Source organism: Colias croceus, chromosome 7 (genome assembly GCF_905220415.1).
Source record: "Colias croceus chromosome 7, ilColCroc2.1".
NCBI classification, from domain to species: domain Eukaryota; kingdom Metazoa; phylum Arthropoda; class Insecta; order Lepidoptera; family Pieridae; genus Colias; species Colias croceus.
In genome coordinates, this window is record NC_059543.1 from 5,297,586 (window position 1) to 5,402,454 (window position 104,869).

The window sequence follows — 104,869 nt, forward strand, 5'->3', positions numbered from 1 at the left end:
GCGAAACTAGACTTTAGTTGTTCGCTTTAGAGTTCAAATCAGAATACTAATAGATATTCCGTGTAAATTTGCAATAGGTGGAGATCGCTGAGCTGTGAGAATTCAGGCCAGTTTACTTTGATCTTCGAGGATTTGAAGAATTTTGTTTGTTATTTCTTAGATCTAGTGCAAGGCGGAGGGGTCATGTTAAAGTGGTATCGATTAAAACCGTGACCCATTGTCGTTTACTGGGCGCATCGCCTAATTGCTTGTTTCCAGGCTTTTATCCTATCTTGTTATCTCTGCTTTGTGTGGTATTAGGATTAAATGTTTGTGATTGTTTGAGTAGTAAATACCTACATATTACAAAGAATTCTAAGTATATAAAAATGAATATAAGTACCTAATTTTTAAATAGATAATGGTATCATAGATTACTTCAATGTATAATTCTTCATATTTTCACATTTATAGGTTATAAGGTTTGTTTTAAGAACGTAACATTCTTATTTATTAATTTTAGGGCTGATTTTTCAATCCTTTGTTAAAATTTATCCGTCCAATAACGTATTACACGAACATTTTAAAATGTCACCTGTAAACTGTCAAATACGGACAATAATTAGAATACATTTTTGAAATAGTAGTTTAATATATTATTCGATGAATAAGTTTTAACCAAGGATTGAAAAATCAGCCCTTAACAAACATCTATATATCTATCATAATTCACGGCTATGGTAAAGTTAAACCTTGATTCCTTCTGAAATCATAATCACTTTATAGCAACGTAATAAAATTGCGTGCAAGTTAAGTATAAAGCCATAGCAAGCAACAAACTATTAAGTAATAGCCATGCAAATATCAACTCTAATCCATTAAACATAAAGTTTACATTTCAGTGACAGCCTCCCTGCACTACTTAAGCGTTAATCCTTGCGTGATGATCCAATATCCTGATTCAGACGGAGACAGTCTTCCGACGAAATCAGGACATTGCCACTTTGTGGAATACCTACTGTTGATTACCTACTAACAGCAATATTACTAGAATTGTTGCATTTATATTTATAAAATTTACTAATACGGTTTATATTACTAAAAAAAATGTTCCCATGCTCCCCTATAATTTGTCCTATTTAAACTAATAGGAAAAGAAATGATTGTATTTTTTTTGAAACGAATTAAGCCCCAAAACTGCTGGATCGATTTCAAAAAGTATTATGAAACTTCACAGAGGTATATATATACATATATATACAGGCTTTTTATTCTTAGTTAAATGTACGTAGGTATGCGTAGCTGCAGTAGCTACGGGCTACAAGTAATAAAATCCTGAAGAAAACGCTTAAAATCGGATAAAAATACACTCCATAGAACAAAGTCTACATTCAACCAAACGTACTGCTCTAAAAATGCACAAAAGCGCTTTTTGTTAGCACGTAGATGTTGAATGTACGTCGTAGAGTCATTCTGTCCGTCAATAGTGTTCGAGTGGACTGCAAGTGGAGTCCAGCAAAATTGACTGCAAAATTACCTTTCTAAAAGGTCAGCAAAAAGCATTATTGGAGTTGTGTATACAAATATGTACATTGTAGATGTTTGCCATTTCTTTCTATTTTTCTGTGTACTGAAAGGTTTATTAAATTTCTTTTATCTCTATCGATTTTGAATAACTAAATTCCGTGGTTAGCGTATCATTAATACAAGTATCCATTTAGGGAAAGTAATTATTAAAACATTTATATTATTTATATTTTTGTAAGCAATGTCTGAATTTTGTTTTTTAATTACTACAATAAAGTCCTTAATCAATTCGGGCTGTATGCGCTATTATAATTTTTTTTTGTAAATACAAATCACATACAAAACACATACAATTTTATGTTTAATCAGACTCCAAATTATTCAAATGCGCAGTTTTATTTGACTATTCATTTATAATAGGAGCCATATTTACGAAAAAGGGATGGTAAATGAGCAGTCTTGTCACTTGACAGTGAATACGGGTTAGGTTACAGGCTTTTCAAAATTAGTTCTTTAGTAGGTACTCATCTGCTAAATAACGAAAAGGGATAAATATCTCCCCTTAGGTAAAGAAATAATGGGGTGATAAAGAGAGCAATAATAACTAAGCAACCTAACTATCCAACAACCATTTGAATTAAAGTAGCAAAATAATTTCTATTCATATACATACAAGCGGTCCGCCCCGGCTTCGCCCGTGGTACATTTTTACGTTTTCTCTCCATAAAAACCATCCTCGTACTTCAAGAAATGTAATAAAAAAAGAATTAACGAAATCGGTTCAGTTGTTCTCGAGTTATGCGCTTACCAACACATTTTGCGATTCATTTTTATATTATAGAAGATTATGACTTTTTTCTTAAATTCTGTTAATGGAGTGATCATGTTACTATATTTTAATTATTAATTTGTTTAAACGTTCTCCCAATATGACTGAACAAAAAAATCGTATACAAAAGGGACAACTGAATAGATTTCCATAGAAATAGAAAAGAAAAATCCATATTTCAAACGCAGGTGCGCTTCTTTATAATGAGACTGCTTTGACGCGACTGTGCCTATCCTTAGTATAATAAAACTTATTAGGATATAACATTATTAACTACATCAGCTTCTTCTCATCATCTCTAAGTATTGGCTTCGCTAGTTCATTTATTTTATAAAAACATTAAAATAATACAAATACTAGAAAAGAAGTAAACCATAATTTATCTCTAATCGTATAGTAAGCAAAATTGTTAAATATGTTAAAAACAATATTCACTAATAGTATTTTCTAGGGTTTGATTTTACGCGAGTATTATACATTTATATTTAGAAACGTCGGGAAAATAATATAATGATTAAATCGCGTTTAAAATCCGTTAAAAAGTCTTTAATTTCTAAATATTCACTAATGTTTAAGCAAAGAATAGTTTTCATCATAAATTTTAGCTACAGCTTCAACGTTTCCTTTGCGGTGCATTTACATCAAACGAGCACATGCTCATTCTAACCCCATTATGTCAAATTATTTTAGCGTAAACAGTGGTAGAGCATTATTTCGTTGTTCTTAGTGAGCTCGATAAAATAATATACAATGTTCTAATACTGAACAACACTGAATACGAGGTTTCATTTACACTACAATATCACGAAAGAATGCCTTAGCTCTAGCTCTAGCTCTATGTTCGTTTGATGTAAATGCACCGTATCAAGCTTATTAGTTTAATACCTATTTTAATTTCGCCCTCTATAAAATTGTTCCAATAATTTATAAGTACTTAATTTAAAAAAAAATCATAAAGATTATAATTAGAACCTTAGAAAAGTTACTTGTGTTATTCATACTCTTTCGGTAGTCGGGAAATGAAACGACAGCAATCCCATATTCTGTTTATACCAGGTCGCTAGACTAAACTTTTAAGCTCACACAGTAAAAGCGACTAGCGTTATTCTTTCTTCATTTGCAAAATGTGTGTGCGTGTGTGAAAATAATTTGTAAAAGTAACAATTACTAGTTTATAAACATTAATTAATTTAATTATTATTAATTATATAATAAATTAATTACAGAAAGAATATAATAATGTAAATGTGCCAGAATATTTATTCAGTAGACATTAATTTTACAACGCTACATCGATTTTTGTCGCCTCAAAGTTAAAATGCTAAAATTAATAACGAAAATTTAACGAATTTAAATTACTACCATTAAGCACTGTAAAAGAATTCCAATTATGCAAGCTCTTCGACACAATACTCTATAAAGATAAGAATTTAAAAGACGTTGGAGCTTATGCAAAACGTTCTAAGCTTTTAACGTGGTCCATATCAAAGATTTTGCTTGTCAGAATCCTGTCGCAAATCATGAATACCAAAAGACCTCTTTTCAGCGACCAGATGCGAAGAAAAGACTCGTTACTACGTCCTCAAAGGCAACTACTTCCAAATAGAGCTTTAGACGTTATACATATTTAAAAGTAATGCTGCGTTTGATTGAAAAACATCGTTAAAATTGTTACTATGGGAAGCGTGTAGAAAATTAAATCCTTAAGTTATTACCTTGGTATTCATTAATAGATACTGCGGTAACAAAGAAACACTGAATAAGTATACAAAATCTCTCAGAGGTCTTTTGACATATTTATTTGCAAATTCTCCCTACAAAAAGTGGTTAAACATGTACTACCTATATAAACTTATATCACCTTCTAAATAAAAATAGCTGGAGCCCGCGGCATCACTCACATGGTGCCAAGCTATTAAGTAGAATACGTTAATCCAGAAAATATTTATTTTCTTTAGCAAATTTCATGTCATTTAATTCTTAACACATTGTCCTTTAGAAGAAAATTTTAATATAGGTATTCAATGGACATATCTAAATATAGTTTGTTCAGGAGACGCGTAGCCGTGATGACTGACGAAATAATTTAACGGCCAAAGCACCGCAGGGGTCCTTTATAAAAACATGTAATTGAGGTGTTCTTCAGATGACGTTCATTGTAATATTGTACACGATTATTCTAAGATCAATAAAGACTCAAATTGAAGGGAACGTTGGCGGTATCTGTAATGATCAAAGTTAGATGACTGAACTCTTGGGTTGAGCTAAATTAAGCAAATTAATTATTGTCGTTAGACTTAATATACTTTTTGTTTAAGATACAGTCAAGTGCGTGTTAAATTAATACGAAAACTCTCTTTGTTCTTAATTTATATAAGGGTATTGTTGTTAAGGTGATCTTGTCTCATTAAAGTTCTTTGGGGATTGCCATGATGTTTTAAAGCAATATTATTTCCAGTGCGGGGAAGGGTTAGCTTTTGACGACCTCTATCACTTTTCCATTTTGGATTTAATACTTCTTTAAGACATCATGGTAACCGCCCAAGCCAAGACACGGGACAAACTTATAACAGGTTAGAACAGGTTCTATAAGTCCGTCCGGTCTATCTCAGTTAGTAATATGTTCATTGAATCACTGAACATATTATTTTAGTAAACTAGCAACAAGATATAAAATGTATTGGGAAATATTTAAGCCACAACCTATAATTCAAACAAAAGCTATAGCTATATTGTTCGCGCTAATAACTTACTTTCCCACCAATTTCTGAAGCCGTGACCTTACGCCTTACACCCTTGAAGGGCAAGACCTTTTTGATACATGCTCACGGTACATGATTCAAGAAAGGTCAATCCTGAATAGAACTGGATAATATCATGGATCTAAATCCATATTAATATTATAAATGTGAAAGTAACTCTGTCTGTCTGTCTGTTACTCAATCACGCCTTAACTACTGCATGAACTTACTTACTTACTTACTGCATGACTTAATTTGCATGTTTGGCATAAAGATATTTTGATACCCGAGAAAGGATATCCTATGGATAGGTTTTATCCCGGAAATCCCACGGGACCGGGAACTATGCGAGTTTTTCTTTGACTGCGCGGGCGATGCCGCGGGTGGAAAGCTAGTTGTTTATAAACATTTTAATTATTGATGATAATTACGAGAAAAAAATGTTGTACAGTTTAAACATGTATGTTATGATTTATTGCTATAATAATACAACTCGCTTATTTCATGTAACCAAGCACATTCTCAAAACATGAGATCATAAATTTTCACGTATTGTCTGAATTTATCTTCATAAGTGAAATGAGAAAAGTATTGTTCTATTTTTTTGCAAAGCATAAACTTAAAATTTATTTATTTTTGACTTGCAAATAACATCTATAGAATTAACTTAAAACACACAATTAATAAATAGTATATACTTATAAGTTAGAAATCAAAAGAAGGCCGATTTGAATTGGTTTGAGCTTTGAATGTAATAAGAATGTACCAACTGTGACTCTAACCGATTGTAAGCTATACACTAACAAAATAACTATTATAACATAGATCTATGCGCACTTACTACTAGAAATGAATCAGGAAACCTAGGTAAGGCTGATATAGGCATACCTATAGGCCACCTTGTCAGTATTCGTTCTGACCGACAATTTTGGCGTACCGGAAGCAAGTAAAAAGGCTATCAGTTATGAATTATTTATCGTTTACAGATTTAAAATGAATAAATCATTCATAGCAGGTGTAAATTTTATTTTAAGCAATGGAAGTAAAAGTGTAGAAGAAAATATTCCAAGAGTCATGTGCACTTTCGTTTTTGTTATGATTCCTTACTGAATAGTAATTTCATTTTATTGTGCAATTAAATTTAAGCACAGAAAGAGAAAAACATTTTATCACCGCTTGAAACTTTCTTTTAAGAACCAGATTTAATTTGAACCTCGCAACACCATGTCACTTTCCAGTAATCAGAACTTTTAGTAAAACATATTCCATTGACACTACAAAGAGCCTCTAGTATGGATAGAGCTGGACATTGTGCGGCTCTTTGAGCTCAAACAGCGTTGTAATTGGATATTCCTTCCTCTTAGTATCAGACTTGAAACCAGATAATTAACGCTTGAGGTCGCATTAGTATCTGCAATTACGCACAATTACATTCTTAAGAAGCTATCTTGACTAGGTAAGTCATACTAATATTATCCTACCAATATTATCCTGCTAATATTATAAATGCTTTGTAAGTTTGGGTGTACGTATTGAAAGAATAACAATGTTTTCACGAAAAAACTACTACACGGATTTTGATAAAACTTTACACAAATCTAGATCATCATAATAACAAGTGAGGTTTAGAAATACTTCATTTGTCTGTGGCTTGTCCACGGCTGAAACTGTATAACAGCTAGAAGATATTTTATAATGAAAGGAAACCCAAATTAGAAACTGCAAAACTACAAGTCAAACTATCAATTTATTTTAGTCAATAATTACTGCTTAGATTTTGAATTTACAAGAAGGCTAACAGCCAATTGTGGTTTTAAGCCAACTAACTACCTTCCTGGTCGTACGAAACACGATTACTTAGAGCAAAGCAACAACTTTAGCACCTCCTCTTTGATTGCTAACTTCTCCTGTTCTGAATCTATTAAATATTTGAACCTTGCATATTAAAGGAAGTTAACTATTGAGCATAGAATATAGAAATTAAACGCTATATCTCAAGAGATTTTAGATCCAACATCGATTAATTACGATCAGTCATCGTTATACCTAGAAGCAGAATCTTGCAAACAATAGTTTATTGCCTTGCAGCTCTGAGAAGTTTGCATTCAATATTTAAATAAACATATCTAGATATCCCTTAGGCATTGCTTGAGGAATCGCATCCCTCGATACCGCGACCAATATTGAATATTTACGATCCGACATTTCACTATAAAACGTTTTCGTCTTGTACCTACATACATATACATTATAAGTACAATGATTATATTATAGCAGTCGACGTATGAAACAGGCATTTCTAACGTTATAAAAAACGAAGACGGATTCCAAATTCATAGCGTATTTTTCCCCTCTGTTATTTCTGTTCGCTATGTGTCTTATATGTGATCATCAGTAACCTATAATAAAAGTGTAAAACAGCAGTGATAATAACAATAAGATAATTATTACCACATTAGTGTTGTTCGTGGGTTTTCATGCAAAAAAGCCAGATACATTCCTGAAATAATAGAGAATGTAACTATATCACTCTCCAAATACTATGTCATTTTTATTACATTTTCTAGATAAACTTGAGCATTAATATTGTACGCTCCTCCTATTTATAACAGCCTGGTACTTTGTTTTGAGTTACGGGTAGTTTTGTAAACAACGTGCGTGGACATCATAATAATATTATAATTCTATCTCATTCCCTCATACTGGTTTTTATCTAACTCTATTTAAATAACATCTGCTGCAATGAAATTGCCTAATTAACATAATTTAATTAAACACACATAATTGTTACCTACATTTACCAATACAATTAATAATGGACATAATTAAAAAGACACTGAAATTAAGAATAAAGCGATTTCCACGAAAGGCTTTAATGAATTCACTTTTATATCAATATTATTGTACATTTCGTGCGAAAGAAGAACACCGTCTAATTGTTTTTTGATTACCAGGTGATCAAAACGCAATTAGCGGAATGATGGACAATATAAGCCTACACATTAATAAAAAAAAGTTAATTATGATAATGATCCCACCTATATATTATCTCTAACTAGCAATAAAAATAAAATTGGAATCCTTTTTGTAGTATTGAGATATCAGCATAGGTTACCCTATTATTTATAGTACCTACTAAGAAGCATAGATATTAACTTTAAACTTTTGTTTATCTATAGGTACAGCTACGAAATACAAAAATTTTGTCGGAACTTTTACTAAGTTCAAAGTTCATCAATTAGTTTATGTTTCCGATTTAACCTATTTGAAAACTAATCTCTTATAACGATGTAGTAAAAGGAAGCGTAGATAGAGGAATAACATAGTTTTATTTAACAGTTACTTGTTTTTTACATATTTGTCGGTTCCATTAGAATTTTTTTAAATAAAAATGTAATATTAACGCAGCAATAAATGTTTATATATTTTCCGACACGTAATTATATGGGTAACTAATGTTTTGCGTAATAGTTGTTTTCTTATAAAGTTACAAAGTAACCGAAGCAAATTATTGTTCACCTTGTAACTCCAAATTACAGTTTGATTGTACGAATGAAAGCTGAGGTTAAGGTCGCTACCAAATACCGAACGACACGCAAATACTTCGCTTAGCCTGAAATACCTGTAGTTGGCTGAAATCTTTATTCAATAAAATATACCTAGCTATGTAATATTTCTTCTATTATGTTGTACAAAACTAATTCCTATAAACAAAAATACTCATTCAACTAATCAAGAACATCTTGACTTTGAATATAAGAAAATAATAAATTTAAATTCTATACATATAAACATGAAGCTCTTCAAACTGCATAGGCTTACTTACACGGTGAAGTTCACTTGGTGGTAATAATAAATGTTAAGTATTGCTCATACAAAAACATCTGCAGTGGCTGATGGAAGTCAAAATGAAAAACTATGGAATGGATAGTGCTACTAATGGATTAGTAGCTGGTGGACACAACCTGCCACTTGGTGTTGGTGCTGCCGAAAATGGATAGAAGCTGGTAAAATTCCACTAGAAAAAAAATTTTGTGCTATTTTTATTTATAACTAGCTGCCCCAGCAAACTTTTTGCCTTATATAAATCAAATAATCACAATATTGTTCTTCAAATATTCCATTCCATCATAAAATCAAGTAGGATCAGATTCCATTTGCTGTTCAGTTCTCACAAATACAATATCTTACCTTATTAGGTACTCATTGAACTAGGGATTTAGATCATACAAACTAATGTACTTTGAATTTATTTGGGGGAAAAAAGCATACCTAATTTATCAACCACCATTTTCTAAATTACCAAAAGCTGTCTATTGCATAACAGCGGTGATTTCATATGAAGTTTTAACAAACATCAAAAATTAGGTATAATAATAAATTTAGGTAATAGTTTCGCAAAATACAGATACAGTATAAAATATAGGTACTCAAAGAATAGACAAAATATTATGCCGTATTTCATCTTCATATTATCCTAACAGCAACATTCGCTCTTCTCATTCTTTCTCGATATAATTTTCTTTTAACTTCCGTATCAATGCACTTGCCTCCGTTCATTCGAATCAGACTTACAGGAAGAACATAACTATAATATTTTATTTTATTTTTTAATCATAATCATTTATTCACCATAAAATACAAAATTAAATACATAGTATCATTATCTTAATTAATTATTAAACATTCAAAATACAAGGACATAGATATGCATTGTACCAGATGATTAACAAAGATAATATGAACTGCAGGCCTACACTAAGGCAGCTTGTATTGTAGGCCTGCAACCCTTCCTAAATATTACAAAAGGTACTACTCATTATATAATTTTAAATTATTTATACATAACGGATTTTATTAAGATTAAATTTACAATATTTTATTTTTATTTATTAATTTATATACTAAATTAAATCTGCGCCTATATTAACGCCTTTATTTATAAGTGTGTAACTATGTGTGAATGTGTGTGTGTGTTCGCGTGTGTGTGTGTGCGAGTGTGTGTGTGTGCGTGTGATTTGTGGCAAGACTGAGAAAGTAAAATGGTTCAGACAATAACTTTAAGCATTTGCTCTATTGCTTCATAATCATGCCCTATCAACCAGTTTCGTATGGCACTGTTGGCATCTCTTATGGACATCGAAGGCAGAGCTCCAATATCTTTGGCCATTCTATTGTATATGAGAGGTCCAAGAAATGTTTGCTGGCGTTGAGCAAGTTTAGTGCTTGTTTTGGGCTGAGAGAATACTTTATCTTTCCTTCTAATCGGTGCTGATTAATGAGAATTTTTTGAATAAAGAGTTGATTACTAGCATTTCGCACACGTATTTGCCTGGATAGTAAGGATTATTCTAAAGAGATGTTTAACAACGGAAAAACTAGCCTATGTCACGCTCTAGTCTCTAAACTATCTCGTGAGACCAGACACAAAATTCATATCAAAATAAATAAATAAATAACATCGGTCCATTGCGACTTGAAAGAAAGACAAACGCCGTAACAAACACACTTTCAAATTTATAATTAGGTAAGGAAGAATAGTAGATAATTAGTATTGATAAAGTTAGCATAGAGAAAAATAACCAGCTCAAAGTGAGCGTGATTTTAACTCCCATTTCAGCCTGCACTCGTCAAACACACTTTGACATGCAAATTGCGTACCTGACCACTATGTGTGCACGGGACATGTGATTGCAGACTTCCTATTTTGTTTATTATTTACCACTAAGCTATTGGAAAGGTCATATAACATAGTACTAGCTGTAGAGAGCCCTTCCAATGTTATAAAATAGTAAAGTTGCCACCAAAGTACCTGGGATGGTTTAAAATTTCATCATGTCCGGAGTAACAAAACGTTTTGTACATATTAATGTTATCAATAAATTTCAAACGACAAAAAAAATTAATAAAGTGTCGTCTGATTGCTTTGGCAGAAACATTGAATGAGAACATTGACACATTCCAAGCTCGATAAAATTAGAGTCCGACAACATTAAATTTCTACAATAGGAACATAACAAGACGGATCAAGGATGTAAAACGAATTTGATTTGATATGTGAGTTCTCAAGAATTTACATACACATTGTTATTTTTACAACCCTTTAAATAATTCATTTGCCATGTTATTCCTGAAATGTATGTGAATAGGTATATGTACAGCCATAATATTAAATAATATCGTATATCACATACTAGCTTTCCACCCGCTTTGTCTATAACCTAATAAATTACTTAAGCTCCTCTTCTTCACTTATAAACAATGCTAATATTTTAAATTCATTTTTGTGATATTTCTGTTACGCAAAAAATACACCATTTATGCTTCGATACCAGGGGAATGATAAAATTCTGGCTGGACCATTAATCTACATCGGTAAGTCATCCATGTTCCAAATTGTTATTTCATTACCAGCAAGTCGATCAAGCTTGGGAAGAATTTTAATTAGATCTCGAGCTACTAAAATATTTGAATTAGGTACATAATACGACGAAAATACCATGTTCCATATATTATTATGAAATGAAAATGTACTCTTGAAATATTTTGCACCAATATTCTACAATTACCTTCGTATTATTATGAGAATAAATTAAAACGTGCCTTTATTTTGAATGGCACATTTGAAATAAATATGACCCCGACTCAAATATTAGTCTCGAATAAAATATTAAAATATACTTGACCCGTTAATACTTTAAAATGTTTTTGTTTTTCACATTTTTATATTACCTAGGTGTTTTTTATGCATCTAACTTGTTTCAGATAAGCTTGTTAGAAAATAAGTTTGAAGCCGTTAAAGCAGACTTTTAGACATTCTTACTCTTAGACTATAATTATTGTCAATCACTTTACAAAATTTCATACAGAACAAATCTTTGGCGAATGTATATTTTGTGACATAGGTACATTTATTTACCTGAAAGAGAAACCATCTATACATTCTTACTAACTGTCGTGTTTATAATAGTGCACAAAGGTACTTAAACTGTTGTATGTGTGTAAGTAAGTATTTGAGAAGTTAAACGTCTTGATTATTTACATTTATATCACAGTGTAAAGAAAGCAAAATGATATTAAAGTGAGATAGAGCTAAAATATTCACATTTTCTTTATAGGTATTTTTATTTCAGCTTCAGGAAATTTTGCCGAAGACTATTGTTATTCCAATTTGAAGAAAACACCGCAAGCCGAATTGCCGGGGCCAAGTGCTGATTGCTTCGATCCAGATAGATTTGTATCAGAAGATTTTTCTTTTATCCCGTTTAGTTTAGGCCAAGGAACAGCGCCTAAGAAAATAATATTTTTGTATTGAGTAGGTACTCAATAAACCATCTTTTTTATGATTTGTGAAAATAATTATTAAAAAATTCATACAGAAAAATTATATTTTCAGGGATGCTTTATTTTACAACTTTACATAAAGTTACCTTTAATTTAAGCTTCACAAGTGTCTAATAACAATAAGCATCTTATCGGTGTTTTGATAAACTGCATTTACACATAATATTCTTTTATAATGTGTATTGTTTTTACATAATTAAATTAGATATATTATTATGTCCGAAATAATTGCCATTATACTTTTTCAATTGCAATCATGAGTGTAAATTTGCAGACAACGTCTAAATATAAGAGGTGGCCTCTAAATATTTTCTACAAAAAGACATCATCAAATCAAACATCTAAAATATAATCAATTTTTTCCAGATCTATCAGCATATTCCTGATAAAAAGTGAAGTCCCATGTCCCCGTAGTGGGGTAAGGGGCAGATGCATTATGCATACATCTGTTTCACTGATCGATTTTTCTTTAGGGACAAGTAGGTGATCAGCCTTCTGTGTCCTACCAGACCGAGACATTTTTTTTTTCTTCGTCTCCACCGGGAATCGAACCCAGGACTCCTCGGTTCTATGCTCACGCGTCAACCACTGTCCAAGGAGGCGGTCACATTCGTGATAACACAGATAATAATAGAATACTATATGTGGTAGGTACTTGCTATGGGTTGTAATCTCAGGTTGTAATGCATTATTTAATAACAGGAACGCAATATAAGATATTATAATCTGAGTTATAATTTGAGCTTCAATGTTTTTGAATATACCAAGTGTTAAAGTAAGAAGAAAGAAGTGCAAAGAATTTTGTCTCGTTTGTCCTTTCTTCATAGCACTTCATAGTCTGAGAAAAACTGGTACACTTTTGTAACCTTCTGTTAGATGTGTTTGCAGTAACAACACTTGGCATAAAAACAACTGCCCAGAAGAACCCAAATATTCTATTTCACGAAGCTATGAACATAACATTATCATTTATGACGAAGAGAATATTCAAAATCTGGCTATTTTGAAACAGGTTAACTGCAATGTATAAAGAGTAGGAAAAGTAGTATAAATATATTATACTTACAGATACAATAGCCTTACATAATATAACAATAACATTAAATGTATTGTTTTACATAATATTTTACGTGATTTATAGATAATAATTAATTCTGAAATCGTTACTATATCGATCATATTTTTGTCTCTACCTATGAAAAAGAAATTCGTTAACACCACACACTTAAAAAGATTCTAATGATTTTGTTATGTTGTTCTATCCCCCACTTTAATTATATACAACAAAAAATTATTGATTAAAACATTTGATATTTCATGTTCTACAAGAGAGTTTGTATTGCCTAAATTCAAAGGAATGTGCTGTCACTGCCTCTACGGATATTGTAGTGACAGAATTGCTAAATTTTGGTATAAGTAACTAAGCAATATACCTACTTACAATAATAGATTTATGAGGTACATAACTGAGTACTATACGCTTAGAATCATTACCTAATTAATGTAAAAATATTATAATAATAAGTGATGATAATCATATTTTTGAATTATAAAAAATTTACGTTAAAATTACTTTATATTTTCAAAGTGCTTTTCAGATCTTCAGTAGGTATAGACACAAATTTAAATTACTCTTTGAAAGTTTTTTCTTAGATTATCAGAAAAAAAACTAATTTAAGAAGTTTGACTATCTCAAGGCTCAATCACGTAACAACGACTTTACAAATATCTGAAGATGAAAGTTATAGAGTTTCAAACATTATAAAGTAATATTATATCAAGAAATCTTGTCGTAAAACTGTTAGAAACTAATCAATTTCTAATTTACTTATCCATATTTTAAATATAACCCAATTTTATGGTTATACTAATATTATAAAGATTAAGAGTTCGGTGTTAGATAGCCCATTTGTCGAGGAAGGCTATATATCATCACGCTAAGACCAACAGGAGCGGAGCAACGCGGTCTTGAAACAGTATTAATTCCAGAGTGAAAAAACGACAAAGCGTAACGCCTAGCGCCAGTTTCCGATATTGGAATTAATACTGCTTTAAGACATCATTGTGACCCCCTTGTATACCTACGCTATCATTACGTCTATAAAATAGTTTCTGTTAACAGTAACCCTTTTCATCCCGGCCGAAGTAAACACGTCAAACTAGCTGAAATGCGTAAACTTATACAACTATAACACGTTAGCAAGAAATATTATTCCGATTTGAGATGTTACACCCGTCAGGCTCCCTGGGGACCCGTCGTCACGTTTCCAGTTCTAAGTTCAAATTATATTTTCAACTTGATGGAACTTTTCAATTATAGTGAGGAAATTTATGTCTCCTTTTTTTGCTGTTTTGACAGAGAGACTAGTTTTTTGCAGCAAAATATAATATATTATTTTCGACTCTCCGAATGAACCACTGTGATGCCCAGTTCATCAAAAAGATTAATAAATTAATTTATTTATTTATTTATTTATAAAATAATTGCGAAAAAATATTTAAGATTTTTTTCGCAATTATTTATTGAGGCGTTAGCCAATTTTCCCTTTTTGTTGTATCTTGATGTATAACATTATCAATTTGGAATTAATTAAACATGAAACAGATATAATAAAAATCGTAGAAGCAAAGGCGCGACGTGGTATAAATAAAATATTTGTTCGAAAGAAATTAAATTTTCGAGCAGCGGGAGTGCTTAAATTGGCTCAGGATCTCTCTAGTTGATTCTCTCTGTGATTCGTTGATTATCCTTTCGTTTAAAAAAAGTAAAGGAATTGCTTTCAAAGGCCATAAAAGTCAAATTGAATAATTATATTTATTATCAGGTACTTATTATTTTTGTATTCCTCAAGCATAGCTTCAAGTTAAATCTTATGAATATAGAGTTTGCAGTTTACGTGTACTTTTCAATTTCATCTATTTTACTTCAATGTAGACCAATCTAGAAATCACTTCAAACTTTAGATATACCACAGTCCTACCGAACCCTTTCTTCATATTCGACGTACTGACATATTTATACATCTTTATGATAGCGCAAATAATCTAGTCCAAATAAATATAAACGATGTTTAAATGCACTGCAATTCCATTTAACTCTACCACAAACGGCACAATGGATGTTGAAGCCGCGACAAAACATCCGTTTCTGAGAAACAGCTTTTATCCTCTCAGTCTCACTAGACAAAGAGCTTACAGATTGAAAACTAAAATCCAAAACGTATTACGGCACGATGCTCGTGATATTATTATATCTGTAGGTATAACTGTTTGTGTCGAACCGAGCTAGAAAAACCTCTTGGAGAATCGATTTTATGTTTCTACTAGCCGAGTCGTAGTTTCGCCCGTAACCACGTGCTAAAGCGATTATTTCTATAGCTATGTGTCGTTATAAGCCCGTTTGTTTCTGCTGTTGTGGGTTCTAACAAATACCAATTCCTCCATCCTCACAAACTTTCATATATATATTATAATATAGTGAATGAATATAATGAATCCTTACCAAACATGAAAAAGTATGAAATGTCAATTTAAATATTGTCTCTATAAACAATATATTATAATATCATTGTCTACAAACGTATAGTTTCACAAAAGCAAGTGAAGCTTAACATAAACTAACTACCTAAAATTAGTTTTTTTTCCTAAAAGATCCAAAAGCTTGAAATAATTAATATTTTACTTTTCTATAGCTTGTACCAATATTAAAAAATAATTATGAAATAAATAGACCCCACAGCACATTCATCATAAACTCAATAAAAAAACATAAAACGAAACGAACTCCGGAAATGGAGGTTCATTAGGTACATCTCCCGATAACATATTTGCATAAAAATCGCTCGTCCACTTGAAAATCCAATCACGATCCCTTTATTTTCCGTCTAAGCGTATCTCAAGATTGCATAGGCACGACCTGGCATGAGGCTTAATAGGTAGTTCTAAAATTAATTAAGGTATACGGACACAGAGTAAAAAATACAGTATCATAATATGTTTGAGAAAATGTGAGCTTGTGAGGATAATTAATTTGATACGAAAAGATTTGGGAAGAGCTATGAACTATCAATGAAATATGGTGTTTGTATATATTTTGTGGCGATATTGCCTCATAGCCTGTAGTTTGTGCAATAACAGTCACAGACTTGTATTCAAAGATTTACTTCATATACGTTAAAAGCTTGATTTGCTTTTTAATGGAAGCTGATTTGGAATAAAGCTGGATAGAAATTAATATACACAAAAAAAAGAACATATTTTGTTTACTGTATATTTTTCCTCTGTGGCTTGTGCGTATTAGTTGGTACATAACGCTGTTCACAAGCTTCCAATTAGGTGTTGATGACACGAACTTTCATGAGATAGATGTCAATCCATACTAATATTATAAATGCGAAAGTAACTCTATCTGTCTGTGTGTTACTCAATCACGGCTAAACTACTGAACCAATTTACATGAAATTTGGTATGGAGATATTTTGATACCCAAGAAAGGACATAGGCTACTTTTTATTGCGAAATATGTACCACGGGCGAAGCCGGGGCGGACCGCTAGTTTTAAATAAAAATGAGTAAGTACCAAGGTAGGTACCATTTTTTGAGATTTCTTGTAAGGAAACTATAAGTGGATAGTTCTAATAACTAGTTGTATACTGCGGTATCATGTGCGCTGTAACCGCGAAGCATGTATGCTAAATAAACTGCTAAATAATATGTATTTACTTTTGTATTATTTCTAATACAAACTATATCATAATATTATTATCTTTATTTTTTAATAAATTAGATTATTAGAGTATTAATGTTACAAACAAATACTACCTATAATATAATGTATTATGTAATCATGCCTGATATTTCCAAATTTTAAATTATGACGGTATTATTTCTATTCGTAGGAAGATACTGATCTGAGTGGCGCGTGGAATATTTAGCTACAACAACCATAGCCTGCAACTATTAAAATAAATCAAATCATACTCATTCCTCTAAAATAATAATATTATCCCCTTTCGAAACACATGATTGATGAAGCCTTCTGGGACTCTACGTCGTTAGTCACGTGACAAAAATGTACGCAGTTAAAGACACATGATTTTCCTATTTATTTCACATGTATAATTTATCAAAACATAATTGCTAATACACTTTACAACGTGCTTGCTAATTGAATGTAGTAGGCGCTTATTTTTACAAGCTCATTAATAATTACTTTACTTTAATTATTAATAAACACAATTTGATACATTATTTATTAAAAATACCACACAGTCATTAAGACAAATTCACATATTGAATTGAAATTTTTTTTATACCAAAAATATCGCGAATGAAAATCACATTTCAACAATAAATAGGTACCTTCAATAACACCATTCCTCATATAACTTAGATACTCCCGATTGAAGAAGGATTGTCTAGACATCTACCAACTTCCAAGCTTTGTCTAATGCACCACTACCCCAAATAAAATGTTATCAAAATAAATACATTTTAAACATACCTACCCAATAATCTAACAGATCCACATCTACAATAACTATAGTACTTATCAAGATGCGAAAAAACAAACCTGTTAATAAATCCGTTCAATTCGAAACCCTTCTCAAATAAATTCGATACAGAAAATGGTCAGTTATTCAGGGACAGCAATTAATATAAGGCTTTGTTTAATTACGATCCTGCCCATTGGATCTGATTAACCCAGCGAGTCCACACCTGCGTACCATTATAATATCATCAATATATACCAAGTCGATGTCTAAACAAATCAATGGTAATTGGAAACTATAATTAACGTTTTTATGACATCTAATCATCTGCCCATATTAGTTCCCACCGCTGGGACACAGGCTTCCTAATGCTTCATTTTAGGTTTCCACCTCGATGGCAGTACAAACTCTTGAGACTTTACAACTAGAAACAGTATTGTACTGTAATTTGAGGCTCTGAATGAAAATTCAATTAGATCGATAATTCCATTAATCTCTAACTAAACTGTCTATTTTAGTGAGTCAAATACCCTTTCAAAGCGACTGAAGCTGGATGAATGAGTTCGTCTATTATATCGTAATTACATATATATATTTTATATATATTATATATAGAAATTACAGTCGTATTCATTTATGAAACCCTTTTTTTTGTATATATAGCTTATAGCCTATATCCATACTAATATTATAAATGCGAAAGTAACTCTGTCTGTCTGTCTGTTACTCAATCACGTCTAAACTACTGAACCAATTTTCATGAAATTTGGTATGGAGATATTTTGATACCCGAGAAAGGACATAGGCTACTTTTTATCCTGGGAAAATGACGCAATCCCGGAAATCTCACGGGAACGGGAACTATGCGGGTTTTTCTTTGAATGCGCGGGCGAAGCCGCGGGTGGAAACCTAGTATTTCTATATTGAAAATATGGAAAAGTCTATTTAAATTTTAGGAAGGTAACATAATATTGAAAAATGAACAATTCACTAGTTTATTCACAAATTAATTCATGGTAGGTACTATTTCATCGTGTTCCGGTTTCTGGCAAATAAGTGCCCCGCATCTATTGGGGCAACATTTGAGGGTCCTGGGGCAGTCGGAGTCACCGGTGCACGTGTGACTGCACACCCAGGGTCCACGGGGGTACTCGGGGCAACGGCCTTTCTTCACTGAAAATTAAAAAGCTTTCATGTGGATGAAATAAATTTGGTAAACCACACAATTATTTATTGGCAATTCGTTATTAACTAATGAAATGGAATAACAACAACGGAAAGTAGGTAATTTACCAAAATATTATCATATTTAAATTTCAAGAGAAAAAGTACAGAACATTGAGATACTTAGAATGTTACAAAATACATGGACAAAAGAAAGTGCTTCTTTTAGTTCTTTAAATTCTTCGATTTACGTAACCAAGTATGCAATGATTATAATAGCAAAGATATGATAAAACTTTGATATTATATTACAAAGGTCAGGAAGTGCAGCATTTATGAATAAAAACTTCTTTTGCCGTTTGGTTCAACAATTATTTTCCACTAGACTGTTCTGGTGCACTTTGTGAAAAAGTTGCCTCAATGTATACGAAATGATGATCGCGTCAAGGAGTTTCGTTGTCCGTATTCTGTGCATTTATATCAAGTATTTTTACATAGCTTTGTGTAATGGATCACTTCATATATTTTGTAAACGCATTTTCAGTTCTACTTTCTTTTTGAATTATATCTAAACAGTGATTAGGTATGATTTATAGAAATAAATGAAGTAACTACAGTATCCTTTGGCGGGTGCGAGGATTGGCGATTACTTGCCTACTTGTGCCTGTTGTACAATAGAGGACAATCGAGGACCGAACTTTTTACTTCAGCCTTACCTAAATTAACAAAATGCCTCTGCGTCATAGCTTCTACACACATGGCGCCTCCACATGCTGTAGGGCAGCAGAGCTGAGTGCTGTTACAGGCCACAGAGGGCCCGCATAGCGCCTCACATATATCCACTGAGAGGGTCGGTGGACAGGACCCCGTTTGACATGATGAAAGTGTTATAGATCCCGCTGTTTAGAAAACAGTTAACAATAAATATATTATTATTTAGGGAGTTGTAAATGGCACTTAGCATAGCGTTACCACACTTAGCATTGAATGAGTACCACGCAAAGGTGTGAAAGGTGAGAATTTAGAAAGGTAGGCTTCATGGTTTAAATACCAACCTACATAATTTATCAAAAAATTATTTACAGGTCAATTCAATCAATGTATCTACTAAAATCTAGGATCATTACATATTTCACATATCACTATATAAATCCAACAAAATATTCACTATATTTGTATAAATAAATATAATACACAAACAATTCCATTTTATTTATTTTATTTATTTATTTATAATTCTTTATTGTGCAAAATATGGTCAAACAATAGTATACAAAAGGAAGTAGTAATACAAAAACATAAATTGCCCAAAAGGCGGCCTTATTGCTAAACAGCAATCTCTACCAGGCAACCTGGCGGGAGAGGAAATGCAAGAAGATTATACATAATAGATATAAGAATTCTGGAATAACCGATCACTGAAATACCTAAAACATCCGGGCCTTTAAGAACATCCAATAAAATATTATGTGGTTCACTCAGGCATATAGAAATTCTTTCTCTTGCATGGTTGGCAGATTGTTATATACTGCTATATTCTATATTGTTACATTGATCACTGGTTTTTCTTCACAAAAAGCACTAACAAATAATTAAAAAATTGCTCCAAGACAAAAAAAAATTGAATTGAATTTGTAAGAATTATTAAGTCTACCATTTTCACAAAATTAAACTATATCACAGCACTAACTCACCAATAATGATGAAAAATATAAATAACATTGTATCTCTGTATAAACACACGACTATAATAATATTATTCCTCTGTTTTGAAATTATGATGATATAAATTGCGCTACTCACGAGCAAGAAGATTAGCTAACAATATTACAAATTATTGGCAAATTTCATCTTTGTCGTGTTTAAGGTCTGAATATAGTTTCTATTATTTCATTATACCACTTCCAAAACTGCCTTATAAATTCTTCAATTCAATATACCTAAAATCTACAAGCAACAATTTTCTATGCCTATGTTTTATTTAGAATATTCTATAAAACTTCTGAATAAGTGGTAACGTTCATAATATTATTATCATCTAATAAAGCTGAATTTATGTCGAATTTGCAAAGATTTTGTTTGAAGTGTATGTTATGGACTTATGGAAGTCCAATTACATAGATTGATGTTATATTATTCAAATATAAATTAACAATGTTTCACTGGCTGAACATTTTATCAGTGTGTCCATAAGTCGACCGAGATAACTTTAACATGGCCGACTATCCTTAATATAAATGCATAAAAAATTAACAATTACTGAGAATATCCGTTTGGAAAAACCAACTATAATTATTATTATATACGTAATTTATAAATAGTAAAGTTTTTATAACATATTAGTACTTATGATTTTAAAATAGATATAAAATACTAGATACAAAGAATTTGCTGTTAAAATATGTTGAAGAAAATTTCTCATTTAAATTTCCAGATCAACGTTTGCTTTGCACTGAAATACAGTGATAATAGGTAGTAGCATTTTGTAGTTAAGACATGTTCTAAATGTAGAATAGTTATAAATTATTTTTTAAGTTAATAATAATCGTTTATTATGATTTACAAAATATCTAATATTAGATTATGCTAAAACTTTTATTATCTAGCATAATATTATAAGTAATATCTACACATACTGCACGACCATTATAAGTTGCAAACAGTTATCCTCATATTGAATTCTCGACTAAAACATAAGTACCAAAAACAATTTTGGTACTTACCTTATAAATCGACATGAAAACTCCTTTGAATACAAACTTGTTTTCTTTCAAACGCTGATTTTAAAGAGTGTTTATTCATCGTTAACGTAACCGAATCAATCGAAGGTCGAGAGTCGAGAGTCGCTTCGGGACGCCACTAAACAAAATTATCTGCCTTCGGCAAGAAGACCTCCAGCGATGAGCTTCCGCAATTGCAGTATTGGAAAAATGTTTACCGGAGTTTTATCGTGTTACTTCGTTTATCTGCTGCCATTTGTTACAAAATGGGCACGTTTAAAATATTGAAAGGTGCCGTTCTGAATAGAAATGAGGTGGATAACATATAAGGTGAGAATGTGGCTTTTTTGAAGCCTAGATTGAAGAGGTTATCAATATCGAGTGTTATAAATGACCTGCTTTTTTAACAAAGGTTTAGCTTTCTAGTTGAATCCAGTCTTTTATTCTAGCAGTCCTTTTCTTTGTTTTTATTAAATTGTGTTTAGTTATTTATCGAATTATTATATTGATTTAACAATTTTATTGCTACTATAGACCTACGTCAAAGGGTTATCGTTTAGCATTGATGATATCGTATCGGTTTTAAGAAACTGACATTACGAGTAGATAGGTCAATATTAAAGTTACTGCTGATAAAATTCCTTCGGACCTTCGATAGTCATCATAATACAATATGTATATTATGTGCACAGATAATCTAATGAGTATGTGAATGCAGTGTGAAATACATCTGCCCCCTAAAGAATGTGACCTATATCTCACAAGGGAAAACTTGTAGATACATAACATTGATAAAAGCGAGGTCCCTTCCTCTGTACCTGTTTAATACGAAAACTAAGAAATATTACCTTATTTCCATTATTAATTACTCGGAAGATTTCAATTTAATGCTGTAGCAGGTTCTAAACTTCTTAATTCGTTCAAAACGATTATTCTGCTCGAAGTACATCTCATACTAAAACTTTTACAGCATTACTTATTTTATTACCTTCCTTTAGTACCTACAGCTTTGTGACTTGCGCTCGGGTAATTTATTGTAGTACCTGAAAGTACGCTGTTTGCAAGCATTTTAGATTTTTCTTAGGTTACTCAAAATAACCGAGAATTTTAAATACTGGTATATGGAATTTAAAAAAATACTACTTACGATGAGCTATAAAATTATTTAAATATCATTCGTTCTTAATTTACCTACATAACTTTTAAAATATTGTGAGGTACCTACTATTTATAAAATACTTGTATAAGCATAATTAATATACACATGTACATTTATTTAGTATTTCAATAGCTAAAATAAGTCCTATTGTACTCGTATTTTTATTATTTTTCGAGTTCGTATTACGTAATTGGGCAGGTAAATCATTCAGGCATTCTGATAAGGTGTATTATATTAATATTCAATTAGTTTTTGTGTTATTTAATATAAATTGTTGCTATTTCGCTATTTCTACCTACTGTTATAAATTATTGAATACTAGCTTCCGCCCGCGACTCCGTCCGCGCGGATGTCGGTCCTCGCGTGAATGGTTTATTTCTCCATTTTGAGTAACTCTGACAATGACATCTTATAAATATCTATTGAAGAAGAAGAAGAAGAAAAGAGCTTATATATTGGACCCAATACGGCTAGGCCTATAAATCTATACATATAATAAATCTGTAGGAGGGTCAATTCTGTACATTGAAAATATTGAAAAAATAAATACCAGGTGATGTTACTGGATCGAAACCAAACCCAAATATGTGATTAAATAAATTTTTGTCTGTCTGTCTGTCTTTCTGTTTGTCTGTCTGTCTGTATGTGAAGGCATCACGTAAAAACTAACGGTCCGATTTCGATGAAACTTGGTATAATTATACCTTATTATCCTGGGCATAAAATAGGATACTTTTTATCCCGGAAAAATACGTAGAAAAAAAATCTTAATTTTTCTTAATTTTTCCGCGCGGACGGAGTCTCGGGTGGAAGCTAGTATATAATATAATACGCAACGTGTGTTCGCGGTTCTTCAGAACAACGTCTATGGATAAACTGAAAAATTAAGATTAATTTTTTTCTACGTATTTTTCCAGGAAAAAAAATATCCTATTTTACGCCAAGGATAATAAGGTATAATTATACCAAGTTTCATCGAAATCGAACCGTTAGTTTTCACGTGATGTCTTCACATACAGACAGACAGACAGACAGACAAAAATTTTTTTAATCACATATTTGGGTTTGGTATCGATCCAGTAACACCCCCTGCTATTTATTTTTTCAATATTTTCAATGTACAGAATTGACCCTTCTACAGACTTATTATATGTATAGAAGATTCATTTTTTATACTCCCCTACACCCTCATTTACAATAAAACACAATATCCTTAAAACATTTTATTAAAAACATAAAAGAACAAAATAAAATCACATTTCTATGTAATATACAAAAACAATAATTATTACACGTGGGCTAAAAATAAAGTGTATTTAAAAAGAGAGAAGTCCATCTAAAAACATAAGATGATAAAATTTACAAATAATTTAAAAATACTATTTTAAACAAATATACAAACCTATCATATAAAGAAAAGTAAACAGGTAAACCGGTAAACCATTCTTAAAACGAACCTTCGATATATTGATATAAAACCTAAATTAGCACATCAATTCTTAATAAACTGATCATCCTTAACATCCGTCATTTGTTTATAATTATCCAGCCACTGTTCTATAACGGGAATATTTTCTGAGGACCATTTGACTTCTTCTCGAATGTTCCTCATAGACTTCTCTATGATATGTTCTGCAGAACCGAATTCCCCTTGGTGAGCGACATATAACCTGGATACTAAGTCTAGACCAGCTTGAGTCGTGAATTCACCAGTAGCTGATGAAATTAGATTGTCCCATAAGTTTGTTTTTGAAGAGAACCTGTTAAATTGTTTTAATTATTATAACTAGTCGTCAAAAGTCGTGTATTACTCAGAATTGATAATAATTATATAACTACAATAAACCGTCTCTCGTCTCGTCTGTCGTCGTCTCTCCCTGTCAATTTATGTAGTTTAAATTCAAGTTTAAAATTGATTATAACTGGATAGCGTTTCACTAAATCATATAATTATTTGAAATTTTCGAAACCATATTTTCAGTTAACACTTCATATACCATAATCTGCGCTTTCCTAAATAGAACAATACGATAGTTTTTCAATATTCACGCATATTAAACTTAAACAACAGTTCTCTGAAGATGTTTAAGTATTTCTATGATAGAGGAGCGAATCATCTCCGTATTTCAAAAGGAAATTAACAGAAAGAAGCGAAGTAATAACAGCAATCAACTTTTGAGGAAATTAAATTTTGATGAAATGAAAAACTTACTTTTCCTTTAAGAGATCGAAGTTATTTTCTAAGAAATGGAATAGCGTCGTGTATCCTTCGGAGCCTCCAGTCAGCATACTAAATATCAGGAAAAGGTCTGTCTCGGTAAAGTTTCCATTTCCTTCTAGAATGGTGATATTCAAGAGTCTATTTATCTTGTACTCTTCTATAGGACACCCAGCGAGTGTCTTCAATAGATATGTTCGTTCACTTTGCTTTCTCGATGAAGGGAAGTTTATAACTCTCTGTAGACCAAATTCCCACTCCTTTTGTGAACCCCATTTGAAGACTGGACAGATGAATTGATTTGGAATTCTGTGAAAGAGCGATTGAAAGAAAATCTGAGAATAAATAAAAATGTACTTATGTAACTTACTATGTTCTTAAAAGATCATACGAGTATAGTTTGAAGGCTTTTTATATTTATAAAACTGCCAATAATACATTTGGTTTAAGGTATATAATAATTATAAAGTATGAAAAAGCAAAAATAAACAGTTTTATTTTGGTTACAAATAAAGTACAGACTTTATTAATCTTAATATATATATATATAAATCTCGTGTCACAATGTTTGTCCTCAATGGACTCCTAAACCACTTAACCGATTATAATAAAATTCGCACACCATGTGCAGTTCGATCCAACTTGAGAGATAGGATAGTTTAAACATGTAGGTACCACGGGCGAAGCCGGGGCGGACCACTAGTTGTTTATAAATAAACTTAAGAACAGGAAAAATTCCGAAAGTTACAACTATAAACCAATATCGAAATAACGTTGGACAATTAGTTTATTTAACGTTTAACCTGAAAATCTTATCGATATTTTCTATCCGATATTTTTCTGCTTTTACCTACTCAATATTCTTTTTCGAACACAGTAATTTAATTCTAAAGACGCGAATGTCATTCTTGAGTGCATTCATTGAGAATACGGTTTAAAAATTCTCTTTTATAGACATTTCTAAGAAATGAAACATCTCGCTAAATACAGAGTCGACCTAAATTCACTCAGCTATCACTTGTTTTACGCTACGGCAAAATAGTGACAATGGAAATTCATAGGGGAACGGATCTTGATTTAGACAGGGATATAATAAATGACGACTACTTACTGTGTTTTCCATTTTGTGTTAAAATATTATTTTGCTTTATATTTCATTATTCAGACAAAAGGTAATAAATAAAAAAATATGCCAGATCTCTAACATTTTTTTTTTTATAAAAAATATATTATTTCATATCATAGGTATAGGTATAGGCATTATGAAATACCTAGGTACCGTTACAGTTAGGTATTTCGTAATGCTTAGACAGGATATGTAAGTGCATAGCTTATAATATGTCCTATCTATTTGGTGAGATCAATAAATGAACTTTAAATAATGCGATATATTCTAACTACTTAATACATTGTTTGCTCAAATAAACCCTAGAAATAGACAGTTTAACGAGAAACAAAAACATGTTACATAACACGTTCAAAAGAGGTACTAAGAAGCACGTTAGCATTGGTCCGAATACATTTGATTTAGGACATTAATCGTGTCCCTTCAGACTTGTCAACATTCACTGAATTCTCAGAAAAATTCACATCTCAAGTGATCCTTTGTCGAGATAAACTTTTCTGATTTTTATTATTGGGAAAAGTGAAATACTATTAACATAATATTATGGTTTTATTATGTTTATTCGTCCTCTGTGTCTTGGTTTTATAGAAGAAAAAAAGATTCTGTAGAATATAAACGTATTCAGAACGTACCTATGGTGGAAGTAAATAAAAAGAAGTTGACTATATCTTCACTTTTAAATATAAAAAAAAAATCTGTGTACTCATAGTCGAAATAAGATTTTATTAATTGACAGAGTTAATTTAAATTATAATTCAGTTGCAAAATGAGAATAGGTACAAAAGCTCACAATTTTTGTACCGTTCGTATTATCTAAAGAAGAAGAAATAAGTCCGTAGTACTTTCTATGCATAATACAAATACAATCTCATTAAAATATAACTAACTTACGGGTTCCCATCATCAGGATTAGGTGCTTCCATCCATTTGTCATAAGCTTCCTGCGCTTCCTGAATACAGGGTTTGTATCCAGCTTTACAGAGGAATGATTTCGTTAAAGACCGTAAGTTCTTCCTCCCAGATTCTTCATTTTCTTTCTCAATCTTCAGCTCGTCATAAAGAGGACTGAGGAATGTTCGGACGTATGCCTGGATGGACGAAGTATAATTTAATGCTAAATATGCTTTATAAGAAGAAGATACAATATTTATGATAATTTACTTTCTAAAAAAATATTTAAACATTTAGAGACTCGAATCAATCGAACTTGAATAAAGAAATAGTCAATGATCTATCGATATATTGTGATAAATGCTCTTGGTAACTAGATATAACTATGTATTAGATGTTATGAAGCCACATTCCGGTTGCTAATTCAAAATTATTTCGCACAAAAACACTTCAAAGAAAAATGCACCTATGCTTTTTATTCACAATCCATCTATTCCTCTAGAATTGATGGAAATGTAAATAAATCACAGACACAGCAGCAACAAGTCAACATCGAAATCCACTTAGAATAAGCCGAGTTTTAGATTAACTTCGAAACCAGTTGATTGGCTATTAGGCCGCTTTCACAGCTACAGTGCGGTAAACCTAAGGGTGAACCTAAAGATAACTTTTTTAACGTAAATGTAATAAAGTATATTTTTTAAAATCAAACTTCTACTCCAAATTAAGGTTCCATATATTAAAATGTTAAATTTAGCACGTAGGTTAGAAAAAGCAAATCCTCCTAGATACCTCCTATTAATTATATTAATTATGTATATTTTCCATAAAGTATCTACATAAAATCTATAAGTAGGAGACACAATAATAAATACAAACAAAAGCACAATTTCAAATCTATCCATCACGAATCTAGACAGCCCAAGCAGAACAGCCGAATATAATATTCAAAGGGTTCATTCATCAAAACAGATATTATCTATAAATACTACTATCATGACTATTAACTTACCCTAAATTTGTCAGCTATACACGAGCAAATATGCCTTCCAATATGATCGATCATTGTAAACACAGGCTCCCAGACCATGTAATCTTTCTCATTTTTCAAAAATAATGTCATATTTAATGCGGTTACAAAGGAAAGTTCGCCGGCATATGCAAGGTTCCATGCATCGTGAAGGATTTTAGCACGGGTTAGTGGTGGTATGGTAACTCGCTTGTCACTTTGTAGGAACTGTAGGAGTATGTTCCAATTGTCCTTCTCGTAGTTGACAGGGAATGGAGCTGGAAAAAAAACCATTATTATAATTTAATGTTTATGAATACTGAGAAATCTATTTCAGAAAATTGCTTACAATATAATGAGAGATGTCTCACTCATATAATATTTATCGTTCATTACATTTATTACTGACTAGCAACTCAACCCGGCTTCACTCGGATTAAAAAGTAAGGTTAAGTAATACAATACATTAAACAAGTTTATGTATAACTGTTTATGGGCAATGATGAGAGCTATAAACATACACGGTACATTATTCTGTATCATAATTTTTGTCAGCCATATAAAATAATGAAATAACTAAAATATAGGCAAGTTTGCAACATCATAAAGTTTTAGTTTTCATGACGTACTTACTGTCTTTTAAATAATGTAGGTTAATAGATGAAATATATTATTTTTAATCCAGAAGCATTTTCATTTATAGTTAATTAATTAAAATAATTCTAATCATAACAATATCGATAACCACTAACGATTTTTAATAGTACCAATTTTCATCTGCAGTTAAATGCAAAGTAAGAAAAAAATAAGGCCACATTTCTAAATTACTACGAAGTATACAATGAAAATCAAATATTACAAGATATTCCAACAAATGCAATCAAATTTATTTAAATGTGGTAAATATTATAACAATTTTCGAATCATATCGTATCAAAATTGTACATTTAATAATATTTTAAGAAATAAATGTATCTTTCTACGAGAAAAGAAATCCATTTAGTCATAACTAATTCATAAAGGCTTAGAATATCGTTAATATATTTTCTGAACGAAATTTGCTAAAAGTAAGGAAATAAATTTGTTTATTTTGCCGCTTCTTGAAAACTGTATCTTATTGTGCAGTTAATAAACAAAACAGTATTAACTGCGACATTACGAAAGCAATTAGTCTCTATTCAAACGCTGGTTTTAACAATACTAACAATACATAATAAAATGATATGTAGGTACAATAATTTATCCTTATCCTGCAGAACATTTGATTTATATATCTGTGAGCTGAATGGTTTAAATGTAGACGTTCATGTTACTTGATATTCCGTCGGGATACTATGTAGTAAGATGTGAGTACGCGACTCGAAGGACCTTTATCAAATTTGGGCGTAACACGCTAGAATTGGATAAACATGCTGATGCTAACATTATTTTTGTTACAGAAGTGTGAAGAATAGTCAGAATTTGCGATTATATAATTGAACTCACTTATAGTCAACTAAGGAAATTCCATTGTGAATTTGAATAATTATGTATATGGCATTTTTTGCATAAATTAATTTTTGTTACCTAGTTTATTTTTAAGAAAGTTTCGGCCTTGCGGCAAACAAAGTACTATTGAATCCAAAAAAAAATTTCTTAGATGTACCCTCGAATATAGTTATTTTGTGGGTAGTTTTATATTAATCTAAAAGAACAGTCACATAATACTTATACAGGCTATTTACTGACTAACTATATTGACTGTATAGGTATTTTCAACACAATTTTTTTATTTTGTTCAATAATATAAATTAGCTTACCAATTTCTTCAGGATTCACGATGATAAACTGATCTTTTCCCGGCATGTTATCTAGCGTCATCTCTTTCCCCTGCATCCAGGCTACAGGAGCTGTGTTCGTGAAATCTAATTTATCTCCACGTATTAACACTAGAGGTAGTTGCCAGGTCATCTTGTCAGCATTGGGAACGTCATGTGGTCGCTCCCGTAAGTATACTTTCTAGAAAAATCGATTCATTATATTGTTATTGGGCAAAATTAGGGGAGCAGGGAGTTTAATGGGATTGTTGAATAGGATTACAGATCATATTGAGACCACAAAAACAATATTAAGGTCATTTATATTTACAGGGCGAATAGTAAGATTTTAGTGCAATTAAAGAAGTTATGACGTCATAAGGAAACTGGGTTTAATGCATATATTTTTAAACCTTTGTGCAATCAAAGTTTAGTACCCAATATTTTATAGACTACAATATTGGGTGCTCTCATAAAATTCCTTTAAAACCTTTTATGATAATTATACCTGTGAAATGTGAGCTGTATTCTTCTCATAATTCCTTGTAACTGTGATTAGAGGAAGTCGGTCTTTTTCAATCCAACTTGCGGCTATCATTTTAATGTCAACGTCTTTTGAAATTTTGCCGTCTTCCCGAGCAGCGTCGTTCAGAGCATTCCAAACATCATCACTGGTAAATGTTTTCATTCTCCTACAAAATAAAATTAGTAAATGGATATCGTGTAGAATGTTTATAGAGGTAAAATTCAAAGTTCGCGTTCAATTAATCGACCAATCAAATTAAAAAAAAAATGAATCCATCGCGGTGGCTGGATATTTTTTTTAATTTAAAATTTTTTATTTCAATAATTAAAAAAATTCAATTTCCTATCAAATTTTAAATCACGTCATTAGTCTCGATCTGTAGTCATGCAAATCTAAAGCTCTTTTTTATATTTATCTTATAAAAATATGGATTGATAATTTAATAATTTTTTTTATAGTTTAGGTAAATATTTTCCCTACGTTTAAAAAACAACATGCGTCCATTCATATACTAAAAACTCAACACTTACTTTTCCTTTATAAATTTCCGCAAACCCTTCCTAAAAGTATCAGCGCCGAGGGTATAATTAAAAAGTCTGAACAGCAGTTCTATCTTAGTGCAAGCTGTCTCTTGTTTCATGCCGGTAATCCGAGAGTGGGGATATCGCTTACTGAACTCATAATATATTGAATAAAGCACTGTTAGCGGCCATTGTCTCTCTATCTCCGTGTCGTTAAGCTGAAAGTGATTAAATAAGAAAAACGAGATTTGTTAATATAATCTAGGGATGTTTGTGTTTAAAATTGCTGGTTTAGAATTCGCTAGTTTGTTTAGATGTTAAAAATGTGGATCTTGATAATTTTTTTATCATTTCATGTTTGAATACCTACCGTACCGTAATACATACCGTATTAAAAACTAGGTTTCCGCCCGCGGCTTCGCCCGCGCAGTCAAAGAAAAACCCGCATAGTTCCCGTTCCCGTGGGATTTCCGGGATTGCGTCATTTTCCCGGGATAAAAAGTATGTCCTTTCTCGGGTATCAAAATATCTCCATACCAATTTTCATGAAAATTGGTTCAGTAGTTTAGGCGTGATTGAGTAATAGACAGACAGACTTACTTTCGCATTTATAATATTAAGTATGGATTTGAGATCAGTCTATAATACATTTTTTTTTTTTCAATTAATAAAAACTAATTCAAATTATAATAGAAGAAATGAAAGAACTAGAAACAACCTGTAAGATCTCACGGGATAAGTTCAGGACATAGAATTAATAGTCGCTACCAGGTTAAACTTCTTCTTTTTTCAAATAAAAGCGTGCAAAAAGCTTGCTTTCATTTTTTTTATGTTTTGATAACATTCGGACACTTTTTTATCTCAAACTGATAAACTTCTATTTCTACATCTAATTAGGACTTTAACAATAATTAATTATTTCCCACGATAACATTGCACCGATTAATAATATTCTGTGTTTTATTATGTTTATATTATACGAAGCGCAGCTAGTTTTAAGTAGTTAACTGCGCTTTGCGGTTTCACCCGCGTGGCACCGCTCCTGTTGGTCTAAGCGTAATGGTATATTACGCTTAGACCAACAGGAGGCCTTCCTCGATAAATGGGCTATCTAACACTGAAAGAGTTTTTCAAAACGGACCAGTAGTTCCTGATATAAGCGTGTTCAAACAAACAAACTCTTCAGCTTTATAATATTAGTGTCTAAGATTAATTACCTTCAAAGCAATTTCTGCAGCGATATACCCCACAAGTCCTTTATTGACATACGCGTCGCTCCACCACGCGGGAGTGGTGAGGGCTCCGAGCCAGTGGTATGTGATCTCTTGTTCTAATTGGAGGTATCTGCGGTTTGTTAGGTCACTCTCCCTAGGAAAAATAAATATTAAGGTTTCAGAAACACAATATAGCAATAAAATGCAAATAAATATGTAAATTGTAAATATTAAAGTATCAAAAAATGAGGTTTCAGAATCACGTTGTAGTAATACTGACTGATGTAATTGCTAGAGTTAGTTTGGGAGTTAGATGGATGATCAGGGACATAAATGTTTTATAAACTTTAATAGGGTAGAATTAAAACCTACATATCTACATTATTAAAACAAGAATGAAAGAAGAAGAGAAGGGCAGGATTTAGCTATCACATAATTATGAAGAAATTTCCACTTGTATCATACTTACTTAAAAACAATAAGTCCCCAGTTGTCCACGGGTTTGACGCCGAGATAATTTGGCAATGCCACAATATCCAACCGTCTTAGAGGCAATGGAACTTGCCAGAAGTTGGCAATTTCAGCGAACACACGGGGAACCTTCTCATGCACACCTTCAAGCGCTGGGAGAAACTCTGGTCTAGCCCAGACACGCAATTCTAAAAACATATTCTTAATAAATGATATTATAGGTAAAAAGGTGCAGTTAGATTATTATTAGCGCTCCAGGAGGGGAACGTCGAAATGTGGATAATAATTAGCCACATTTCACTTCACTTGTCTATTTTTCAATTACATTTGTTGAATCATGCCATCTTACTTGCATCGAATCGTGTGAGCGTACTGTGCAGTGTGCAGTTGCTTCCTGGTGAGCTTTTTAATCACATGCTAAGTGGGTGGTTTGATATTTTCTAAGGTAGTTAGAAAGTGACGTTATAATTCAACGGTAAAGGGCTCGATAACCGTAAATAAATAAACCAAAAACTACTTTATGTGACCGTGACAGATATTATTACAACATAAGTGCTTTCTTGTGAATAACACGAAAAAATATAAAAAAAATCCTAGAAGATTAAATTAAAACATTAGATAAACTCTAATATGCATAGTGCATACATTACTTATATGTATATCCGATCCAGAGGAGAGGCCTAATGAAGACATGAAATATTAGGGTATGTCCTAACTCCCAAGTATGTAGGACTATATTATCTAGTCGGTCTACGGATATTCATAATGTCTTAGCCGAATACCCTTATAAATAAATCTTACGAGATAAGATAGTATGGTCCCTGCATGTAAGGATTAAATTTACTTCAGTATTATCAGAGGAAGATGATGTAGTTTTGATAACTATTTGGTTACTGGATAAATAAAATTTATAGAGAGTCTGGATGGGATTTTATGATTTAATCATTAAACCAGTATCAAGTCTGATAACTTAGAAATGCTTCTTAGGCTAAATTAGCTCGTATCAGAATGGTTTGACATATTTGGTATATTTATGATATGGTGTTCTTGAAACATAATGGAATTGCCACGGAAAGCTTTGCTCAACTCATATCTATATCATACGTTCGTAATAATGTTTTAGATGAGACGCACAATGTCACAAATAAACTTTATATTGCACATTCAAAATAACAGGTAACGACTAATAAAACAAAAGATTAATCCCCGAACTTTTATGTGTCGCATCGCAATTTCATAACTACTTTCTTGAGCTCTCATAAAATAAATCTCATAACTTTTTGTTCACGACACATTTCGGTTACGAGTGTCGTTTAATAGCGAAATCGAATGGTTTTATTGAGTACCTTCGCATTTACGATCAGATTCCACAAACTTTGGAAATAAATCACAAAAAAAGATTTTCAATTTACATTTTTTACAAGGCGACCCGTCTCTTAATATAATATGCACTGAACTCTGAAAGTTCTAGAACAAATACATCGACAAAATAGGTTTCAAGAATAGTTTTTCTTACCGATATTATTTCCATTGTCATCTTTATATTGTGTGGAACCACCGAGTTGTTTTAAATGAGCTATTACGATTCCCAAAGTGAATGTGGACATCGGCGGAGTTCTTTCAAAATAATCTTTCACTGCGCCTGGTTCATCAGTTCTAAAAATCAAAGTTATGTATACAAACAAACGTCTAATAAACGACAAACAAGTGAATATTTCTTCCTTTCTTGCAAACAACAAATAATGAAGGAAATTATAGTTTCCATTAGTGTCAATAACTCAGAATAATTGAAAAAAATGGTATTTTGCCCAATACTTCTTTATTTATATTAATCTAAAGGAACCAGTTGATTTAGTTATAAACTTAATTATGAAGCCTAATATAAATTGGCAATCAGAATATCATTATTTCATGTTTACTTACATATTTTCAGTCTTAGCAACGGGTGTGTTGCTAAGAGCGATCATGTCCCGTGGTCTCACGACTGTTAATTCAAACGGAGTCTTGTAACCTGGTTCATCAAAACAAGGGAACATTCGCCTTGCGTTGTTCGGACGAAGCTGGGTGCCAGCAACGATGCTAAAAATGAATTAAATAATAATATCTGTACAAATTTATTCTAAAATATGCTCATGAACTTTCTACCCTTTTCCTTTAATATATGACACTTTCCGTAAATGGATCCCCTTATCAATCAGTTTTCTAAAGAGATGTTATAGCATGCAATGCCGAGACGAAAAATATAATATTTTTAGTGATAGTAGATAAGTAGAGGGAGAAATCTGAAGTATTTTATTCAATACGCTCTCGTACCGGATTTATGAATTTAACCTGTAGTAAAGGAAAATATTGGACGAAAAACTTGTAAAATTTAAAATATTTGTGGTATAATCCGTACGCATTTTCCCATAACTGTAAGAAAATGTATTGCTGAAATAAAATTGTCAACCCTTTAAGATTCGAATTCGCTTCCAGGGAAATACCCAAAGCGATTTAAGGAAGGTATGTGACTTATTCGTTCAAAGATTTTTGGGTTATGATATAATATGAATACTACTACTAAGTACTATAATATTTTGAAAGAATCACTTTATTCACTATAGAATCGATATTGCGAGGTTTTTTTTTCTATGTGATATCTAACGTTAACGATTTCATCGTAGTTATAATATTTGTGTCCCTTTTTTCACAGAATGCATTTTCCTTTTTTTTACGAATTCCAACCGAATTCCAGTTACAGTACGAAACCGACGTGAGCAAACTATATTGTGGTGGTATACCATACGTTATTCTTCTAAATAAGCAGTACTTTTTATTGAGTATCAATACGAATTAAATGTAAAATGTGTGTAAAATGTATGTAAAAATAAAATAAAAATTAAAAAATTAATTACAGGCTATATTTAAAATGAAACATATTTGTATAATCACTTATACACAATGTGCTCTCTTATAAAACTTCTGGACTAAAGATAAGCAGTTTTACAAACTTACCGCTCTTCATCGACCTCAGTTTTGTAAGTCGACGTGAAGAAACCATCAGTTGATGTGGTTTGCAAGTTCCCTTTGAAACTGAAGTCCAAGTAGCCTAAAGTGGACTTAGGAACTGTTCTGCCCAACCGCAACGTTAGAATCGGCTTCTTGGTATCCATCCTCATCTTTTTTATTGCCACCTTTTCCATTTTCCTATAGATATATTGGAAAAACTCAGTATGTATGGTGTAATCGTAAACTTTGGAAATGAACATAATATGTTATACATTGATAGATAAAAACTGTTTTACATAGCAATCGTTTGATTGCACTACCTTGCACTATTTCAAAATCAATATAAATTTGTGTGTCTTATTTTGATAATCTCTAAAGTATAAATACATTTGCTTTAAAGTCCTCTATACATATGACCACAATACCAGACTTACCCGGATTCTTCAATATACACTTCATAATTTGTCACTTCCAAGTCGTGAGCGCAGTGCACACTTATTTCGTCTGAATCTTGTAGCCACGTGACATTAATCTTCACATGACCTTTGAACAGTGCATCTTCCAAATACGGTTCGATATCTAGATGGTAGCCAGTGGGTTCGACAGTTTTTTCTAAACGAGCTTCAAGAGTTAGAGCATGGGCATTGTTTAAGTCTATACTTCGGGTTTTGATGATGTGAAGACCTTGTATGTTCTGACCCTGAATACGAGATTATTAAAAATTGGTTAATGATATAATTAAAAACTATTCTAATATGAAACGTTATAGGAGGTTTAAAATTTAACATATTGCATTATTCTAACAAAATTTAAGCATTCACTCCTTTGACATTCTTCTACCTGTTAAGAGTTTAAAGTAAAGACATAAAAAAGAGCGTTTGTTCCGAATACACGAGTCAGAAGTAAACTTCTTTAACAAGATTCAAAGATACCAAAAACGACGTGATGGTATTGCCAAGACGCGACCTTGAAATTTTACTCTCAACGCGCCTAAAGAAGTTTAACTTCGAAAACGCGATTCAATTTATCTGAATCACTGAAAAAATATAGAGAGAAAAAAAATTTAAAAAAAAATCTACGTAATATGAGGACCACCACCGTTTTCGGAGATAACAGTCCAAACTCTCACACTCTTGAAAGTCTTATCCTATTGCGATATAAGATTTCAATCTAAATAGAATGAGTTAACGTACCTTATCCGGTGGAAGTGAATTAGCGTAGCATAAGTATGCACAAGCGGCGATCAGACCACCAATGGACTTCATCTTACCTGTTGATAAATCAAAAATTTTAACGTATTTGCCTGGATCACGATTTGGACATTAAATAAATTAGAGTTCAACTCAGGATATTGCAAATATTAAAAAAGCCTACCTACTCATTGTACTTATTGCGAATGTAACTTTGTGTTAAAATATTTTTAAACAACAATTTCTTTTTATTCACAATTTTTTTTTCTTATTATACCTACGTATAAACTTATCATAGATACTCCGCGCTGTATACGCAGTATGTAATTCCAAAAATGTCTAAAATTTAAGGAACATTGACGACTAGATCAAGATCCAACCGATATTTTCGGCAGAATAGCACGAAAATAATTAAAACATTAAAAAGCATAACAGACAAAAATGATGAAGGTTACTCACAAAACGTTCCAGGGCGACGGACTTCAGCTATATGATCCTCTGTCCCTCCTCATTCGCTCAATTGGTAGCAGGATATCTCCGATTTGCGCTGACGACACTGTGATTGTCACTTATACTCGCTAATCTTATTAACTTGCTGATATTACACACTGAGATCGCGAGAAAATTATCTTGTATGTATCCCCAATCCCCATACAGGATTTTTTTGGGTGCTAATGTATTTCTGTATATGTTACAATCCTTTTGTAAAAATTGCGGACCCTTCATTACTTCCATTTTGCTCGATGATGGTCAAGTCCAGGGTATCGAGGAATTCCTCTTGCGTGATTTAAATTTGTCGTGGCTTTGCACGATAGGTATAAAAACTTTGGGTTTGATTTGCCCCACGTACCATCTCATTTTCATTTCACGTCCATGTCCATAATCCTGAAAAACTATAACTGAAAAAAGTAAGTAAGTGAGCACTAATAATTTCGGCTGACTGTTTAAGAATATAATGAAAATTTGAAATACATGCTCAATTAGTAATTTGCACATAATTGAAATAACGTGCCTATGAAGTCTCCTAATTAGGTATGTGATTTTTTTTTAAACTTCGTTAACTTTATAAGCCAGACAAAGTAATTTCATCTCGTATCAATATCAATTCCGTGACTCGTTAAGGTTGGAAATTGCGCGTCTGGCCTCGGAAACCGTTTGCTGATCAATAAATGTACCTTTCGACATAATTTGTTACGCTCTATTAGCATAATTTTATAAAATTTTTAACACGGGTTCATGAAGACGTGTTTTCTATTGCTGCAGATATCAAAAATATTGAGTTCTAATGGTTCTGGTGCGGTGTACCTATAATGTACAAAAATATACGAGAAATACATTAGTTTACCAAATATACATTTTGAGACGATTTTCAAAATGAAAATTCTCATTCGACACTTGGATAAAAGACCGTATGTGTTTCTCGGAAATGGAACTTGTGACTATTCTTTCCAATTGACTGAAAGATGTCTGGGTTTTATTTGTGGAGTAATATTCAGCTAATATTTTTGTATCTGGTTATATCCATCTGATTCTATCCATATCCATTCGCCGATGACATTGTACAGATTATATTTTATGCATAGGTACTGTTAAAATTAATGGTTTTAGCCTTTAGGTAATTACATGAAAGGTTGAAAATTTACCGTAACCGAACTAGCCACCTATTAAACTGTACAAACTAAAATTTCACATTATTTCAATACAGACATGTATATTTTGTGTTTTAGGTTTATATTCAATCCTGTTAATTAATGCAATAGGAAAACAGACCGGATGAATTGTCCATGTCTAGAAGAATGAATCAGGAAGGTGTACAAGTTTCCAATTTTGGATCTTGTGAGAAATATCACAGTTTAAACTAGATAGGGGAAGAACCTTGTCACCATCATCTTCTATATAATTAACAGTAAATAAAATAATAATGTCACGTAAAAGAGTCTAGTCGACGATCTGATATTAGTTCAGACTAATAAATACCCAATTAAAAAGTGTGCGTTCTCGAATTCAAATCGTTGCTGTTATGTCTGAATAGATGATTATTTGATTAATTTCAATCTTCATACAAATTCAGCCTGCTTGATCAAGTTCAACTAGTCTAAACTCTAAATAGAAGATGTTTTCGACGTGTTTTAGTTAATATTGCTATTTACGTTAAACATAGGAACAGATGGGTTTGGCAAATTATTATTTGTTATGAATGAATGATGGTAAGGTTGGTACGATTGCCACCTGTTCCTTTGATTGCTCTGGCTTAAACTTACACACTAGAATATTCATAACAAACGTCATACATATACACATATTACACACTGAGATCACTTGGAGTTAAGAGTATTTGTTTTTATTTCTGACACATTGCATAGACTTCGGCAGAAAAGGCACGCAAGTTTGTGTATGTAATATAATAATACAATAATATATTTACTATACACATACCAATTACCATATCACACCTATAAGATCATTCAACACCTAGATGCTACAAAACATCCTGTTTTCGTCACACAACAATATTATCAGTTGTGGATTCAACCTACGCACTGCGCCAAGTGACATAAGTAATTACTAATCCACGTTATTTAATTCTTATAATTATAATTTAAATCAGAATAGTTGTATATATTATTTACTTACAGTTATTTTCATATCACATAACATACGGAAAAATAATTTTCTATTGAAGGTGTGAACAATAATTTGAAGGACATATCACATAATGAAGATGACGTGAGAAGGACGTGAGAAAGCATTATGAAGACACAAGATGCACACATAATATAACCTAACAAGTAACATATTATTATCCTATGGCTATATTTCCTCTCATGAATTAAGAAGATTATGTCATCCGCTGTTATTACAATTCAAGATAACGTCAGGTTCACGTGACTATGCAATACTCATCTTCTAATATATAAAAATCAATGCCACTTTTCGTTGTAATTCCATAACTCGAGAACGGCTGAACCGATTTCGATAATTCTTTTTTTATTATATTCCTTGAAGTACGAGGATGGTTCTTATGTAGAGAAAACGTAAACATGTACCACGGGCGAAGCCGGGGCGGACCGCTAGTTTGTTATAAATAACTGTGCGTATAGTTTTGTGGAAATTTGGAATCAATACAGAATAATAAATAAATAAAAAAATGGATTTTTATTTTTTTTAATTACTTACGTAGGTACTGTCTGGTAGTTGTCACAATCCAAAGCCCTAAACTGACAGCGCCCAGCGGTAATGTTTATTTAAAAACTACGGTACTTAATTTCTTAAGTCGTGAAATATTTTTATGTTTTATTTGACAAATGAAATGGGATGGGCGTGTGAATATTTTATTAATTAACCATTAATTGGGTTTAATGAGGGTTGCAGGTACTAGGAAGTTTCAACCAAATTTTATTTATGTTTAAAACTGTTTGAATATTTCAGGTCAAAACACATACACTTCCTCCAACTCTTTCCTCCTACTGTAATTATTGTTCTTTACTTATCAGGCATGTTATTAGGTATATTATTCATTTATTAATCAATCTTAATTGTGTTAAATAAAGTGTCATATTTATGTTAATATTTTCTGTGGATATTGTTATTGTTTTATTTATTTTTTTTGCATTGATCATTCCGTTAGTACTTGTGAAAACAATTTGATTTGTTGCGTCATTCTGACTAGCGCAACGTACTGGTAATTAGCGGTTCCATAAATTTGATTAACAAAAATGATTCTTACAATTATGTATGAAACTTCTGTATGCAGGAAAAGAAGATGATCGTCATTGCCACCTGCATATTATAATTACTTAGCTAAAAGGTATTAAAATTAAGTAACGTTTCAGTTGCAAGTTACTTATTTTTTTCAGATCTAGGATCCCATATTATTCTTAAACATACTTCATTAGTCATTACCTACTGATTTTATTTGTTCTTCATCTTTTCGCTTCTTATGCTCTCATTTTTTTCCATGTTTTATTTTAAAGAATGAATTTGTAAATCTTGACTTCGTATACCTACGAAAGTAATAATTAATCATTGTTTTTAAAATGTCAATCCTAAAGAGAAATCAAAACACCACTAAAAGTTCTAACACTCAGAGGATATAATTATGTACGGTCTATGTTGTTTTTGATATGACCATGAAAATTTAAATTATGGTGTTATTTATTGGAGTATGGTTCCTTTATCTTAGAGTTGTCTTAGATAAAAATATATACTGATAAGTCATTAAATTAAAAACCTCTTATTATAAATAACTAGGTACATGTTCTTACTCATAAAAATATTTCTTGTTCTCATCGAATTTGTTCCAAACAATCTGGGTAAAGCTGAAAATTTCTGTAATTTTTACAGAAATGTTCGAGAGAAATTTTTAACTCGCTGCGAACTTTATAATAAGCGCTTAGTTAGCGGAAGGTAGGTACTTTCCTTATTAGAAAAACGCACAATATTGAACAAAAGTACTTATAAAACTGGTTTAATTGGAAACGATTTGATTCCAAGCGAATGAATTTTGAATTGAATAAATCCATAACTTGCATATCTATAGAAATATCTAGAGTTCAGTTAAAAATTAAATAAAATTGCTGATGACCGTGTCTAAATATCTTTGAATTATTTAATATTATTTCAGGGTTTAGATGTGAAAAACTAATTAACAATTCGCAAATCATGCAGGGTGAAAAATTACACTTAACACAACAGTTAACAATGTTAGATAATTATTAATTTGTGATTTTATTAGTGCAATCATCGTAAAAAATACAATTTAATTGAATTCGCCACACACGCATAAAACACAATCAACAAAGTCATGATAAATAAATACTAAAAGCATTTATGAAACGTAAAGCCCTCAGTTAAAACAACTTCACAAGTGTGGCAAAAGCACTGACAGTCTGAGCTTTACTTGTGGTTATCGGGAAGGGGAACCACTTCTAAAGTTTATAAATACTATACTTATAATATATTTCAAACAACCACTAGACGAGCGAATTAATATCGTATCAAAAAATTGTTCTAATAACATTTGCAAAAATTTACAATTTGAAATCCAATCCGTTTTCATGACAAGATCTAAAGATTTATTCGGTGCAATATTATTACTATTTATCTTAATAATATTTTAATAACGCGCATATTGTATACAATAATTATTTATTTATAAATCTACAATAGCAGCTGCATATTTATCATTTCTTGTGCAATGCGAACTTCCTAAAATAACACGACATTAAACACACTGGTCCTTCGAGGAAAGCAAAAAACGATGAGTAAGTATACATTTATAAAGTATCCTAGTGTTGGCCGAACTTGCTATGATGCTAGTCTTGCGCAGTAGACAGAATTTATATAGTAAATACATATATCCTACGAATTGGGCCAAGAATTATACAACAAGGACAAGGAAGTACCTACCTGCATAGTCTCCCTGCACCCAATTTCGGCTGCTTTAAATTCTACAAGTGTTGTCATTGCATTACAGTTTTGGCTGTGTATCGTGTGGCTAATTAATTCAGTTTGCGAATCTTATCACGTGCTATATTTTCAGTTTATATGATTAGTATTCTCTCTGAAAAACTTCATTGGTTTTATTATTTAAATTTAACGAACATAATATTTCGCATACATTTGACAAAAAGAACATTATAAAATTTTGTATTTAAATCTATGCATTTTTTTTATAAGTAAGTAGATACTATGTGATTTTTTTTTGTAATTACTATGTGAACCAGTTTAATTACCAGTTGCTATTCTTTCTTCGTTGTTGTTCGTTAGTCATGTTCAAGTTCGTCTCTCAAGTCATCAAGTGTCCTTTATTGTATTTATCTATATTATGGTGCCGCTAGTATTTGTAAACTAAGTAGTCACCGATTCTCATAGCAAATATTATTGTATTACGTATTCCTAAAAAACATAGCTTTTTTGAAACATATTCTTGGGATACATTATTATTGCTAATATAATTAATATTAGTTGTATTGCACTGCTCAATATTATTTAGTTACATGAAGTCTGTTTCTGTTAATTAATAGTTTTCAACACGGCCGCGGCCGTCGCGGTCGCTGTCGTTCTCGATAAGTTTGATTTCTGTCCCCCACATTCTATTTTTTATTGGAATTTGTGCTTATCTAGATAATATGCCATTTCAATTCCATGCAAGAAATTGTCAGTAGTTTGTTAATGGTTAAAAACAACATCAACTATAAATATTTTATAAATTATTATCAGATGTTTTCCTAACAACAGACACGGTATAAAATTGGTGCCATTTAAAATGTAGGTATGTGTTAAATTTACCTACCTGTAATCTATGACGTCATGTAATATGTAATTAAACTTTGTTGTTTTTAATATACCTAGTGCGCGTCTTCAAGGCAACATATTATGTGTAGGTAGGTATATGTATAATGTAACTAAACTTGTCTTCATGTTTACGGAACCTTCGTCATCTTTACATTGTTTGTTTTATTTTATCCACATCTAGGTACACCAGCAAAGCTTCATGAAAATTCTTTTAACTGCCTGAAAGAAAACACAAAAAGTTATGACTAACATACTAATTAAAAATTAATAAACGCAAGCTGCCGTTAAAATCAAATTAAACACGCGCTCGCAAACGTTACTTCATGAACAGTGTAAATTGAGCCGCTGTAAGGTAATTGAAAACTTTATACCCAGGTGCTTAGAGTTCGTATTACAAAAAACACGGGTCGCGGTTAATTGGCCAGTATCAGGTAAAGTACGTCTCCGAGAGCATGCATATCGCCATAGATCGGTATTGCGCGCGCAACTCTTGACACATTCGTACAATAATTTACTTTTTTTTTCTTTTTAATAATACAGTGAAGTGCTTACAGTGACAGTTTATCTTGTGCAATTAACATTGGTATTTGGATACTCGATTACGGTAATTATGTTATATAATAGCACACACCTTCCGCGTTTTGTGGGCGTATCATCATATTTTTCAAGGATATTTCAAAGTAACTCGCGGTGATATAATTGACTATTTGTCATGCCTGTTGAGTTGAAACAATAATTATTCTGAAATTACAAAACATTGTTTTCACGGATTAGCCACATCCATGCATCTAAGATTTATAAACATCAAAAATCATCGACTCGGATAACAATCCATTGAAATTCATAACAGTTTTCTTACTTAAGTCCAATATGCTTTTGCAACAATGAGGGTAGTTCGTACTTTTATATTATGGTATCTTAATATACCCAATTTATTCACTAACTTCATTTACAAGCGCTCAATCACAGACGTTATCTTAACCGGTATCTTGATTCTTCTACGATGTTTTGTTGCAAAAAACTTCCTTATTTCCTTTTAAATGCATTGTTTGTTTACATTATTTCGGAGACAAATTTCGGTATCTAACAATAACAAAACTGTTTACATTATGCAAACACCTCGGCTTCAATCGAGCCACCATTTTTTCGCTGCTCTCAAAAACCAAAAAAATCTGTTCCATTAGGTACCTATTCATATTCAAAAACATAAAAATCCTCTTCCGATTCTTCTAAACGCAGAGAACATCAACTATTAAAAAACAAAAGTTTATTTCATACTTCAACAGCCCAGGCAACACAAATGCGAATATCATATCCAGCCCTTTCACAAAACCCGCATCATTTGCAAAGAGCATTCTATTGTCGAAGATCCCACCAGCCGCGGGCAGAAGTAAAACAAGTGCATTTTTGTTTCCATCACAATATCATAAAGAATATAATATATTAGACTTTATTATCTGTGCCAGAGAGCCTGGATTCGATTCTAGTTAAAAAAATCTTAAATCGTATAGGTATAGGCACCAGCGATTTTATAGGTACATGCCTGTACTACAGATAGTATAGGTACCTTTGTATATAGGACAATACCATTTCAATATATGTATTTGACGTGTTATAATAAGAAATTAGGTAATTAGTAGGTACCTTAAATTAAACTGCAAGTGAGGTTCAGAAAACAATTCGAAGATTATAATATTAAGCCCAGTTAAACTGCAGAAGTCCTCCTGAAAACTATACCATAACGAAACATTAATATTCTATTCTTTTGAAACGATTGTTTGTTTATTGCTTAAACCTATTTACATTGTTCGCAACATCAACTAGGTACCAGTCAACACCCTACTGTACTAACAACCTTATCAGTAGCCTAATTATTCAGACTATCAACCACTTATCTCCAGTAAATTGTTCAAATACTTGGATTATTTCTTATATTCAAGTAACTAAGTTTACAACTTATTATCAATTAGTGCATTCGAAATAAAGCAATACATATTAAAATAAATATGGCATAGGTACTACGAACGCAACTAAAGTTTATCGCTAATCAACGGTAACACTAATTAAAAATGAATCATTTTAATCATCGTTTAAACATAAATTAACGGTATAGTTTATTATATTTGATAATGTTTTACATGACTATCTATGCTCCGTCATTATCTCTGAATTTCGCAGAATTTTTATCTAACTTATTGCGCACTAATTTAATTACTATATTAAAATAACTATTACAAAATATGTTTGCTAATTTATAATAATGACGTGACATCATGCCATAATTATTTCCAGTTTTTGTTTTACGGTTACACAATAGATAATACATCTTACATACATTTGTGTAGTACTAGGTATTTGATACTTTTGACGACAATATAAAATGTATTATCACATCGGCTTAGCTTTATTCTGCGGTTTCACCCGCGGACAGAAATTACATAACTACTGACTCAATATTTGAAACTTGTTTTAATATAAAAAGTAGCTCCTTTACAGACTCTTAAACTATTCTCATTTGAAATTTCATCTAAACTTGCAATGTGGCTTAGCCGTGAAAGCGCAACGGGCAAACGCACTTTTCGCATTTACATTAGGTACCTAGTATGGATAGCGTGCAACAGTCAATAACCTCAATGTGTTATCGTTATCAACAATATTAATACAAAAGTGCAAACAAAGCAAACTGTGATTTATTTTGATCACAAACAATAAAACTTAAAATTATCCCAACATGAGAAGACATTTTGTTACGGACATTAGGTACTTGTTCTTAGGCAAATAACGTTACCTTCAACATAACTAATTGTACGTTATAACTTTTATCGCAACCCACATAAGATTCGTCAAGGAGCGGATTGTAAATCGGACAAGCATATTTTTCTGATGTGTACATTGTACACGGTCTATTACACAAACGGCAGAGAATGGGCAGAGATTTGTTTTTTTTTTAGAAGTCTCAAAGGGGTGACAGACGTACGAGTAAGTACGCGAACTTGTGGCTCGACGACCTTTTTCGCTCGTGTGTCACCCCAAGTACGCGTACTTAAAAACCGTCGAGTAAGTTCGTTGACGATCCAACATGTTTGAAATTTTACTCGAAGCCCGCCTTGGCTCGCACGTCTGTCACCGCCGCGAGCCGAGTAAGTACGCGAACTTTAAAACCGCGACTTTAAAGTTCGTACGTCTATCAGCCCTTTTAGGTCTCGTACCATTAACACAAATACATAATATCATTTGACGTCAATTTTTTTTTAAAACCTATCTTCGCACATTTACCTATTTAAAAAAAAATTAAAAAAACGTTTTAATCAATCATCATAAAATATACTTTATAATTATTAATTAGAGTTCTTACAGACGAACGGCAAGTTGTGAGCGACAGAGGCTACTTCAGCGACAAGTGGTGACGACGGTTGCAGTTTGTGCTGACGGCAAACTGCAAGCGTTTGACGTTTGACGGCATCAGTTTTTGCCTGTCGACGGCAGCCGTCGACATATTAACTGCTGCCGCAGACGCGTCGACGACTGACGTCGACGTATTGTGGAGACGGCTGAAGTAGCCTCTGCCGTTCGCAACTTGCCGTTCGTCTGTTAAAACGCTTAAGTTTTGCATTATTTTAAATATATGGTGGACGTTCCATGTACCCGGACTAAGCGGTTCGATTCCACATTCTTTATCCGAACCGCAAGGGACTGGAACATGCTTCCTGAATCTGTGTTCCCCGACGAGTACAATATGGGGGTCTTCAAGCGTAGAGTGAACAGGTACCTTCTAGGGAAGCGCGTACCATCTTAGACCACATCTCAGCTTAACATCAGGCGAGATTGTGGTCAAGCTCTTCCCTATCGTCAATAAAAAAAAAAAAAAAAAAAAAAAAAAATATAATTTATTTCTGTTTCAGAATGATTTGATAACATGTCGTTATCCCACAGCCGCCAACAATTCCTGGCATACGAAACCCATGGTGATCCAAACATTCATTATGGTCGAAAAGGCGGCATATTTATTTCGACGTGCATATGCATTAGTTTTGTAATATGTGCAGTATTGGTAGCTGCACTTGTCGGAATTATAGTATACTACATCACTTATTTTAAGGTAAACAAAACTTGATAAAGAACTTAATTTTTACTTTTTAGCTGGTTGTTTCTTAAGAGTGCTAAATTTCTTATTTCTACGACATCTCAGCTGATAGTACAACTTATTTTAGTTATATATCCGTACCGGTTCTGGTATAGAATAAATGGTGCGAAGGCTCTAGGCATAAGATGCATCTCGCAATACTATAACAGTTTAGATTGTATCTCAATGATCATAATTGTAAATTGCAGAAAAGTAACTTTCATAGATAACTTTCATTTCGTGAAGTTGTATTCACTAATTACTAGAAGTAAAGGATTAAAATATGATAAATAATCTATATATATATAAAAATGAAACCCGTTTTCCTTGGTCATAGCACGTGAACGGATGGCCTGAATTCGATTATTTCTTTTTTAATAAATTCCTTGTAGCAGGTACGAGGATGGTTCTAAATAAATAATGAACGTTAATATGTCGGGCGAAGCCTGGGCGGACCGCTAGTATCTTATAAAAATGATAATATGGATTCCCTCTTCAAAGGGCGCCATTAGAACTTTCGACTCTACCCTCATTGTTAACTACCTACTGTCGGCATTGGGTATACCCTGGTATACCTATATAAAAAAAGCCTTAAGCTACTTGGGAAATATTTGAAATTGATAGACGTGTAGAATGTAGATTATTAATTATACCTCTTTCACAACCTCGAATTAACATTCTTAAATGTTTCATTTTGCCAAACAAATCCCATCTATAAATTTAATGCTCATGCTAAGCATTTAAACATTTACAATTTTCTACTGAATAGTAAACTTATCAATGAACTAAATTATAACATAGCTATTACGTATTTAGCAATACAAAATCACGTTAAAATGGCCTTTGACATGAAGATAAAAAGTTTGCTATGTCAAATTCACATATTTTTTAAAGTCATGTTTGATGTCTACCAATTATGGTACCAACTGTCAAGTGTCAAATTGTCATTCAAAAATCAAAATTCAGTATTGGATTTGTTGTCGTTTTGTCCTGTGGTTTTGTCAACAACGTCTCTTAAAATTAATAATAATACATTGAGATCAATGACCCAGTGAATTCAAAAGTTAATTTCTAAAAATTTATAGAATATTTTGATATATGTATATATATATGAATATGATCTACCGTATTAAGAGATAATGCTCCCATATTATATTTATTTTAATAAATAATTATTTTATTTATTTAATTTACATAACTGTGATACTGCCTTATGATATACATGATGTGGCCAAATATTGTATTTATTATAAGTTTAATTTTGGTGATGGGTTGTAATACTAAAACAGTGAGTATGTAATTTTAAAATTGCCAAACTTTTTAAATTAATTAATATGGTAGTTACTCCTTTCATTACATTACATTTATATGTAATACCTAACAATTACCTAATTAATTTAATTTTTAACAACAATAGGGAAAATAAATACAAATATTTAAATTCAGCTGTACCTAATAATTATTGCTTAATATCTCGTTTATTTGGGAAATTCCATTATTATTGCTTTAAATCTTTCTAATAAAATGGAAATCATTTCATATTCAGAAGACAACTTATACATAATCAAAACATAACATTGTAATATGTTTCAGCCTATCAGGGTAATTTATTTTCAAAATAATATTTTGAATTTCAGATTTCACAAAATTCAGGAGATTTCTGGGATGAAACAGAACCTTTCGGTCAAAGCAATGCCGTGGCAGCTGACTTGAGACTTCCAAAATCAGTACATCCCAGCTTTTATAGATTAAAGATAAAGGCTGATTTAGAAAAATCTAATTTCACTGGGGATGTCTACATAACAATAAAAGCCAATGAAAAAGTCAAAGAAATTATCTTGCACTCAAAGGGCCTTATAATTGACAAGAATGCAACATTGACTGAACAAATATATGAGAATGTACAAACAATACAGTCAAGTAAAGTGAAACGGGAAGTTAATGAAAGCACAACAGAATCTACACCACAAAATGTGACAAGTAATGATGTGACAGACTTTCCACTAAACAGCACTTTAGAACTAGAGCCTTCTACAATATCTCCTGTTAATACTCAAGTAATTCATAGCAACGTAAGAAATATACAAATAACATCAATAACTGAAAACTCAGGTGATAGGCTCATTTTGAAGTTAGCTTCCTCTCTTGTGCCGAACATAGACTACACCCTAAAGCTGTCATTTAAAGGAAATATAAGTGATTCATTAACTGGGTTTTACAAAAGCACCTATAAAGATTCCAATAATGAGATACGGTAAATTATTTTATTTTATAACTAGTGACATTTAATTGAAGATACAATATATTGTGAGTTAATTTAAACTTTTTTCTTACAGACAAATGGCTGTTACTCAATTTGAACCGACCTCCGCCAGAGCTGCATTCCCTTGCTTTGACGAACCTGCATTTAAAGCTAAATTTGAAATCAGTATTGCACATCCACAGAACATGTCTGTACTATCCAACATGAAAATATCTACGGAAGAACCAATGTGAGTAAATATTTCTTAGATAATATAGATATCTCCAGCTTGTTACCTCAAATCCTTGTGAGTTTGAACTAAAAATCAAGCCTAGCCAAAGCATCAAAACTAAAAAGTGACATGTTCATACTTTTAATGATCATACTCATAGGTATAAGATTACAATTTGAAATAAAAAAAAATTAAAATAAGTCTACAAAACTCGAATTCTTATTTTAATATTTTAATATCCGCAACTGATTGCTATGAACGTAAACACAGCGTGTGCCGCTTATCATGACGTATCGTGTTCGTTTATTTCCTTTGACTATAAATACTCCTTGATATTGTTAGCTTCGATAGTTGCAGATATGGGCATTGTTTTATAAATGAATTTTAATATAAGTACATACTGTACCTAATAAATTAACTATTACTGCCTACTGTGATTCTTTTACTGCAATACTAGGTTCGTAAAGATACTTCATAAAGGGATATGAATATGGTCAATGTATTCTCGGATAAAATTTAACTTTGACTATAATATCGCTTTATTTCAGACCAGATGAACCAAACTGGCAATGGACACATTTCGAAAGATCAGTCGACATGTCAACTTATTTAGTTGCGTACGTGATTTGCGACTTCAAATATCTGGAAACAAATTATACAGGAAAGGGTAATGTAACGAAAATCATTAAAATATGGACTCGACCAGCTTTTATATCGAAGGCTAAATATGCTTTGAGTATCACGCCTAAATTGCTGGCCTTTTATGAAGATGTTTTTGGAGTACCGTATGCACTGGATAAGATCGATTTGATCGCGATACCTGACTTTTCCAGTGGTGCAATGGAGAATTGGGGATTGGTTACATTCAGGTAAGTTTTTATTTGTTATTACTAGAAAACAATACTGCTTATGTGAAAACTTTAAATAATATTTGGTGTTCCTTAACATTTTATGTTTTCGTTGCGCTTACTACCTTGACGTTCTTATTTTATTCAACATCCATAAGATTTTACAGTTGATCAATATTTATTACCTTTTTTTTATTCAATTTTAACATTTTACAGAGAAACTACCCTCCTATTTGACGAAGTAGAGGGAGTGCCGGGTGAAAAGCGTGGTGTGGCTATCGATGTAGCGCACGAGTTGGCTCACCAGTGGTTTGGAAACCTCGTTACTATGCAGTGGTGGACCGATCTGTGGCTTAATGAGGGCTTTGCGACCTATGTGGAGTATATTGGAGTTAATCATGTAAGGAAAACTTACATTATTTTTAAATCTATACTAATTACTAATGTTATAAGCTGAAGAGTTGGTTTGGTCGGTTGAACGCCCGAATTAAATGCTTGTTCGATTTGAAATATATTTGTGTTGAATAGTCAATTTAATCAGAAATAACCACTGACGTACAATAAACAACTACTCACAATAACGCTCAAACATTGTCCGAAGCGAAACTCGGCCAACGCATCTATTGGGCAGAGTTTTCTTAGGAGCGTGTACAGCAAACTTTGGACATTGCTGCCGCAAATAGCACCTTGCTAATGTGAATGAATGATTTATACCACGCCGCTCGGACATTTTAAGCGATATTTCAACCGGCGTCAATGCAAATACGTGAATGTGAACTTATCTAGAGTATATTCGTATCTACTTATTTAGAATGAATTTGTATTTTAGATTGAACCAGAATGGAACATGTTTGTCACGTTAACTCGCGAAAAAATGTCACTATTACGTTCCGATGCTTTAAAAAACACCTCCCCAGTGTCGCGCAAAGTTATCGACGCATCGGAAATATCGCAGAAGTTCGACGAAATATCATACACAAAGGGAGCTAATCTTATAAGAATGCTTAATAATACTATTTCTGAAGAACTGTTTCTGAAGGGCTTGGCTATATATTTGGACACTTGGTAAGTAACATAACTGAAATGTTGAGGATTTTGAATGGGATGTCTTAAATTATTATAAATCAACAGGGTTATAACATCGTTATGACTGGTCTAATAAAGTATTTGAACGTATGCAATAGTTACCTTTTGGGGGTTAAATATTCGTACATCGTATTTAAAAAGTTCATTTTAAAATTTTATTGATTTACCAGTTACCACCCCATAATTTCTTGCCCACTCCCTTCCATATGTATCTTGCTATTTTCTTACGTAGAAATGTATGAAATTTACTTTTTAAAAGGAAATACCGTAACGCCGAAGAGAACGACCTGTGGAAGGCAATGTCTCAAGCGACTAGAAACACGGATTCTCTTAAGGATGTGTCCATAGTGTCCTTCATGAATTCCTGGACAAGACAGGCCGGCTACCCACTGGTAAATGTGAAACGGGATTATGCTACTGGAAACGTTGTTTTTGAACAGGTGTGTGATTTAATATTTATGGAATATAAAGATAACGTTGTAAAATGCTTATAAATATTTGAAAATAATTTAGTTATAATTATAAATATTTAAAAATGTTTACACGTAAGAAGTGAAACTTCTTTATGACTTTATTTTTCAAAAAATAATTTACTATTTGCATATATATGCAATTTTACAGAAATACGTCGAATCACGCGTGGTAGGGATAAGAAAAAGATGACGCGTAACGGAAAAATGTCACGCGTAACGAAAAAATGTTACACTAAATTTTTTTCCATCCCCGATAAAGAAGTTTCACTTCAATAATAAAATTCTAAATAATAGAAATAAATTCTTTCACGAGGCGGGATTCGAGAAAGAGATATAATAGAGGCGATCCAGAAGAATATTTGTATCCATTGAAACAAAATTAACTGTACTAATTAAGCAGAAATATTAAGTAATATGCCCTTTTTGCTGTCGCATACTTTATGTATTTGTTTTTATCTTTCAGAACTTTTACTATCGAGAAAATAATTCCAATTCTCTACCGTAAATTGTGTTTTACCTTACAGCAATACTTCTGTAGTAGCCCTACTCCATACAAAAACATGGAGAAACAAATATGGCAGATTCCCATAAGCTACACTACCACTGATATTCCAAATGAACAGTGGTCGTTAACACCTAAACTATGGTTGAAGGATCGAAGTGTCACTGAAAAACTTAATTTGAAAAGTGATCACGCTATTTACGTGAATGTGGGAGCGATTGGTATGTTTTTTTTTTTATATTTTATGAGGTGCCTGGCTAAACGATATTGTGCCTTATTACTAGGTTAATAAATATGAAAATATTTTGTTTATAATCCTGTTAATACTTTTGCGTCCTTCCTAGTGAAAACGAAGAAATATCATATTTTTGCTGTCCAAACTTTGATTTTATAAATTAACTAGCGGTCACATATATCGCAATAAAAAGTAGCCTATGTTCTTTCTCAGGGTCTAATGATTGTCTGTGCCAAATTTCATCAAAATTGGTCCAGTAGTTTATGAACCTATTCATTACAATCGAACAAAGTTTTCCTCTTTATAATATTATTAGTGTAGATACATATATAATAATGACGACCCCATGGCGCAGTCATTAGTAAACCCGATAATTATTGTGCCAGAGGGTCCATTTGCCTCACTACTAGAAATAATAATTTGTGACAAACAATATCTAGTAGATGGATGGATGATTTGGATGTTGATATGTACAATAAGACTGCTCCCTTCGCCACTAGGTGGTATTGCGAGTTATGTCCAGGAATATTTGATAATAAACTTTAACTTTAGTATTATTTTATCATCTTTAAGGCTATTACATGGTAAACTACGACCAAAAGAATTGGGAACTTCTCAGTCAGGCACTCAAAAGTGGTGCCATAGACGATCCTTTAACGAAAGCCCAGCTAATAGACGATTCGTTTAATTTGGCTAAAATAAACCGCCTGGACTATAGTTACGCACTCGGTTTAACCACCTGCGTAATAAATGGGGAGGATTCGAAAATAGTATGGGAAATGCTTATAGAAAATATGTCATTCTTGAAAAATACCCTTAAGTCCACTTCGGGGTATTTGTATTTCCAGGTGAGTATTTTTTTTTTTTTTTAATATCTAGTATTGTCCATTGAAAGCCTTTTCATGTATGTTTTAAGCTATAACCAAACTTCTAATTTTATGTCTTTAGATAAAACAACTTAACAGGCTGAATCCTATCCTAGCCTTCCTACTAATATTATAAATGCGAAAGTTGGGTGTGTGTGTGTTTGTTAATCTTTTACGCAAATACTACTGAATCGATTACAATGAAATTTAGCACACATATAGAGGGTAACTTGAATTAACATATAGGATAGGTTTTATCCCGGAAATCCCATGGGAACGGGAACTATGCGGATTTTTCTTTGAAAACGCGGACGAAGCCGCGGGCGGAGAGCTAGTAAACAATAATAAGGCAAACAATAAACTCTTTAAAGGTATTTAGTTGGTGGTCGGTTAGTTTTGGCTCTTTCTCATAGTACATTTTCTGTTCACTGCTAAATGTCACTGTCCGTTTTTATATATTTTTTTTATTTTTTAAGGACTACATGAAGCTCTTATTAGCGAAACAGTTGGAAAAACTGAATTACGGTCTAACCAAGCCTGCAGATGACAATGAAGCGCTTCTAATAGAGAACCTTGTAATGTGGGAATGTATGATGGAAGGTCCTAGATGTTTGCACTGGGCTAAAGCCGAGTTTCGTAAGTGGATGGCGCAAGAAGACGTTAATAATAATACGTAAGTACTTTCTAAAAGCTCCTTAAATGGAGTGAATGCTTTATTTTATGAAGGTATTGAATTAACAAAATACATAATAAAAAAAGACGTGTGGCACTCGGGACTGCCGCGGCAAAGCTATTGCATAGCATGCCTTCAAGCCACGCCTCCGAGCCCGTCGGAGTGGGAAGCGTGAGGTTTTTCGTTACGGAATTTCTCGATTCGGTCCCCGCGCTCAAGGCCCGCGACAGAAGCTTTGCAATAGCTTAAAAATCTTTTTTTTTTCTGTAAAAAAATCACTACTGCAGCTTGACCGCAGTGGCTGTAGGGTGGTGTAGGTATGTGTGGTGAGGTGGGGACCGGGTTAGAAAGAGCACGAGTTATAAGTTAGAAAGAAACGGAACGGTCGGTACTCTCCCCCTCGCCGCGCACATTCCTAAGGCGCGATACAGCGGTTTCGGTCAAGCTATAAACAGAAAATAAAATTAATAAGTTTGTATCCGTTGTTCTTATTATTGTATATCGTACTGTTCTTTGATTTTTTATATCAATTAAAAAAATGCAGTAAACTGAAAAAAATCACAGACTATTTGTGACTGGAGTCAATAAAATAGATTTTATCCAAGCCTGAAAGTCATTTTAGTCTTTAATTTTGCAATAGAATATTTTTTTTTATACCTACAGTGTTTAAATACATTATGTCACAATATTACTTCACTTCCAGAATACCTAGCTACCTCCGTTCACTAGTGTACAATATGGCCTTAAAATATGGTGGTCGAGAAGAGTTTGACTTCTTATGGAATATATTCCAAAATTCCACCGATCCTACCATTAAGACCCTTATCATGAGTAACCTGCCCAGTACGAGAGAAGCATCGCTTATCACCTTGTGAGTATAGTAATTTATTGTATACCTACTTTTTATTGAATTTCTGTTTTCCTTGATGGACAATGAAACTTAGTTTTCCATAAATAAATAATATAATCATTTTTCTGCACTGTAATATAATCTAATAAATATTTATATATAAATATCACAGAATAATTACACATTTTTACGAATACCTTAAAAAACTGGACAACCTTAACCGTAAATATTATGCCCTATAATCCAATATTTTGCCTAATTTCCCTCGTATTTAATTGTATCAAACGTTATCTTTACAGCTTACTAGAAAAGAGTTTAGCCGACATTCCCAAACAATACGCGCTCCTAGCATGGAATACTGACGCTCCAGAAAGTACCAGACTAGCCCAGAACTTCCTTATAGACAACTTCGATAGAGTCTACCAAGTTTTCAATGACATGGACTCGTTTACGTTCCCGAATATATTGAATTTGTCCTTTGGGTTTATAACGGATACAGATGAACTGGATAAGGTAAAATTTTAAAATTTTTGTAGCTGAAAGTTGGTTTTATAATTCGGGTGGCTTATCGAAAAATATTTTTTACCAATGAGTATTTCAAACTTTTATTTTCGTTTTGATTTTGATACTATAAATATTAGATATTCATCAATAAATCAAAAAAGAAGGAGCGAATGTTTCTGGCTCTCTCATAGTTTTACACCTTTTAATAACGTTTAAAAAATTTAAAGCTATCCGCTTTTGTTTTTCCACAATTATAAATGGACACTTCCTAATTATTTAGGCAATGTCTTTAGCCATAATATATTATAATTATCATATTGTTTGATTACGTTTAGTTGAAGAGATTCGCACTACAACACAAAGAGAAGCTATTGCCGATGTCGCAAACATTACAAAAGATAGTAGACACCGCAAATCTTAGAATTGATTGGATCAAAAAATATTCCCTGGGAATTAATGAATGGTTCAAGAATTATATGCAAGGTAAAAATAATTAATTTTAACAAAAATTTATGCAAGTTCAAATCGCACAAGAAAATATATAAAAACTCTTATTTGCAATTGGAAATATTTTTGTGCTAAAAAAACTTTTTCGAACTTTCCACAAATTTCGAAAAAGTTAAGTCACACTTGTCTCCATTTACAAAAATAAAAAATATCAAATATAATATTGTACAAAATATAGCTTCGGCTTTATTATATCGTCAATTATGTATAGGTATTTAATAAACAATTATTTATTTATAGAATACACACACCAAAATACAACAACGGTCGAACCAGAGTGGACACAGAATATAACGATCAGTATATCAGACAGCAACACTACTGCCTCCAGTCGATAGACAAACTTAGTCCATAGATAATATATGAATTTGTAATGTACTCCATAGATAATAAATCTGTGAAGACTATTGTCTATGTATTTAACATTTGTGATATTTTTTACTCTATGGATAATGTATGTAATGTAAATAAAAGATGAAATCTTATTTATAAATAAAGTTGTTTACGATTAAAAATTAATAACTACATTATCTGTGGAGTATGTCGTAAATGTATTTAATTTATATAGTCTGTAATATATTGATTGGCTCCCCACCCTTAATATTATAAGATGTATAATTTAAGTATAAAAGACAAAATCGCCTCTTCGCGATACCTACTTACCTAAATACATCTAAAATCTAATCATTCTCATGCTTTGAATCTCTACACTTTAAAATAGTTCAATATTAACTATGGATCATCATGTTATTAATCTTTTTCTTATTTTTCTACATATTTTTTCACATTCTCAGGTTAACTCTATGTTATATGAATGTGTAACATAACCTGATGAATAAATAGTGATATTATAGAATACAAATCAATAAAATTTATTTATAAACTTTTTTCAACCATACTCATGATAGATCTTATGTTTTTTGATCTGTTGTGTAGCTGTGGTAAAGGTATTTCTGAAAGTGTAATGTAAAGGCCTATTCAAACTACAGCGGTATCTGCTACCGCCGTGGGTAGCGGTATCCGGATGGGCATGCGATTAAATCTCTTACGTAGTATATTATAGGGACTCTTATCGCGTACCTATCCGAGTACGGTAGCGAACAGAGGGCGGTAGTGGATACCGCTGTAGTTTGAATAGGCCTTAAAATGAAGAACGCTAGTGTGCGGTCATGTGTATAAAGTATTATTCTTAATATTTATTATATGAGTTACCTAAAGATGATTCAATTATGCTTTGTTGCATTTAAACACAAATATGTTAGCCGTCCCATAAACCAAAGTAATGTTCAAAAACGTAGATTAAAAGAGTATTTAACATTTAAGTATATTATGTAGGATTAAATTGTATTAATTCATAATAAATGATTTTTATAAGTAATTCTTTTCTTGTTTTTGCATAGGTACATTTATTTTTGCAGTCCAATGGTTTAGGAACAAAACTAACTATTTATTCAAACAAATATTGTTCCGAATACTTTTTATGGATTGCGTTAAATTTTTCCTACAAAATGCTATTTATTATAAGAAGTACAACATTGGACTAAAGCACTAAAATCAATTGATTAATGAAAATATTTTTTTTTATGATTTTATATGATACCGAATGCCGATAATTCGATTACACGACTCGAATTTAGTCATAAATTCTATTCATGTATGATAATTATAATATCGCCTAAGTTGATAAATGTGTTCTAATAAAAAATGAAACTACAGTAAAATTGTTTTATTGATACAAAAATCGTTTTTATGAATTGTAAACTCCTCTGTACTTTATTATTGAATTTAATTCAAATTTAATTTGTTAAAACAACTATAATTTGAGCTCCTTTCACGCGTTATTTATCTATTTTGAGTACGAATATGACTGATGACCTTTATTCATTGCCCTGACACCCTTGACTCTAACTAACTAGTTACTACAAGGGCGGGTGCTAAGGCAAAAATTTTCACAAATGAAATTCCTTGCAATACGTACATTACTAATTTTTCTTATCCGTTAAAATTATATTTAAAATCAAAACATAAATATAAAAAAAGGATACAACCAATTTAAGTATAGGTTTAAGCAAATAATAATGAGTGAAGATGAAATACTTAATAATCGAAATCAACTTCATTCTTTTTATGAAAATTATGCATTTATTATTAATCGGTACGTTTTTAAACTTAGAACATTATAATTTTGAATAGACTAGTTTTTGTATCTATAGTACGGAACCATTAGCCACGTAATATCCATCATGGCGTGTCTATGGCAAGTCCCGCGAAAATCAATAATGCTTGTAAACAAGCCGATTACGATTCCGCTACGAACTGCGTATTTTACCACGTATGGTTCACGTTTTTGCTTTTTTCAGAGTTTTAATTATTTATTTCTGTTATAGTAAATTAAGTTAGGCTAAAATGGATTCCGCCAATGTAGGATATTCCTACCATTTGCCTAGCGGGGGTTGGAATTATAAAATTCGCAACACTCTATCACAATTTAGTGATTTATTTAGCGAATTTAATAAATATATTGCCCCTGCCTACCACCATGATCGCTGTGAGAGGTAAGTGGATTTATTTATTAGTTTAATTGTTTGTAAAAATAAGTTTTTTATTTTTATTTTTTTATTTAATATTGAACCTCAATATTATTATAATATTTACAGATCTGTTCAAATGCGGGTATATTCAATGCACAAAGGAGAATTTGTTATGGTTATTATTGCATTTTTTGCATGTTTTGGTCTTGGAGTATTCATAGGATTAGCGGGTGAGTTATAACTTTTATATCTTTTCAGTTTATAGTATCGCAAAAGTCGTTAGCACAGGCTTTATAAAATAAACTCGAAAGTATATCCATTCGATTCATAAAATAAAAATAAACTTCGATTAATAACAATAAAAAAAATATTACAAAGTACCTAACTAATTAGTTTCAAAATAAATATTTTTAACTAGGGGTTTGTTCATTAAGTTGTTCTTAAAATAACAAATGAGGTAAGTACAAATTTTAATTATATTCCTTTTAAAGTACTTACATAAAAATCTTTAAAAACAATGTCTCATACAGACAGACGACAGTGAGTGAAGAGAGCACGTGACGTAATATAAGGGTTTAGTTTTTATCGTGTGTTAAATGTAAAAATACTGTATCGTCTAATGTAACTTTTTTCTAATGCATTCTTTCAAGCGCTCTATTGATATACATATATTGAAATAGAATATAGTTTGTTTTTGTAAACTTTGTAGGTAAATCTCGTACTTACTAAGTTAGCTACTAGGTACTCATACGAATATTAGATCGTATTGTTATTAATTTATCTTTGTTCACTTTTGTCTTCCTACTGAGCTTTTTTAACTTATAAAATTTAAAAAAGTCCAAAAATAATTTGTACAATTGCAACAAACGCAGCATAAAGTATTTCCTTCAATATAAATCGCCATAACATTTTGATATAGACCGTAAACGATCGCCCTCTGTGCCGGTGTAGGTTAAGATATGTTTCTGATCTGTATACCTACTCTATAGCGTTATTAAAATTATTAATATAAAAAAATAAACCAGGTCCATCACCAACAATGACAACATCTATATCAGCTACCAGCGTGCTAAAGAACGCCAGCACAATATTCACTGGACCGTACCGCTTGCATAGTCCCGCGTTGGGTACTCGCGTCCAGCAGTTGTGGTTGCTTGCTGAAATCATTACTAACAATAATGATGGTATGTATGAACTTATATATAACTAGCTTACCGCCCGCGCCTCGCCCGCTTTCTCTAAAACGATTTGAGATTTAAACTATCCTATCTCTCAAGTTTATTATAATCGGTTAAGTGGTTTAGGAGTCCATTGAGGACAAACATTGTGACACGAGATTTATATACAGGGTGTCCCATAAGTCGACGTCAAGCCGAAATTTTCTGAAAGGTAATGCCACACCAGTTATCAGAAAAATTGAAAAAAAAATTAAGTCATGTATTTTTGAAGTTATGGATTTTTTAATTAATTCCAGAAAATGTACACCATGTGACAGTTTTTTCATTCCAGTTGTTACAAATATTTACTTTTTGCCAATTTTTTTTCTCTTACGTCATCCCGAATAGTGGTTTATGTACTCTGTCATCCTAAATTCTGTGCCGATCACTCAAACTTGTAGGAAAATGTTATTTTATACCGTACCAAGTTTTCAAAATTAATTTTTCGCACTACTTCAACTGATCGTCCTGAAAAAAAAATGTACTACTCCAGTTTGGCAAGTAGCTTTAAAAGTTAGCGCATTTAATAAGGATTCTAACGAGGTATAACACTTACTCCATTATATCTTAGATCGGCCATAAAAATTTTTTTGTTAAACAAAGTCTGTTTATAACAATTTCTTTGAAATTACAAAAAACGATTTTAATGTACCCAAAGCGTTCCTAATGACCACAGCGTGGTTTAAATAAGATGGAGAGAGAAATTCCATAAAGTGTGAGCGAGACAGATAATGACGCTTATGACATACTGACGCAAATAAGTGAACTAGAGTAAAATAAAGACAGTTTATTTTTTATGATTAAATTTATTACTTTTTTTTACAAAATATGTTCAAATTTACGTTCTTCAGCTGCAATACAAACTCGACATCTCGTATATATGTATATTATAAGAAGATAATGTTTTCTAGAGGATATTAGGTAAAAGTTGTCGAAACTCATTTCTGTTTTATTTCAAAAAGTTGAACATAAAGTAAGTACCTAATCGAACAAATTCGTTTCGATCTTTTACGGGCACTTTGAACCGTAACTATATTAATTACTGTATCCACGACCTATATATTAATAGCAATTATTTTAATAGTACCTAGGACCATCACTATAAAATCAAGTTAGAAACGAAATCGTTTTATCGATACAACCCCTTTAGTACTGTGTGTCACTGAGATATTTTGAATTGACCTAAATTTTTTTTTAATTATTGCAGAAGAAATATTTGATAAGAGCTTCCAAATAAGTATATCGATAGATGGCGTGCTGAGCGACCACTCAACTGTCAATTTAACGCCAGAATCAGATGCAACTAATAGGTAAGAAAATTACCTAATTCTTTACCCACAATTATCTTCGTAAAAGGTCATTAGTGTAAAGTCACCAACTTTACACTAATGACATTTTACGACCTACATAAAACATATTATGTACCTAGATAACAATACACGTATTTAATTTTATCCTTAGTGCTACGATAACTAGGTAACCGTTATTAGCTTCATTCATCAGTTATAGAATAATCATTTTAAAATTTCACCTAAAAATAAATTGATAATAACGCTTTTTTCCTTGAAATCGATCAATCGAAAATTTTAAACTTCGAATTATCAAAACTGTGATTAAACTAGATTAAATTTTTCCAGAACACTCCATCTAAAATGTCAGAAACAAGTGTGCGAAGAAGTGATGGTTTTACATCTGGGTTCCTTAGAATACACGCATTACGTACTCAACATACATTTCTATGGTCTACAAGAGTTCCATAAAAGATATTTTATACGCGAAGTAATGTTTTATGTAAGTTTCACATTCTTAGACACATCACCTACATTTTTAAGGGGCAGACTTTCACCTAGCTGTCTCTTTCTGTCGCTCATAATTTAATATATCATACAATAGAGCGAGAAGACTGCTTGCTAACTTGCTAATATTTACTGGCATTAATTTGAGTAAAGAAAATTCTTAGTATTTCAACTATTTCAAGAAATGAATCATAAATGTATTTTATACTTGATAAACAAGTAGGTTAAAAGGGTTTCTTAAAAGTCGGTTAAACGCCCGTTTTTATCTGATTTCTCTCCCTTATTTGGTTCAACATGCGGCAGATGCATTTCACATCTGTTCTAAGAATGATTTATTTAGCATCTGCACATGTGAGATATGATAAAATGTGTGTATATATCCTGCTACAATTTCTCTTCTCTCTCCCGGGTTTTTACCCAGATAAAAATACCAAAAATAGTTTAAGACATTGAGGAATATTCCAACTTTCTACCGTTAAAAGAATTCTTAAAATCAGCCCAGTAGTTTATCGTAAAATATACCAGAATTTTATTTATTACAGTTTAAAACCTACAATCCAGTATTCACACAAATGGAGACTTGGTTCAGATTCATTTTCCTACTAACTACGTTCTCTGTTGCTGTAAGTATCTAACTATAAACTATGACAATTATTTACATATTTCCTTTAACTTGTGATGTTATCGCCTGCATTTTCTCTTTAGTTTATAAAATCCTTGTCAAACATCTAACGTATTTTTCAATTGAACTCCGAGAAATAAAAAAAAGACGTGTGGCACTCGGGGACTGCCGCGGTAAAGCTATTGGATGCTATGCCTTCAAGCCACACCTCCGTGCCTGTCGGAGTGGGGAGCGTGAGGTTTTTCGTTACGCAATTTCTGGATTCGGTCCCCGCGCTCAAGGCCCGCGATAGAAGCTATGCAATAGCTTAATAATTTCCTGCGACGAATGTGAAGTAAAAAGGTGTAGGTAGCTAGTGTGAGCGCTCTGGGGTGACACGCCGAAATGTGGCTAATTAGCCACAATTTACTTCAATTGTCTGTTTTTCGTTCATAACGCTTATTTTGTCGTCTGTGTATGTGATTTTCATTAATTCAATAAAACATCGAGACAGTATCATGACTTAACGTACGTTCCAGCATTCATACGAAATAAAACATATTTGTAGCTTTTCTTTAGTTTATTAATAATAATTGCAGTGTTGGTTTGCGCATACGCTTCGGAAGTACTCTACGCAAGACTGGGCAATTGAACAGAAGTGGTTATCTATTTTACTACCATTGCTCTTGTTATATAATGGTAAGAACTATTTTATTAGAATTTTTTACTTGATGTTTAAGACACTAGGGTACCTACATAATATTTTAAATTAAAATTTCATACTAAGTACAGTTAGTAAGTGACTAATTACTTAAAATGTGAAAGAGATTTTAATTCATTTTATAGAGATAAACAGAGTCCTATTTCAAGACGTTTCATAAACAGATTTAAAGACGAATCGCAACCTCGCTCACTTTACGTGCGTGTCTAAAGTCACGTAGCAATAGTCTTCTTTTAATACAGATAGTTAAACGAACACACAACTACAACAAATTTATAACGATACTTAAACTTATTATATTGTAACCCTTTTGATTAAATTCCATTGAAATATCGTCTCAAACTAACATAATATATAGGTGAAATGTCATTTTGACAGCCCATCTAAACTAATAATATAAAGAGAAAATCTTTGTTTGTTTGATTGTACCTAATGAATAGGCTCATAAACTACAGGACCGATTTTAAAAATTCTTTCACCATTCGAAACAGCACCACCACCAGTAGCATCAGCTACGAGGGCAGTCCCAAAAGTAGCCGACCTAACCAAGAAAAAACAAAAAATATGGAATAAATTATATTTATTTCTCTACATAGCTTCCTTGTAGTCCTTTACACTTTTCCCAGCGGTGCTCTATATCTTCAATGCCGCGTCTGTAGTAGGAATCGTCGAGCTCTTCAAAATAGGCATTAACCGTAGACTCAACATCTTCATTGCTTGGAAATCTTTTCCCACCGAGCCATTTTTTTAAGTTTGGGGACATAAAATAATCAGATGGGGCCAAATCTAATGAATAAGGTGCATGAGGTAGCAATTCAAACTTTAATTCTTTGATTTTAGCCATCGCAATGCTGGAGGTGTGGACTGGCGCGTTGTCCCGATGAAACAAAACTTTTTTCTTTGATAGATGAGGCCGTTTTATCTTTATTTCTTCACTTAGACGCTGCAACAAGTTTGCGTAAAACTCGCTGTTGATGGTTTTTCTTCTTGGTAGATAATCTATGAAGATTATCCCACGAGCGTCCCAGAAAACCGATGCCATGACTCTTCCTGCCGATGGAACCGTTTTTGCCTTCTTTGGGGCCGATTCTCCCCTTGCAGTCCATTGCTTTGACTGTTCTTTCATCTCCGGTGTGAAATAATGAACCCACGTTTTATCCATGGTAATAAATCGACGCAAAAACTCTGCACTATTGCTTCGAAATTTTGCCAAACACTCGACTGAAACATCCTCACGACGCTGTTTTTGCTCTAGTGTGAGTAATCGCGGCACCCACCTTGCGCACAGCTTCCTCATGTCCAAGTTTTCAGTTAAGATACGATGTACTGCACTTTTTGAAATGCCTACCATATCTGCTAGCTCGCGCACTTTTAGTCGACGATCATCCAATACAATTTTGTGGATTTTTTTACTATTGCTGGCGAAGTCACCTCATTTGATCGCCCACTGCGAGGTTCATCTTGGCAGTTCGTTCGGCCACGTTTGAACTCGGCCACCCAATATTTTACCGTTGTAAACGAAGGAGAAGACTCCCCCAATGTAGAATCTAGCTCTTTTTTTATGATAGTTGGGCTGAGGCCTTTCAAATGAAAGTATTGAATGACGTATCGTAGACCAATTTTTTCCATATGGAAAATTCTCTGACAGCGTTCACTTTCAAGGACTACAAAACAAATAACAAATGACCTAGCGTGTTCGAATTCTAAATTTAAAATCTGCATTGATCAGCCTTTTTAAAAAGAGTATTTAATCGAATAAAACTGCCAGTACGTAAGTCAGGTCGGGTAATTTTGGGACCGCCTACGTACATTATCCACGAGTAATATAGGCTATATTATCACGCTAAGACCGCGGAGCGGAGCTACGCGGGTGAAACCGCGCGGCACAGCTAGTATAAAAATATAATTGTACAGTACCGTCATCAACATAATATTATCTCGAAAAATAAATAAAAAATGTATACTTAATAAATACTATTTATGTTTGTTTATAACCAGACCCAATATACCCCTTACGACTTGTATCGGGCGGGTGTTTTGCGCCGTTCGTCGACACGATGTTCCAGACGACGTTCCTAGCTTGCGTCATGCTCTCGTGGCTAGCCTTGTACCATGGACTGAGACAGGTGATATGAATTAATAATTTGCTTGTATATTAAAAAAAATAATAACTAAGTAAGTAACTACTTAGTTACCATGAAAAATATGAAAATAATAGAAAAAACCATGTTTAATATTTTTTAAGAAAAAAAAGAATATGGTCAGGCGGTATTTTAATTTGTATTACCGGGATAATTGAGAACAGTTACTAACAACGAACTAATTTTTTTATACTCTTTCGGTTAAATATTTATTTTTTGTCAATTAATGCCATCTAAATTGAAGGTATAGGTATTGATATCTCTCAAATATAGTGAGAATATATTATTTTGTCTATGATGATAAGAATAAGATAATAATTAAGGTTAATAACGATACCCTTTCATAATTACAATTTTATTAAAACCAATTTAAATACGTGTTAAAAACCTACTATTTCTCCTTCAAATGACCTTGGCCCGAAATGGCATCGACTGTGATTCCTCAACTGAATTCGAAATAAATAATTTTTAGAACCATAAATATTTTCAAAAACATTGCTCTATTTTCTTGTAAAGTTGTAATTATTTAGAAAATTAATTCACACTGTCTTTTTCAGAACGAAAGAAGTTTTGTGTCGTTTTATCTGTTAAAAGTTATAATCGTCGGCTTAGTATGGACACCGGCGATGATCGTAACAGTGTGGCAAAAGTACTATGGATACTACGATCCAACATTTAATTACCTAACGGATCCTAATTATCGAGTAAGTGCTTATATTTTTATTATTTATTATTTATTAACCTCTCATTGTAAGCAGGAAAAAGTCTTGTTTTAATTGTACAATATTAACAACTTAAATATTTTTGTTTGAAAAATAACTGGCAATACTTCACAGTAATATTTTTAAATGGCAATGAACGTGCTTCGCTTTCTCCATAGTATTCAAAATTCCTGATAATTCCAAAACTTGAAATTCAAATGTATTTTGCTTAAGAGGCACACAATTTACAAATTATATATAACTAGCGGTCCGCCCCGGCTTCGCCCGTGGTACATATTAACGTTTTCTCTACATAAGAACCATCCTCGTACTTCAAGGAATATAATAAAAAAAGAATTATCGAAATCGGTTCAGCCGTTCTCGAGTTATGGAATTACAACGAAAAGTGGCATTGATTTTTATATATTAGATATGAAGTTTCGATAAAGTGATTCCTCTTGCTGGCAACATTGACAATAGAGTATCTAATTTTAGCAAATGATGCACTAATAATTATAAACTATTTTTTTACAGATAATAAAATTAACCTTCTTCTGTGCTGTCGCGCTATACTTCTTGTACCTGCTTATACTTGTAGTCAAGGCATATAGTGATCTGAGAAATATGCCATTTTTTGGTAAGTTCATCGATCATAATAATTTATTATTCTGAATATAACTATAAGAGACATAGTACAAAATCTAATTTGTAAAGAAAATCTTGCTAAAAAAAATAACTACCTATTATAGTCATAAATATGATTTATCAGCATCATGATGTTGAGCTGCTACCATACCAATACATACTAACAAACAATCTTTCCTATAATTACTTAATATTTTTTTTAGATATAAGATTGCGCTGTTTATCGATAATAGTGGTGTCCGTGATATCGATAACCACAATCCTAGGGCTCCACTCTTGGGGCCCCGCGGCCCTACAGGACCATTGGGCCTCGCAACCGAAGGTCCATTTTGATACATCCGCACCATTCATGGCTATGTATGGTTTGTTTAACTTCATACTGTACATACTGGCGTATCTTTTCTCGCCTGGAACTGGATCTTTACATGGTAAGACTTGTCTTTATAAGCGGTAAGCGAAAAAATTCGCTTAGTAAACAATAATTATTTTTAACAGAAAATTAAATCGTCTTGAAATTGACTGAATAAAAATGAATAAAAATCGGTTTACCTGTGCAGTCAGAAAGCCAAAGCAGTCGATTTGAGAACCTCCTTTTTTGAAGTCTGTTGATTAATACCATAAAGTGAAGTTAAACACAATTATTATTTATTACTGTGTGAGTAGGTACAGATTGTTGTGATACTCGTGTAGTAATGAGATTTGTTTCGCCAATCAAATGTTTGTTGTTACAATAAATATTTGTGATACTTGTAAGTTGTAGGTATTAACTTCAAATATTATAATCTTTTAAATAAGTATTTTGACGAGTTAGAAACGCAGAGAACACAAATATTTATTTAAATGTTAGTTATGTAGTTACTAAAATTTCACTTTCTTGTGAAGACGTTAAGACACTTAAGAGTTGAGCCGAGTCACGTAGCATATATTCAAACTCATTCTTGAGCCAAATCATATTTTTCGTTCTTTAAAAAAAATAAGTTATCTTTTATAGATAGGTTAGTATAAACAGAAATTTTTATTTTTCCAGAAACCGCTATAACCAAAGACAATCCAGCGTTTTCGATGATCAACGATTCGGATGAAGATGTCATCTACGGTTCAGATGAAGAAAGCCGGCGTCCTCTTAACTCTCACTCTAGAGCAAATACAGAAAATATATGATGCAATATATTTTGCCTATACTGTATACCTACGTATATTGTATTTCTTTTCTTGTTATACAATAAAACAAAGTAAACAAAATTTATCGTTATTTTCAGTGTTTATGTATTGTAAATTACCTATTAATCTCCCTTTGTGTAAAATGAAGTTAACAAATATCCCGAGACACAATGTTGCCGTATAGAAAATACGTAAAAAAGTATGTAAGAGAAAATTTGATGAATTCAACAGTATATCAACAGTAAATTCATCGAAACAAATAATTATTTTTTATAAAAGCAATTTTCATCAGTTAATATGCTGATTTTCACCAATGATGAGAAATGGGATATTTAAATGTTTTCTCGCAGAATTGAAACATGTCGCTGACGTCACGTCACAAAGTTTTCTATTGCTCTATGATTGCTTTAGAAAATATTACCTACCTACAGTTAAGTCCATTACGTACTGTCCGCGATGTTATTTTAGAAACGTGTAGGTCTAAACTTCATCCTTTAAATATTTTTTTCTATTCTTATTAAGGCGTGATTTTGAAAGAAGACATAGGTACTAATAATTAACAGTAGGTAGGTAGGTACGTGGAGTAACCAAGAAGCTTATATCGCGGGAGTAACCAAGGAATTGTTGGTACCGCAGGCCGCAGCAACTGTAAACTGCAACGACCGCGACACGGCGTGACGTCATCATACTAAGCCGCACTCTCACTTCGCATGGCAAAAAATTATTTTTGAAGCCAAACTTTAATACCTATCTTAAATTATTTTTCTCTTAGATATCATTCTATTCAATGATTATACCTATTGATAATTTTAACGCGACAATAATTAAGTTATTTAGACCAATCAGGCCATCGCCAAGGTCTGAAGTTGGAGCTACGAGTTGGAGTATCTTGCCTCTCCTGGAGCAAAACCTCAGAACTGAGCCCTACGCTATGTGCATATACATAATACAGGGTGTCTCAAAAGAAAGTTTATATTTTGTGGATGAATAAAAAAAAGTAAGCGATGTATTGAAAAAATGTTTATTATAGTCGAGCCAATTTAATAGGCAACATTTGACGTCTATCAATTTTATCTTCGAAGAGATGTAACTTGCATAAAAACATCGATTAAAGTGAATTAATCGATACGGATTTGAAACATTTGTCAATCGAATTTATTTATTTATGATGATTTTTATTCACAAGTAATCAATGCATTCGATTCTAGATGTCAGATTTCGATTTTTAGAGTTAACATCTCTGGTATTTAAAAAGAAAAAAGTTTTATTGACACAAAATTGTAGCGACGTCAGTTCTTCAATTCAGAAATTGTTTATTATGTTTAGAATGGTTTATCAGTAAAATGAAATCTTAAAATTACTTGTATTGGTCATTATTATTATAAATATGTAATCGTAATTTTAAAAAGTTAAGCAAATGTGCAGTTCTAACAAAACGAAATATCATGTTATTCTATGTCGTCGTTACTAGGTTACGTTGTTGAATTTTGTTGAACTGTCAAATGTTGCCTATTAAAATGGCTCTACTAGAACTATTAAAGTGCATATTAGGGGAATTTATTTCTTAAAAATAATATCGTCCAAATGCAGTCCATTGCGTTCACGGCACTCATTTAATCGAACACTAAAATTATTTATGACAGCTCGGCAGGTAGACACAGTGATGGCTGCCATTTCGTGTCGGATCTTTTCTTTTAAATGCACTAGAGAAGTTGGTTTTTTGGCATACACTTTAGATTTAAGATACTCCCACAAGAAAAAGTCCATGGGAGTTAAATCAAGGCTGCGTGGAGGCCAATTTATATCACCTCTCCTAGAGATCAATTTTCCCGGAAAAATTTCATGCATTCGAGGTAAAGACATATTGGATGTGTGTGATGTAGCTCCGTCTTGCTGCAATCATGTTCTCTGGTTATAGCCAGGAAAGTTCTGCAGTGCAGGCACTAAAAACTCGTCTACCATCGCTCTGAATTTACTGTAACTGTACGCCCCCTTTCGTCTTCGGAAAAGTAAGGGCCAATAATTCCTCGCTAATTTCTATTCTTGATAATTTCTTGTGGGGGGTATCTTAAATCTAAAGTGTAGGTATGCCAACAAACCAACTTCTCTAGAGCATTTAAAAGAAAATATCCAGCACGAAATGGCAGCCATCACTGTGTCTACCTGCCGAGCTGTCATAAATACTGTAATTTTACTGTTCGATTTAAATGAGTGCCGTGAACGCAATGGACTGCATTTGGACGATATTATTTTTAAGAAATAAATTCCCATATTATGCACTTTAATAATTAATAAACATTTTTTCAATACACCGCTTACTTTTTTTTTATTCATCCACAAAATATAAACTTTCTCTTGAGACACCCTGTATATGGTGTACATATGCATATTTTGTATTGAGATTTTTTTAAGATGGATTTTTTGAGGGTTTGTGGTCGAGGAGCGCTTCTAACGATATAGTTAGAGTCATGTGTCCTCTGAGCAGACTTTTATTCTGCGGTTTTTTTTATATTAAATCAAATTCTTAATATAATTTTCCTTGGGATCAGCAAAAAACTAACACTTGATATTGCTTCCCTTAAGTGGGCGCCACAATATTTTCGCCCGGGGTGTCAGTGGCCCTTACGCCGGCACTGAGACCAATCCCACTAATGAACATCACAATTCACAACGCCTATGGATTATATTATTGAAAAAAAAGCAAACAACTCAATCTCGGTACCTACCGACAACTAACTACAACATTACCTTATCTTTCAACCAATTAACATATTGTATAGAAATAGAATTATTTTTTTAATGCCAACCAGTTAAAACTAGTTTAAGCCAGTTTTCTCCGGGGATTAACTGGTTATTACCTACCCGTTAATTTATAAGCCACACTTGTATTCTATGGCCGTAGCGTTCAGATGCTTTAGCTACTTCTTTGTTCAATGTTCATTCCAAAGGGTGGGTTTACATCTGAACTATGTAATTTAATGTTCCTGCGAATACTCGACGCACTGTTCGGTTTAATATGCGCATTTAAAATATGTATAACATTTCGTGGTAGGTACTAGGTACCTCGCTTGAACACTGTCGGTAGGTAAAATTTTGCCGTAATACATGTGATTTGTTGGTTTATAAAATCATGTTCTAATAAAACATCGAGCATCATGTTCGATATATAAAATGAATATAGAATGGCGAATGATGCACAAATAAATGCTCTAGTGCTTAGTCTATCAGCATCCTTATGTTAGTAAAAGTCTTATAATTGATTTAAGATATTTAACTTTAATATTAATAATAAATTTACAAATAGTATAAAATTAACATTAAAATGTCGATAATGAGGTCGACAAGAAAAACTAAGGCATATAAAATAGAAATACTTGTTAAAGGTATTAGGTATCACATTTCTAGTACCTACTTATTACATACTTATATTACAGAAAGACGAGAATCAATGATCAGCGGCTATATTACCACAAGATCGCGTCATTCTTATGCAAGTGTTGCCAACTTCAGTGTTTGCAAAATTCATTATTACGATATTATTGCAATAATGAAGCCTCTAACATATTGAAAGATTAGTTCTATTTGATTGAGCATAAAACTGAGTGCAGTTATTATCAGATTTTATTTCATTTCTGTACTTTTAAAATGTTCATTTAAATCATATCAATCTCCTTAATTCACAGAAAAAATATCATCTGAGCAACATATTACAACATTTACTGACATTAGTCATTAATTTTACAATTATCGAAATACGTTGACAACCCTGTCATACGCCATTTTGTGTTCGCGTAACCGCCATTTTGAACAAAGCCAAAAAGCCGATCAGTATTGCCAGCTTCTAATTCTATAATTGTCATAGCCAGTTTAGAAATGAAACATTGTATGACATTAATTTTTTAATCAGGAATACAATAAATAATAAGTCAGCATACCTATATTAAAATACATACAGTCAATCTAATGCTATAGTCTGTAAATTGTTCAGAGAGTGAGTAATGAGAATTACAGGATGGGGTTGTAATATAAGCGAGGAGAGGGGTCGTTGTCTCGCACCACAAGGCTCAGCGGGAAGCGCGTGCGGCGTCGCTGCGGTGCGCCGCAGTACTGCCCCGCCCCTCATAACACAAGTAATCCCTGCTCTAGGATCACAGTTCTCATTAACACTAGTCTCTTCATTGTCTGAACACAGATCAATCACCTCACACTCACTGTCAGTTTTATTTAATGGATCACAGCTTTTCACATCCACTTCCATTGTTTCAGTATCAGGCTCCACATACACAATATCTTTCTCTTCGACACACTGTCTACTCAGCGCTTCTTTCTGAAGATTATCTATATATTCTTCTATTTTTTCTAAAGACATCCGTGTTACATCAACTGATACCGGCTTGCACTTTAAAAGCAATAGCTGACCCTTTATATCCAGAACCGTTTTACACCTCTGATTTGGAAACACATGACTTCTGTGCCAATAGTCTATGGGCCTTTTGTATCGCACTGGAAACACATGATTTTTGCCTTTACTACCTACATTTTTACTACATATTATTGGATTACAGCAATACCTCTCTACTCTTTCACGAGAGTAGCTAGTGTCTCTTTGAACACTGACTTTGGCATTTTTCAAATATGCCAAAGACGAAAATGGATATGGTGGGCCTCTGTCTATGCTTGCAGCATTCCGACCATTTCTTGGCCGGACATCTGTAACACAATTATCTGTGACTTTCTCCTCATTCTCTTCTTGTATTGGTTTGAGCTTTAATGCAGACACAAATTCTTGTAAAGAACCAGAGCAAGATGTCTGATAGCTTTCATTGTTACACAGTCTCTCATGAGCCTTTAAAATGTCAACATTATCAAAGTGACTGTCACAAGTATCACACAAATAAATATCAGCTGGCTTATCATACATCAAGTTCTCATTTCTAAATGTTACTAAGAGCCTTCCAGTCGGACCATGGTAGAGAGACGTGGTGTGGTCGTTGTTGTCAACGTACGTGAGTATACTCCGGTCGTATCGAGCTAAGTGCGCCGAGAACAATAACAGAAAGGCGCTTTTATGATAGTCATAGCATCGCTTTACTAAATTCTTGAGCCTCGCTTCCCAGTCCTGTGGAACTTTACAGGGTCTAACAAACGGGTGACAGAATACAACATTTTTCGGCCACCAAGGCGGTTGTTTGATATCTTTGGCAGTATCATGACCCCAGGAACATGTCACCATGAATGTTATGAACTTTTCCAACTCGGCAGCAGAGACCTTTGATAGATCGGTCGGGTTCCCGTTAGCGAACAGCAGCGGCAAGTTGGCGATCATGATTGCGATCGCTTATGGTCATCGTCGAAGAAGCAGCGCTTGCGTTTTGGTCCCGTGTAACATTACAACAATAGCTTTGCACCGCATTATTCTCATCAACACTAAACACTTTCAATAAAACACATAAATTTTACGAATTTTTGATCGTAAATTCCAAGGATCTAAACTTGTTTCGCTCTCAAAATAATTAAAAAATTCAGAGAGCAAGCGCGTTCGTTAACTAAAAAGAGAAAGAATCACATTTCGTCACAGAATAAACTTGCACAGATTATATTACACACAAATCGTAGGTATTAAAAGTCAGCTATCAACCGCCCCAGCATATTAAAATATATCGTATTGTATTGTATCATGTTAATTATAGTTTGTTATTCTTATTAATATTGAAGAAGTGTTATTCTTATTAATATTGAAGAATTTTATGATATAATTTGAAAAATATATGAGTCTGGACGCAGGTAAACTTTACCTTTAGAAATATTATGATCTTTTGTTTCATTCCGTGGTTTTATTAGTTTATAACACTGTAATTTAGCAGAAAACTCCTCTAATGGGTTGAGGACTGAGGTCCAAGCCAATAAATTACAATATTATGTATTTATTATTGTAATTATTAGGCTTGAACTTTTGCATGAAGGACTAGTTTTTTATTTTATTTTATGTGGTTAGAGTGAAAATGCACCATCTACAATGTACATACCTAAACTGTTACCTGTGAATGTTACTTAATGTACCTAATATAGACTAATTATTACTATATATACATATTTTTATAGTCTGTTCTGAACTGTCACAAAAACAATTTATGACAGCAAAAAAAAACATCAAATTCAAATACAAAAAGTAAAAACTGTCACCTTCCACAATACGATTATTGTCATTTGTCAACATTGTCAATAATTGTCAGCAGAATCAGATGTACAAACATATTTGTATTAACTCAATTTGATTCATGAAAATACCCTACCCGGAATATAGGAGAAACACATAACTATATTAAACAGACACTTTAAAATGTTTTTTCAATAATAATTGTTGTATAAAATTCATTCTTGTTTGTATATTTTCAACGCATAAATTGACATGAATATGGTAAGTTCAACGAAAAACTGGTTATTTATTATGTGTGTTTTTTTTTCTACTATTTCTATTAAATATTTTGTTCAAGGAGCATAAAATTAAACACGATTCCATGGACTCTCCTTCTTCGACTACCAGAGAAGCAGTCGATTACAAGTAAGTAATATTATGTACATATCAGATCGCAAAGATAAAATTCATTTCTTTGTTTCGGATACAATTTCTTATTAATTCCCGAAGTTTATAAAAAAATATAGTAGGTGCATAAAAGAAAATATTTGGGTGTGACAATTGACAAATATGTTATAATAATTATTATTCTAACTTTTCAAATTTTTAAAGTACAATGAGATCTTTAAAGCTATGAAATATTTCTTTCTTTCTTTTTATTAATATTAAACCTATAAAATTAAAAGTGTTTTTACTTACTTACTTTTAATACTTTTATAGAATGAAATCTAATTAAAACGCAAATTATGATTTATTCACATTAAAGCCAATTTTCTTGTTTATTCAAAATAAAACTCACAAAGTATTTTACATATTTAGAAACATATTTCACAACTAGATTTCCGCCCGCGGCTTTGCCCGCGTTTGCAAAGGAAAACCCACATAGTTCCCGTTCCCGTGGGATTTCCGGGATAAAAACTATCCTATGTGTTAATCCAAGTTACCTCCAGGTATATGTGTGCTAAATTTCATTGTAATCGGTTCTGTAGCTTTTACGTGAAAGAGTAACAAACATCCATACATCCATACTTACAAACTTTCACCTTTATAATATATATTAAGAATATATTAAGATTAAAAAGGAACATTTTGTGAGTCACATTAAGCACTAGCTGTGCCCTGCGGTTTTACCCGCATTGCTCCACTCTTATTGGTCTTAGCGTGATGATATAATAGCCTTCCTCAATAAGTGGCCTATCTAACACTGAAAGAATTTATCAAATCAGACTAGTAGTTCCTGAGATTAGTTTTCGAACAAACTCTTCAGCTTTATAATATTAAGTATAGATGGACAAAATTTAGCTACGGAAGCTGGGCAGTTAAATAATAATTAATACACTTCTAGTTGTTATATTAAACATTTATTGTGTTTTTAGTCTACAATTTCCAACATGGTCAATGGAATATTTGAAGAAGACATCCATAGAGCTGAAGTTAGTGAGGCCTCGTAGCTTAGCTTGGGCTGTCATGTTGAACGCAATCCCATCACCTGATGGAGGAGATATTATGTTAAGGTACGTAACTGTATGTGGAATTTTTGAAATTTCAATATAAATTTCACATTATAAAAAAATTAGACCCCACCTTGGATTGCGCTTATTCATTGAGAAAAAGGATTACATTTAAAAAATAATGCAGCAACAGAAATAAACAGACAATGGAATTTGAATTGCTGTCTTACATAATGTGTTAAATTAATAAACAGAAAAATGATATTTAATTGGTGTCTAATGTTTCTTGTGCATATTAGAGAAATAATCTTCTTTTACTTATATATATTTACTTACAGCATTAAGGGCCATAGAAACTTGTACAATGATCTAAAAGAGAAATTATCAATGGATCCACGTGCAGTTATTGGAGATGATCCTCTTTCACAAAATGATGAGGTAAAGTTATATCTTTATTTGCGTTATTCACTTAATAGTCCATTGAATGAGTCCCTCCAAGGGGGGTCTAGAGTGCGTGGGTTAGTAACGTAAGATGTTTCTTCGGAAACATGTCAAGAGTCCCTAGGTAATAAACATACTAAAACCCCGGGACACTAGGAGGAGCCCCGGAGTGGGGGGAGGGGGGAAAAGGTCCATTTTTTTCATTTTTCGCTTAAATCTCAAAAACGGTACATGTTAGAGAAAAACTTTCAAGGAAAAGTTGAAAGGCCATAAAATTATCTACAAGTTGTACCTAAATAATTTTTTTCTATTCGCAGCCGTTTTCGAGCTACATCCCATGAAATGTGAAAAATTCGAAAGCTTTTTATTTTACCTAACTACTCTAATAAATTCAATACCTCTTAAACGCCTCCATGGTGGAATCTGTTTTTTTTATCAATGATAGACCTAATTATGAGCAATCTATCTGTACCGGTCACAAGTTGCACTTTTGAGTTTTTTGGAAGAAAAAAAAATAAAAAGATCAAGTTCAGTAACTCAAACTACCCTAATATAATATTTTGACAATCGATTCCTCCTAAAGGCTTCCATGGAGGAATGTGTTTATTTTACAAATTATAGACCTAATTAAGAGCAATCTATCAGTACCGGTCACAAGTTGCACATTTGAGTTTTTTGGAAGAAAAAAAATAAAAAGTTCAAGTATCGTAACTACCCTAATAAAATTCAATTCCCCGTAAAGGCCTCCGTGGTGGATTCTGGTATTTTTATCAATGATAGACCTAATTATGAGCAATCTATCTGTACCGGTCACAAGTTGCACTTTTGAGTTTTTTGGAAGAAAAAAATAAAAAGATCAAGTTCAGTAACTCAAACTACCCTAATATAATATTTTGACAATCGATTCCTCCTAAAGGCTTCCATGGAGGAATGTGTTTATTTTACCAATTATAGAACTAATTAAGAGCAATCTATCAGTACCGGTCACAAGTTGCACATTTGAGTTTTTTTGGAAGAAAGAAATATTTTTTGATCGTATGGGGAAATTGTTTGAGCCAAAATCATTTTTTACTGCGTGTAACTCAGAAACGGTAGGATATAGGAAAAAATGATTTAGGTACAACTTGTAGATAATTTTATGGCCTTTCAACTTTTCCTTGAAAGTTTTTCTCTAACATGTACCGTTTTTGAGATTTAAGCGAAAAATGAAAAAAATGGACCTTTTCCCCCCTCCCCCCACTCCGGGGCTCCTCCTAGTGTCCCGGGGTTTTAGTAAGTTTATTACCTAGGGACTCTTGACATGTTTCCGAAGAAACATCTTACGTTACTAACTCACGCACTCTAGAACTTTTTATTCAATGGACTATAAAAGGAACCTGTTTCGATAAAAGTTTTTTTTTTATTGTTTTATATTTTATGTTTTCCTTTTTTCATTGAATTTAATTATGCAGTGAATTATGCACAGACATGATATTATAAATAAATATATCTGGATGTATCACTTGGTTCAACATAATCCTTTTCTAAGAAAAACTTATATTATTACATATAATATTCTTATATTTTTTCTGTCTCAGAAACTGAAACAAAACAATATTTATTTTGGGGATTGAACCCCACAGCCTTTGATATGATACTCAGGGTCACTTATCACTGCACAAAGATAAAGAAAAACTTCATTCCACTTGTTCCATTTATTTTATATTTCCATAAACAAGTATTTATTTAGATATTGTAGAGATTTAAATATAGCATTATTATATAAATTAATGTAAAATATGTTTTTGTAGACACAGAACAATATAAATAATAAAGGGAAAGGAAAAAATAGTATTGTTCCATTCCATTGTTAGGTTTTATTAATGATACAGGTTTCGTTTTTTGTTTGTTTTTCAGAGTGCCTGGAAACAGCATTTCTGTGACAATGAGCTCAAAGCATTAATTTTACAAGATGTAGTTAGAACATTTCCTGATGAAGTATTTTTCAGAGATAAGGATATTCAAGATATGATGGTAAGATTTTTTTTTATATGTACTAAATTTTTTTCGAAAATCCTTGTTAAATACACTGTGAATGTCTTTTTTTATTCAATAAGGCATTGTTTAAAGCATGATATATTCATTTTGTAAGTTGTTGTTTTCTGTACTTAACTTTTTGTTATATTAAAAATATGAAAAAAAAATCAATTAAAATATTTTTTTATTTATTTTAAGGTTCGCGTATTATTCTTCTGGGCAAGAGCACACCCGAGTCCTGGATATCGCCAGGGAATGCACGAAATACTTGCACCACTTTTGTATGAGCTTCATAATGATAGAAAATTTGCGCCCAATGATTTGAGGTAATTTTCTTTTTATTACGACGATTTATTTTAATCTTGTAGCCTAGTACAGTAGATTACTTACTTGTACTTGTTAGAAAAGAAAAAGGTATAAGAAAAATATATCTGAAGCTTCATTTATCTTACTTATATTATTAACTCAGGCCCCGGAATCACAGACACAATAGAAAATCTATTGTGTGGTGGACCGATCGGGCCGCTCGGAGCTCAATGGGTCAATCGGTCTTATCGAGAATGTCTTATTTTAATATCATCTTAAAGTAAAAAAAAATCATTATGATTTGGTATGGGATGATGAAATACTTCATTTGAAACATTCATTGATTATTTCAAGGCGTTTAATCTCATTATAGACCTATTTCAGTTTTGTATGTGGGAGTAAGGAGTTACTGCTGATCTGTAATTCCAATAAAGATTTAATGAATGTATGCTTATTATATAATATAAAATCTTGTATTTAATAAAAACTCAAACATTTATTTATTCAATTAGACTTCCTCTAGAAGTACTTTTGAATTGTCATAATTTCATCATTTACCACCGATTCGGAAGTTGCTCTTTTATTACAAAATGGGTAATAGAAAATTTATTTAATATTTTAAGGTAATAAATTAAAAGTTTTACATAATTTTTCAGTGATACACTGCGGTACTATTTGGATGAAAGGTTTTTGGAACATGATAGTTAGTAAGTATATTTTTATGTTATTTAACTAATAATATAATATGCATCGAAATTCAGATTTTGGCCTTTAACATAATAACTTTAATCCATGTCCATGTTATAGTCAAGATGTTTATAGAAAACATAATTATCAGAGTGCAACTGTAGGTATATTGTGAGAAATATTGGTTAATCAAATGTTTATTTAATCTATATTTGCTGAATGATTGTGACATGACATACTAAGTGACTGGTGACAGCTGGTTGATTTTATAAACTTAATCAGAAATCCATAGCGTAAATATAAACAGAAGAATTTATTTTCTTATTACAAAATGTACAGTACAAGTTCAAAAATGTATATTTTATAGCAACTTAATAAAATTGAACCAAGTGAGAAAGCAAAGTTAGTTTTTTCTTCTAAAAATGTATGAGGAAACTAAATAAAAAATGAAACACAGAAAAATCATATAATCAAACTGAGAAACTTCTCCTTTTTGACAGTGGTTAGGAACAGTGTGATCTAGACCAGCTAACTTACTGAAAAGTAAGGTTTAATACTTCTATAATAGAATATTTTTGCAAGGCTTTTAACCAAATATATAACTAAAATATACCATTAGAGTTATCATTATTTTAACTTGATCATTCTATGTTTCAGTATGTTATTCAATGCAGTGATGAAGGGATTAGAACAATTTTATACAACTGGAGATGTGATACCGACGTCATGTGGTCGCTTACCTACTGCTAGAAGCTTACATGTAAGTTATTTAATCTTATAACTATATTATATATAATACTCTATACTCTAAATTAGGGGTTCCCAATCTTTTTCAGCTCGCGGCGCAGTTTCATGTTAAGTTTTTTGTCACAGCGCCCTACCCTGGGTGGGTATAGACTATTTTAAACAGAAACAGTCGATATTGGTACCTAAAATACAAGAATATAAATTGGGTTAGGGAGAGAAGAAGAAAAAAATATTAACTCGACTTCTTTATTGTAAAATAATTTAAAGAGAAATCATCAAGTAAGGGTTAAAATTAATAAAGGCGATGCGCACGATGAATATAAGCAGATCGACTCACGTCGTCCCTTAAACAGTTTGGGAATCCTTGCTCTAAATATTATAACTTAACTAGCTTTCCGCCCGCGGCTTCGCCCGCGTTTTCAAAGAAAAATCGACATAGTTCCCGTTCCCAAGGGATTTCCGGGATAAAACCTATCCTATCTCTCAAGTTGGATCGAACTGCACATGGTGTGCGAATTTTATTACAATCGGTTAAGTGGTTTAGGAGTCCATTGAGGACAAACATTGTGACACGAGATTTATATATATTATAAGATTATTATGCAGTTATAACTTCTCAGCACTTTTATAGTACCCAATAAAAAAAAAAGCATTTCTATAGAAACCCGTTTACAAGAAGAAAGGTTTACAATGTGTATGGATTTATGAAATTGATACAAAAAATTAATAAAAAGTTGCTGTGTAAAATTGATAAATAAAAATAAACCATAAATTCTTACAAACTCGTTTATAATATTAGTCGAATTATTCTGTTCTCTTTGCTGTTACAGAATCAAAATGAAGCTGTGCGGTATTTAGAGCGAGTGAGAGAGGATTATTTAGTGCCAGCGGACCCTGAGCTCGCCGCACATCTCAGCAACTGTAATATATCTATGGAACTGTTCGGCATGTATATATCGATTTTTATTTTCACCGTATTATTTCGTCATCATTGCATTGCATTTAAGAAATAAAATTATATTAACAATTGTGTAAACACTCTACAATTATTTTTTACTTTTCTTTAATGGTGATTTTGATGATATGAAATCGACAAAAACGGTGGTCCACAAAGTCGGATTTTTTTTTTATTTTCCGACAATTGCCGGGGTAAATTTGGTCATTTGATTTTGTACGGCATCTGTGTCATACTATTTCAATACTGCTTTTAATCCATTATTCCGCAATGCCGTACAAAAATCATGGAGACAAGGAGAAAAATCTACCTGTACTTTCGAATTCTCATCTGCACTCAGGTAGTGCTGAATCTTATTATTTTATACATTCTTATTAATATCGTTCTAGATAGGTCACCTGGTAGTTCATAAATTTTTCAACATGGGCCTGTAGTCTAATAGATTGAGTAAATTTTTGGTGCCAAATAAAGTATGTTTATGTAATATGTATATGTAAATGTGCCTATAATTTTGTTTTTATTTATATTTCCAGTCGCTGGCTGAGGCTATTATTCGGTAGAGAGTTCCCCAGGACAGAAATACCTCATTTATGGGGCTTCATATTCTCCGATGGGCCTATGCTGCCCAACGTTCATTACATTATAGTTGCTATGCTCATTGCTATAAGGAGTACATGTGAGTCTATTTATGTTGTTTTTTTAATGTACCTTTGAAAGAATTGGTTCGAAATATTAAGTGATTTATTGCTTTCTTTTTTGGGAAAAAATAATGTACTTATTTATTTAAAATTAATTGGTAATGATGAAAACTTAAAAACTTTCTGTCCAATACTTTAATTTTACCATACATTCGAACCAATGCTCTTATTATTGTGTTATTTCAATTAAAACCCATTAAGGGTGCTTTTCCACTAATAATTTGCGAGGATGTGTAACGAAGAATGTGTTTGTAAATAACCAATAACATCACTTCTAATACTGAACGCTTCAAGTTCAAACTAAATTAAACAATATGATTGTTTCTTTATTAACACACCCCTCGCTACGCATCCTCGCACCTGTGGTGGAAAAGCACCCATAATCGTTTTGTAATAAATCGTTAAATATCCAATCACAAAAACTTGTAAAACTTTACTCATCTTAATCTTAATAATATATATAAATCTCGTGTCACAATGGACTCCTAAACCACTTAACCGATTATAATAAAATTCGCACACCATGTGCAGTTCGATCCAATTTGAGAAATAGGATAGTTTAAATCTCAAATCATTTTAGAGAAAGCGGGCGAAGCCGCGGGCGGTAAGCTAGTATAATATTAAGTAAATAACCCATTCCAGTACTATCCTGCGACACTGGGTCCGCACTATCCGTGTTAATGCGTCCCATGAGCGTGTGCGCGGCGCACGTCTGTGCACTAGCGCTGCACCTGCGGCACCCGCGGCACCCGCGCCCTCCCACACCGGTGACGCTCGTGACCCCCGTAACAATGGTCACCCCCCCGCAGGATGTGCCCGCTAATTCGCAACACACGTACGTATTTGTTTCGAAAATGGAGTAAATAATTTGGATTGATTTGCTAGATTTTGTGTTATGACAGTAAAACAACGTGACAAGGTGTTATAACGTTTGGATAACGTATCTGTAATGTCTGTTATTTTGAGTACAACATAGCTTAAATACTATAATACTACGTGCTTATTACAATCGTAACATATCAAGTTAATCTAGACGAACTGCATGTGGAAGTTAAACATGTGCTTAATCTATCCACGTAGAACTGATATGTGCAAATATTATGTAGTCGCTACTTTTCATTACATCTGGTTTGATATATTTCACTAATTCATTTCATGATCACCTGTACTCCTACCACACCAACGTACTTGGTCAAGGCAAATAATTATGATGATTACGAACTTCAGCAGGTGCGAGGAGACCGGCAGCGTGTGGTTCGAGCAGCGCGGGAGGGAGAGTGACTCTGAGGGGTCAGAGGGCGTGGCAGAGGGGGGAGATGTAGCCCGCTCATTAGCCGCACTTGCGCTCGTACGTGCGCGCTTACCGCCCGCACTTGCATCCCTGCGCGCTGCATTGCCCCGCCCCCCGCCCGCTGCTCTGCCCGCCCTGCAGCAGCTCGCACAGGTACACACATACACACATTCAGGTACATTATAGAGCGTGAAGTTCGAACAGTGGGCGGGAGACTCTGAGGACTCGGAGGGCGTAGCGGAGGGGGGGGGGTGTATTGCGTTCACTAGCCGCACTTGGATTAGTGCGTTGAACCGCCCCCCGCCCGCCGCCCTGCAGCAGCTCGCACAGGTACACACAGATAATACAATAAAAAAAAACTTGCGCAGATACACAGATACAGCGGAGTAATCAGGTCAAACTTATTTGCCATGTGGCAGCACATAGTAAGATATTACATAGCAGCCCGTACACACGGCACAAAAAGCTCAGCAGCTCGCACACGTACACACAGCAAAAAAAGTGCATAGCATCTCGCATACATAGACGCAGCACATAACAGATTTACGGTCAATAGTTACCTATATTTTTCTGTAAAAAGTTTGTATTAAGTGTCTGTACTCATGCACCGATCTATGCTGCTCTATTACTAGACTTAAAAAGACATGACTTTGGTCTTTCACTATTAATGCAACTATAGTATACTGAGCGCGTGTTATATCCTAATATGTTAAATGCACGTATGCCCCTTCTGTAATATTTGACAAATAGTATTCTGTACCATGAAACTCAAAAGACAAACTGTTAAATTATATAATTCCACCCACAGCTCGCGGCGCTCCTGCAGTGCCGAAACCACGCGCTCATTGACGTAGAAACCGCACTAGAAGCCGCAGAAAATCAATCGAACGACGCGGTCGGCAAGAAACAACTAGTTCCCGTCGTTATGCTCGCGGGAAAATCCAAAAAAGTGAATCAAAACCAAGTGAAACTTAAATTAAATCAGAAAGTGAAGGAAGTGCCCTTAAAAGTGTTCCACCAAGTGGAGTGTGATAGTACAAGTGATCTGCCGTTCCTGGACCCGCTACGGATAAGGACAGAATGACTACGGCGCAAACTAATGCTATACAGTTACTACCATTGATGCACTCAGGTATTCTTTTTTTATTAAAGTGATTACATTTTTTGTGACTTAGAAAAAATTTGGGATTTTTTGTATTGGTAAGGAATTCCTTTAAAACATAATAGGAGATTTATATGATTATTTCTGTCTGAGTGTGGTTGTTCTTGTGTGCCATTTGTTCAGTATAAAAAGAGATTATTACAAGCAAAATATGATCCATAAATTAAAAACTTGAGCTATAGACAAAGGTAAACAATTTTGTATGATATTAAAATGTGTATAAAGGAACTACTTGTTATGTTGGTATTGGAAATGTTAAAGAATTTATTATTAGGTCTCTTATAGCTTGATCGAACAATAAAAATAATTAATGATTATAAAAATTACGATTAGATAGTAAATAAACTAGCATACTAAAACTTTTTGTATGCAATTTCATAAAACATTAGTCAAATATATCTCTTTGATTCTTTAAAATATATCAGTTCAACGTATATTATAATATAACTGCCTGTCAATAACAAAACTAGAAAAACTACTACATATAAAACATCAACTATAATCGGTGACAAAAAATGCTCAGGTATTTAATGTTACCTCTACAGAAGATAAATCCTTGCAAAATATTAATGTTCTATTATGTCATGGTTACTGTAATTTATTACAGACTTTGTCTCGTTTTGTACTAGTAGGCATTTAAAGCCACTTTTCCTGATTCTTTCTTTACCTGTTTTGAATCTGTTTCTTATATTTTATATCAAATGAGCATATAAGTTGGTAATCAACACATTACATGGTCTATAACAAGACAGCAAATTGTGTATCTTATTATATATAAATGTGCTGCTAATAATATTAAAGAAACAATTTAGTATTTATCTTTTTTCCATAGAAATCTATATAGCAAAAGTTTTGGTCTGTATTTGTTGAATATTTGTTACATACATTATTGTAGTTCCTTTTAAAAGCGTTTATTGTTTTTATGTCTTATTCTGCTTAGCTACAAAAATTTTATGAAATAAGTTATGATTTTTTACGCTGAATTTTCATTCACTTTACAAATTGTTACTATTAATTTTTATAATGTTAATTAAATGCGTGTTTGTTAGTTTAGTTTGAAATATTCTGTGATAAAATTTGTAAAAATGTGTAAGCGCAAAATAAATATATTAGTTATACATCAAGGAAGTATTAATTGCTCACGAACAATTGTTATTCTTAACTGCTTTTAAAGATTTCATAAAATTAATTGGTTCTTCGTTTTCTGAATGATTCAGTCATTGTATAACTATAATTGTTAATTTTATTAAGAATTTATTGTAAACTAGAATTAAGTACAATAAAATGTTTGTAAGACTCAATTTTATTCTATACTTTTACATTAAAATATATGGAGTACAATTGATTTTATTATTCAACAAAGTTAGTAGCGAATACTGCATTTCTAACTGACGAGCGATTGCAGTGTGTTAACCAGCATACGTTACATAAATCATGCCGTTTTCTTTAAAGGTTGTGAATATCAATTCACAGCCTTTAAAGAAAAACTTATAATATGTATGTATATATTTTGTTCGTACAAGTATACCTAAATACTAAATTGATATGTCATGTGTTGTTACTCATTGGCGTAGTTGGTAATATTAAATTATGATTTGTAATTGCACTGTAATCACTATAATTTTCGTTATGGACGCTATTACGTTTTTAACAAAAAACGCTGTTTTACGGTACCATTTTAACTCAAAGCAATTACACGTGAGAACATAGTAATATCTTAATTTAAAGATAATATATTCAGTTCTACGTTCATCTTATAAAAATTGTATGACGTCATACAAAATTGAAATACGTTTTTCCCATCACAATAATCGCATAAAATGATCTACAATCATCTATTCCCTGAGATCCTCCTTTATATGGGTTGTTGAATAGATTGGTGGGGTAAAGCAGTTCTTAGTAAGATTAGGATTTCGATGGGTAGGAATAGCGGCAAAGTTTTGAAGTAGACTAATAGGAAGACTATTGTGATGTTAGTCGATCATGAGCATATTACTCCAGTCAGTCAAAACAATCAATCCACAATAATTCCAAAAGTTTTCAAACTTCGGTCAAGTGAATGGTACATTGGGACGACAATAAATCTCATTTTGCAACCTTGTCCGCAGTCCGGAACATTGTTAAAATTGCAATTAAATTATTTTTAGATGTATGGTCGTGTAATTCCAAAAGTTCAGCAAACCTGGGGAAGTTTTCGATATAATATTTCATATCACGTATTAAATTTGCAACCAACCTCAGTAACGTTTTTAGAATTTAAATCGTTTTATTAAGACATTCTTACAGAATCAAAACAAACAGTTTTTTTTTATAAATTAGTTACGAGACGTGTTAATTTTTTGAATTGTCTGACCTTGTATGAATTGGTTTTTTGTTTATAGTAAAGATGGAATATATCAAATTAAAGGTCAGTTAAGTGACTGTCGGACGGCTTTTTCACTGCACATCGAAATAGTGAACGGAGAGCTTCGCATTTGATTTCCAGTATTTATAAGAAGCCCGGTTCTAGCAGTTGGAAAAATAAAGTGAAGTAGGTATATTTTTTTCTTTGTACATAGACGTCTGCCAGGTTAGGCAACTGCACCTATATGACTCAGATAAAATAATTTTGATATATTATGGTAGATAAAGATTATGATTAAGGGATTACCATAAATAATGCAGTTTACAAGAAAACGTATTTATAACCGTGGACATATTTTTATTACTTTACATAAAATTAAATGCTAATTAGCTAAGAGTCCTCTGGAACAGGTGAGTGCAATTTTTCAAGATTTTCGGGAATGGAAATCTAAGATTAGTAAATACAAACTTCTGATAATTATTTTAATTTCGTAAATAAAAATGATAAATACCTACTAGGTAGGCAGCAAGTCATTCAATTAGATTCCACTAGATGACGGCGACATATCTCGACCTCGATCGGCGACCTTTTTCAGGATGTTTTGGAAACTTCTTGGCGTATTAGTGATATGTGTTCTAACATGGCTGTACGTGCGCTGGACCCGCGTGCGGCAATACTGGGCGAAGCGCGGGGTGCCGCACCTGCCGCCGCACCCCGTCATGGGGAGCCTCACCTTCCTGCAGCGACAGAATCCCGTAAGAAAGTTAACATTATTTTTTATCTGAAATAAAACTGGTATGATATATATGTATACGTCGTGGCCATATCGTAGATTTGCTCATTTCATGAAATGGCCAATTTAGTTTGGCCAGATAGTTAAATCGTCAACGTTTCACTTCTTGGTCATCCACATTTGGCCAGATCGTCGATCTGGCCAAACGTTGATGGCCATTTCACGAAATGCGACCATTTTTGTTTCTTTTTTAAAAAGCGATTCGCTTCTGGCACTCGCCGGTCGCTGCCGCGGCACGCTCGCTTTGCTCGCTCGGCTCGTGCGTTGTTTATTAAAGTCTAACCTAACCTATCCTAACCTATATTTTATACGATCTGGCCAAATGTCTATGACCAAATCGTGAAACGTTGACGATTTAACGATCTGATCAAACTATGTTAGCCATTTCATGAAATAAGCAAATCTACGATATGGCCACGGCATATACCTATATGTATGCTGTGTATACGTGTGATGATTGTCTTAGCGAGAGATTGTAAACATATTATAAACTAAAATAATGGGGCATCCATAAGTTACGTGACATGTTTATGGAGGGTCTCCTCTCCAATCTATTCAAATCTCAAGTCACAAAAATTAAAAAAAAAAAACACCATTTTGACTATGTGTATGGTGGAATTTCTTTAACAATAGTTGTAGTAAACAATCACGCATAGACCCCGCAGCTTTTTACTCTTGAGCTATCGCATAATTAGATAGATTATAATCTACCGAAAAGTAATGTGTTAAATTGTAGTGATATTTTACGGAACACAATTTTTATTTGATATTGCTTTTCTGTATTATTTTAAAAGATATGTATTGTATTTTGTGTATTTTATATTTTTTTCAGGTAAGGTCTTGTATTGAATTTACAACGAATCATTCTCGCAAGCGTATCAATCTCATAATCTACCTTAGATTATCATATTTTATGTCTTTCAGGCAGTATGGATGATAGAATTATACCAGAAATTCAATGCACCATACATAGGAGCGTGGTGGTTTTGGCGACCAGTTCTGATCGTCCATTCCCCAGAATTAGCTCGGAATATACTTATAAAGGACTCCGCTAACTTTAGGGACAGGTTCATGCGATCCGGCGCATCGGATCCCATTGGATCCCTTAATATATCCTTAATTAAGGTTCGTATATCGTTCGTATATGCCCAATACCTACGTTTCTTTTTAGGATACACTTAATCATAGTATTATTTTTATTCAAAGTATTTGTTATCTTCATTAATTATCCCTTAGATGATTTAAACATTTGAAACGTCATTGACTAGACTAATCTTCATTAAATCACCATGTTGATCATATATTATTTGTTACTTCCATTCCGTTATTTATCTAGCGACCCTTTACTTGAATTCCACAGCCCATAATTATATGTATACCTAAATTTGCTCTTATAATATAATATGTACCCATAAATCATAATAGACGCCTGCACATAAAAATATACGTATCTACTTACATAAATAAAAACTGACTGGGATAACCGTTGATAAATAATTTTGCGTTTTGATTATATTCAAAGTACGTACAGGATCTGAATGAATTAGCAATTGAATTCGTTTTATCATAAATCATTACGACAGAAATGTACGCTTTTAGCACAGTAAACAGGACGAATTTGTTATTCTATTCACTGTGCTTATATCATGTAATTTTGTTGAGGTTGTATCGTGGCAAAAATAGATTGCGTCAGCGGGTTTATCCACTTCTTATTTAATACTTTTATGTAGGATTAAAAAGCTTTATAAGAACGATACATAATTAATCGTTTTATTTTTTACAGGAACCACGATGGTCTATAATTCGCCGCCGATTAACCACGGTGTTTACGGCTTCAAAACTAAAAGCTTTCCAAAACCTATATGATACAAAATCAAACGAATTGATCCAACGGATCGAATCCTCGAAGGATAAAACTAAAATAAATTTGCGGGTAAGTTGTTTATTTTCTAGGGCTCGCTGCACCAGGATAAGGAGGACATAAGTAAATTACCATGAAAAGGAGATGTTCCAGAGAAAAAGTAGCCTTTAAAAAATAAATGTAGGCTCTAGGCTCTTACTTATCTCCAGATACAAAAATCAAATAAAGAATCGCTCACTTGCGAGTTGCGACGTAAAAAACAGATAAACAAACACACTTTCGCATTTGACAGTTTCATATTAAACTTACGACCAATTTTCTTCCCAGAATCTGTTCACAGACTATACAACGGATATAATCGGTACAGCTGCTTTTGGTGTTAAAACGAACGCGACCCTCACAGGCGAAGATCCCATGAGGGTTGTTACTAAAGCCTTTATGAATTTCGACCTGTATAGAGGACTTTGTTGGAGCAGTATTTTCTTTATACCAGAACTTGTGGATATTTTTAGGTAACGAAAATTTTCTGTTTCTATAGACTTCGATTGTAACGTCTCAAATATGCCATTCAAATATTATGCTATTTCATAGAAACTCAATTTCGCATAGGTACTTGTTAGAAAAAAGTTATTGAGAAAGGCACTAATATATTTTCTATAGTATATTATAGTATTTAGATTTAACTATGTATTTTATGTGTTCTTGTGATTAAAATTTTGTAACAAATCTAATCTAACACCGCACCGTGTTAAATACACTGTTATAATATTTTTATAAGAAGTTGTATTTATTCCCTTTTATTTATTCGTTTTAAATTTATGTTTTTAATCATCTATAGGTTTTCGTTATTCCCTAAATGGGCTACAGATTACTTTAGGAAAGTTTTACGAATTGCATCGGAACAGAGAAAGGAGGAAAACAGAGATTTACTTAACCCTAAGGATTTACTTGATGCGCTTCTCAGCCTTAAAGATAAGGATGGTAAACGAATTAATGTTTGTATTTTATTATCAGACATAAATGAGACATTAATAATAAATAAGTCACAATATTTATGTTCTTACTTATTCGCATTTTAAATCTATTTTTTACCCAGTAATTAATTATTACCTTTTGGCCTGACTTCAATTTTGTTTCAAACCGGTCAATTTAAAAAGACAAATAAATATTTAATATATATTTTATGCTTGAATACTTTTCCAGATGTTTCTGACGATATAATAGTAGCTAATGCAGCTATGTTACTATTTGGTGGGTTTGAGACTTCTGGCTCCATCATAAGCTTTGCATGTTATGAACTCGCTTTTCGACCCGAAATGCAGGTAAACAACGATTTTATTTCATACAACTACTTATTAGATCTTCCAACAATGTGACAGATTACACAATGAAAGAAAATAATATAATATTAACTTGCAATTTAAACTGCATATAATTTACATTCTTAGGATTTTTGATAAGATTACCTATAGTATAAAAAATTATTATCGTAGTTTAGAAGCTTCAGCCTTCAAGCACAGATATTTCCATCAAAATCCATTAACTAGAATGTAGATAATTTTCTTGTTCCAGGATAAACTATATGCAGAATTAGTTAAAGTCAAAAATGACAATGAAGATGGTCTTGACATAGCAAAACTTGCTGATTTACAGTTTCTGAACTGCATTATTAAAGGTAATTTTTTCTATAAGATTGTTTATTCCAGACTTTTCAGAATTTTTCTCTACAATATATGCCCTGTGCTCTGCGGTTTTACGCGCATTGCTCCGCTCCTGTTGGCCCTAACGTGATGCGATGTGATATATTTCCTAGAGCCTTCCTCAATGGGCTACCTAACACTGAAATAATTTTTCAAATAGGACCAGTAAGAAACTCCATCTTTATAGTTTATAATGATATTCTGTAATCTACAAACAAACACAAATCTGTCGCAAAATTAAGTCCTACAGATTTATAGTAGTCTTAATTATCTTAATATATATAAATCTCGTGTCACAATGATTGTCCTCAATGGACTCCTAAACCACTTAACCGATTATAATAAAATTCGCACACCATGTGCAGTTCGGTCCAACTTGAGAGATAGGATAGTTTAAATCTTAAATCGTTTTAGAGAAAGCTGGCGAAGCCGCGGGCGGTAAGCTAGTAGTCTTAATATATTCGACATTTTACATTGGTGCTAATATGTGATAAGATTTCTCTATACCTCCGGTTTTTAGCGATAAATATAATTATAATCTAATTATAATAATTGTGATACCATTCAAAATTTAGATCTTATAGATGATTAGAGGGCAGATTAGATCTAATCTTAAAACTCGCCATGTGTTTAATATACCCTTAAATATAATAATATATATAATAAAACTGTATGGATTTAATGGATTCAGAAATAACACATTATACATATTATGTATTATGTAAAAGATAAAAATACTTGAGTGATGAGTTATTCTTAATAGATAAAAATTAATCTTTGCGAACATTGACGTTTGTAAAACGATAAGACCAAGGATAAGACAGAAAGTATAATTATTATGTAGATTATATGTACAAACATTTGGAGATTTGGCCAGGATTTATAAAAAAAACTTCATATATGGGATACCTATTCAATCCTAATTATATTCTGTAGAATGTTCCAGGAATATGATTGGTTAGATGTTCTTTGACATATTTATAGCCATTAAGTAATTACTTTATTAACTCATAAATTCTTTTTCGTAATACATACATTTTACACGCTTAAATCATACTATATAAGTCCACAAATTTTAGAAGCCCTTCGGAAATACACTCCAATGGGCTGGTTGGATAGAGTTGCCTCAACGGATTACAAAATCGACGAGAAGCTAACCATTCCAGCTGGTATGCCGGTCTACATCAACGCTATCGGCATGCATTATAACAAAGATCTATTCCCGGAGCCTAAGGAATTCCGTCCAGAACGATTCTTGCCAGAAAACGAAAAAGATATTAAGCAAGCTACGTACATGCCGTTTGGAGAAGGACCTAGGAATTGTATTGGTAAGATTTATCTTAAATATGACTATTGGTGTTCGTTAAAATTTTGAATTCGTATTCAGTCAGTCTGCATAATACCAGAGACTTAGCAATATACAGTACATTCCTCTTAACCTATATTCTTAAGTAGGTATCTAGTATCATTTTCATTCATTTTGTTTTTATTTTAAGATAATATATTTATTTTATTTTCAGGGCAAAGATTTGGTCTCGTAACAGTACGATATGCTTTAGCGAAAATGGTATTAAAATATAAATTAAGTCCGGTAGAAAACGCAACGAAACCTAACGATCTGGAATACGACAAAAGGGCACTTTTCATTTTACCAGGAGAAATACTTCATATTAATTTTATTCCTAGACGTTAAAATGTGTTATTATTTATTGCCTATTAATTTTATGATCTTTATAAATGTATAATTATTTTCAGAATAAAGTTTTTAAATGATATTTCGTATTATTATGTCCCTCGTCCTCTATTTAGTTCAGTACTCAAAATGACAGGTGTAAGAAATGACTACTGTAGATACATATTATTATCCACGTAGTTATGAGCGCTGCTTCTGTATGGTATTCATAGCGAATTGTATTAAATGCAAATGTGGAGTAATTAAGAAAACTTATGAATACAACATAGTGTGATCATTATAGCATTCATATTTATTAGAACAATCACTAGTAGTAAGTCGTGATAATTTTACATTGTACCTATTTGATGAAATTAACAGTAGATTTTTTTAAACCTAGAGGTTAACCCCTTTTACCCCTTGTTGGTTTAGTTAATTAATTGATTATACAAATAATTAAGAGTAGACAAATAAACAAAAACCTTGAAGCCAAAAATATGATCAATACCTAGGTATTTGATGTTCATAACATCGGCTAAAATTCCAAGCTACTACAATCTTTAAAAGTCAAGGTTAGGCAAACTAAACGTGGTTTGATTTTTTTAAATAAATCTTTTTACAAAAAATCTAAGCACTGCAGAGTACGCTTCTATAAAACAAGATAATGACAATATACTAGATTTTTTGCTGTCATTTTGCTATGTGCCTTGAGTACATATGTTTTAAACAATTTGATAACATTTAAATAATATGTACGGTTTTTTGATGATAGTATGATATTGTTTGCGATGGATTGAAGCAATTCAGAAGTGTCAGTGTTTAGCAGCAGTAATTTTTGCCATGTATGTATTTTTTATTACCTATATTTGTTTAGTTTTGAAATAGAGTTAAAAATATTGTTGTTAGAAAATCATGTACCTATTACCTAAGTACCTACTAGACCTACCTATAATAAAATCTATGATATTATTTACTGATGTGTGAAAATTAATCTGCGAATTGGCATTGGAAAATATACAACGTAAATAAATATAATATTTTAGATCTACAATTGTATTGAGTCGATGTCCTATAAATATATTTTTAGGCTTATACATTTAATTTATTAAAAAAAAATATCGCCGCCAAAACTAAGATATTCAGATTGATAGGAATCAATTTTTTAAATAGGTGATTAGTATACGAAAAAATAGTTAGAAGAAAGGTAGGTTCTAATTTGAGAATAAATTTTTAATACTGTTTTAGTAAGTTATCTTGTAGGTAGGTACTTAAGTATCTAATTTACCTTATACAAAAAAATCCACAAACTAAAGAACTTAACATTCTTCAAAAAGGCTGTTACTGTAGACTGGTGCTGAAGATCAGTAAAACTTAAAAATACTTGACTAATGCTTTTTTGGCTTTGTTCGCATTTCGCACGATATATGCCATATAAACTTGCATCTCTTTACTTCATAAATACTGCATTTAGCCTGCACATGTAGGTATTTGCGTCGCTGTTGATGAACAACAACACGGTTGACAATTGACATCATCGATCCATCATCATCTGCGTTATGCTAGATTGAGAAAGTTATAAGATTTTAGATTTAAAGTAGCAATAGGTAGAAAGCGTAAACAACGTCAAGGACAAGGTTATTTAATTATGATAATATGTCCTTGCTAAATTTTCGGAAGAGCGCTTATCGAATAAAGATTAGGTATTGACCTTTGATAGGACACTCAATATTAACACAATAATTTAGTACAATGTTGTAGTTAGTAGTTAAATGCGAAAAGCACCAATTATAGGTATATTATTATATAATTTAACTAGGTATAGCTATTTTCTTAATTTTTTTACAAATTAATAACAATTAATCATATTTTATCCATTCGGCGCTCCTGTCACTAACTTATAAACTAGGTACTTAAGTACTCTGTGCCGTCTCCACTGGGATCGGGAAGGCCATAAACAAAAAAGAAGAAGAAGAAGTACCTACTCTGTGCATTATATCTTAAAATGTCGTGAGGTTACTTTCAATTTATGCTCATATAGTCTGTGCTCATATTAACTAACTACCCTCAATTTGTTGTTATATTTGTTTGTTTCAATTGTCAGTCGTACATACTACGTTGAACGTTAAACATGATTGTAAATACTTATATTTTTCTGTAAGTGATTTCATATGTATTCTTTTGTGAAATAAATGTCTATAACCGTTATTTTTATCAAGTATCGCGGCCTCATCTCTTTGCCTGCAATACAACAGCCACATTCAACCACTTAACGACTTCTGAGTTGAAAAATTTAATAAAATTTATTCATATAAAACCACGGTATAAGGCCATTCTTGCGAGTTTGAAAAAAACATCCGACAGTCGCCTCAATTTATCACAAACTTATTTTTTAACCCCTGGTTCCAATATGTGAAAATGTAACATATAAGGTGAAGTGAATCACTGGTCAAGTCAATCCTTTGTACAAGGTGAAGTCTATCACCTTGTACAATTTTGTCAAAACGCCTCAATCACGCCTAATCCACTGCCCAGGTTTTTAAGTGGCAAATACAAACAGAAAAATTTTTTTTATTATACTTTGGGTTTTTAAAACATTCCAACTATAAAAAATATTCAGTGTTTAGAAATGTGCTGGTGACTGTTTAATTATATTATTATGTATTAAGTAGGCATTATAAATAAAGACAGATATATATCTGAGCACCTGTAGTGATATCACCTAAAATATCTTAAATCTCATATCAATCGGTAGTTAGATTTATATCCACAACAGTGATTTGATAGTATAAGATACCTAGTACTTACTATTATCTATTATAATATATCTTAGTAGTATTTTTAAATTTGATAGATAAAATTGTAGTTAGAAACATATAATAATTAAGTAATTTGCAAAAGTTCTAGACCGATTAGGAACCTATGAGGTAACTTATTTATAGATTTTTGATCACAATTTGCAGAATGTTCGGAACACTGTTTATTTTAGCGGTGATATGTGCTGTAACATGGCTGTACGTGCGCTGGACCCGCGTGCGGCAGTACTGGGCGAAGCGCGGGGTGCCGCACCTGCCGCCGCACCCCGTCATGGGGAGCCTTACCTTCCTGCAGCGACAGAACCCCGTAAGAAATATCCTATATTATAGAATAATAATATAAACTCGCAGTAGTTAGTATGAAGCTTCACATGCAATTGTTTCAAAACTCTCCATACACAATCACTCCTATTTAATTCTTACTACTTATTAGGTACTTTTCTACTTATTAGGTATTCTAACATTTATAATAATGAGAAGAGGAATGATTAATGTAGAATCCGTTTTGCTTCTTACTCAACGTTCTTACTTTTACAATTATTAATGTATTCAATATTTAAAATGCAATTTTTTCTTTCACTTTTTAGACAATATGGATGATAGACATGTACCAAAAGTTCAAATCACCATACACAGGGGTGTGGTGGTTCTGGCGACCGGTTCTTCTTATTAATTCACCGGAGTTGGCGCGAAATGTCCTCGTTAAAGACGCGGCCAATTTTAGAGACAGATTTACAAGCTCCGGCGCTTCTGATCCTATTGGAGGACTCAATTTGTTCACCATAAAGGTTTCTTCTAATATTTATCTCTTTTTTACTATTAAGTCATTATTCACTTGAAAGCCGAACATATTTCCATTAACTATTCAAGTTTGTATGCTTCCGTGGGAAAAAGTAACCTGGTTCTCAAGGTCTGTTCCAATCACAGGTTCCAAACGTTTCTGTGGTTTATATGTGCTCAACACACATACACGTACACATGTTCGTATAATATCAGTAGTAGGATGTTAATTTACTCGATCTGTGTAGGTACATAAAGACACATTAAGATTGTATTAATAATTGCATTTTTATAATTACAGGATCCACAATGGTCTTCAGTACGTCGCCATTTAACCAACGTATTTACTGCTTCCAAATTAAAGGCCTTACAGGATCTTTTTACATCGAAGTCAAAAGATTTGATACATGTACTAAAAACTTCCGAAGACAATAGTAAAATCAATCTTAGAGTGAGTAACTTTCTCATAACCACGCTTTAACCACGTGACTTCATTTTCATTAACGCGATTACCTAGAGCTCACACACAGGCCGAACTGCTTGGCGCAGCAAATGCTTCGGTAAAGGTTTATCGCTTTGTGTGAATTTGCATTGGTCAAATAACATTGATATTTTCATGATTTTTGCAGTATCTATTAACGGACTTTACCACTGATATCATTGGAACTGCCGCGTTTGGTGTAAAGACTAATGCTATTCTCACTGGCGAAGATTCTATGAGGCTTGTTACTAAAGCTTTTATGGAATTTAACTGGTACAGAGGTCTCTGTTGGAGCAGTGTATTCTTCTTTCCTGAATTAGTGGATATTTTCAGGTACATATTTATTTTTTGTGAAATATCCCGTTACTTACTTATAATATTGGCATACAGAAATATTTGGCGTTGATTGTAAATTGTAATTTTTTTGTAAATTTAAGCAGAATAGAATATTGGTTTTATAACGTCTATTAATAGCTTTTGTATGAATTTACAGATTCACTGTATTCCCTAAATGGGCAACAGATTACTTCAAAAAAGTTCTACGGATTGCATCGAAACAGAGAAGGGAAGAGTTAAAAGATTTAAGTAGCCCAAGAGATTTGCTGGATGCTCTGCTGACCCTCAAAGAAAATGATAAACAAGGTACTTTTTTTACTACTAAATTATAAAATGCACGCACTTCTCTTCCATTGGTTTATGACATTTTAAATTAACTTATTCTTACTCATCTTAGGCCGGTTGCAGAGCTTCACCGACCGTCAGTGCGTACCATCGGTCCTGACGATACGCATTGACCGCGCGTCAGTTTGTATCGTTCAGTGCTCTGCATACCAGTAAACTGACCAGACCTGGTATCGATGTTCATGTTCACAATGACGATACACGCATGCACGTAGTCAGTGCACCGGTCGGTAAAGCACTGGACGCGTTCATTTGTTTGAAATGGAAACAAATTGTTTCCATAGCGCGTCAGGCGACGCCTCGTACGCAGTGCGTAGCAAAATACGCGTGCGTATGGTCGGTCTAGCTATGAACGGTTTTATGAATTTCCATTCATATGACAAGCGCGACTGACGTACGCACTGATGGTCGGTGAAACTCTGCAACCGGCCTTATTGTCTAAAATTCAGTTTTATCAAGATCTAACAACAAAGAATAACACTTGGGGCAGTTTCATGTACCTAATGCATCTGTTAGGTTGATCGATTTTCTTTTAACAAATAAGTCCTGCCAGAACATTTTTTTGGTTATAAAGTTCTTTAAATCGGTAATCAAATTCATACTTCCAATTTAAAAGATAAACGTAATTTGATATTAACTTTTTATAGACATGAGTGATGACTTGGTAGTGGCGCAAGCTGCACTCTTCCTATTTGCGGGCTTCGACACGTCTGGATCTAGCTTAACGTTTTCCATTTACGAACTAGCCTTCCAACCTGAAGTACAGGTAAAAAAATATTTTTATATTTATTGATCATACTTCACTTCATAGTATAAAACAAATTTGCTTTCTCTGTCCCTTTGTATGCTTAAATCTTTAAAACTACGCAACGGATTTTGATCGGTTTTTTAAATAGATAGAGTGATTCAAGAGGAATGTTTTAGTAAGTATATAATTTACTTGCTTTTCGCCCGCGTCTTCGCCCGCGTTTTCAAAGGAAAACCCGCATAGTTCCCGTTCCCGTGGAATTTCCGGGATAAAACCAAGTGTTAATCCAAGTTACCCTCTATATGTGTGCTAAATTTCATTATAATCGCTTCAGTAGTTTATGCGTGAAAACCATACATACATTAAAAAAAAAGTTTATTTACCCTTCTTAATTTAATATAATATGGACTAGTAGGGCCCTCCTAGTAAGTTTAATATATACATACATACATACATACATACATACATACAAACCTTTCCTCTTTATAATATTATAGTATAGATTAAGTTTTAGACAAAGCGGGCGAAGCCGCGGGCGGAAAGCTAGTATATAATATTATAACCTCACTTATAGGCTATTTACTTTGTTGGGATCCTCCAGAATAGAATACTCTATTTGAATAGCAATTTCGTATCTCATTTTAGAAATATTTATTGACAATGTTATCTATTGTATTTATCTATTGTATCTATTGTGTTAGCCAGGAAACAAACATCTGTTTTTATATAAAAATGTTATTTTCTAGGATAAGTTGTATGAAGAGATATCAAAAGTCGAAGGTGAATTAGATTTGACAAAGCTTGGCGAACTGGTGTACCTTAACTGTGTTATAAAAGGTACGTTTAATCCAAAATGTTAAACTAAAACAACACGTTTTAATTTAACATAGGACTTACCTATCATATTTATTGAATAAAAAAAATGAATTCCAATTTTGTTAATAGCAAAATTGGAAAAGCTTCTATAATAAAAGAAGTTTCAGCTATTGTTATTAAAATCCCAAATATATCGTATACTATATAGAGTATATTATACCCTTGTTTTAATTCCAGAGGGACTCAGAAAATACGCACCTCTTGGTTGGCTAGACCGTATTGCAGCAAAGGATTACCAGGTGGACGACAAACTAACCATTCCCGCGGGAACACCGGTCTATGTCAATGGTATCGGCATGCATTACGATGAAGACCTCTTCCCGGAACCGAGGAAATTCATTCCCGATAGATTCTTGCCAGAAAACGAAAAGAACATTAAGCCATTTACGTTTATGCCGTTCGGCGAAGGACCTAGGAATTGTATCGGTTAGTTTTACTATTTTTTTACAATCATTATTATATATTTTTTTGCTCCTTACTGTTATGACTTCGAGCCCACCACACTACAGTTAAACTCAGGAAATATTCTACGAATGAGACAATGTACAATGTTGAAACATATACCTATTTATTCATAAAAAGCTTTGAAATTTTACCTTAATATTTAATTAATTACCTATTCTTACGACTGCTTCACCTTCGTGACCACATTTAACTCAGAAAATTTACTACTAACTACCACAATAACGTCAGGAGAAAAAGAACGATGTTACTAGACCTATAGATTATTTGAAATCATTGAATATTATATTATTTGAAATCTTTTTTAGGTACTTAGTTATGTTATCTTTATTTATTCCAGGAAAAAGATTCGGCCTCATAGTTCTACGGCACGCACTCGCCTACTTAATATTGAATTTCAAAATGGTACCTTTACCTAATGGACCCAAACCCGATGAAATTGAATTTGATAAGCACAGTCTCATTTTAGCCCCAGGGCAAAATGTTAATCTCCAATTTATTCCAAGAAACTAGTAAAATGATTGAATTTTTAACAAGGTTTTTAGTTGTACATATCTTTTCATGAAATAAAATCCAGCTATAATTGTGAATGTTGTTTTCTTTTTTAAAAATATCCTATTTCACACATAATAAAAAGGTGAAACTTCTTTAGGCGCGTTGAGAGTAAAATTTCAAGGTCACGTCATAGAAATACCGACACGTCACGGTTACGGAGTACGATTTTATTATGTTTGAATTATGCCAAAGAAGTTTCACTTCTGACACGTGTGCTCAGCAAACACGCTCTTTTTATATAAACTATGAAAGATAGATAATATATGAAAGATATGATATGTGCAATTTCCTCAACAGCATGTCAATTATAGTCTACCTATAGGAAAATACATGTTTATTGCCTAACGAAGACAGTCAATCAATCAGTGTCATTTTTAATATGTGCTTTTATATCCATGGAAAGATTGACAGTCAATGAAGTGAATTGTAATAAACTGTAATTAATTACAAATGATTATCGTTGTCAGTATCAGATACTAATTCTCAGGCTTCATAATACATATTTAAGAAGTTCAATTTAGTACGACAAAGAGATAAGTTGATTCAAGTAGGTACCTACAATGTCAACGCTAAAATTTAATCGGGAATATAAAATTGCAAATATTGCACTGAAAATCGGCCGATCTAGTCCCTATGCTACTTATGATATTTGGCATAAAATTAATACTTTCGTTTATGTTTTCGTCAGCTGTTTTTGTTTTGTATTCCTTACTTATTCAATCATTTTTCACGATATACCCAAGCAAAATTACAGTGAAGCTACTAAAAATGTATTAATGAGTATCATCGCAACTATAATAGTGTTTAAGTTAATAATTCTCTATCACCACCGTCTCTCTGTTATAAGATTGATACAAATAATGGACGAAGATTATGAAGCGGCGCAGCATTTCCCGGAAGAGGATAAATTCGTTATACTTAAATATTCTCAAAAGGGGAAAAGTATCTGCGTAATTTGGTGTTTTATAGCTGGATACACGGCTTTAGTATTTCCCTCTAAAGCTATGTATTCTATGGCATGTTCATATATCAACGGAGAGTTTACATTGGTTCCGATGTTTGATATGACTTATCCTCAGTTTATTAACGATCATAAGTATGAGCCGTTTGTCTATTGCCTCTTGTTTCTTGTTACATCGTTATTTGCTTTATTTGCGAGCTCGATGTACATTGGCTTTGATCCCTTGGCGCCTATTTTCGTATTACACACTTGCGGTCAGCTTCACCTGCTTAGTCGAAGGATATTGAAAATTTTTGATGAAAATTGTCATCCAAGTGACGTGAAGAAAAATTTAAAGAACATTAACATTAAATTGGCTTCTATATACAGGTAAAATGCAACATAATAAACAACTAAAATAAACGAATGGCAAATGCTACAGTATCATGCAAACATTATCTACTTATTACAGGCGTAATAAATTTCAACAATAATTAAAATTTATTTTTCAGTTTTGTTAAGGAAGTGCAGGATGTATTTACTGTAATGTTTGAGTACAATTTGAAAATAACTACTATTTTAATCCCCATGGCTGCTTTTCAAATATTTGAGGTACATATTATATCACCTCCTATTATAGGTATCTACACACATCCCAAGACTTTGTTGATGTGTGCATATTCAATATATTTTTGTTGTACACTTTTTTTTTAATATTTGCAAGTTGTTAGTAAAGTAACTACCTAACTATGCAATTTGAACAATTAACACGCTAACACAAATTGAAGTATAAATTAACAAAATCTCGTTTTGTTCCCTTGTGTAGAAGTTATGGATCAAAATGTTCAATAGATTATGAGTACCTAATAATAGAACAATAGAATAGGTAACAATAGATACAGGTAATTTCATTAAATTCATAATTTAAAAAAGTATAATTACTTACTTAAGTACTTACTATAGGTACAATAATATTATAGGTAAGTAATATAATATTATAGTTAATAACAACATGCAACAATCATAAGGAATATTACATTACTTACATCCATACTAATATCACAGACTAATAATAATATACTACACGTATACAATTACAACTATAATATTATAAATGCGAAAGTAACTCTGTCTGTCTGTTACTCAATCGCGCCCTACTGAACCAATTTGCATGAAATTTGGTATAGAGATATTTTGATACTCAAAAAAGGACGGCTACTTTTTACCCCGGGACATAGGATAGGTTTTATCCCGGAAATCACACGGGAACGGGAACTATGCGGGTTTTTCTTTGACTGCGCGGGCGAAGCTGCGGGTTGAAAGCTAGTTAGTTAGTTATAGGTTACAACAACATGCTAATAAAATTTACTTTTGTTTCAGTCATTACGACGTTATGAATTTAATGCGGAATTCACTGTGTTTTTCTTTGGAACTCTCTGTCATTTTTACTTTCCCTGTTATTACAGTGATCAATTGATGGAAACGGTAGTCGATTTTTTTGTAAAATATTAGCACTTTAGATTGTACAACTCTACATTGAACTTTTTTTTTCATATGTAGAGTGAAATGATGCGACAAGCAATTTACTCATGTGGTTGGGAAAACAATACTAGTATAGAAAATAAAAAAATTATATTATTTATGCTGACAAGGACAACAATACCGCTGGTTATCCGCACTATATTCTATCCAATTTGTCTTGACACGTTTGCAGAGGTAAGTTTATTATATAAATACATAAAACTAGGCAAACTCCACGATTGATTGTAACGATCAATTTGCCTTTTTTATTTTCCTCCACAAATTTCTAAAACCTATAAAATTGAAAACAAACACGCACTGGGCCAGCTCGCATAGGGAAAAGCTGTTTGCCCACTTAAGTATTATACCCGCATCAGATACCAAGGTCCAAGTCACTACCTCGCTAAATTTAAATGTCTCGAGTCACTTCATATCAAACTCATGATAAACGAAAAAACACTAATAATGATTCGAAAAAAACACAAAACATATTTTATGCTTATTAACTGATTAACTAATTAAATTGCTCAAGTGTGTGTTGGAACATGTGTCATAAAGTTATTACTTTCGTGTGGGTTCCGTGATATAACATAAAATATACCTTTGCGGAATTTTATTACTTTTAAACCACCCTAACATTACTTACATTCAATACTTTCTTGTCTATTACAATAAATTAGGTACCTAAAAAAATTAATTAAGAAGGCGGTTACCATAGATAATAGTGGATAATAGGTAATAGCTAATCATGCAGTCAGCCACAGATACATCGAATGAACGAATTTAGATTTAGATTCCAATAATTCATAAAAATAAATTATAGTTCTGTTTCTGAATGGATAATAACTTATAACCTTACCAAGTGTGTATTTTAAAATTAGTTAACTCATCGATATAGGTAATATATCTACAAATATTATATTTACAAAAGTATGCCTATTCACTAATATCTGAAACCTACTCACACTTTTTTTTGAAGTGAAAAGTGAAACTTCTATAGCGGGGTTGGAAAAAAATTTAGTGTAACATTTTTTCGTTACACGTGACATTTTTCCGTTACGCGCCTTATTTTTCTTATCCCTACCACGCGTGAAGTTGCTTATAAAAAAAAAACTTATAGAGTAAATTGTTTTTTGAAAAATAAGTTCATAAAGAAGTTTCACTTCTTACGTGTGTACACTAGTACACGCACACATTTTTTTGTTTCAGATGTGTCGTCAATCCTTTGCAATTTATAATATTATGAATGCGGCATGGGTTTAGTTAAGGGTTTAGTTAACATTTTTTTGCAATAATATAACGCTGCAAATATTCCTTCTTATATAAGTAGGTATATAAAATGCGAACGTTTAAGAGGATGATGGTTATGTGAGGAAAATATTTTATAATGGCCCCGGGTTTGTCCATGGTTAAAAGAGGGCGGGACAGCTAGTAGATAGGTAATAAATAAAATAGAACCTACATGAATTCTTTAGATTTTAGAACATTGTAAGCTCGAGAAAGAATTGTAATACTCGTGGAATTTCCCATTATGTAATTAACAGTGGCGGCGTAAAGGGGGGGCGGTGGGGGCGGTCCGCCCCGGGTGCCAAGCATTCAGGGGTGACAACACGGTGACAAAGAAAATTCAATAAGTACTAAATACTACCTTTCCTTTTGGTGTGAAATCCTAGAAGAAGTTAATCAGAAACAAAAGTATGTATATCCAAACATCTGGGCTATCGCTGGATTTTTCTTCACACTCAACGTATCCAAATAGTGGAAAGAGCTATTTCCTACGCAACTGAAAAATTCCGTTGAAAGAAGAGGGAGGAGGAGATTCCGATGACGAATTCCAGGAGAAATGTCCCAAGACGTTGGACTAACATTGCCAGACGAGTTGCATAGAGCTATGTTAGAATGTCTTGATAGATTTTACGAAGAACTAGAGCATCGCTACAAAGCAATGGATGACATTCTCATAACATTTGGTGTTGTTCAGTCTGAAACTCTACTTACGTCAACAGAAGAAGACCTTCGTGATATAGTTCCAAATCTTACAAAAATCTATGATGAATTTTCTGCAGAGAACATTATTTTGGAGATTTTACGACTGAGGCGCCACTTGGAAGCCGCCAGCATTTCTCTTCAAGAAGCGATCCAATGGACTACCCTGGAGCTTTTGAAATTTATTGTAAAATGGGACTATTCTGAGTCTGTTCCAAGTCTAGCTCTATGTATAAGATTTTTTTAACTATTTGTGTTTCGGTGGCTTCTTGTGAAAGAAGTTTCTCAAAATTAAAGTTTATAAAATCTTACTTAAGATATACAATGAGCCAAACACGACTTGCTAGTCTTAGACCAGGCCGATAATTTTTGAAACAAAAAAAATCACAGTAGGATGAAACCCATTAGAAAAGGAGGGGAATGTGATAAAAATTTAAGGAACAATAAATTACAGACAATCAGAGTTCGGGAAGTGGGAGGATGTTTGTGTGCATTTTCTGAGTAAATTTCCTATGGTAATGTATATTATATTTTACACCATCAGAAAGTAGATATTTCAACGAACAAAAAGCCCCCAAAATTTTTGAAAAAAACTGATATTTTGACGTCAGAATTTTCGATTGAAAATTAGGTTGTTTTTTGGTATAAAGTTCAAATAAGGCGAAAAAATAAATATTTTCAATCAAATAAATTACAGTGTATTTGGGACATAATAAGGTAAGTTTTCACCAAATTTCGTAGAAAAAATTTTTTTTTTGAAAAATATATAAATAAAAAACCAAAAACTTGGTTTTTTTAATTTTTTACCTAAATTTTGAGGTTATGTGAAAAAATTGCAAATACAAAAGTTCTAGAACTTTTTATTACCTACAACTTTGCCATTGAACTTTTTTCCATAGGACATGTAGT

The 104,869-nt window shown here is 32.5% G+C and overlaps 8 protein-coding genes across 10 annotated transcripts; 5 read left to right on the forward strand and 3 right to left on the reverse strand.

Moving 5' to 3' along the window:
- Window positions 1–18,891: 18,891 nt before the first annotated feature.
- Window positions 18,892–20,890, reverse strand: LOC123693109 (waprin-Phi1-like). The gene is made up of 3 exons (XM_045638068.1): window positions 20,771–20,890; window positions 19,793–19,975; window positions 18,892–19,085 (listed from the first exon to the last, which is right to left on the reverse strand). The coding sequence occupies exons 1-3, from the start codon at window positions 20,796–20,798 to the stop codon at window positions 18,919–18,921; spliced, it is 378 nt and encodes a 125-aa protein (XP_045494024.1). The 5' UTR covers window positions 20,799–20,890; the 3' UTR covers window positions 18,892–18,918.
- Window positions 20,891–24,243: 3,353 nt separating this feature from the next.
- Window positions 24,244–37,800, reverse strand: LOC123693043 (aminopeptidase N). The gene is made up of 15 exons (XM_045637948.1): window positions 37,365–37,800; window positions 36,909–36,985; window positions 36,150–36,415; window positions 35,722–35,913; window positions 34,651–34,806; window positions 34,244–34,383; window positions 32,726–32,915; window positions 32,260–32,410; window positions 31,052–31,260; window positions 30,504–30,687; window positions 29,999–30,197; window positions 28,203–28,477; window positions 27,191–27,387; window positions 25,168–25,482; window positions 24,244–24,715 (listed from the first exon to the last, which is right to left on the reverse strand). The coding sequence occupies exons 2-15, from the start codon at window positions 36,978–36,980 to the stop codon at window positions 24,448–24,450; spliced, it is 2,814 nt and encodes a 937-aa protein (XP_045493904.1). The 5' UTR covers window positions 36,981–36,985; window positions 37,365–37,800; the 3' UTR covers window positions 24,244–24,447.
- A 5,865-nt stretch (window positions 37,801–43,665) lies between these two features.
- LOC123693042 (aminopeptidase N-like) lies at window positions 43,666–58,058 on the forward strand. Of its 2 annotated transcripts, XM_045637946.1 has the most exons (15): window positions 43,666–43,806; window positions 47,105–47,301; window positions 48,963–49,579; window positions 49,662–49,817; window positions 50,348–50,668; window positions 50,864–51,047; window positions 51,477–51,712; window positions 51,993–52,173; window positions 52,731–52,929; window positions 53,517–53,791; window positions 54,286–54,482; window positions 55,186–55,353; window positions 55,632–55,845; window positions 56,172–56,319; window positions 56,584–58,058. In XM_045637946.1, the coding sequence occupies exons 2-15, from the start codon at window positions 47,119–47,121 to the stop codon at window positions 56,679–56,681; spliced, it is 3,177 nt and encodes a 1,058-aa protein (XP_045493902.1). In that variant the 5' UTR covers window positions 43,666–43,806; window positions 47,105–47,118; the 3' UTR covers window positions 56,682–58,058. The 2 variants fall into 2 exon arrangements, with proteins under 2 accessions (XP_045493902.1, XP_045493903.1); XM_045637947.1 differs by lacking the exons at window positions 43,666–43,806; window positions 47,105–47,301 and adding an exon at window positions 48,486–48,613.
- A 575-nt stretch (window positions 58,059–58,633) lies between these two features.
- On the forward strand, window positions 58,634–67,871 carry LOC123693387 (transmembrane protein 181). Its single transcript, XM_045638460.1, has 12 exons — window positions 58,634–58,898; window positions 59,001–59,104; window positions 59,900–60,058; window positions 61,299–61,401; window positions 61,729–61,882; window positions 62,430–62,510; window positions 63,088–63,187; window positions 65,208–65,335; window positions 65,908–66,054; window positions 66,586–66,688; window positions 66,900–67,124; window positions 67,724–67,871. The coding sequence occupies exons 1-12, from the start codon at window positions 58,750–58,752 to the stop codon at window positions 67,855–67,857; spliced, it is 1,587 nt and encodes a 528-aa protein (XP_045494416.1). The 5' UTR covers window positions 58,634–58,749; the 3' UTR covers window positions 67,858–67,871.
- Window positions 67,872–71,743: 3,872 nt separating this feature from the next.
- LOC123693301 lies at window positions 71,744–73,432 on the reverse strand. The gene has a single exon (XM_045638326.1). It carries the CDS (start codon window positions 73,181–73,183, stop codon window positions 71,813–71,815), a length of 1,371 nt encoding a protein of 456 aa, XP_045494282.1. The 5' UTR covers window positions 73,184–73,432; the 3' UTR covers window positions 71,744–71,812.
- A 642-nt stretch (window positions 73,433–74,074) lies between these two features.
- LOC123693299 (TBC1 domain family member 5-like) lies at window positions 74,075–85,048 on the forward strand. Of its 2 annotated transcripts, none has more exons than XM_045638320.1 (13): window positions 74,075–74,275; window positions 74,352–74,419; window positions 75,370–75,507; window positions 75,783–75,882; window positions 77,782–77,898; window positions 78,100–78,227; window positions 78,864–78,914; window positions 79,552–79,654; window positions 80,472–80,590; window positions 81,130–81,272; window positions 81,937–82,129; window positions 82,522–82,738; window positions 83,394–85,048. In XM_045638320.1, the coding sequence occupies exons 1-13, from the start codon at window positions 74,267–74,269 to the stop codon at window positions 83,667–83,669; spliced, it is 1,662 nt and encodes a 553-aa protein (XP_045494276.1). In that variant the 5' UTR covers window positions 74,075–74,266; the 3' UTR covers window positions 83,670–85,048. The 2 variants fall into 2 exon arrangements, with proteins under 2 accessions (XP_045494276.1, XP_045494277.1); XM_045638321.1 differs by having other exon boundaries at window positions 82,525–82,738.
- A 617-nt stretch (window positions 85,049–85,665) lies between these two features.
- Window positions 85,666–99,548, forward strand: LOC123693227. Its single transcript, XM_045638228.1, has 20 exons — window positions 85,666–86,277; window positions 86,687–86,846; window positions 87,809–88,009; window positions 88,668–88,817; window positions 89,073–89,257; window positions 89,584–89,726; window positions 89,949–90,067; window positions 90,318–90,420; window positions 91,525–91,773; window positions 91,966–92,133; window positions 94,277–94,436; window positions 95,078–95,237; window positions 95,518–95,718; window positions 96,012–96,161; window positions 96,340–96,524; window positions 96,685–96,833; window positions 97,520–97,638; window positions 98,367–98,457; window positions 98,674–98,922; window positions 99,299–99,548. The coding sequence occupies exons 2-20, from the start codon at window positions 86,688–86,690 to the stop codon at window positions 99,469–99,471; spliced, it is 3,114 nt and encodes a 1,037-aa protein (XP_045494184.1). The 5' UTR covers window positions 85,666–86,277; window position 86,687; the 3' UTR covers window positions 99,472–99,548.
- A 525-nt stretch (window positions 99,549–100,073) lies between these two features.
- On the forward strand, window positions 100,074–103,237 carry LOC123693228 (odorant receptor 13a-like). Its single transcript, XM_045638229.1, has 5 exons — window positions 100,074–100,843; window positions 100,966–101,065; window positions 101,834–101,938; window positions 102,014–102,169; window positions 103,184–103,237. The coding sequence occupies exons 1-5, from the start codon at window positions 100,074–100,076 to the stop codon at window positions 103,235–103,237; spliced, it is 1,185 nt and encodes a 394-aa protein (XP_045494185.1).
- Window positions 103,238–104,869: the final 1,632 nt, after the last annotated feature.

What these genes read in the sequence shown, in the direction of transcription:
- LOC123693299 (XM_045638320.1), top strand. An exon ending in AGAGAAGCAGTCGATTACAA is followed by an intron (nt 74,420 to 75,369) that starts GTAAGTAATATT and finishes TTGTGTTTTTAG; the next exon opens with TCTACAATTTCCAACATGGT. An exon ending in CCCGCTAATTCGCAACACAC is followed by an intron (nt 82,130 to 82,521) that starts GTACGTATTTGT and finishes TACGAACTTCAG; the next exon opens with CAGGTGCGAGGAGACCGGCA.
- LOC123693228 (XM_045638229.1), top strand. Translation starts at nt 100,074, where the DNA reads ATGTCAACGCTAAAATTTAATCGGGAATATAAAATTGCAAATATTGCA. An exon ending in CTGCTTTTCAAATATTTGAG is followed by an intron (nt 101,066 to 101,833) that starts GTACATATTATA and finishes CTTTTGTTTCAG; the next exon opens with TCATTACGACGTTATGAATT. An exon ending in GTCTTGACACGTTTGCAGAG is followed by an intron (nt 102,170 to 103,183) that starts GTAAGTTTATTA and finishes TTTTTGTTTCAG; the next exon opens with ATGTGTCGTCAATCCTTTGC.
- LOC123693301 (XM_045638326.1), bottom strand. Translation starts at nt 73,183, where the DNA reads ATGATCGCCAACTTGCCGCTGCTGTTCGCTAACGGGAACCCGACCGAT.
- LOC123693227 (XM_045638228.1), top strand. Translation starts at nt 86,688, where the DNA reads ATGTTTTGGAAACTTCTTGGCGTATTAGTGATATGTGTTCTAACATGG. An exon ending in ATAGTAAAATCAATCTTAGA is followed by an intron (nt 96,162 to 96,339) that starts GTGAGTAACTTT and finishes TGATTTTTGCAG; the next exon opens with TATCTATTAACGGACTTTAC. An exon ending in CCTTAACTGTGTTATAAAAG is followed by an intron (nt 98,458 to 98,673) that starts GTACGTTTAATC and finishes TTTTAATTCCAG; the next exon opens with AGGGACTCAGAAAATACGCA.
- LOC123693043 (XM_045637948.1), bottom strand. Translation starts at nt 36,980, where the DNA reads ATGAAGTCCATTGGTGGTCTGATCGCCGCTTGTGCATACTTATGCTAC. An exon ending in GTATAGCTGACAAATTTAGG is followed by an intron (nt 27,388 to 28,202) that starts GTAAGTTAATAG and finishes TCGTCCATCCAG; the next exon opens with GCATACGTCCGAACATTCCT. An exon ending in AATCCTGATGATGGGAACCC is followed by an intron (nt 25,483 to 27,190) that starts GTAAGTTAGTTA and finishes GCTCTTTCACAG; the next exon opens with AATTCCAAATCAATTCATCT.
- LOC123693109 (XM_045638068.1), bottom strand. Translation starts at nt 20,798, where the DNA reads ATGTTATTTATATTTTTCATCATTATTG. An exon ending in TATATTTTTCATCATTATTG is followed by an intron (nt 19,976 to 20,770) that starts GTGAGTTAGTGC and finishes TTTTCTAAACAG; the next exon opens with CGGGATCTATAACACTTTCA. An exon ending in GAGGCATTTTGTTAATTTAG is followed by an intron (nt 19,086 to 19,792) that starts GTAAGGCTGAAG and finishes TTTAATTTTCAG; the next exon opens with TGAAGAAAGGCCGTTGCCCC.
- LOC123693387 (XM_045638460.1), top strand. Translation starts at nt 58,750, where the DNA reads ATGGATTCCGCCAATGTAGGATATTCCTACCATTTGCCTAGCGGGGGT. An exon ending in AGTATTCATAGGATTAGCGG is followed by an intron (nt 59,105 to 59,899) that starts GTGAGTTATAAC and finishes AAAATAAACCAG; the next exon opens with GTCCATCACCAACAATGACA. An exon ending in GAATCAGATGCAACTAATAG is followed by an intron (nt 61,402 to 61,728) that starts GTAAGAAAATTA and finishes AAATTTTTCCAG; the next exon opens with AACACTCCATCTAAAATGTC.
- LOC123693042 (XM_045637946.1), top strand. Translation starts at nt 47,119, where the DNA reads ATGTCGTTATCCCACAGCCGCCAACAATTCCTGGCATACGAAACCCAT. An exon ending in ATATCTACGGAAGAACCAAT is followed by an intron (nt 49,818 to 50,347) that starts GTGAGTAAATAT and finishes GCTTTATTTCAG; the next exon opens with ACCAGATGAACCAAACTGGC. An exon ending in GCTATATATTTGGACACTTG is followed by an intron (nt 51,713 to 51,992) that starts GTAAGTAACATA and finishes ACTTTTTAAAAG; the next exon opens with GAAATACCGTAACGCCGAAG.